This window comes from Coturnix japonica, chromosome 3 (genome assembly GCF_054131305.1).
Source record: "Coturnix japonica strain WE chromosome 3, WE-NBRP24, whole genome shotgun sequence".
NCBI lineage: Eukaryota > Metazoa > Chordata > Aves > Galliformes > Phasianidae > Coturnix > Coturnix japonica.
Window position 1 is genome coordinate 4974867 of NC_140665.1, and position 121896 is coordinate 5096762.

The 121896-nt window shown below is 41.5% G+C and overlaps 2 protein-coding genes across 3 annotated transcripts; one reads left to right on the forward strand and one right to left on the reverse strand.

Annotated features, from left to right (window-relative positions):
* The first annotated feature begins 7072 nt into the window (after positions 1-7072).
* On the forward strand, positions 7073-22794 carry BFSP1 (beaded filament structural protein 1). 2 transcript variants are annotated; one of them, XM_015856544.3, is made up of 8 exons: positions 7073-7628; positions 12351-12411; positions 15964-16059; positions 16679-16771; positions 17447-17554; positions 18461-18681; positions 20291-20376; positions 21442-22794. In XM_015856544.3, exons 1-8 carry the CDS (start codon positions 7258-7260, stop codon positions 22377-22379), a joined length of 1974 nt encoding a protein of 657 aa, XP_015712030.2. In that variant the 5' UTR covers positions 7073-7257; the 3' UTR covers positions 22380-22794. The 2 variants fall into 2 exon arrangements, with proteins under 2 accessions (XP_015712030.2, XP_085398529.1); XM_085542403.1 differs by lacking the exon at positions 20291-20376 and having other exon boundaries at positions 7093-7628.
* A 2436-nt stretch (positions 22795-25230) lies between these two features.
* On the reverse strand, positions 25231-116539 carry PCSK2 (proprotein convertase subtilisin/kexin type 2). The gene is made up of 12 exons (XM_015856543.3): positions 115906-116539; positions 97341-97445; positions 73452-73565; positions 71744-71852; positions 69569-69606; positions 50065-50141; positions 44793-44881; positions 43253-43428; positions 33564-33779; positions 32211-32311; positions 29808-30035; positions 25231-27512 (listed from the first exon to the last, which is right to left on the reverse strand). The coding sequence occupies exons 1-12, from the start codon at positions 116095-116097 to the stop codon at positions 27026-27028; spliced, it is 1932 nt and encodes a 643-aa protein (XP_015712029.1). The 5' UTR covers positions 116098-116539; the 3' UTR covers positions 25231-27025.
* Between the last annotated feature and the right edge of the window lie 5357 nt (positions 116540-121896).

The window sequence follows — 121896 nt, forward strand, 5'->3', positions numbered from 1 at the left end:
TATTCTGCATCCTTCACATTTCTGACCTTTTTTCTTCTTTTTCTTCTTCCCAAGGACATCATTTTTTGCCTTTTTGTCTCTCTGGGGATTCTCAAGAAGGAAAGAAAACTATGGTGTTACTGCTGGGAGGATTCTTCCTGATCATTTGGGAATCCATTCTGGAAGCTTGATCCAAATGACAGCTGCCTCCATTTACCACTCGACACATTGCTGTGGGTATTTGGTTACAATCAAGACTGGAGGTGTGATTACAGTCTAAAGTACCAGCAAGGAAACCTCAAATGGTTCAGGCTAAAGCAAGCACGGGTGCAGGACAACCAGGATGTAAGTCAGTAGAACACTTACAGGGCCAAATAGGGCCATGACCTTGAAAAGGCACTTTCCAGTAGTGTTCATTTAGGTTGAAGCTAGAGACAGAGGAAGGTATGCACTTCGCACTATGAGTGTTACTCCTAAGTTTTCCAACAAGTGCAAAGTATGGTGGCTTTGAAGTGTACTTCAGAGAGCTGACAAAGTGTCTAAAGCAGATGGCTCATAACAGGCTGTACTAAAATAGCCATGGGAGCCCTTCATGGCAAGCTGCTCTTGGCAGGAACCAGCCAGAACCTCCTTCTCCCTGATGCAGGCAATGGAAAACTTTGGATTTCTGTCGATAACTAATGTTTTCCACAATATGCATCAACCTGATTAATTTCTTTCTAAATTTATAGCTTCTGTGTCCTTTAACCTATCTTGTGCCATAGCAACAATAACAAGCTGATTGCTGTACCATTTCAATCAGCGTCAGTGGCAGTGAACAGATGTATAACTGCCTCAACAATAGCATAGGTTTTGTTTCTGAAAAACATTACTTAGGCCTTCTACTCCAGTCTCAGACATTATCTTTTTGTTTTCTGAACTTGTGTTGAAGGAGAACTAACAAAGTGCTATGTAATGCTTTGTATTTAATGGAACGTGTGGTAAGAAGGATGGAAAAACAATACAAGCAGAAAGGGAAATGATCTTGTTTTCAGCTCTCATTCCTTAATTCATCCTTCTGCATCCATTACAATGATATAACATATCCTCCTTCATTTTCAGTGAAAAGAAATCAGGGAAGTAGAAGAAAACACCACTCATGTGCCTTGTGTTTTCTTGTTGGGTTTTGTTTAGTTGTATTTTCAAGTGTTTTTTTTTCTTCTAGATCAATTTTGTTGCAGTTGGTGAGTTCTCAGTTTCCTCTTCCCCAGATGCACCCCCCTTGTTTGTTTATTTCTCTCTACCTGGGTTTCAGTTTGTTGCTCAACTGCCCTTGACAGATCAGTGAGGCTGAATGGTTGCCTAAAAGACAGTGCAGGTTTCTAAAATTGCTTTTTGAATTAGAAGCCGCCTGCTCTGCTTTCATGAAGACATGAGGACATGATCCTGTGGAAATGAACCTGGCTCAATACCTTTCATTATGTTTGCTATCAGTGAATTCAAGTTACATCTAGTTTTATTAAGTTCCAGAATTCCAGAGGATTTTTAGCCATTCTTTGAATATTCAGGGGAAGGAAAAGAAAAATCCTTGGCGTGTGTTTAAAATCTACTTTTCTCAGTGCTTTGAGTATATAATGCTTCATTTCGGGTCCATGTATTCAGCTCCAAAGCAGACGTTGCTGAGAAGAAGCATCTGCCATGAACTCTGTAAGCCGAGCAGACACCTCCCTGCATGGGAGCCACTAGGAGAAAATCACTGTTTGCCAGGGGTCAGACCATGATTTCTTTAGCAGAAAAAAGAAGGAACACCTGCTGTGCACAGCATAGTGCTGTCTGGCCTTCATCACATGCTTTTTTTGGACCTTGGGGGCAGGAGGAGCTTGTTGTATCTTAATGTTATTTTAACGCAGAGAATAGGTGATTTTATTAGCTGGAAGGAGCAGTGATAGCTTTTTGGATTTGTCCATGCTGGAATACATGAGACTTGTCCTGCTTCTCTTCCTCTATGAAGGTGTATGAAGGCACAACCTGCCTGCATTCAAGGCTGTCACCGAGCCACCCCAGGACAAGAGCAGGAGAGCAGTGGGGTGTCCCGCTGTCCCACTCTCTTCTTTCCACCCGTTGGAGGCTTCTGGCCGTTTGTGCTTGGACATCCCATCACCATTGCTTCTGAGACACAACCAGATTTATGCCTTCATCATTATGAGGGACACTCCTCAAACTGCCAGGCTGGCATAGCCAGACAGCTGCTGTGTACCAGCCCACCTCTGAAGTTCTGCCTTTGTATCCTTTTCCAGGCTCTTTTTATTTCCCTTCCCTGATTCTGCTACTTAATTCATTCAAGGTGTAGCCTTCATTTCTCCAGGGGTCTCCTAGCACTCCTGCTTTTATTGTTCTGTCTGTTGCAGGAATTCAGATTTCATCTCCAGGGCTCACTGAAGTGGAATCCAAATTCACTCCGACTTGATTTCCTCTGGTTTGTTTGTTTTCCTAAGAAACCAACCAAACACTCTATCAGAAAACTCATCTTCCTACTGAGTTTTTTCTTTGTGGAAGGAAAGGCCATGTGCTTTATCAACCACACCACATCATTCATCTTCCCTGGGGAAAGATTGTCTTTGTTTTTACTTTTCTGTATTGTAAAGTATTGGCCCCATCAAAATTAGTTATTGATTGCAATGATTTTCCCTAGAAAGGAAAATGACAGAAACACTAAGCTTGCATGGAAAATTTAAGGTAGAAAAATGAATTTCCTAGAAGACATTCTGAAAGATGTGTTTGGATGAGTTAGTTTTTGCTCTGCAGTGCCAAGAAGATGAGCACAGTAGTTTACTTAATATTTTCTGAAGCAATATCCTAACAAACAAATGTTATTTCTGCAAGGAGAAAAGCTTGTTTTGTTTTTGTTTATGATTGCCATGGAGAATTGTTGGTGGTGTTCTTTTCCTTGATTCCTCGTGGTAGGCCGAGCTCTCAGTAATCCTATGCTGGCCTGACTTCACAGGGGCAGCTCAGCAGAGGATCTGTCCCCAGTGTCTGTTAATTTCATGGTGTTGATCTGATCTTGTTGCGTGTCCTGAGCAGTGCAGCATGTACACAGCTTCACAGCTGCACATTAATCTCCATCAGGGGCTGTGTGTTTCACTCAACATCTACTTTTGCAAGGAGGACAAAGTCCAGAGCAAATTCTCTGTATGAATCAGGTGTTACTCCTGTCAGTTGCTGGTGCTTTTGGCACAGGATCTCAAACCCACAGCCCATTCAGGCTGCTGGATTACAGCCCTCTGGTGGTACATGACCACTGCTTAACCACAGAGCTTGAAACAGCTCTGAGTCCTGACCTTTCTGGTGCTGCCTGCAGGGATAGCAATATCCCTGCTCTCTAAGTCCGTACATGAAACATGATGTAGTTATTTTCTACCTTAGAAATGAAAGCTGTTCTTCCTGACCCCCAAATCAAGGCAGCTGAACAAACCTCCTGTTTTTGAGGGCAGTAGTTTTGAACCTTATGTGGTCCACTGGGCTAGGCATGGTGCCCTTTGCTTCACTCAGGATAAAAATAAACAGGCTTAAGTCAGCATCCAGCTGTGCTGCAGTGTGCTGGACATCACCCACTAGTGATCAATTTCTGAAGCATATAGGAAGACTGCAAATAAGTGTGCTTACAAGTGGGAGGGTTGTAGCTGTTACAAGATTGGGAGAGGACTCGGAAGTCATTGCCAGGGCCTTGGGGGCACTAAGGAGTCCCCTTGTTGTGTCCCCCTGGAAATCAGCAGCAAGCTGTCGTCATTCCTACAGCTGGAGGAATGAAAGCTTTCTCAGCCCTGTGCTGTGTTCTAATCCTGATCTGTAAAGTGCTTCAGTGGCAGATTTTGCAGTCTTTTATCCTGTGCTTCATTATTCATCCTGTTAGACCACTGTCTGCATAAGTCATTTGTATCTTATATTACACAGTTTAAACCCATTATTACATGTTCTGTTCTAATCACTATGGATGTGGAAAAGAAACCTTTCTTTTCTTTTTTTTTTTTTTTTTTTTGCTATATAATGGACTCTTTCTTATTTGAAGTTATATCCTTTTGAGTCTTCCTTAAAGCTAATCAGCCTCAATTCATTTCATCTCTCTCATCAGTCGTGTTCATGCTCACAGAGAAGATGTGCCCTGAATGCCTTGCACCACTGCTGTTTTCAGCAATGTGATGTGACGTGGCCTTTTGAGCATCAATTCTCAACGTGAAGAATAACCTCAATTCTCAACATGAAGAATAATCTCAATTTCTGCCTAATGAGACCTTGCCATGTAATGCACATTTGGAATTTCATTAGCATGCCCTGCTCTGAAGTTTCATTCTGGACTACAGGAAAAGGATACTTTGGGCTGGTAGTGTCAGGCTGTGAATAAAGCAAAACAGCTTCAAAGGACAGCAAGAGAGAACAGAGTGTGGAACCCAGCCGGTGTCTGTGATCAATTCATGGAAGCCATGTAGGCAGACCAACAAGCCGTCATGGTTTGCTGAGAAAATAGCAGGAAGAGGTTTTATTTGGATGGTTGCGTTGTGTTTTGTGTGTTTGGTTTAAATTGCTTTGATTTAGCATGAGAAACTTGTGTTGGCGGAGCTGAACAGTGAGGAGTGCAAGCAGGTTGGTGGCACCGATGAAATATGCTGATGTTGTATGTAAGGGTTATAGCCAATTTAGATTGCGAGGGAGTTCATGGCAATACAAGCAATAAAAGAGGAAGCAAAGCACCCACTGCATCAGGGCTCTATTGAGCTGTACTGCAGTAGGTAAACACTTGTTCTGGGGCGGTAATGATGTATCATAGAGCACATTTACAATGCAGAGAGCCAGCCTTCAGATTTTGTTCTCGCAAGAACAAGACACATTCCTGGGAACAAAGAAGGAAAGATAGGAGTTGTTTCTTATTGTTCCTTTTTACTGATATTGTGGGCATGGGTAAAAAAGAATCTATATATATAAGTGACTTTTTAATACACTCGCATTGATAAAAATCTAGGAAGCTTCCAAGTAGCAATTTATCAGACATTTCATTGTGTTTATTGATAATCTTCTGGTCTTTGAGCCATCTCTTAAGCAGGAAAAAGCCTTCAGTATCCCTTTGTATGAAATTCACCTTGGTGGTCCATTAGATGAGCCAAATAATTCAGTGCATAGCAGGAGAAGATTGATTTTTCTGTATTGCTTTTGACATTCTGTGTTTGAAGAGAAATGGTAACAATTGCAATCTAAGCCAAGCTGTTTTTGTCTTTAGGGGTCTGTCATTCTGGTTTGCTGCACTGAAGTGAGACTGTGAGCTCTCTGAAGGATGGGATGTCTCCTCATGCTCCCTCGCTGAAAGTCAGAGCCTCTGTCACAGGAAGCCATGAGCACAGAGCATGAGCCAGGCATACTTGCTTGGCCCACAGTAAAGCAGCTCCTGCAGCAAGCCAGCAGAGAAACATCCCAAGGTGAGACTTTTACTGAGCTAGGAATTCCCCTTGGAGAAATGCAGCCTGTAGCAGAACGTGACATTTTTGTGTTTATTATTCAGAGAGTCAGCACTGCTTCTAGCCTCAGGAGGAGTGGGATAGTTCCCTCAATGGGACATGATTTAGTGCTAAGAGACAAGGATTGGTGAGGAGATGCTGGTGGGAGGTGGACGATTGGCTGGGATGACCTCAGGGATCTTTTCCAGCCTTAGTAATTCTATGGTTCTAAAGCTTAAAAATCTCTTGCTATGAAAATACGGTGCCCACATTCCATCAGAATTTGCTTTCTGATCTCTTCTGGAAGACTAACTCTGTAAAAACATCAGCAGCTGCTGCATTGTTTGGCTGGGCAGGCTTGTCCCACCACAGAGCTGCAAATATTTACATGTTGGTGCTGCATGGAAGGCTTTGCTTTCTGTGCTACATGAAGATCCCAAATATATATATACATATTTTAAAAGCTATCTATTTTGTTGTTTAACTATTTTAGATGCTGTGTATGGAGCTTAATGATGCATGCACAAACCCTACTTGGATTTTCTGAAGGATCATTTGATCTTTCCCCATTTGCATTTCCAAATAATCTGAAGCAGAATAGGGAAGATGCAGAAAACCTCAATGGGCTTTTTTCCCCTCTAGATACAGATTTGATTACACAGAAGCTGAATTTCAGAATCACCTGAGCACCCAGCATCTTTCTTTCTGCACCTGCTGTCAGTGAGGCCACTCTCTATTAAGGTTTCAAGACATACAATCTAAATATCCTTACTAGATGTGCCCATTAAAAAATAAAAGAGTGTCTTAAACATAGATGAATTATTAACAGAGATGACAATATTAGACTGTCTTGGTGTTGAGCTTTTTGGCTGTGTGAGAGCTTCTGGAGGAATAAAAAAAATTAAACTGTATGTGGAGAGGTAATGACTTCAAAAGAAAAAGTTACAGGAAGTACATCTATTTCTATAAGAGAAACTCTGGGAATGGTGGCATGTGAGACTTAACTGTTGAGGGGGTAAAGGGACTGAAGGAAGGATGGTGATTTCCCATGAGGTAACTTGATGTCCGCCATGCCATGAAGGGACATGGCACTTAGCTGCTCCTGAAGACACTGAACTCCCAGTAGAGCTCTTTAAAGTATGTCCGTGCTCCTCCTGCTTTCATACATCTCATGCTTGGTAGACATAATTCACAGACAAGGCTGATGTGATGAACTATGAGGTGAGAACCAAATGGCCAAATTTTGTAGCTGGAGCACGAGCCATGCTGATTTTATATACCATAATGTAATCGCAAACAACTGCAAAACTGCCAAATAAAAAATAATAATCAAGCTGTTCCATCCACTCAGACCAAAATCCTGGCTCAGCAAGAGGCCTGTACACAGTGCCTGGAGACAACAACAAGGGACAAAGCTCTTCCCTGCAACATAGCCAGAACAGGCTTTAAACTCAGCCTCTGAAACTGCAAAGTGCTCATTTTGTTGTCCATGGATAATCCACCAGGCAAAAGCTAGACATTGCTATCTTTTATTCTGCCCATGCAATTGCAACGCTCAAAAAGAAAGCTCTTCTGAACTGCTGACGCCTGGGTGGGCAGCTCCAAGGCGGGGCCATTAGGATTTATTTAGTTCACTGCTGCAGATGATGCCTTTAGTGCCACAGACAGCCCTGGAGACAAGTCCTAATCTTCTGGGGGGTGATTATGGTCAATTCTTCCTCCCCAAACCCCCCAGACACAAATCAAATCCAAACTGGAGAGACAGGCAGGCACAGAAGAGGGGAGCTCGGCACCACGCAGCCCCCCCGAAGCCATGTACAGGAGCAGCTTCCTCCGCGAGGTTCGTAAGGAGAAGTACGAGCGCTCAGACGCCTATGATGAGCTGCGGGGCTCCCCTGAATTTGATAGCTTGGCCCAAGCCCAAGGCTTGGAGAACCTGCAGGAACTCAACGAGCGCTTTGCCAGCTACATCAACCGGGCACGCGTGCTGGAGCAGCGCAACACCATCCTGCGCAAACAGCTGGAGACCTTCCAGCGCATGGATGAGCTGGTGGGCTTGGATGAAGCCTTCGCTGGGCAGATTGAGTTCAACCGCCAACGAATGCGGGAGCTGGCATCTGACCGGGCCAAGCTGGAGAGGGAGGAGAAGGATGCCCAGCGCATGCTTGATGAGTACCGCAACAAGTAAGGCTGGAGAAGGGAGGGAGGAGGTAGTGTTGCTTTTGTAGTTATGTCCTAACAGGTTTGACTAGTTACCTTCCTTTTTTCCCTTGCATCCCAATATTTCTGGCACATGCTACTTAATCAATACCAGTAAGAAAATTTTCCTCAAACTTAATTTCTCTTTAACTTCACTGGCTCCTGAAATGTGAGCAGGAGAATCAGGGGCTGAAGCATGCAAGTGCCTTGAGACACATGCAGTCCCTTCTCTTCAGCAGCAGCCAGTTTTAGCCTTGTTACCTAATATCTTCTACAACAAGACCTGGTAAATGTTGCTGATACAAGGACTGATGATGGAAGAGGAGGGAATATTTAGCAACAGTGTACAGGCTGAAGTGAAACTTTTCACTTCTCCACTGAAGGGTGAGAGAGGAATACCATGTAAGCTACTTTGGGTGAGAAACACTTCTCACTGACAAGTATAGGAAGAAGGCAAGCGAAGTATGTTCGAGAAACAGTCTTGATAGAAACCCAGCTGCTCCCAGGCAGTGCTCACTGGTCTCAACAAAAACATTTTTAAGAAGGGAGGAATTGAATCAGCCGGAGCAGCACTGTCTTGCTGCTGCAGAAACATATGAGTCACTTGAGATTTCATCCCTTGTCACCACCACAGACTTTGGTCTGACCTTAACCAAATCACATAATTTTTCAGTCTGTTGCTCTATGATTTTCCCTCTCCCCTGAACTAGTAAGTATAAAACTGGTTGTATTTTCCCCTTCAATTTATACAACTGTTTGTGTTTGTTTGAGTTTTCTTTGCACAGTTGGGAAGAGAACGCTCATGGGAGCTGCAGCACAAATAAATTGCAAACCCTCATCTCTGTTTCTCGGCTGACAACAGAGAACAACCCATGCAGGTGCACTGAGGCTTAATGCAGGATGTGGTCAGAAATTCATGACTCCCTGGCTGTGAGTCAATGAGTAATGAGTGCCAGATTAGGCAGTTCTGTATTCCAATAACTGTGTGCAAGACATTCAGCTAAGAGCCAATGGTGTAATTTAACTGTCAACTTTGATACTTTTTCGTATGTTTTAATTAAGCGGTATCTATGAGATTTTGACTAAACTCGGTGCCAGCTGCATATTAGTTAAAAATACGTGCAAAATGGACAGAAGTACCTTTTGACAGATTCCTGAATCCAACTGCATGGTTTGTGGATTAGGGACTTTTATGGCTCCCTCATCAGCAGGATCCAACACAGCATCATTTGCTTTTAGTTAGCGGTGTTTTGCATAGGCTGTGAGTGGGTGGGGAAGAAATCAAGGCTTTGGAGGTCTCATAGAAGGCACTGTGCTTTTAGAATATGAGGTTTAGAACCTGGTAGAGTGGCAATTAGTGATGTTGATGTCTCAACACACAGCCCTGGGATGTTCGCTCAGCAGCAGTAATCAGAAGTAAAAAAGAAACTCTGTGGGATAACCAAAGACAGTTCGGTTGAAAAGCAGCTACTGCCCTTCCACTGCAGTGGTCTTCTACCAGCTTTGAACTTCTGTTGTCTTGGTGAATATAGGCTTTGTTTTTCCCCTTTTGGAAGCTATTGAATTTAGCCTGGAGAACAGGTGCAAAAGCTCTTCAGAGTCTGAAAAATAAGGTTGGTTGGATTTAAAAGAAGGCCAGTGCACCAGCAATGCACGCCCTGTATGCTCACCCTAGGTCCAGGTTGCAGCCATCCTGACACCTCTGCTTTCTGCTATTCTATGTATGTAGTAGTGATGGAGTAGTAGTGATGTAGTAGTATGGAGTGATAACCATCTGTGCTGTGTTGGGGCTGCACCACACTCTTGCAGCTAGAAGTGCTCTTGCACTGCAGAGTTGTGCAAGAAGTTGAACAAGAAGTGGAAGTTGTGTACTGAGTAGTCATAGAATCATATTATAGAATCTCAGAATGGCCTGGGTTGAAAAGGACCACACTGATCATCCAGTTTCAACCACCTGCCCAGGCTGCCCAGAGCCACATCCAGCCTGGCCTTGATTGCCTCCAGGGATGGGGCATCCACAACCTCCTTGGGCAACCAGTTCTAGAAATAGAGAAATAGATTTAGAGAGGGAAATAGATTTATAATAAATACAGTGCGACCTGGGATTACTGCAACTGTAAAATTAGAGGTGTGCAAATCACTGAAAAGTATATCCTAGGTTTACATTTATTTTTATACCCTCTGTAGGCACGTCCATAGCTTTTCACATCAATGTGAATAATTCAGTCTGTGCCAGGGCAGAGGTTGTTCCCTGGAAGTTAGAAAAAAGCACAGTGAAGAACTGTTTGGATGCGATTCATAAAAGGGCTAATTATGCTCATTTTTATAGAGTATTGTTATTAAAGCAGCAGTACATCTGTTTGTGGGAAAGGACTGTATTTCTCCCTGTGTGATATCTTGAAAGAAGCTGAAACCCAGATTTTAGCACTTTTGACTGAGCAGGATTAATTAATTTCAGAAATTAAGTCTTGCTAATCAATCGTTTAAAATTCATTCAGTACTAATACGGTGGATTTTGCATGTTACGTGATTTCCTGGAAGTCACAAGGCACAGAAATAGGCACTCAGTTCTCCCATCTACACAGTGATGCTCAGACAGACTGATGCCCAATGGGGCTGCAGAAGAGAAACTATGCTGACAAGAGGAAATGAAAGCAGGTAACACAGCACCAGATCTGGGTCCTGCAAAGCTGATGATGGAGCTATCAGGAGCCTTGTCAGTGGGGGTTGTCTCTGCATTGCTGCCACTACTCTGGCCATAGTTTTATCTTGCAGAAGCTGCAGATGAGGAGGTATGTCTGTCTACACTCACTCCTCAGAGTGCCAATATCTTGCACTTTGGTAGCAGCTTTGTAATAATGCGGATACCAATCTGGTCACAAATCAGCGGAGCAGAGCCCACACAGGGCTCATCCCAGCCTTCAGGGCATGAAATACAATCATTATTAGCCTCTCTGTCATCCTCGTAGGACTGACATTTTGCAGTTTGTACTCTCTTTGGTGCTCAAATGACTGCTATTTCTGTTGAGAAAAGGCTGATGAAATGCCTGAGGGAAACTTGTACCTAGTAGAAAAGTTTTGTCTTGTCTTGTGATTTGCGTGAAGCTTCCTGTATTGCTGGAGGAACTCAGTAGGGCTCAACAGAGAGGCATCATTCCCGTATCTCTATACATTAAAGACACAGACTTGACACCAAATTGAGTATCTGGACATTGAACCTCACTAGGATGCATTGTGAATATTTTCTCTGTGGAGACAAGGCAGTCCTTGCATTACATCAGAGACAAGGTGTGAATGAGAGGGTCCTTCTCTACCCTATCCTTCAAAAACGGTCTCAGCCTGGCAGCAGAAGATGGGAAAAGTTGTTTGCAGCATTGCTTTCCAGCAGAGAATGAAGCCCACAGTTAGGCTTCCCTCCTGCATACCCACCAGTCACACAGGGCTGGAGCCTGTGTCTACGCAAGGGCTCAAGGGCCTCGACAATATCAGTAAGTACCCCAGCAGGGAGCTACTAACCTCAGAAAGGTGAGCTAATGGGATTATTTACAGCTCTGTTCTGCTGTGTTTGACCCTGGCAGCCACCTCCACTCTATTTTTTTCTATGAAAAAAATAATGCTTTCTCTAAAGAGTCCAAAAAGATTAAAATCTGTAAAGCTATTTGACTGGGTGAGGAGGATTTTTTTTTTGTTCATTTAAAGAAGCAAATGGATCTTATGGCTCTTTAGGTCAAGGAGAGGTCAACTAGCAGCTATCTAAGAAATGCAGACCTCCTTTAAGCATCTCCTGCTAATTACTTGAACTTGGACATCAGGTTGGGAGTGTAAGATCATGAAGCTTGTTAGCCTCTACACTTATATACATTTCAGCAGCACACAGGCTTGCGTGTTGCATTGTGAGATCTCTGAAGCATTCCTAAGAGGTCCTTCACCCTTTTGCACTGAGCTCACGGAGTACATTAAAATCCCTTAAAAGCAATCCTCATTCAGTCCAACCCCAGCAATGAATAGGGGACAATGAATAAGCACACTATACATCTGTTGTTCATTCTGTACAGAAATATGCACGTTATGCACACATTGCATTTTTATAAGTAAACAACAGTTGTTGGCTAAATGCAGCCCATTCTAAGACTGACATGATTTTGACTGAACTAAAGTATCAACTGATACTGAAGAGGACACAAACTTAATCCATCAAAGTATTCTAACAAAACATTATTCTTAGGCTATCGGTGTTCAAAATTGCATCTTTTATTCTGTGTTTCTGTATTTCAGTGGTTATTGGACAACACCAGTTAGAACAGAAAATCAAGTATAATCTAATTAAATGCTAATGCTAATGACTCTTTGAAATGCTAATGTGCCAGCATTGCAAATACCCATGCAGTAGTCAGTGATGAGAGGTGGTCACTGTAGCCCAATACCAATTCATTACAGTTTTATTGCTATTAATCTAATTCTTGGGCTTTCTGTGATTCAAGTATGTGCCTTTCTGTTGCCTGTTGCTTTATATGCAAGGTACAAGAAGTTGGTCAGTTCTGGAATTACATTCAGCAGTATACTAATGCATAAATATATCTTCTGGGACTTCCTGAGGTTTGTATTTTGCATTAGTGTGAAGCATATATTCTTCGTGATAGTACAGTCAGAAACACAGTTTGTAGAAGGACGGGCCACTGAACTTCTTTTCCTTTGTTGTATTTGCAGGTACCGAAATGAACGTGAATATCAACAGAAACTAAAAGAAACCCTTGAACGCCTGAATAAGGTAAACCTGGGAAAATGGAAAAGCAAAGGTCTTTCATCATTTTTTCTCTTTAATTTTTTGACAGTTTAGGTATCTTTGAGAATTCTTACTGGTTCCATAGCTACTTTTCATCTGAATTTGTTTAAAGCATCAGTGTCAGCAGTATGGAAAGTTCCACATGAGCATGGTCAGAAGGAAGGTATGGGTAAAGACCCAGCAAAATGGGAAAGAAATAAAGAAGGAACTTTTCATTGCAATTTTTCATTTCTAGTTTTAAAGTATCTTCTACCCAAGAGATCTCATTGTACACCCTGCTTATATGTGGATATATTTGCTCTGTGCTGGCTTTTAAGTTGTGAGAGCCAGCCAGCCTTTCCCTTGTGGGTTGGGGCACAGGTAGACAAGGAAAAAATTGACATCACCCCTCCAGTATGGCTCTACATCTTGTTCTGTTTGTGGAAAAGGAGAAGGCAGTACTGTTGTCCAGAGCCCACAGTCACCATGCCCAGATGTCATCATGCTGCAGCGATCTAATGAGCAGTGCAACGATTTATTATAGTTGTCATATAACTAATTCACCAAACATCTCTTGAACACTGAAGACTCTGTCCAAGTTTCCCTTTTATTTAAGGTTACATGTCTTTTAAAAGTTATTCCTTGTGCTTTAGAAATAGGAAAAGAAGCACCATAGCAGCATGCACGTGGATTTTCAAAGCAAAGATGTAGTGTTGATAAAGCCAGAAGGTGTTAAGAGAAGTAGACTGAGGCAGAGCCAGGATTATAGCCCTCATCTTCTGTTGAGGTCTTAATTAGCTTTGTGGTCTTAATGACAATTGCATTCTTGATAAGTGTTAGCAAAGAACTTTTCTAGTCTGGCTCTTGCATTTATGTTCTTTCCTACTGCTTACAGACAGTTACCTTAATATAGGGCTAAATATGATGCTGGTGTCTCATTTTGTTGAGTTTATTCAACCAAGGATCATAGTTGTTTAAGAATCCTCCTAAAGCTCACCTAGTGCCTATTTCTAGATATGTAGCTCAAAATATGTGCTCTTAATTGCATGATGGAAGATTTCAGATTGGGAATGATGTATTTCAGATTGGGATGATTGGGAATAAAACATAAAGATATTGAATTACAGGGGAACAATGTCTAAGTGGAATGCTTACATGGCTAAACTAACCAGATGGCAAGGAAAGCCATCTGGAAAGAAAATATAAAAGTTTGCTAACGTATTTAGGACGTTTAGGACGTTTCCAGATCAGGTCTGTGGGACAGCCCAATTCATTCTCCTTTTCTAATAGCTTTCACCTGAGTGAAGGAAGTTGTACTGTATCTTTCCTCAGTTCTGTTTCTCACAGCTTATCTTTCATCTTCTGTAGTGAGAAACAAAGCTGGTGGATTTTTTTCTTCCCCAAGACAAATGGGAGGAGATGTTTCGTGTGAGCACAGTCACAATGGCATGTTCTTTATATATATTAGGAAAACGTGTTTTAGCTTTTCTGTCTCCAGAACCTCATGTAGACCTCATGCATCAGTGCTATTTCCCAAAGTAATATCAGAGCTCTCACGCACCCTGTGAGCTTTTAAACATTGGTGGAGGTCAGTATTTTGTAAGGCATAGCTGGAGCTGCTGTGTCCATTTTCATTACTCCTCTCAGCTGATTTGTGGCTGAAGAAAAGAGGATGGATGGACTGCTCCAGGCACAGCCAACGGGACCTTGTGCTGCAGGGCGTGTTTTAACTCAGACTACAGCTAAGCTGCTCCCAGCCACTTTCATTGCAGCAGGTCTTTGCTCTGGGGCACCAAACAGTGAGGAGAACATGGTTGATTGTATGCACAGTACCCAAGATGTAGCCTAGAAAAGTGTATGAGCAGAAGTTAGTGTTTGCCTTTTCAGATAGAAGGAGATCATTTTGGAAATCAGCCAGCAGTGGTTCTGGTGATGCTTCTTTATCACTTGGATCAACTTTCTGGAATCAGCACCGAAGGCAGAATGGTTAGCATTGTCAATGCAACAAGTCTGTTTGAAAGAAGGAGAAAAATCAAAAGCATTTTTCCCCTTTGAAGGAATGTTTGGAAAGCTGAACACTGCTTTTGCTTACTACAGAAATATGTGCTTACCTAAGGACAGAGGGGCTTTTTTGGCTGCCCAAAAGCCTCCTAATGTCACCATTGTTGCACTGATCTTCTACTCAAAGGGACAGCTTCTGATGCAGAAAAGCAGGGTGCAGTCATGATGACTGGCTGCGAATGTGCTGGTTTGGGTGAGCTGCTGCCTCACTAAGCAGAGAGATGGCTCTGGAGCAGTGTGTCCATGGGCAGCCTCCCAGTGCGTCAGCAGAACTCGCTGGGAGGTTTGGCTGCATAATGAAACAGCAGCATCCACACATTTTTGGAATAGTGCATGTTTTGCATGTTAAAAAAGCATAATTCCCTTCTACCAGTCACATGCTGTGCCTATAGAGTTTAGCATTTTATATTCAACCCATGATCTGCTCACTGAGACAGATGAGTCCAATGAACTGTGCAGTCAAAGTCCTACGAAGTATGGCATAGTTTTCCCAAAGTTTTTCAACTTTGGGACTATCACGAGCAACAGTGATGGAGAAATTCAGCTTTGTTGGTCTGTTCTTATCTCTAGCACCAAGGATGAGTTTGAGCCTTTAACATATAAATAATAGAAAGTAAGCAGACTGACTTTTTGATTCTTGCTCATCTGTCATTTTTAGTTCCAGAAATGGCTCCAAATATGACAAATATTTGTGATATGTGTGTATGGGAGATCACAGTGTGAACCACTGATTAATCAGCTGAGGCAAGTGTGGGGTCAGCTGTGAGAGCACAGGTGAAAGTTATGTAGCTGTGCTCCCTGGAGGGGTGGAGTTTAACTCCACCTCCTCTGAGACCTCATTTAAGGGCTGACCCTCACTGAGGCAGCATCTCTTGGAGATTGCTTGCCAGGGAGGATCACCTCAGCTCTGGTGAGTTCCCTTTTCCTTATACCTTCTGTATTTCCATCATTTTCCTTGTAATTGCCATTCTTATTAGTACTGGTATAGTTACTGCCAATACATATGTGAAAAAAAAAAATGGAAGGAGAAGTGGAAATAGTTTGGACTAGTCCGTTTGTTTTCAAGGGAACTTTTCACTGCTGATATTAGAAATGACTCAAGATGCCCTATCAGGAGCACTAGAGAAATCAATGCCTTATTCTGTTGATGTCATCTGTTTAAGATTCATGTGCCATTGCAGTCTTTTAGCGTCACTGACCAGTATTTCATTCTGCCTATTACTCGGATCCCAGCATTCATAAAGCATGTGGTAAGCATATTTTGACTCTGCCTGTGCTAAATTGTACCATAAATTATATTTATGCAGAAAAGCAGTGCGTACAATGGGAGTACAAGGTGTATAAAGTGCTTTTTGTTCATTGCTTTCAAAATATTCTTATTTCTCCCAGTAGACTTTCGTTCTTCATACAGCAGAGAAGCGATTCACATGGTAGATCAGTGTCACTCCAGCCCTGTGTATTGACTCTCTATGTACTAAGTCTCTCTTTGTATTGTAGGAAGCAGATGAAGCACTGCTGTGCAACCTGGAGCTGCAGATTGAGTCCCAGTTCCTGCAGGATGACATTAATGCCACAAAAGACAGATATAAGAAGGTAACTTGTTGGATTTGCCATCTTTCTTAGAGCTTTCTTCTAGATATGTGTGAAGCTTCAACATTCTCCATGATGTGTTACAGTGGCCAATAAAAGGAAATTTAGTTTGTGTTTTAGTGTGTAATTTATATATAGTCAGTGATAACAACAGCAACAGTGTGGGACAAAGACCATTAATAAGTGTCTGAGGGCGTTCAGAGACTTATTCAGAATCCAATATCTAGAGCAGTAGCAACATTTTGAATTCCTTGACCTGTTACCATGATGTGCGTCCCTTCCAGCTGAGGATATTCTATCATGATTCTATCATTTAAACCAACAAGCTGATCAGGCAGTTTTACATTTCATGCTAGGAAGCCACTGGGTTCATGAAAGAGAGGATCCTGATTTTCTAGGCTAGAGCATTCTGGTTAGTCAGTGGATATTATCCTATGGCTGTATGATTAAGTTGCTGCCAATTTTAATACATGCACCCCCTATCTCCTTGAGAGGGCAGTGGAAAGTCTTAACATGATCTGGACTTCCATGTCTTGAAATAATAAATAAATACCTAGGAGTAAGTCTCAGACATGTAGAGCATTATAGGCAGCTATGATAAATGTTTTTTGCTTTACTGCAGAACCTCATGGAAATCCAGACCTATGTCAACATTTTACAGCAGATCATCCAGACAACCCCTCGCGTGTCCCCTATAACTACTGGCATATCTGAGGTAGGTGTTGTTGTTGGTAAATGCATGCTGCAGGGTCTGCAAGAAGTGTAAAATAATCCATGTTGATTCTTGAAGCATACCAGATCCCTCAGCTCATTAGATGAATACTGCAACTAATGTGATTAAATGCTGAATTTTGAATATTAGAAAAAGACCTAATTGTAGCTTTGGAAAACTGAAGTGAGCAAGCGACAGGTCAGTGTGTTAGACAGGTGCATGTCAGTGTAGGTGTTAGCTGCAAAAAATGGGTAGTTCAAATGTGGTGGAAGTAGTTGTGCTCCCAGTATGAGTTGGAGCTGGCAGGATATATGCATATATTCAGAGAGGGTAAATCTTGTTGTAACAAAGCTTGATGTGAATAACAGTAGATAAATAGCTTCAAACAGGATGAAAACTTGGGAATTCACACCAATCTGAGTAGCTGCACAAAGGACATTTATTAGAAGAAGACACGAACAGTCTACCTTCAGCACAAGCTCTGCTTTTACAGCACTACTGCATCGCAGCTTTTATCTTTTTTGTCATGCCACAAGGGTTTTCTTGAGGTTCAGTATCCAACTTTCCATTCATCTATTGTCATTTTGTGTGTGTTTATGTTTTATTTTCAGTGGTAACTTTTCTTTCTGTTTAATAGAAACATGCGTTCCTGCACACATGTTGCTTTCTTCCAACCAGGAAAAACTCGTAGCAGAAAGGAGGATCCCTGTTCTGCAGAGCCAGCTGGAGGAATACAAGAGTGTCCTCTGCCAGCTACAGGCTCAAAAATACAAGCTGCAGACAGAGGTACTGCCATTGTCAGACATAAATACAACTATGACACTATGGATTCTATGGGCACATGTTAAAAACTGAAAGATGAAAGAGGAGAGGAAAGAGGGGAAAAGAGATGGAGCAGCAGAAGTGAAAAGAAACCAGTCATGTAGAGTTGCATATGGCACATCTACCTCTGTGAAGTGGAATGTTTTCTTAGTAGATAGATAGGACTGGATAGGACTATCTCGCTTAGAAAGAATTTCTTAATTGATTCATTCTCAGGCCTTGTGATTGAGTTAAATAACTTTATGTATGGAAATTGATGACGTGGTTGATTGTGACAGTGAAGGCTGTATCTGATGGCTGAATTGTCATTGAGGTCATTTGCTTTTCATTTTCTGAACATGACAACCATGTTACATGGATTCCACCTTCTCAGCACTGAACATATATAGCTGAATCAGTGCCAAGGGACTTAGATCCTAAATTAATTCTTTTAAAAGGTTTCTGGAAATCCTGCCTATAAAATGCAGACATCATTCAGTTATTAAAGAATCTGTTAACAAGTTGTAGCCCCATCACATTTTTTTTGAATGTATCTCTTTAATAAAATATGCTCCAAAAGGGAAAAAATCCCAAGTGATAGATGAACTATAATAAGTAGCCAAACATCTGATGAAAGTCAGAACAGAGCTGGTGAAACAGCTCGCATTAAATCTCATCCCTTGCTTTAGAAGGACCTCATCGCCACCTCCTGGTTAGTGTGTGTTCCAGAGATTAGCACTTAAAATACACAGACCTTTTGTTTACCTCTATGTGTCAGCAATGCAGCTCAACAGATCATGTCTTGCCTTCTATCCCCTTTGAAATACCTACCAGATGGGGATACCCAATAATTCAGAGCTGATTCTGTTATTCACCAACTTTTTTTGCCAGACAACTATGCTGGAGCAAGCGATAAAAAACACCCAGGAGAGTTACGATGATGAAATTCAGCTTTACAACGAGCAGATTGAGAACCTCAGGAAGGGGATAGAAGAAGCAGAGAGGACCTTGGAGAAGTACACGACTGACTGCCGCCAGCTGGTGATCTACCAGCAGTCCCTGGAGAATGAGCTGGAGCGCTACAAGAGAATCATTGAGAATGAGGACAGCAGGTAAGGCCGGGCTCCTGCACTCTGCTGGAGGGCAGAGGTCTCTCTTATCATATTTGAAAAGAAAGAGTAGTATTTCCAAGGGCATATGATCTATGGACAATTTACACCTTTCATTGGTATTTTTCCAACGACGGTTTACACAGATGCAAAACAAGCTAATGTCCCTACCAATGAAAGGGTCAGTGCCATTCTGTGCTTCTCCTTTCAGTGCACAGAGGTCAGAAGGACATGGAAGCCAATTGAATTCCCTCTGCATTGCCTGTGTTCAGTGAACTTTGATGGAGCATTCTAGGCAGGCTCATAGGGCCCCAGATGGGCAGGGCAAAATTCCTGCAAAGCAAATCACTCCTCCACAGCAAAACTGCTCGTAGTCAAAAGGGAAACAGTGTAAGAAATGTGCAAAGCTTTGGACTGTGTTGAGGTCTACCAAGGAACTCTAGTGTCAACCATCCACCTCTCCAGTGGCTGACTCAGCACCCCATGTTGAACATGGGTCCTGATGAGGGGTATCCAGTAGGGTCAATCACTGAAACCTATGTCTTGGCCCTATCACTCCTGACTGCAGATGGAGCTGCAGCCCTAGGCTAGGCACAGAGATGCCCTTCAGATTGTATACACATTCTCCCAAAAGACAGAAATACTCTCAATTTATGGCAGAGCAGACTGGTGAAGCCACAGATGTGGTGACAGTTTACATATAACCCTCTTGTTGTTTGTTGTTATTTTTCTTTTCTTTCCTTTTTCTTTCTTCTTCTTTTGTTTTTTAACCCCAGTGCTTTCAACTCCACAAATATTTTCCAAAAAAGACTGCTCAGTTTTCCTCTTGCTCCTCTGAAGTCAGGCATTAGTAGGTAATGTCTAAACGTTACCAAATTTCATACTCTTTACTGTCCAGCTTTTACAAAGTGATGACGTCATTTGATGAATACAATCTCCAAAATGTTCAGAGAGACTGTGCTGTTCAGGAAAGATTTGTCAGTACTTCCTTCTTTGAAAAAATCACATCTATTTCATTTACCTCAGAGAGAAAAATCCCAACTGCATGGGGACCTCCTAGAGGTTTGGCTGTAGGAGAATGTAGGTAATACCTCTGCAACCATTATTTTTTCCTTTGGTACAAAGTTATTCTCATACTATAGAGGTTAAATAATGTATATGAGCATATCTTGGATACCAGATGCTAAAGGAAAAACAAAATTGTGCTTATTGACGTGTGGCTGTCTGCTTTCTCATTTGCATCATATTGCCCCTTGGTCTGGGGCATGGCCCCTGTTTTGTCCCAAGCACTGCTGGAGGCAGAAGTACAGTGGTTTTTGCAGAGGCACAGCTTTGGGTAGACATAGATGGGCAGTTTGCCATCCAAATCTTCCCTCCCCTTCAAGGTGTTGTGATAAATTACAACCTGATGCTGCAGTTCTTTACTATCTGTGCACATCCCACAGCTCCTGCTGCTATGGAGGCACTGTAGCTCTCACCACTCTCTTTATAACTCCTCACCACAGGGAAATATATTCTTCCTTCAATCTCCATGTTTAATTTTGCACAATTTCACTTGCTCGTGGTGGAAATGAGGGGGAGAGGTCTGACTATTGCGCGTCTTCTCCGGCAGGTTAAACTCTGCTATAGCAGGAACGCCAGTCACACTCTTCACGCAGATCTATAGACCTGTCCAGCCTCAAGCTTCGAGGGGAAGAGGTAAACCTGTGGCATGTCTTCCTGTGTCTGTCATGAGCAGCATCACTGTAATTTAAGCCGTTTTTCCATTTGTCTTCCATACAAACACCAGCTGTGACAGCCTGACTCAAGGCTTGCTAAGTGAATGCAGCAATTTCAGCTTTCCTTAGCTGGCTTTGAGACAAGCTGTCCAAGGCCAAAACCCCAAGCCAACTAATTTCTTTGCTTATTTTTGGAATTTACTACTTCGGCCAATCAATAGAACCAAGTCAAAGAACACATAAAACTACTGAAGGAGCTGGATTTTATTTTGCCGACTTGTTACAAATTGCTGTCCCAAACTTCAACCATGTGTGGATAGCATCAGGATGTGGCTCGTGCTTCAGACTGGCAAAGAACACTTTTTGGTCATGTTTATGGGCCATAGAATCATTCAGGCTGAAAAAAACTGCAAAGATCTCCAAGTCCAACCCCAGACTATCCCCTCCATGCTCACTAACCACATCCCTCAGTGCCATGTCTCCACAGTTCTTGACATGGTTGCTTCTAAATGAGGTGTTTCTATGTTGTTGTAGGATTGCCTGTTTGAATTAGGATGCTTGTAAACCTAGTGATGAGGGCCAGGAACAAATAGAGAGAACACCCTTTACAAGAAGTTGTTCATAGCAAGATAGTGTAGGCCCTAACATACAACATCACTCACTACAGCTTAAATCCAAGGTCACTGGGGTTTTATTGACAGCAGACCACCCCTCAGAATAAAGACAAGCTGGTTTTAGGAGTACAGGTGTAGTTTCTCTTACTGTTCTGTGAAATATAGCTGGAAATATAATGGAAAAGGATCCACGAGGCATGAGGCCATATCCTCACGTTATAGATGTGACTCTCTCAGATGTGAAATGATTGCTTGGCCAAGGGGTCCCCAGCAAAAGAAGAGGCTGTGTAATGTACGAGTAGGAGGTGTGCTCACGTTTGCTGCTGCATTCAGCTCCCTACCTGAGGCAGTGAGAGTGAGAGATGGCTCCAGCATTTGCAGCAGCTGTGTTCAGAATTGTCTGTTGTTTGCTTTGTTTTCATTTTCCCTAGATATCACCCAGGCTATGCAAGAGATTGCCAGTGTAAAGCCCAGGCAAAAAGCGCTGACAAAGAAACTATCCAGGAAAAAGGAGATCATGTCTAAAGACATAACTGACGGGCTCTCACCTGAAAAAATGTATGAAAGAACTGTGGAAGTTTTTGACCAAGATCTGCTGGAATTTAGACATGAAGGTTCAGTCACATGTGAACCTGGACAGGAGGAATTAGAACTTGTTGAAAAAGAAGCAGTCCCTGAGGACGTACCCGATGGAGCCCAGATAAGTAAAGCCTTTGATAAATTGTGTAACATTGTGAGGGAGAAAATAAGAGTTTACAAGAGACCAGAGGCTAAAGCTGATTCCCACCCCAAAGGGCGTTATGTGCTGGTAACAGGGGAGGAAGGCTATGAAGAACCTTGCTTCTCATCCATCCCAGCTGGGGGAGGAATCACAGTTTCTACCAGCAATGGGAAGGTAACGATTGGTAGTGATGTGGAGCCCATACCGGAGCTGCCCGAACCTACTGAACCACCAGAAAAAGAGAAAAGGGACGTCTGTGAAAGGAGGGACGAGATTGAAACCCAAGATAAACTGAAAGAGGAGGAGAAAGAAGACCTGTTCGAATGGGGCAAAATAAGGGGGAAAACTGAGCAAGTCACAAAGTATCCAGATGTCTCCGAGCCCGAGGCAGTTCCTTCCCAGGGTCTGATAAGCCCAGCTGAGCCAGGGGTCCTTCAAGAGACAGAGCGTGACCAAGAAGATAAACAGGGCATCTTGTTCCGGGAAGCAGGCTTGCCTGGCTCCGTGAGCTACGAGAAGGTGGAGGTGGTGGAGTCCATCGAGAAGTTTTCTGATGACAGAATTCAGACATATGAAGAGACAGCTATGATCGTGGAGACGATGATAGAGAAGACAAGCAAGAAGAAACCGGGTGACAAAGGCTCTTAAGTGACAAGCAGTCAACTTGTCCGGCATAGTTATTAAATGATGCAATTTTTATTTTTTTTTTTCCTGATAGAATGATACAATAGTGAGATTTTTGCTGTTTGGTATGGAACAGATTGATACTTTGATGGCAAAATTCTGTCTGATGTAGGCTCGCCTCTGTTGTAACAAATGTGAGACTGCTCCAGGACAAGGAGTAATGGGCAGATCCTATGCAACTTATTTTCACAATAAGGACAAGTTGAAATCAATCATCATTACAGAGCTGCCTGGCTTTCCAAAGTATCCAGGGCAGATTTGCTAGTGCATATTCCTCTACTTCTCCTATAGCTGCCACAGGATTCCCCATCTCCCAGACAGCTGCAAATGTTAATGTGACATCTGATTCATTTAATAAAAGCTTTTCCTTCTACAGAAAGTACCCACTGTGGGTTTGTGTTGCCTTTACTTTTGAATAACAGGCTGTACTGCTAAAAGTTAACCAATAGGTGTGCAGGAGTCTTTCCAGAGGAGGAGTGGGAAATTGAGTTCTCTAACCCATTCCAAATCTCTCCCGCTTGCTGTCCTTCAACCAGAGGTTAGCTTGGAAGAGCACTCTTTTGGGATATGAAAACAAACCCCCTGCTCTTGAAATAAGCTCTTACTGCACATCTACTCAGAACAAAAATTGAAGTTTCTTCAAAATAAAGCAGGGGAAAACCCTTCTAAAATACTCTAAAGGTGTTATTTTTTCCTTTGCTTGTATACCCAAGGCATTTCTGAGTGCAAACAAGCTTTTGAGCAGACTGCAGGCAATTCAAAACACTCCTCATTTTGTTTGTTTCTTTTTTCTCATTGCTTATTTCCTTGGCTTGTAGCATTGTGCAGAGTTTGATGCTTCCATGTGATCCTGTTGCATCCCAGTCACTTGCATTTGCTAATGTAGAGCACTATCTAAAATAAGGCCTGAATTCTGTAATGCTCTCTGAGCTGCCAGCCACAACTATGGCAGCAGACAGTGGATAGATTCTCATATTTCTTTAAACATATAGGAAAACAATAGAGAAAAAACACTAGGAAGTTATTGTTCATAATGACAATGATGCCATGTGTAGTAAATCTTGTGATTTATGGATTATATCCACTGCTTTAAATGCAGACTGTCAAACACCAACGCTGAGGTGTAGCAATGATATATGTGTGAGCATTTATTCAAGAAAGCCTGGAATAAGACAGATTACTACAGATGCATTGTCACCTCAGTGATGAGAAGAACTAGATGAGGAGACTTCCAGCTGTCTTCTACTGCTGCAGGAGGGGTAAGAAATTGCAGCTGTTGCTATTTTAAAACCAAACATACGCTGCACTGTGGGGCTATGTGTGCTTAAAACCTACTCAAAAAACATGGGTGGCAGGTAGAGGGAAATAATAGGGTTTTTTTTTTTTTTTTGTGGATCTAAGTGTTCTAAATAGCAGAGAAAATTACTGCTGTGGTAGATCCTATTATTTCCTCAGGGCCAGAACTGCCACTATGTATGAAACACAGTGCAAAAATGTCAATGTCTTCCTTCTTGAAGGAATCCTTCCCCACTGATAGCAGCAGGTCAGCAATCACACATCTGCAGAGCTTCCCTTGGAGCCACTGGGTTTGAGCCATGAAAGCAGTGCCCAAGGCTCTTTCCAGCCTGCATCCTTAATTTTCTCTGTCCCATCCTGACACAAAATTATCACTAAGCCTACTGCTCTTCTGTTCCTGCCCACTCTTGCAGGATCGTGTTTGTTTTCTCAGTAACCAAGGTGGGATATTGATTTCCTTATCAGTATGAAAGGCAGGAGGGTAGGAAGTCACCCCACTGGCAGCACAGTGTCTCCCGTGTATTGTCAGATAAGCAATGCTGATAAGACCTGCCAATTTACAACAGCTTTTTATTTAACTTGGGTTATAAAACATCACCACAGCCCTTTGGTTAAACATTATTCACCTGTTTCAAGAGTGTCAATTTCCCCCTTATTATAAACTCTAACAAATTAACTTTATTTCCCATTAGCAATATCATAAAAACTGGCTCTAACTTGACGTCTTTCTCAGTGATTCCCCTGGTGCAAAAATGCTGAAGAATCTGAAGTAGATCTCTATATTGCACATACATGTAGCTTTAGATGTGCCCATATGAAAACTCACTATAGTACATGATAAAATATCAGGAAAATATGATCAGTCATAGCATTTTGCTGCTAAATAAGTTATTTAATGACTGAACAGAATTGCAGAATTACATGTATGCAATAGAAAGGGATGTACACATTCATTTAAGATTTTCACATGGACTTATTCCACATTCCAGAAGCCCATGAATATCTTCCAATTTTATCTGTTTCTTTCAACACACATGCACAAAAGGTAATGAGGTGCATGTATGTGTTATATACATTACATACCATTTGTACTCTTTAGATAGCGATAAGCAGATGTATTTAACATACTCTGAGCATACATATTGTATGTAACATAGAGAAGTACTACAGGGGTGTTCTATGCCCTTAGACTTACAAGAAGATGCATAAATACAAAAGTTCTTCCCTCTGGTATGCATATGCTGCTCTTTCTGTGCCTTCCCTGAACACCTCATGCTGTCAGTGTAGGCCCTTCAAGTACGTCTATCTTGTCCTTGGCTTAATTCTTAAATCTGCAGGTTAAACACAGCTGATGCTGTAATATATCTGAACAAATAACCAAGAGTGCTTTAAAAACAGAAAACACACAGGGGGCTGGTTCTTGTCCTTCTGACACCTGTGTTATCCAAATGTGACCCTGTCTCTGAATAGCATGAGGCTCCTTGCCCGGGGTTCACAATGTAATTCACATAGACTTTGATTAGGTTTAGCTCTTTATTTTGCATTTATATCTGGAAAGGAAAGAACAGGCCTGATGGAAGGACAGAAGATGGATATTCACTTGGAGTAACAAGAAATTATACATTCTTAAGTGAAACGTAGACACCATATAACCTTTGGGTTACATTTTTAATGTATTAGATAAATATTTGCTTACTATGTATCTGCCACTGCACACCTGATTAGCCAGGAAAATTCTTAGTAAAACACCTTAGATGAATACTCTTTATTTTAAAAATACATAATAAAACTCTGAAACTAGTCACTGCTAAAAGAGTGGATCTCTAAGCAGTGGATCTTGGATCTGCAGACACCATAAGCATCTGTTTAACATCAGTGCTTCAGTAGGTCTGCTGCTGTTACTGTGTGCCTAAGTACTTGCAGAATCAAGACCCTTTATTTCTCAGAGGTTCAGTTTGGGCTCTCACACATGAGAACCTGTAGTGGTTGTTACCTTGAGGAGTCCACACAGAGGAGCGTGATGCAGCTACAGCCAGAGCAGACCCCAAGGCAGGAAAGACTGTTGTGAAAGGTGAAGATGGGACTGACACCAAAAGCAAGAATTACTGACAAATCTTCCCAAATGCACTATATTTTATTTTCCGAAGAAGGCCAACGTTGCATTACACATAAGTTACATAGGCATATTTTTTTCTCCTTAAATATATTTGTATAACACAAAAATAACAGATCTCTATTTTTAAAAGTGAAATTTGAATTAAAATGGTTTGGGGACTCGAGCTGCATTTTTCATATTTCCCACAGCAATTTGCTGACAGCCAGGCTGAAAACCCCAGAAAACAGGGGTCTGAGATTGGAAATGCTGACATGGCTGCATCTTCTGCTGCTGTATTATAGAGCGTTAAGTACAGAGGTGGGCAGATGCACTTTGGCACACAGGCTGCAAGGAATCCTACAGATCATTCCCTACATACTCATACGACTGTAAGATGATAAACTGATTTAAATTGCCAACATTAAAAAGAAATTAAACAAACCTGAAATTTGTGCTTCTAGAATGCCCTGACTCTTTGCAATGCACTTCCCTTTATCACCTGGCTCTAGCATTGCCTTGCCTTTCCAGTTGCATGCTTGTTGCAGAACCATTCTGTGGCTGAAGTGTTAAAGGGTATATTGTCTAAGTGTATATACTAAAGAAAACTCTAAAACTGGTTTACTGAAAATTGGACTGATAATTTTTCATCATCTCTGAATCATCTCTTTTTCTAGGGTCAAGTGCTTATTTCTGTTGAACTCAGTGGGAAAAGTCCCACAGAAGACCATGATTCCAAAGAAGCTGTTAGACATTCAAAGACCTCTCCAGCCAACCTCTTTGTAAATTCCGTCTCTCACAATAATTGTTTAAAATGCACCCATTATCATCAACAGCCAATATTAAAATTCACTCTTTTTTTTTTTTTTTTTTTTTTTTTTTTTAATACAAACAACAGTAACCACAAAAATATGAAGGGAATAGCTACAAGCATGTTTACAGGTATTACCTATTTGTATGACACAAAAGAAAAATCACTTACAGTCACAAACTGTACACAGAATTTGGTGGGGGACAATATATTTGTGGTTTAGAGTAAAAAAAAAAAGATTGCTTTGGTGGTGATTAAAATAATTATTGACAACATATGAATTTAAAATCAAGAAAGTGATAATTTGGCTACAGAGACAATCATTGTTATATGTCTAACACAGAGGTTTGGATAGTAGAAAGGTGAATAGAAGGATCTGGGAAAGGAAAGACACTGTCATGCAGAACAGCTCTAGTTCTTTCTCAGTATACTCTTCAGGCTTCTCTCCACTGCTTCATCTAACTCTTCTTCCAGCTCTTCCTTCTTGGACATGGCCAGTTTGGACTGATAATCTTTTACTATTTGGTCTATGTATGGTGCGCTCTGAGTCCCGTGCAGCATCAGTGTCCACTCCTTCAGCACACCCCTCTGCGGCACACCGCCAACAAACCCAATCTCTAGAACCCAGGTGCCTCGGGGGTCTTCTCCCCACGTGTGTGTGGTCATGAAAGGCCATTTGTCAAAACCCACCTTGGAGTCATCATCCCTTGGCCGTCGGCTCAGTAGGATGGACTTCGTTCCCATTGGTGAGGTCATGTTGATGTTGAGGTCTCCTCGCCGAGTTGAGTTCACAGTTATAACTGCTTGGACGTGTTCAAGGTAGCGAACAAAATTCTCCTTCCCATCACAAGCATCAGTTGTAAGTGTGAGGACCAGCTTGCCACTGGGTGGTATCTTTCTGTAGGTCAAAAGAAAATTGAGCAAATTAAAAGGACATATACAGCACTTATTCTAAAACCACTTCTTATTGATCCCCTTGAGAAAAAAACTGTATTGTTTTCCTTATTAACAAGTGGAAATGTAAGGAAATAATAGATGCAAACCCAGACAGAAATAAAACATTCTCTTTGTAGAAAATGAAAGTAGAACCCTAATTTGAAAATACATTATGAAATGTACACCTACATAACAAGAGAAAGAATACTATTAAGAAGTACATAACTGCTATTTAAGAAACGTTAACATTTACTTAATAGCTGCCTCTACTTCTCACTTCTATTATTGGGTATTTGCATAATAATGTGTGTTTTCAGTTAAAGAGCCATGAGTAGTCAGTCACCTCAAAAGACAGCAGCAAACCACTCTTTTTTTGCTGCACAAAAATTCAGTGCAGCAGTTTTCAAGTCCGTATCCTTGCTGTGATTCAGAAACTAACACAAATAATAAACCTTGTCTCAGCTCCAAGAAAATCACTGGTTTTGAGCTGATCTGGAACAGGAGTGCTCAGGAAGGAAGCACAATTGTTTGCTGAGCTGCCAACCACTCTTGCATTCACAGTACTATTGCACCCCACGCAGCTGAGGAAACCTGGGGAAGCATTAACACTGGCCAGGTTTGCCCCCAGCATGCTCTGCAGAGAAGGTTGCACCCAGCACCTTCCCAGCACTCGCAGTCCTGCTCAGGACCTAGGTTTTGCAGTGAAATAAGGAAGTGTGTCCATTTCAAGGGGCACTGACCACGCTGTAAGTAGAACGCCTTCTCTCCAAAAGAAATGTGAGTGTAAATCCAAACTTTCCTTTGGCTTCTAAAATAGCACATTCTTCAGAGAGCAGCGAAAGTGTTTTATTCAAGCCTAACTTCCTTCTTCCTGAGATGAGCTCCAAGTATTGTTCAGTACATTACTAATATCAGCTCAGCCCTGTCTCTCTCCTCCTTTCCTAGAGGGTTGATTTCTTGGGAATGCTTGCAGAGTAAAAACACATTTGTGCCTAGATCCTCAAGGCATTCAAACACTTACCTTGAACAGACTAATTTTTTTTTCAGCATGCAGAAGCTGGTATAACATAAACATTATACAGCTGAAGTATCTGAACACTTCAGTCTGATTCCCTTGAGATGCGTTTTGTGTCCCTCAGCACAAGGCAAATGCACCACTACATGGCAGCTAGAGGTGAAGGACATCATCTCACGGTTGCTTTCTGCTTGAAATTTCTCTGCATGGGAAGCATCAGAAACAAAGCAATCTGACTTGTTATCATCTGATACCGACTAACAATGCTTTGCCATGCTTATATCTCCAGCAGTGAATAAGGGAGGACATTACAGTGTGAGTGTACTCTATCAGAACCAAAATATGGCATCCTGTTTCCTCTAACGGGTAATGCTGCTGTGGTACACACCCCCGTTCCACTCCTGTCTACCTAAGTATGTAGGGAAAATAGATATACACATATATGTACATATTTACATATAGAATAAATCTAACAAATGTTGGTACTGCAAGATCAAACTGGAAAAACAAGCAGAAGAACAGTAGAAATTTCATTAGCAAGAAACCCTGAATCCTGCAAATGCAATTGCATCTGGATGATGGGAGCAAACTTAGTCTTTGCCTGGTTGAGCTACTTACTAGGGCAGTATATTGAATTAATTTCTTCTTGCGACAGAAAAATGACGCTTTCAAAAATGGCACCGAAATGTCAAATTCCAAATGTTAAAGACATAAATTGGCCATCATTAGGTTAGTTTTTCAATAATTAAATTGATTGATAGCTGTTGTAGTCAAGTAGTATTAATTCACTTTTTGACTCATTCACTTTAGCACGCAAAGGTAATCAGAAAATAATTTGACAACCTAGCCTGCAATTAGTGACTTGAAGAACATAAACCAAACACAATTAAATGCTGTAACATTCAAACTGAATGTCTGGTACCTATAGATGACTGTTTATTCTGGAGATAAATTTATCTGCTAGCATAGGTCAGCAAGACTTGGCTGAGAAGTATTTAATGTGGCAGCAATTTGGGCAGTTTATGGGGCAAGCCTCTCAGGTTTCAGTCACGCACAAGTTCTGTATTCGCACAAACTTTGGTGCAAACATACTTGCATGCCCTTATGAGAAATGGACGCTGCTGTTAACTCTTCTGGTGTTCATTATGCGTTCATTATGTTTCTCAGCTTATTGAGTTCTTTGTTTGCGTGCCTGTTATCTCTTTAATGACTGAAGAAGCAAAACACATATATTGGACTTACTCAGGTTCCTGTATTGACCCTCCAACGCAGTGGAATCGCTCGGGAACGGTCTTCCAATCTTTTGCCATCTTAACCATTGCTCCTGCATCCAGGACACCATAGCCGAACAAATGATTGAATTCCAGCCCAACACCATTCCTACGCCACCGATGAACTTCGTCATGAAGCTGGTTCCTTTTGGAGGTGAGAACTGTCAGATGCTGCATGTCTCTCCAGGTCAGATCAGAGCTGTGCACGAGTAATGGGGAGAAAAACAGACAAACAGTACAGACTTTTCCCATGGATACTAAAAAAAATAATGTAAGTGTGAGCTGGTGAGCTCTAAGAAACAAGCTATTGGTCACTTCAGCAGACTGTGAATGTGGATATATGGGCTGTGGGTGGCTGCAGGTTTGCATTGTGAGGTACAGTACAGCTTTATCACCCATAATCTGCTAGCACAGATAGATGCAGTAAAGGAACATTTGTCTAAATTCTGTTATCATTTTTCATCATCAGCTCTTGTCCTCCTAGCTTTGCAGTGATTATGATGTCAGGAAGGGCACTTATAAGTTATTATTCTGGAAGACTTAGAACTGATGTCTAATTCTACATAACTGAAGCTATTCCATTTGTTTTATGATGAACTCTTTCAACATTATAATATGTCTGATTCAAACAATCAACCCAAAAAGGATCTGTTTTTCAGCTTTCTGTGACCCAACTAACGCATGTACGCATGCTGAATGTACACGAGAATAACCAATTACTTTCATTTTTTCATGAGATAGCAGAAAGCCAAAGATCAATTGCAGTATGCATACTGAAAACTTTTAAGAGCTGCTATGTCTTAGAACGGAACATCCCATCTTGCAGATTAGCTTGTTTTTAGAGACATGTCAAATGTATATGAGCTAAGAGACACACTACAGGCAAGAGCAGCCAGCATGGTTAAATTGCTAGCCATTCCTCTGAAGGCAAGTGTTACCCATCCAGAGAAATTCTGCCCAGCAGAAGTTTACTGCAGCCAGAGTGGAAGGAGACAATGACAGTTCTTTCTTTCTTTCTTTCTCAGCAAAGGCTGGAGAACCAGCTGAAGACCAACAGGATTAGTCTAATTTTTACTCACAACAGTTTGGCAAGATTTATTACACACCTCACATGCAGCCCAAATAAAGTGTAATGATTATTGTTACTGCGAAATTAGGACTGTGGTCCAAGTTAAATGTGCAAAACATGGTCAGAAAATTCATTAAATTTTTATACTTTTATAGCCATATTAATTTATTACTTTGTGGCTGTCCCACTGAACAAATCTGATATTGGAAGGATTGATCGTCCAAAGTTAAGATACTTGGCATGTTTGTTTGACACACATAAAACTTGAAAAATGAGAATTGGTCCAAGTCGTGCTCTGAGCACAATAATCATTTCTCCATTGATGATATAAATTTTGTCTCCTCTGCTAAATCTTCATTCTTCTATGTACTGTCAAAGAGAACTATGTACATAGTGTTAAACTCATGTTAAATTACAGCAACTGAAGCTGTATAGCTGAGCAAATGCTTTTTCACTTCATGAAACAGTTTAACACAAAGGTAATAGATGGTGTAGATTATGGCAAGGAAAACTTTTACTGGTCATTAGAAAAGAAGATAATGTGGCAAGATGTACTAGAGGTCTCTCTCCAGTGTTATAAGTAGCACGAAGAAGGTAAATAGACATTGGATATTTGCTCTTCCACATAACACAACAATTATACAGCACAAAAGCAGAGTACCAGACATGGGATAAGGGAGGACAAAAGAAGCAATCCACACCACTGCCAACAAATATTATTACTGTGGAATTGATTGACACTGGACGATACAGATGCCAAATCACTGACAAGCTGAAAAAGAGTCGGACATATGCTAGGAAGAGAACTCTGCCTGCGGCTGTTAAAAGGGATAGGCTGACTGCTCCCTCCATCCCCAAACAACCGATTACCCGAGCTGCTTAAGTGAAAGATCGCTCTTAATCCCTTCTTGTTACTCAATCCCATAAGTATTTTTCACTGTGAACAGGTTGTGGGACAAGGTGAACTCTGATCTGATACTACAGGTTCATTATTTTGCTTTCGTAAGCTGGGCACTCCCACAAAATATGTGGAGAAATGAAGTAACCTCTCCCTCAAATAGTGCTGGGAAGACGAATCCATGGGTATAAAGGACACATAGAGTGCAAATCAATCAAAATACGGCTTGTGGTTTTGGCAAGACCGTAGCTCCCCCTGAAAGTCACCAGCCATGTCTTTACTGTATCCATCAGCGCGTCAGCTGCTCATCCTGCTCCTTCCAGCAGGATGTGCTCATACAAGGAACATTACACAAACCCCAGGCCCACTCCTCTCCAGAGCTCTCAAGGAATGTCTTAACAGCATACTTAGCCTCCAGGGCCAAGGCGAACACTCCTGCTGCTTCAGGGGCAGCTGCAGATGTTCCTGAGTGACGCAGGGTGCAGTTGCCGTACAAGTCTGTTGTGGCCTGCAATTATATTAGATTTAATTAATGAAATGAATTGTTCCATTTTCCTTGCAGCTGCAGACATATAAAAATATAAAAAGTGGAGTTTGTGCCTTTGCTCTTCAGAGTAATTGTGTATCTGTTCCCAGGATCGGTCTCCTTTAGAAGTGTGTATGAATTTAAAAGTGTTAGGGGCTATAGTTATAGAAGGTAGAGCAAGAGCAAGTTACGATGTATGAAAGCATTGTTCACTACCACTTATAATTCAAACTTATACAGACAACATTTATCTCCTATAAGCAGAGTTTAACCAAAGGCCTTAAATTTCCTTATGGTTGTCACGAGGGTTGGAAACTAGAATTGTTAACAGTACTGAGATTTCTAAGATTTATACAACTCCAAAGCCAAGATAGGCTGCAGTCCTTCATGCAAACCTAAGGAAAACCTTAGAATTGCATTTCATGGTGATAGTTACAAAGGTGTCACTTCAGCTGACACCAGCACAGTGCTGAAACCAAGACAGAAACCAGTATTTTTCTATCTGCTATCACACACAGGCATTTAGGATGCTACCTAAAATGAATGAAGTCTTTGGAGCCTGAGATTTAGTTAAGGAAAATGTATAATGGCTTTTGGCAAGGGCAGACCTTGAGTTACTACACCACAGTTTTCCCCTCTGTGAACCAGACTACATACCAGCTAGTCTGGAGGTGCTGGAGAGCAGTATCAGTACATTGGAAGGGAATCCCAGCTAGACTATAACATAAACCACGTATTTTCCACTAGTAAGTATGACCCTGTAAAGGACTTGAGTATACGTGACTGTATCTCTGAGGGTAATCTGAACATCCACATTTCATCTACAGGCAACTGAATGTCTGTCTGCCCTGTGCAGCTTCTAGAACAGCAGAAATCTGGTTAGTGACTGCTCTGCCAGAATAATTAAGGATGATTTCAGATGTCAACCCCTTTCATTTAGCTTTAAACAGAAGCCTTTTGTCATACTGCCTTCTAGAAAGAGAGCAATTGAACTTCTAATTCTGGTTTCTGATAAAGGAAAGCACAAAATATATGAATCTCTAAGATATGGAAGATCACTGCTTTTCTCAGTGTTAATTCCACATCTCCTCAGCTGACAGCTTTGGCACAATCACATGCTGCTGATGAGGAAATATCCACCTCAACAAAGAACCATCTGGAGCTCCAAAGCAGTCAGAGTTGTAATGGGAGTGCAAAAAGACAGCAGCAACACCACAATAATATCTGGACTCACCACACCAGCCTCCGGGTTTCTCTTCCTCCCATTACTGAATGTGGAGGCTAAGGTTGAAGAACAGCTTTCATCATACAGAGCTGTCCGTCCATCATTTATTGCAGAATTGATGGAGATTGTCCACATACTTGATGCATAACCATCACAGTTGCAGTCATCATAGCTGCCCCCATCTCCAGAGGCCCAGACGTAGATGCTTCCTTTTCCTCCCCGGCCCTGTAAAAGGGGGGAAAAAAAGGGTTAAATTTACAAATAGAAAACAGCACCTATGCTCAACAGCAGATGTAATTATGAAACTAAGAATCTCTAAAGGAGAAAACTGATCCAAACAAAATATACGTCAGCTGTAAGCTGAAATAAAATGGGCTTCTGCAGGTTATTAAATCTGGTTAACTGGCAGCCACAGCCAACTGTGCAACTTCGTGCACATGGAGCGTTTCCATTTATCTCCTGTTTTGCTTGATGCCCTGAAGGCTTCTGTGCCAGATGCTAAGACGTTTTATAGATTCATTAGTGCTTATGTCAAGGTCTAAATGCTATAACGAAGGTGTTCTTTTAAAAGTGATATAGGTCATCTCAGACACTGGCTTTGTAAGATCTAATTAGGTTTGGGTGAGGACTACAAACTCTGGAAATCTGGCACCTTTTTCCTCTCAATAGATTTTCTCTGTAAGTATCACTGACACAAAGCTGTTCTCTTCTGGCAAATCAGCTTCTATGATCGAGCAGAAAATAAGAAATCAAATGAATCATCTACAGAAAGATGGTCTACAAAACCACTGCAAAGTCCAGAGATGAAGGGGAGATACTGAAGCTACGATCTTCCTGTTAAAGGGATTTGTATCCTCTCCCACTTCCAGGTAAGCAAGGAGTGGGAAGGGATCACCTCCACTCCATCTCCTCATGCCATCTTAAGAATGGAAAAAGGTAAGACCTCAGAGCCTTGATGCTTGGAGGAAGATCAGTGCCACTGAAACCAAGCATGGATCTCCCGCTGATTCCAGCACAGCCACAATTTCTCTGTATTTAGTCTAATTTACTGGACTTATTTAGTCCAGTATTTACTTCCAGCAGCATCACAAGGGTGCAAGGCCTCCATTAACCACACTGATCGTGTGCGCTGGGCAGAAGATGACAAAAAATATTTTCTGGTCCCTTAATTGTCCAGCAAGAAATGGAAGTTAATTCATACGCAAACAAAGCAACTTGCAATGGCGTTTTAATAGGAACCTTTTCTGCAAAGAATTTAAATCAAATCTGAGCTCGCAGCAGTAGCTTCTATTTTTCATCATACCTCACTGAACAGAGCAACCTCATTATTTCAAGCATGTTAGAGAGTTGCATTATAATCCATTGAATTGCACAGCAGGTCTGCTGCCACTGGGGTGCGTAACACCTCAGGACAGAGATTTTCATAATTAAGATGATGACTATGAAATAAGCATACTGAAATCAGTCTGAGAACTCCTACCAAGATCTGAGATCAATCATTTTAGTTTTAAAGGAAGAGGATGCTGTTGTAAAAATACATAAAATCAAAATAACAAGCTTGTGCTCAGACTGCTGCTACCTGGGCTTTGGACTAATTTCCCAGGCGACAACACAAGCTTGCCGTCCTGCCCACATGCACCATCACACCACCTTGTCACCATCTGTGCCTTTTTGGATAGCCTCCGTGACAGCTAGAGCACCCGTCTGTCCCCAGAAGGCATGCTGCTGGTGCCAGGAACAGAATGTTTGGCATGTGTGAGCCTGTTCTTAAGCAAGTCTTTCCTTCCAGCCATTTTGAATGGAGATGAAACCCTTTATATTCATGTGAAAAATTCAGGGAAGTAGCCTGGTGCCAGGCAGTTAGACTCCACAGCATCCATTCGTTGTCAGGAAGCAGACTTTGCCCTGCGTGGCATCCACAAGTGTGGTGTAATGGTATTTAATGTTGTTGTTGTTTTCTTAAATTACCTTTTAATACTTTAATTCCTATTGCATTTCCCTTCCAGCCAGGACTGGAAAGAGGCAAATACTACTGGAACAAACTGATAGCTGCCCAAGTGCAAATTTGCAATGATGCCTGGGGCTTGTTTGCGCAGGCAAACTGCTCATTGACAGTCCTCAGGCATCACACCAAGTACCACGCAGAAATGTATGGCTTCAAATGAAGTGAATATTCATTTCTCTGGATGGTATTCATGTAAACCAGAAAAATCTCACTGGAGTCAACAAAGCATTGCATTTAAAGCCAACTGAAAGCTCCTATTTGCATCTCAGCTTTCTATGAACCTCAATAATTTCAGTGGTGTCGCTCAACTTAGGCTGCTGTAAGTTTAGGATGAAAAAAAGATTGGACAAGGTGATAGTAATAGGCACTAGAAACACCAGAGGGAGCCTGAATGAAGATTCAGGAATAAGAGGAAAGACTGCAAGACAAAAAGGTACATTTTAAAGAGTATCTTTTTTTCTCCAGAATCCTGCAGAAATCTGTTCATTTCCCCCCAAAAGCAATGCAGAGTTTCTGCACTTCTGAGCCATCTGAAGCCATAACTTGCACTCACAGCTGAAAATGGATCTCAGTGCACTGAGGAGAAGCCTAAAAGAGTCTCACCTCTCAAATCACACTAAGCAGAATGAAATCCTGAGAAAGGCTATATGCTCAGAAAGTCACAGACAGCTACTGAGAAGTTCTCTTGGCAGCAACAGCAGGTTTTCTATTTCCAGTGTTCTTCGTGAGATCTGCTACTGGCAAAAAATATCCCTGAGAAGCTTTACTATCCATTTTCTCAACTTCTAAAAGAGCATAATCCCAGCCTTGCAAAAGTGAGCAGGCAGGGAACTGCAGGCTAATCCATTTTATGAAACTTAAGGTACGCCTTGAACTCTTTTTCACTTTGTTATGGTGTTCATGCATCATGCTTGCTGGGCTACTGCCTAAGCCGGTATTCCGCTAAGCTTTGATTCCTGGATCACATTTTCCAGATATAAACTGGTGGTATTTGGCAAATAAATCTCCTTCAGCTTCCTCTGGCCATTCTTGTAAAGGCTGTCAGGTGTTCAGGTGAGTAACAGCTGAGCACCTAACACAGCTTGGCCTCTGCTTTAGCTCCTGTAATTCGCTCATTCCAGCCCAGACATCAAGGCTGCTAAAGGTGTCTCAGCACCTTCTATATAGTTTAATACCAATTTTTGTGCCTGCTATGATATGAGCTGTTTTTCCAGGAAAAGCAAAAGAAATCTACAGCTTTTTCAAGTCTTTGCCATTGAACTTGGCAATTTTTGGATAGGACTTGGCCAGTTACCACTCTTCATTATTTCTCACTTCCTCTTTAAAGAGAGCTTGTTTCTCTTTCAACAGCATCATCAGAGCTTTTGGCACTGAATTATTTGGAAACCCTCACCACATGTTTTGTAATTAACAATTGCATCCTTCAATAACATCTGGTAATTATCCTGTGAAGTGTGGTTTGCAGCCCAGGGCATGGTGTACCCAGAACACACTGCTCTGTTTGGAGGAGCTTTGCAGCACTGGAAATTTCCATCATTCTCTCCAGCTGGGGAACCCCAAGGCAAAGAATGAAGTGGAAGAGCTGCAGCACCATTTGCCTGCTGTTGTGACCTGGTGGATGCATTGGGCTGGGCTCTTCAGTCATCAAGGAGCCCTCTCCAGCTCTCCCTTGTGCAAGCAGCCCAGTTGTGTGGCTTAAGCCAGCTAGAGTCTGCAAAACCTCGGGACTGCCAAGCAGCTGCTGTGCCTTTTTGGTTGTTTTTTTTTTGCACTGCCAGGGTTTTCTGTAACCTGCCTGTTTTTACTTGCATCCCTGACCTGCTGCCAGCTAGCAGCCCATTGAGCCCTTGTTGACTTTGGTAGCTGGCTGACTGGTTCCTCCTAGCAGATTTCTAAAGCTACTTGGGTCAAGTAATAATTACCAGAGTATGTGAGACTTTGGTGCATGAGATTCTCAAAGAACTAAGCCCTGTAATTGTCAAGCCTGAACAAAATGCTTTATGTAACTTACTCCAGTCTTTATTAGGTCACAGAAGAATACTGAACTTCCATCCACCAACCCCCCAATTAATTGTGCAATTGTTAATACTTCCTTTCTCTAAAAATAGTGCTCGAGCTATTTTCTTTGCCTAAATTACTGTTGAAACTAGATAGGCTTCTGTTAGCCAAGAGAAATGAGTGGAAAAATACAGTTTTCGTGAAGAGAAGTAGCATTAGCTTTCAATGAGGGTTCAGCCCAGCAGGAAAATGTGAAGGGAGCTTGGAAAATGCCAAGAGAAAAGCTTCTATTTAAAAATAAATCTGCCTGCTCAAAATCAAACATTTCTTCTTTCTCTTCAAAATTTACTCTCTGACCTAAATTTGATCCATTTTACAAAAGCAAGAACTTGATGATCAATACAAAATAAGCAAAATCCATCAATTGAAATGCTCTGTCTCGGCCTAAACTAGCAGTTCCTTTTTGTTGGTTCCTGAACTGCATATCACAAGTGAGAACACATCGCTATAGCCCAACAGTTCTTCAGGTACAATTCTGATATTGGTAACATCTGTAAAAAAATCAATCCCATTGCTCTATGCTGGTCCAAGCTATTGCAGAACAGCAGTTTTCTACTCCTTGTGTGACAGACATCTGAATCTTTGTGAAGGGCAATATTTCACACTGACACAGGACCACATGGGGCCTTACAACAAGCCAAGGCCTTCAGCTGACCAAGGCATGCCTGAAGCAGCAGATATCACAACAGAAATCAATGAGATTTGGGATTACAGCTGTCCTGTCCCAAAAGACATGTATTCATTCTCTAAGCTGTGGCAGGAAAGCAGATGCTCACAGACTGATCTCCAAATCTAGATCTTGTTCATGGTGATGGGGCATGTATCCCATCACTAGGTTAGAAAAGCTATATATACTGTTTTACCAAAGCCTGATAGTATCCCACTCCAGCCAAATGGGGCAACATCAGAAAAGCTAACATATAACATACTCATGTGGGATCATAATTTGGTTTGATTTCTCTTAAATACGGAAGACAAGACTCGTAATTACAATGCATATTCCAGACACAATAGCAATATGACAGTAAAGGACCGTAGAGTTATAAAGAAGCTTGTAAGGCTTCCTTAGAAATGGAACAATCCGAAGGCAGCAATGTAATAAAATAATTTCCCTATCGTCACAGCTACTGAGCCAACAAAACAATGTTAGATGTAGCTGCATACACATTAATGATGTGCCAACATCAGCATATTTCAAACAGCAAGAATGCAATCTGCTTGGCCTTGGATTGAGGCAAAAGACAAACATTTCATTTTCTATGCTGCCTTTTCCTCTTCTACTGGTGAGCACAATTACAGAGCCATGATGAGACTATAAATTCTTAATATTGCTCCCTTGGCAATTTGCACTTATTTAGCATTTTCCTAGGTAGAACCATATTGTGGAAGCAACGTTTTCACCAACACAGGCACAAATGGATCATGTCTTATATATCCTGGATGAGCTGGCAAAGTCTCAAGAATTTGATTCAGTTCAAGAGCAACTCCTCGCAACCTCTTAATATAAAAGCCTATATCATAAAAATGCAATAGATAGAGACTAGCTTAGCTTGATTACTCTTTCTTTTTTTTCTTTCCTTTTTTCTTTTTTTAATATCTGCCTTAAATTCCAATTGCTGAAGCTGGAAATATTGAACTCATAAAACAGCAAGTAGGAAATGTTTACTGGATATTGCATTAAAGATGGGCTGTATCTGTAAAGCATGGGTGGAATTAGTTGTTGAACTAGTTACTTTTTTCTTACCTTACAGTTTAAGATGTCTGATAATATAATTCTGGTTGAAAGGTACCCATGAACAAAAGGTATATAAAGAGAACCCACGAACAAAAGGTACAACTAAGAGAGTTGTGCTACCACTGGGAAACCTTCTGTGCCTCCCTGTCCCTCCAAGTTGCACAGCCCCCAGAACAGGTAAGCACAGGTCAGACAAAGGATTCATAAAATCACACAGCATTGCTCTGTCCAGCCATACAAGAATGCTACTATGGGCTCACACCCCTTCTCTAAAATGGAAGTTCCTCTCAGCCATGATACAGCTGTTACTCAACACTGAGACGTTTATTCCCAAATCTACCATCACAGTTTCTGGCCCTGCTCTGCATTCTAGTTTGCAGCTCTGCACCTGAAATAATAACCTTCCATAGCTCACTGAAGAAATATATCTGTAAACATTCAATGCATTAGGGGCAATGCAACTGAGTGTATAAGAAGCCTGGTTGGTACAGGGGTAAGGTATTTCAGGACATCTAAAAAGACATTAGGTCAGTGACTTACTGAGCCTGTAAAGAAATACAACCCTTTTCTCCCCATATGCCACAATACGCTGCTGTCCACAATTGATGCCTAGAAGCCAGACAGTAACATTTCATTAAATAAATCCATTACAGCTCCTGGCAACTGTGTTTAAAGAAGGAGCAACAGAGCACATTCACCAGACAGAGCTGCATTTGTCCCTTAGCTCACTGCAGCTGCCCTAATGAATATGTGACTCAGGCACTGCCTAGCACAGGTTGCCTGTAACAGTAGGCAGCCAGCATCAGATACCTTGCAGCTCAAGGATGTTTGTGTACAAAACTAATTCAACCTCTACCCTCAATTGCCTGCTAATTCATCAGTGAGCTCATACATCTTTGCAATGCAACTGCCATTCAGTGACCTGGTCACACTGCTGACTACTGCCCCTGAACAAAAGTCCTGAGATAAGGCAGCAAAGAGCAGATTGTATGAAAAGCAAGTGGGGTTGTGGCCTAATAACAAAAAACAGCAAAATACTTTCTGATTACATGTATTACACTTGGTGATGAATGCATGGCTTCAAACCACACATATTCAGATTAGAAGTGTTATCATCATGTTACAGTTGTCAGGTGAGTGCTTACCCCAGGCAGCCCAGCAGCTCTGGAAGGCGAATGCCGAAGGACAAGACACCTCACTTAAGTTTGGGGAAGGATGAAACTCGTGTCTTTCCTGGAGATGAGTTCCCAAGTATGGTGGCAACAAGGCAAATGTTACCAGTGTTTTCCAGTTCAGTTAACACCATATTCCCTTTAAGAATTTAATCTCATTCCCAATTTCTACTTAGTTTATTGCCTTAGAGGCAAGGATATTAATCTTGCTCTGTGCAAGAGATCTTCCATTTCCTTCCAGGATATTTGAAAGTATTGCTTTTAGTTCAACAACACATTTTTATTCTTAGCATGTTGCTTCCTCCCTGCCAATATTTCAGGTTCATCACTAATTTATGAACCATCACTCTGGTGAGAATCAGCCCTAGACTGAGAAAAAGCATTCCTGCATTTATTTGTCTCAGTTTGTAAAGTATACTACTTTTCTCTTTAATAGGAAGTGTTGTCTTAAAAAATATATATATTCTGAAAAGTGAGGTTTACATCTGTACACATAGTAGTGAATTTGTGCGTAGATTGCAGACATAAGATAGGTAGAATTATATTATATCAAAGGCTTGTTAATCTTCCCTTACATGCAGGGAAGCCTGTAGTGGGTTTTTCAAAGCACCATGGAGAATTCCCAGCATCCACTGAAATAATGAAATGCCTTTGGGAAATCTGGCTCTCCATGAAAAGAAATCAGAACAAATTATATCCCCAAACCTTTCTGTGACAGGAAATGTAATGAACATAATTAGGCTAGATAAAGCTATGACCACAATGCAAAGGGAGTTATCTAGAGGGGAGCTATCTCTTCTTTCATGCATGTATTGCCAGGAGATATCTAGGATACTGCCACTATAAAATTAAGTGTAATTGTTCCTAGACAAGAGTATCTTCCTTAGGTACAATCCAGTACTATCCTTTCTGCCATCCAGTACCACAGATGCTGTTAGACAGAGCTGCTTTGGGCTCTTCTGTTCATTTCATGCCTTCTGATACAGTATGAGAGCAATCTTTCCCAGAGGGCAGCTCACCATCACCCTTCTCTCTCCTTAGCAAGCAGCCTAAGAGATCCCTGATCCCTTCTGACCCTCATACTGTAAAGTACTTCTTAATTAGACTAACAAACACATTTAAAGGGAGGGCATTAAAAAAGTTACATGACCAGACAATACAACAGAGGAGAAAAATCTCATATTCTCTTGTAAGCATTCAGAAAGGTGTAAAGTCAGCATAACTCCACAAAATAGAGTACATGATGACACAGCAGCAAGTTAATTGAAAGCTCTTTTAAGTATTAACCTGGGAAAAACAAAACAAATGAAACAAGCCAAAACCAATAACAACACAACAAACACTCCAAATTAAAACCTGCTTCTCTTGGGAGAGTGAAACACCTCCTTTTAGATTAGTTTGCATTACCTTTCCTAGGTTACTCATGCCTTTTCTGTTACTTCTTGACTGGTTTTGCATGGAAGTAGAACAACAAAAATGGGAAGAGTGGGAGATTATTTCTGCTCCATCCACTATTAATGGAAGGAAAAGCAAGTATCCAATTACAAATCAGGGTGTTGCTAAAATACAGCTGTGCTACATACGGAAGAAGGACTTTCCCCAAAACAGAAGTATTTAGGCAGTCAGTGACTCTTACAGTATGATGGAATTTGCTCACCTGATCCCCACTTGTTTCCAAATTCATGTGTAAGAGCATAAAGATATCCATAATTTATCTATTATAGGTGAAACATTAGGGATTCCAGTTTTGAGAAAGCTTTGGATGCTTTACCATGTACTACTGCAACAGATTTAATTTCAATGCCACAAAACATGGTAAACTGTTCGCAGAGAGGTGGCAATGAAGAGTGGGTGAATCTGGCACAAGTAAGAGGAAGAAGTAATTTGGATTGAAAATGAGTAATTGCAGAGCTCCCACACAAAACCACCCCAGATGTTCTGAGCAATTTCAAATCATCTCATTATCTAGAGTCAACAGGAGAAGTAGCCTTAATCCCTGCAGCACCAGGAATAACTGTGGTTGGCACACCTGAATGACACCAAAGAGGAGATGGAGCTATAAATACATACATATATATACATACATATGTATATATATTGTTTTGAACCAGATTGTCTTCTTTCTGAGCTGTTGCACACATTTTACCTGACTTCACAATAAAGTACAGCTTTTACTGGGATGATACTGAGTGTCTTTGAAAGAGGTGAAAGGATAGAAATAAAACAAGGAGGGTCTTGGTCGAGACTATTACTCCACAGACAGTGGTGATACAATTACAGCTGCAATGAAGACCATGAGAGTGACCTTAAAGACACAGTAAATTCAAAATGACAATTAAACTGGCAGCACATCAAAAAAGACAATGTGACATCAGTAGTATAGCTGGCATCTTTTAGGTTAGGGAACATTTACAGGGCTCTGGAGCCAGGATGTGTTCAGGCTTTTCCATTTTGGATGTGATGGCAAATAAAAAAGCCTATGCAAGCTGAACAGAGATAAAAAGAGCTCCATGCAAGAGAGCACAGTATCCTGAGACTACATGATTAAAAAATGAAAGCCAAGATATTGCAGAGAAAACATCAACAGAATCCACTGAAAGCTGAGACAATTTACATAATTGCACTGTGTTCTGCAACACCTACTACATATATCTAAGCTCCTAGTTCTAATGCAAGTGTGTACATAACCCCCTGTCCCAGTACCTCAATTATTTAATAGGATTGTTACCTTGTTCACGCCATCTGCCATTGCTTGTAGTGTTAGCTCTCTAGGTCCATCCACAGTCTTTCCATTATCAGTTGGTCCCCAGCTGGCACTGTAGATATCTATGACCTGAGGCATATGACTGATAGAGGAAGCCTCAATAATATCTGTCATGAATGGCTGGTCGAGCATCCGAATACCTGTGGATTTAATCAGCATAAACATGAACTATATATATCTATCACCTAGCAGAAGATGAAAGCTCAACACCTGGGTAACTCCCCCACACCTATTAGCAATTTTGGTCACTCAGCAGTTCTACACCTGTCATACATTTTGCATCAGAGTGTGCTTACCCAGCAGGATGCAAGTACTTTAATACCCAGTCACAGCAAGGTGGTGTGGCCCAGAAAGAAAAAAAAACACAAACACTTAAATGCTTTCTAAGTACACAGTATCATTAATCTGCTATTTGAAAACACCCTTACAACATTCGTATTAAGCAATCTCAGTATTTTATAATGATCAAATTATATTAAAATTAGGGAGATCATATTTTTAATATAGGAATTGAGTTAGAGTTTCAGTGATATGATCCAAGGATATGTCAATGTTATAAAACCTCAGAGCACTGTCCCAAAGCAAGGCAGAGTGTAGGACAGAGGCAGTGCAAGCCTTTACATCTATCATATTCCCCTACACAGGACAGTGGTGCTGAAAGCCAAAATCTGGGCCTTTGGATGAGACCTGAGCAGCCAGGGACACATTCCAGATCTCATTATGGCCTTGAGTTGAAGTTTGGTGTTTTTCTCAACAGCTTCAGAACAGAGATGTGGCAGAAGTCAGCACAGTATGAATGTCAGTGGGAGCCTGATTTGGAAGCCAGTGCTTTTGCTGTATGCAATACAAATACGTGTGCCAAACAGAAAGCTAGAAAGAATGGTATTTGAAGAACTGACCCAAGTTGGGCATTACTGGCCTGCTAATTTAGGCTAGAACCTATAAAATGAATCTCAGTGACTGCGAAATTCCCCGATGTGCTCCTAAAATGCAGGTCTGCACTGAGAGCACAGAATTAATGACTGATCCCAGGGAAGTGAGGGACAACAGGCAGAGCAGAGATATCTGGTTTGACTCCAGGGCAAAAAAACAAAACAAACAAAAAAAAAAAAAACAAAAAAAAGAGGTAAAAGAAACAAAGCACAAAATTCTCCAGATCCTTGCTTACCAATTTCTAATTCCACCTGCAAACACGCCTTTGTATTGGTAGAGGACTATCAGCTCCTATTAATTTTCCACTGACCACACGGTGGTGCTGCAGGAGCACACTGTCTTCATACAGGAAAACAACATTCCCCCACATCACTGGGGATCTTGCTACAGAGCAGGCAAATCTGAAAGGCTGCTTGTCTCCAGAAAAGGCCTTCAGCTTTCGATTTTTAAACAAGCAGCTTGATGCAGTAGATTATACTACGAATAAAGATGAGGTCCTGCTAAATTCCCATGTCTCAGCTCACAGTCCTCTAAAAGTGATTGCCAGAATGTACATTGCATGAAACTGTACCTGCCACCTTGGAGCTGTACGCGACTCCCACGCCACAGATGTTGTTGTTGGCAGCTGCAGACACCTCTCCTGCACATCGGGTCCCGTGGCTACAGGGGGGAAAAACAGAGACACCATGTTACCCCCAGCTAACGCAGTGGTCACTCTGCACGTGCTGGATCAAAGAGCATCACCCTGGTCCTGCCTTTGCTTCTTTGTGGTCAGGGTCCAGCACTTGCAAAACCCGTGGCAAACTTGAATGCGGCACTAGGATACTTGTTTGAGTTCATTCCATCCTGAAGCAGCAAATATCAATTTGCCCTCTGCAGCGTGAATGACGCTTGCTCTGAGGTTACCACAGAGACCTTCATTTAGCTGTGAAGTTACTCAGCCCATTTCAACTCTACCTGTCGAACAGCTTCTGCCTGGTGACCAGCTACTAGACAGCAGAACCATTCCTGGAAACAACAGTGTAAAACTAAGATTAACACCAATCCCTGCATTTTTGCAACCAGGCCATTTGACTCCTATTACTTTGAGCCCCACAAATACATTTTGCTCCTCAAGCACATATCAAGAGCATATCTGTCCACAAAGAATGCTATGGAAAGAGACAGTGCAGTATCAAGCTGGAGTAGCAGAAGAAAACTACAAGTCACATTCCTTGGCAGCAGAGCTTAGGCCAGGGCATCCATCCCTTCCAGTGCTCAGCTGCCAGGAGAGCCACAAGCTGGCACAGAGCTGCAGCTATCAGTGCCCAGATAGCCTGCAGTCAGCTTGAATGTGAGATGCCTCTGCTGTGCCACCGAAGTCCAGGTTCAGCCTGACACACAGCATTTCAAGAACACTCAGCATCTCTGAAGTGCTTTACAGCACTTAGCGCAGACCCTGCTGCTGCTGGTGGCTGTAAGGCAGACTTGCAGGAAGGCAGATCACATTTTTCTTCCTCTTAATTCACCACAGAAATTAAACCGCAGAGAAGATAGAGAAGGGCAATATTATCTCGTTCTAAAACAAAGAGCAGAGATAGCAGAGAAACAAGTGAAACCTATGCTGCTGTCAGTTTGGTTTCCTTTAAGATGCGTCAATACCAATCTTTTCCGCCACTCACATCCATCCACACTGCGTTCCAGCTGGCATTGCTCCTACAGCATGCTAAGGACCCATGCAATTAGCAGTGCTGTCTTCTGGAGGCTGTGGAGAGTCCCAGACGAACCATTCCCAGGGGCAGCAGGATTGTTTTGTTTTAATCATCTTTTTTTTTTCTCCCTCTGTTCTTTTTAAGCACCTCTGGCAAAGGTGAGTGTAAAATTAATCAAGGGGTGAGAAGGAACACATTTTTTTTATTGCCTGACTCAGAAGAGTATATTTTTCAAGGTAGCCTCCAGAAAGAAAATGACTGCTCTCAAATGCACACAGTGCCGTGATCATGAAAGAGCAAAGACCACAGGCAAGTTCCTTTTAAACAGGGAGCAGAGAGGTGAGTGGTGAGGACTTCTTCAGCTGCTGGAGAGATTTCTTTCAACAACCAAGCAGGCTTTCCCTTGTGCCCTTGTTCAAGGAGCTGTGAGGAAACACACCGTTGCTAGGCATTCGTTATCTGGTGGCCTATGGGGCCAGATACAAGTCACACAGCTTTGTTAAAAAATTGCCTTGACTGAGGCTGGGGTGCAAAAACAATTAAATAATATGGGTGGTACCGTCAGGTGGACGGAGAAAATAGGATTATTGGAAGGTCCTCTCCTCTTCCTCCCCTCCACACTGACTCAGAAGGCAGCAAGAAGCTTTGTTCCAGCAGTTTGGGGTTCAGGTAATGTGCTGCTGAATGGAGGGGAAAAACTAAGTCACACGTGAACTACTGCAAATGCATTTGGTTGAATTATTAATGGCAAATAACAGACTTTTCTAATTCAGGCCTATTTGCTGTTCATGTATCATTGATGAATCCACTGCGGTTTCCACGAGGTGACCTGTGTCATGGGCACAGATCACAGCTTCCTTCTCTAAATATTCACCTCTTTGCTGCATTTTCTCCTGCTTTGAAATACATCAGCAAACAGCAAAGGACCGGATTCTGTCTCCCTGATGCCACGTGTCTGCAGGGAGGGCTATGCTGAGCTGCAGGCTCAGATGTGGGGATGAGCACCTGTGGTTACCTCAGGTGCTTGCAGTGGGCAGCAGTCCAGTATGCAGAGCTCAGAGGAACATTTTTGCAGGCCAAATGAACTCTTCACCTGCATGATGCTCTTGGCCTTTGAATGCTTAAGGGGGGATCTACTTGTGGAAGGAGCCACTCCACCTGCATCTGAACGTGCAAAGAACCTGCAGTAATGCTGTGGCTCCTTCTTCCCTCACAGGATAATGCTGCAGGCAGAAAGAGCTGTTAGATATGTTTATAACAATTCTCAATTAGTGCATTGTTTGCAGTGTATTGATTGGGAAAAAAAAAAAAATAAAAAAAAAATGAAGAAGAGGGGAGCAGGTGTTTTTGCTCTGTTAATGAGCACTGTCTGGAAACCAAAGGGAGACTCAGTGGGATTCTGTTAGAATACATAATAAATAAAGGCTTTTTTTCCTTCTTCTTTTTTTTTTATACCTCTGAAGAATATGGATTTCCAAGACAGGGATTATTTTTTGCCCAGCAAACTCTCATCCGAGTGAGAGAATAAGAAGCTATAGCAGTGGAAATAGTTATTTTTATCCTGACAGAGAGCTGTGTTCTCAGTGCTCTGAGACAGAGGGCCTTGTGCATGCCCACAACACAAAATGAGAGGGCTGTACAGAAAGGCCAAACTGCCCCTGACTCCCATAGGTACCTCTGCACTGCACAACATGTTACCTGTCACATCCCAAACATCACACAGCAGCAGGAATTAAAATTGCTGCCAGTTCCTAAAGCTGGTGCTAAAAAAGCACTCTGAGCTCTGGGGGCTGCCTCTGCTTTTGGCAACTGGGCTTAGTTCAGGTTTGTGCACTCAGCACCCTCCCAACCCAACACTGCCACCTCCATGGTCCCCAAGCTGTGGGTCTGAGCACAGTCATGCAGATAGTGCAGTAAGGATGGGAATAAGTAATGTTGGTGCTTAATCACCTGTGTGCCTCTGCCCTAACAGCAATCCGACTGACTGCCTGCAGCTTCCTGCCCACAGCACCAAGTTGTCCCCCTTTAAAACTCACTCTACTTGATTTCACAGAGAGCCAGTGGCTCTCAATAAAGGCCAGAGTGCCTCCAGCAACCCTAGAAAGAACAAAGTAGAATCTGTGCCTATAAGCAGAGCAGCTGGAATTAATGAAATACTTCATGCAAAAACCTCTTCTTTTTTTTCTTAAAGACTAATGACACTTTGCACATGCAGCTGGCAGCACACAAAAGCCCCTTGGTTCATCTTTCTATAACACAGTCTTCTGGTTCTTATTCTTGAATTGCTTACACAGAAACATATTCTTTATGGAAAAAAGGACATTATCCTATTTTGAGACTGATCTCCTGCATGCATAAAATTCAATGGGTGAATAAAGAACTTATGGCAAACTGAACAAAATGGAGTCTTTATTGTAGGTTGTTTTGAGTGGTTTTCTCATGTAACTATCCAGAAGCACCTGTGCAGTTACACATATGCATGGACTGTCATGCATACCATTATTACCATTATTATCCTGCATCTGAAGCATCAAAGCTGATCGCCATTCTCAGTATTTACAGATCAGGATGCAGGTAACCATGCTTCTTACTCTCGATTCTTCCCTTGGGTGTCTGAATTAAGCCAGAAGCCCTGAGGCCAGGGGCCCTGCCATATCCAGGATGCTCAAGGCTTTCCTAAGAGAATTCAGGAGGTACCTCTGCCTCTGGTGCTACCTTGCCGAACATGTGAGGACTGTAAACTGTGCCCTACTATAAAACATTTGATAGCAGCACAACTGGTGTTAATGGGGCTTGGCAGAGCACACATAGTTTTATGAAGTTCCACACTGAAAATGACACAATCAACCATTACTCGCTAAACCTAAATTTAATTTCCCTCTGTGCTGCTCCACTGCTAAGTGATATCCTTCTGCTACAAAGATTCTTCTCTTAAATAAAGCAAGAAAGGCAGCAGACCTTCACAAATTAGAGCCCCAATCTTTCTCTGACTTTCCATTCACTAATTGGATCCATCCTAGTTTAAAAGTGTCAGATGTCCTTTCCTGAAATAAAGGAGAAATATCATTGGCAGCTTGGTTTGGTTTCAAAAAAGAGGTAAATGGGGACACAGCAGTTCCTAAATCAATTCCCGAATCATGATTTCATTTCCAGGAAGCCTGTGTCTGAGGTGGAAGCACAGCTGCCCCTAATCTTTCTTGTGCTACCTGACTGAAGTAACGCTGATTACTTTACTAAGAGAGTTGAGAGACCTGGAACAGGCTGTCCAGGGAGGTTGTGGATGCCCCATCCCTGGAGGTGTTCAAGGCCAGGTTGGATGGGGCCCTGGGCAACCTGATCTAGTAAAGGTGTATGTTTGGTGGTCCTGCCAGGCAGGGGGGTTGGAGCTTCATGATCCTTGAGGCAATCATGATGTGTTAGGGATAAACTAAGCAAGAAACACAGCTGTACTGTTGATTCCAGGCATAAAACACAAGATAACAGGTTCCCAGCTAAATACAAGGACTTCCATTCCTAGCCTGAAATGCTACTCCAGCACAGTCCTTAAATTGTGGTGAAAAGGCAGACGATTCAGAACTTACATAAGACTTAATTGTTTTTAAGCTGGTCATTCTACACCATGCTGCTTTTCAGCCTTTTTAGTTTACAATCAAGTGAAAGTATCATTTCTTCCCACCTCAAAGCCTTTTCCTGTCAGACTCCAGTTTGCATAAAATTCCTTCTTCCAGCTTACTCTCTTCAAAACTAAATAGCAGCCATACAGCATCGAATGTAGCAGATGGGAAACCCATCAAAATTGTATTAAACTTACAGAGCTGGCTTATTATATTGCCATAGGATAGATGACAGAAAATTGTACATGGCTATCACCCATAAAAGCAATTTAAATACATACTCTCACAGAGCAGCATCTTCATGTGAATACCGTAATGAACCATTTTTAAACCATCTATGAAATGACATTATCGAGAGGTTATCTAAAAAAATGAAGTCAGAAGTAACATCCGATTTTATAAACTCTTGTGAGATTGAAGCTACCATTTTGGACAGCACAGAATCTAGCAGAAAATATACATTCCACAAATCTTAGCAAATACTTTTAATTTCCTATGCAAACAGAAGTGAAGAGCAGGCTAATTGAAACCCACTTACCTGTTGAACCAGTCGTCTGTATAGCGAGGGTAGGGGTAGGGATCATTACTGCTGAAATCGTAGCTAGCTTGGGCATTCTGCAAAACACAAAGTTCAGTGAATGTGCAAAAAAGCAGACATGCTAGGAAAGGCACGACATATATCCATAGATCTCATTAAGTATTGGGTTCTTTTTTTCTTCCCTGGAAAAGAAAATTTCATTGCTTCTCTGTGAAATTCCATGAGAGCCCCACTTGTTTATGTTTCCTCAAACACCATTTTGGACACTCAACACCATCCCCCAAAGTGCTTTATAAGAGGATTTAGGTTCTGTTCCAGCTTAATTTGATCACCTCACCAACATTATCATGAGCTATTAGGCTACGCAGTGTGGCAGGACAAAGATTAAACATCATTTTCCAATCAGTACTGGAAATGACCACACACTCGGGGTCTTCCATCTGTTTCTAAACCATTTCAATGGCTATGATTTTTTTTTCCTCAAAATTCTAACATGAAAACTGTATTAATGTTACAGGATACATGTCTCAAAATTCTCCTTGCATATCTTCTTGATCCTTCAGTTGTTTGAACAGCTTCATAAATGCATCTGTTGGTCCCTTTTGAGAATGCCATACCATGGCTCTCCTTTTCACACAATCTAAATCACTCATGAATTTGCCCCATCAGCAAAGCTAAGGACACTCAGCAACTTTTTGATGCTATATTTGAGAAGCAAGTGGAGAGTTTCAGAAAGTCAAGTGCATCTTCTTTCTTCTCTCTCAATGAAAAGAAATAAATTAAGGGTGACTGAAAATTAAGCTTTTAAAAATATTTAGAAGCTTCCTCCCAACTGTATGATCACAGAGTTTGTATTTTAATAAACACCATACACAAGGAGCAGAATTATGTTAATTCTTAATTAATGTACTTACATTCTTTTTAAGATTTGGCTGAGCATGCTATTGAAGATAATTTGAGACTCGCGTCTGAATAGCTTTGCTCCTAAAAACATTCCTTTTCAGCAAATTCTCAGCTCCAGGGGTGCAAGAATAGGCAGTCCATTGGTAGCATCAAAGTCTTTGGATTTTAGATTCAAAATCCCAAACTCCCAAAAGCTCTTGTGCCAGAATGAAACAGAGACAACATTGTCCTTGACCCTTGGAGGGTAAAATGAAGAATCTTTCTGGTTACTGTCCAGTGAGTTTTTGGGTCATCATTACAGAAAGGTTGGTTCTTTACATTCAGTGTGGGCAATAAATATTCTGCAGTATCTGAATGGACTCCAGGCTTGCAGAATGCCAACCACATGGTTAAGTGCTGTTCTCCATCTCAGATATAGCCACATACCTTTGTGAATATCTTTACTGATCTGTCAGTATCTCTAAACTAAGGCCCTGATTTTCTGCCATAAGATGCCTGCTAATAATTTACGATGTAGCCACAGGTTCCCAGAGCTTCTGAGCCTCTGTGCCCAGGTGCATGTTTAATTTACCTCTTTTAATTATCACAACTGCTTATTTAGCACTTTGAATGGCATGATCTGTATGAGCAAAGAGTAAACAGAATATGACTTTTCAGCCAGGGGAAAGGGGGAACTTGACAGTCGTCTATAAATCACAAACAGCACAGAGAAGGTGGACAGGGAATTATTTACTACTTCTCATAATGCAAGAACTAGTAGGAATCCACAGAAATTATCAGAGGGAAGATTTAGAAGCAGCAGAAAACAGCAAGAAGTGCTTTCCCATTGAGCATGTAATGAGTTACAAAATTCATTGGCCCCCAGCAATACAGAGGTCAAAAGCCTGAAAAAAAAGAGGTTAGACAAATTAATAGAAGATGAATCTGGAAGGGGCATTAGATGCTGTGCTTCCTCCTTCTCCAGTAGTCCAGAAAACTGCAAACACTGGAAGCCAGGAGGACACAACCATCTTACAGCCTCTGGCCTGGTGATTACTCTGCTTCCCCAGCACTCACTCCTGGCTGGTGGTTGCTGGAGACTATACTGTTGCAGGAATTTAATGAGTAACACCAATTGTTCTGTGGGATATGACAACTCACACACGAGATGGATGATGTACCTCAACTAGGGTCCCATGTGACAAAAGCTGTGGGCAGCCTGGTCTAGTGGTTGGTGACCCTGCACATAGCAGTGGGGTTGAAATTAGATGATCATTGTGGTCCTTTTCAGAACAGGCCATTCTATGCTTCTATGAAAAGCCTTGCGCACAAACATCCCATCTCAGTGAAACAGAGGATGTTTGGATTCTGTAGTGTCCAAGGGATTTGCAACAAGGATTTGTACAAGGGGCCAGGTCTCATCCCAGCCATGGCAGTACGAAGAAATGAGCATCAGTAAAAACAAGTGAGTTTGTCAACGGATGATCCAGTCCTGTTTTTTATTAACAAGCACAGTACATTGTGCTAGCAGAACAATGTGAAAAAATGCATCTTATGGTAAAGTTAAAATAGAAATGATGACTCTGAGCAATTTAATTAGGAGACAAAGCCTACTCTGTCAGTCTAGACTTGGAAACCTTTGGAGATAAATGAATTCCAATCACAAATTGAATAAACTTTCTTACATTGCTGACTTGGACTAGATGTGGCCTGGAAACTATTCAGACTGTAGATAACTAAGCTCAGTTTCAGTGATTTCAGATCTTTTTCAAACAGCTATGAGCTAACTGGGTACTAAATTAAGTCAACATATTGCCAGTTCCTTACTCAGAACTTCTGGTTTCACTTTCACAGGTGATAGGATGAAGGGAAATGGCCTGAAATTGCACCAAGGTAAGTTTAGGTTGGATGTTAGGAAACACTTCTTTACGGAAAGGGTAGTTAAACACTGGAATAGGCTCCCCAGGGAGGTGGTTGAGTCACCATCTCCGGATGTGTTTAAAAAGCGTCTGGATGTGGAGCTCAGGGACATGATTAGCAGAGTATTGTTAGAGTTGGGGTATTATGGTTAAGCTGTGGTTGGACTTGATGTTCTTCGAGGTCTTTTCCAACCTGAGTAATTCTATGATTGTAAGGATGAGAATTTAAACTCAGATTTTTCCTCATTTGGAAGAAATGCAGCTGTACTGACAGGTTCTAAGTTGACAGGAGGGCTGCTGAGGCTGATTTTTCAGGAAAACAAGAGATATACAAGCACATCATGAAAGCTATCAACCACTCCTGACTGCTAATTTTCTTGTGCAGAGAATTATAGACAGGAAAGCCTGTGCAGATGTACCACTTGTGTCTAGAATGGTGATGGGAAAATGGATTCCACAAATGATTCATAGAATCATACAATTGCTCAGGTTAGAAAAGACTTTAAAGGTCATCGAGTCCAACCACAACCTAACTATACTACCCTAACAACCCTCCACTAAATCACATCCCTGAGCTCCACATCCAGACACTTTTAAACACGTCCAGGGAAGTGACTCAACCACCTCCCTGTGGAGCCTATTCCAGTGCTTAACAACCCTTTCTGTAAAGAAGTTTCTCCTGACATCCAACCTAAACTTACTTTGGTGCAACTTAAGGCTATTTCCCCTCATCCTGTCACCCATCACCAGTGAGAAGAGACCAACCCTGCTTTTGCTGTAAGCACCTTTCAGATACTGGAAGAGAACAATAAGGTCTCCCTTCAGCCTCCTCTTCCCTAGACTAAACAGCCCCAGTTCCTTCAGTCTTTCCTCACAGGGCATATTCTCCCAGCCCTTCACAAGCCTTGTTGCTCTTCTCTGACCTGCTCTAGTACCTCCACTGCCTTTCTGTACTGAGGTACCCAAAACTGAACACAGTACTCAAGGTGAGACCTCATCAGTGCTGAGTACAAGGGCAGAATGACTTCACTAGTTCTGCTCACCACACCATTACTGATACAAGCCAGGATGCCATTGGCCTTCTTGGCCACCTGGGCACACTGCAGCAGACTGCTCTGCTCTATGCCCCATGTAACCAACAGTCAGACTATGGAAAGGTTGCTTTAGGACGGCTACAAACCAAGTTGTGCAACACTCTTCCAAATCTTCCAGTATATATTCACTTGATTTTGGATGGCTGCACTTGGAGAAAAAAGATATCTAATTTAGCAGGAACCATTGACAAAGTGCAAAATTAGGAAGAATTCTTGGAAAGAAAACAAGTGCTGACTGCAAGATTTATCTTCATTAAGGTCTTTGGAAAAAGACGGCAAGTTTCATCTTCATGAGCGAACATTCCACCCACGCTATGAAAGCAGTAGAACTGGTAATGAAACAGCACTGACGAGTACAAATGGACTGCTTCAGGTTCCTAATTTAACGATCAAATTCTCAAATAGCTAAGCTAGAATGTATTTTATTTTTCCTTCCCTGTTTCCCCACCCCTACAGCAAAAAAAAGGAACAGCTTCAGTTGTTAGCCAAAACGAATCATCTTGTGTTTTGGGAAGTGAATACTAAAATCTGTGACCTGCCATTCTCCTCCACAGGCTGGCCCTTCCAGCAGGCAGCAAGAGTCTGTTTATCACTAACTCAGGGATGAGGTGGCAATGAAAACCACTGCACATGAAGAGACATGAAGAACTGCAGCATAGTGAAATAAAAGTACACTGCCTTTCAACTCAAGTGATCTGGTTTTCCATTTTTAATGTCTTACCAGTAGGTATTTCTCTTAGACTTGATTTATCTGACATTTGGTTGTCAGTATCTGAAATGGTTGTCCAGTCCTTTTTACCATCAGTGGAATGATCAGATTCAGGAAGCAACTCAGTGCCGTTAGTTTTAGGCACTGATGTTAGGCTGGAGTCTAGACCTGAACAAATCCCGAAGCCTGGCATTAGAACAAGAAAAATCCTATCTCTTGTGTTCAATAAATACCAGTTCCTTGTTGTAAAAATATTTGAACCTGACCTTCATCTATCACCATCAATACATAATTACATATAAATTATTTCTACCATATAACAGAGATGGCTGTTTTGCTATGAAAGAGAGCAATTATCTTGTATTTTAAAGCATATATCTACTTTTTCTTTCAAGCTTTCCACATCTTTATCCCATTTAAGATGTTAACAAAAAATGTGGATGAGATTCTTTCAATCATTTACTTAGTAATGGTTTATATATCAGGACACAAATGGATGACTTTTACCTGGGTATAAAGTTCATCTTTCCTTAAAAATAAGCTTTGCCTACCCAAGAATTTCCCTGTACTTTTAAAAATATACGCAGTACCATCTTCTCTGTAAAACATTCATTCTGTATAATACAACAATAACAGTAAATCAATTGTCCCATGTGTTGCTCAGATCTGTAATAAAATTATGTACCTTGAGTAATGCAGCAAGCTCATAAATTTTTATATAGCTTTACAAGCCTCTAAAGAGTAATTCACATATAATTCTCTTTTCCTCCTTAACTCAAGAAATTTGCCTATACTTACATGAAAGTCCATGAAATAAACAATTAAAGACAAATGTCTGCTGGCCACAATCTGATTCTATTAACGATGTTAAAGGACTGATGAATTTAGCTCAGAGATTTAAAACAAAAAAAAACATTTTTTAACACAAGTGACACTTGTCTTACCCTCTTCAAGAAATTGCAATTCCTTGTAGATCAGAGACAGTGAGATACCTTGTGCTTGTTTGAGTCCCTTAAACAAAGAGGAGCAAACCCCTGAGCTCAATTTACAACGTACCACCTCTCTGAGAAACTACTGAAATAACAGTGCATGTCATATGGTGGGAAGTGCAAATCACTTTTGTAGACACAAGCCTAAGAAAATGGAACATGCTTCTGTGAGGCAAAGAGGAGGAGGCAACATGATATTTTGCCTAGGAGGAATGCTATGAAGCTTAAAGGTCACTAATGATAAAGAGTCCCAGCTGCTGAATCAGTAGTCATACAGTAACCATCTTCTTTCCGCCATGGGAAGCATGCCGTTCTAGATGTTGGTTGGACTTTTTTATCTTGTTTTGTTCAGAAGTGGGAATGAAAACAAAAAATCTGCAAATTCTTAAGTAGCTCTGCTTTTCCATGAACTAATTTATGTGTCTCATACTGCTATCCAGCAAATCCAGAGCTGAATTCAGGACCTTCTCAACATCAAGAATACATCCATAAATGAGCTGTATTCAAATATATTAACCATAAAGAGTTGGCAAATACTTTCATCTCCCTCCAGAGACATAAGCTTTTTACCCAGTTCTTACAGGTATATTATAAAAGAAGGAATACTCAGTCATACCTTGAATAATTTATAAGATGGCAGCACACTTTTCTACCATTCTCCTTTTCAAAGCAGTCACAGAAAAATAAAAACAAATCTCATTTGAAAAAGATGGAGTAGAGAAGTGTGCCAGGTCCTGAATACTATCCAAGGTGCCCATAAACCATTCTAACATTCAAGGTTCAGGTATTCGTTAGAGGTTCTGCTCATCCACCAAGTGAGCAAACACTCAACATACCACAATGGTGATTTCACAACACAAAGCAAACCGCCCGCACAGAGCAGCTGAGTGGAATAAAACACCATAAAATAAGTGATATAAATAAAAAGGTGTGAAAGATTACTGAAATAGGAATATTTGAAGCCACTACTTCATCAGTAGCTACTATCACTGCATGGCTCTTAATTAGTTTGCCCTACTTCTACAGCAGTGTTTATTTCCTTGCAATATTTGCTGGATAAAGCTGGTTTATGGAAATGAAGAATGTTTTGGAGGAAGCTCTGACTTTGGGGAAATGATGAATGACCCAATTTGTCCCCTCAAGTGATTAGTCTTGCCCTTCAGCAGCATGTTAGCCGCTTAGGAAACCACTTTCCAGCCTCCTGGATCTATTAAGAGGCTGAGAAGTCTTCCTTTAACTGGACAGATTTGTAGTTACCACTGCAAAAGTTCTTACTTTAATTCCCTTAACACTCAAAAATTTAGGTCTAAATAAAATACCAGGTAAATTACATCCAAAAGAGTATAAACTGTTATCAACATTTGGCTAATGCTCTTTTTATAAGAGCATTTGAGGTAACATATGTTACAATTTCTAATAATCCAGTTGTCAAAATTTATAGGAAGACATGTTTGCTGTGTCACCTGAGATATTGCTTCCTATTTTGCAAAGCAGCAAACTTGGCACAGCTTAGGTTTTAAAAACAAGATAACTTAAAATGCATTCTTTACCTAGATTAGACAGATTTCCTTTGTCAAGTAACTGATCAGGTTATCATCTCATTTGGCGCTACCTCTTATTTACCACTTATCTTATTTTTCACTAATTTCTTTTCTGCTTCCCCTGCAGATCAAAAAAAACCAAATGAATCAGAAATCCCAGATGAGTTACATTGCCAGCTGGCACTCTTGGGCATGTAAACATCCTCAAAGTAGAGCCTGTAGCTAAAATTAACTCACAAACTGTTTCACATGGGGATAAAGCACCTATATAGTAAGTACAGCAGTGAAACAGATCAATCTAAGGACAACCAAGTTTTTCAGGCTTCAAACAATAAAAGAAACAATCCATTCAATTCTTAGCTATCGACTGCTGAGTGTTTTCCCACTACAGTAAACCAAATGGAAGGCCAGATGCATTCAGGTACATGAAGTCTAGCTTATTGTGGCTGCTTTTTGTTGTTGCTTGGTTCAGAGGTTTACAGTCAAACAGGACAAAAAAATAAAAAGGAAAGAAAAATAATCACAGAAACTCAGAGAAAATTTATATATTTTTTTTTCTTTTAATTTTTTAAGAGTGGAGCACATTTTTGATTCTTCCTCCACACTTTTCAGGATGATGTGGAAGAAACCTGAACAGCATCAAAGCTGTTAATTACTTAAGAGTGAGAGCTCTTCAAAGCAAGTTAATTTAGAAAAAATGAGACATTTCTACTCAGCCAAGCATTGCTTAAATTTGAGAGGATGCAAAAGATCTCTGAGATATGCCTCAAACATACTGAATGTTCATAGGTAGGCACGTTACTGAAGATGATTACTACATCAATTACAGGTAATGAGTCTCAGGGCAACTGACAAATTTTAAAGCTACACAGCTTCAGCTTACGAAATGAACTCCTTGATTTCTTTAACTCGGGGCAAAGGTATTTGCAAAGAAAAAACATGGCATCTGAGTAGCCAAAACCAGAGAAGCCCTTGGACTGTTTTATGATGTTAGCAAATATAAAGAGCAAAATGAATTTTACTGAAAAATACTGTGAACACATACTTCATCCAGCTTTGGTGTTCTGTCTTATTAAAAACCTGGCCTGCATTCCCTTACCAATACATGGATATTTTCCATGTTATATTTTCAGATTACTCTTGTTTTGTATTAAGGTGACCTACTGAAGCTGAGACCATAAAAGAGGTATGAAGCCAGCAGCAGCAGAGCACCAAGGTTCAGATCCATTACTCTTATTTACATTCCTGTAAGAAACAGCCAACGTGTTTGCTGGTACACCAAGATCATGTTGGGTGTTGAGCTGCAGTAAAGGTTGTGTTTGCAGAGCTGTGATGGCAGCCAGCACTTCCAGCCTCTGTGAAGTATGAGCTGGAAGGACAGGGAGCTAAGCTCTCTCTTGCTCCTCTCAATGAGCACAATTCAGAGCCTACCAAAACCAGCCACACAATACCATAATACCACAGGCAGAGCTAGGATCACATCCAACACAAAGGCCTCATTCTTAAGTGCCACGTGGTGGATAAGGCACAAGTTTTTCAAACACTGGAAGAAAATCTGTAGCTCAGAGTTTGCAGTACTCGGCAGAAACTCAAGCACAGCTCTGAAGCATGACATAGGGGAAAGAGTCTGCTTGGGCTGCCTTGCAGCTGAATGGGGCCAGCCCTCTCCTTGACCACAAAGGCACTGCAGTCAGAGTCAGTAAAAACTGATCAGTTATCAGTAATGCTTCCAGCAAAGTGCACGGATACTGGACATACAGTTGTAATAGAGCTCATAAAACAAAACTGGCAGGTTATTGAGGCTGGACATTTAAACAAGTTACAGTAATTGTGCTTGTACAAAACAGGCAAACTGCAGCTTTGGAGAAGATGGAAATCAAGTGGCTTAGATGGCTTGGTGAGGTAGCAACAACAGATAGGCCTAGCTGATAGTTGTTTGTAGAGAGGAAGAGAACTGGGAGAGCTAACCTTGGTACACAAGAGCATCAAAAGTAAGAACTGGCAAGACAGTAAAGTGGATGGTTTCTCCTTGTTCTGAAGGGTTTCTAAGATGAGAAGAACCAACTGTTAACAAGCACACAAGCAGTTTCACCTAAATTGCATGAGTACGGATGATGACAAATGGACACAAAAATATGACACTGCAGGTAGATCAAAAGGAGGTGAACAGTCCAGAGAACAGACTTAGAAAACATAATGCAAACCATTACCTACATTTCTTTCACCACAGAAGCAAACAGAGGCTGATTTATGTGCCTTGGAGTTACAAGGTCTCGAAGATCTACTCTTTTATTCCAACTGTGTGCTGACCTAAGAACCCAAGGAATGACTGGATGTTGTGTTAAGGAACATGGTTTAGTGGGAGCTATTGGTAATAGGTGAACGGTTGGACTGGATGATCTTTTAGGTCTTTGCCAACCTTAGTGATTCTATGATTCTATGACCTCATTAGCATAGTTCGAGTGCATTGCAGGAGAGTATTCCTGTCACTAAAATCTATCAAGTCATGCTGTTCTCAGGAACTTTAATGGACTAGTTTATATGCTTTTCTGTTAATGAAAAATCACTTCCTTTGTTTATTCTATGTGAGAGACAGTGAAACCACTGAACAGATAAATCCCAAATTTCAGGGAGATAAGGTGAGATTGCAGAACAATCTCATGTAGATCTACATACACTATACAATGACACCGTTTATGCTTTCAAACAGTACATGATCACCCCAGGCTCTTTTCTTAAATTATTCTGTTTGATTAACAGCTGATGTCTTCACAGTAATTTATTGGATGCATAAATTTAAGAAATGTCCTAGACATCATTAGCTGACAATGAGAGATTCACAATTACATCAGTCAGACACGGTATCGCTTTTGACTCATTTTTCAACTAAATTAAACGCTGCACTGAATTAAAGTGATTTTGTTTCTCACAGCAATTAATTTTTTAAAACATGCACTAGCGTTGAAATTACGATGTCCTTAAACACAGAACAGATTTTTATGCTCTCTTTTGTACACATTCAAAGGGAGGCATCTCCTTTAATAAAATGCAGAACACAGCCTAAGAGTAGAGAATAGGGGGAATGTGTGACTGAGTTATGCACTAGCACACCCATTTAACTTTCACTGAACAGCAGCTACACAGCATGGGAAGGAGCAGAAACTTCATTAAATACAAGGTCCTATCCTGTAGTGAAAGACACTATCATGGTTGGTCATGTTTCTACAGCTTTTGGGATCCTTATTTGCTCTGCTGAAGCTATGAAGCCTATCTCTTGTGATGATTAAAAAAGCAATACACAGTAGTAGAAATCCTATAAACCTGTTTGTACAATCTGCCAAATTTCTGATTGCTCTGGATTTAATGGAAAGGCTACTGGTGACTTCAGTGAGACCAACATTTTATCAGACACTGTGCACAGCTATTTTGTTGCTCTGTAAGAAACGCTCATTATTTGCATTGCTTCTGTTGGGAGCGCAACAGAAAGCACCAGATTTTTAAGTCAAAGCAATGTGAAATCAGGCAGACATTCAAGAAATATCTTAACAATCTACACAGCACATTAGTTCATCTACTGAGAACTATTAACATGGAACATATGAATGCATACAACAAAGTTAAACAATGCAAAGCAAGCAGCTGCATCAAGCTGAAGTGCCAAAAACAAAAATGAACCAAAATAACTTCCAGGCATAGTGAAGGAGAGGTGTTAAAATACTGGAGTCCTTTTGCATCTTTATTTAATGTATTTAGGCTAGCATTTGTTTGCACAAGATAGAAGGTTTCTTATGTATTCTTGCTTTCCTCTCCTGGAGGCTTATCCAAAGGGCTCCACCAAAACTCCCTTTTGCATGCCATTGTTTGTCATTTTCACATCCACTAATAAACAGAGGGTTTGAGATGCTTCTTGCCAAGTCAGCACTGGGTCTAAAAGTCTATCCTTGGCACCTATCAAATTTTTATGAAGCTTTTTTGAGGGCTAAACATTCTTCACAAGCAACACCTAATTCAGACTTCCCTGGTAAGACCTTAAGTAGACAAAATGGAACTACAACATGGAGTTCCATTTCATTGCTGAAAGATATTCGGGGATTTCAATATCAGTACCATCTGAAACAGGATGAGCAGGTAAAATAACTATTTTCACACAAAAAAAGAGGAACTTCCAAATGTAAAAACTGCAAAAATATTTTTGCCTTTTTTAAACTAAAAAAGTGTTATTTTCTCTTTGGGGAATTAGAAGCTCCTTATTTAATTTTGCTGGACTTTGCTTTAATATTACAGGACACGCACTGCCTTCAGGAGAATCTGTATTTGAACCCGTCCTCCTAAGCAGACCGCTAGAGCGGTATTTTGTTGCTGCTGATTTAATTCAGAAAGTTCCAGTAGACAAATATTTAAAGTGAGATTGGATCGATCTAAAATAGAAATATTTTACTTCTATTACCCCATGGACACTTACAGTTTATAAAACGCTCATCTTTGCAGGCAAAGGATATTGTTCTATTGGAAGGTTTCTGTCTGGTTCCAAAAACTAAATGGTCTCCAGAAAAGAATGTAATATACAACCAAAACAGAACGATATCAGATCCCTCCTTAGCAAACAGTGAGAACTGATATCTTTCCTCTTCTTGCCTTGTCTAAATAAAAGAAGGAGCTAATTCCAAAATAAACTTCCTTGGAGAACGCAGGAGAGAGGCACAAGCCAATTTTACAAGTGCCTGTCAGAACTGATGAAGAAATGTCCTTATCTGCTCTTCCACCTCTGCACATTTCTCATTTCAAGCCCTAATTTACTTTCCCTGAATGATGCCTTAAGTGAAAACTAATACCACTGCTTAATGATTAAAGTGATTAGCCACCTTACACTTTCTCGGTGTGCAGCTGATTAATTAAATACATGGATTACAGGGAAGAATAACTGCTGTGGATAATGTGTGGTCCTTAGCTTATAAAATGGATATCTTTGGCACCACGTCACATTGCTTACAACTTCAGCTGTGTAGATGGTGCTGAACACCGAGCATGTGGAAAGAGCCAAATATTTGGAGCCTGCATCTCCCACAATGGACTTTGGGAAATGCATTATAACATCTTTTGATATATGAGAAATTCTGTTTTCAGCTACAAAAACAGCTCTGTGTGTGACACAAGCTGTCTCTTGCTAAGGTCAGTTGTGCCTCCTTCACAAGTTACTGCCTCCTCTGCAGCAAAAGCCTCTTTCTATGGCTCGTGGCCACACTAAATAATCCAGAGGAGAAAGAGTTTTAAATTCTTTTGTCTCTTCCATCTTTAATTGAGTTGAAAGCTATAATGCATTGATAACATCTATGATTACAAAACATTCTTATTTTTCATGAAGTAAGGAGACATTGATGTCTCCCTTACATAGCACCGTGGCTTCTCTCGTCCAACAGCAGTCACTGTTTTAAGTAGCTAGAAGATAGAGAAGAGGAACTGTGCAGCCATCTTAGGTAAAATGCAGCACGTGAGCTGCAGTGTAACATGTATCTGTAAAAGCAGGTGCTGCTGGGAGCAGAGGAGGAGGAAAGGACTGTTGGAGGTGCTTCATAATGTATTACATGACATTAAGTATTTTCTGTACATGGCAAACCCAGACCAGCATTCCAAGTATGCAGAGCACCCCTTTTGCCGGGCTGACCTTATCAGAGGAGGCATCAGCTCTTTTTCACCTTTCCATATGTTCAGAGAAAAATCATTGCACAGAACAGAGAGATGAGTCCAGAAGCTGATCCTGAACAGAGTAACAGAAAAAAAAAACCCAAACCTGCCAAGTCTGACACGGAGATCTTCATTCCCTTCCCAGTAAATTCTAATTCATGCCAATGAAATCTCACCATCTTGCATGTCCTTAATGATTATCTTCCAAACACTAATACTAGCTTCCCAGCTGCTAGAAACCATTTTGGAAACATAAACAGTTGACAGAAGGCCATCAGTTTCTGTTGCTAAGGCATCAGCCAGCCTGCATCCTTCTAGCCTGGCAAAAGAGAGGTTTCATTTTCTCTCTCAGCAATTTCTTGATGATAATTCTGCCATAATCTACTTCAAGAACATCCATCAAAGTGTACAAAGTGAATTTGCAAACTGGTAGAAGGATGTGATTAATCCCAGATTTTGGTGAATAATTTTTAATTGATATGCTAGCATTTATTTTAGAAAATCTATTTGCAAAATACCCAACCCCAAAGCAATGCATTAAAAAAAAAAAAAAAAAAAAAAAAGAAAGAAAGAACCCAAGCAATCTAAAATCCAATTAGCAATGTATTGAACTATCTGAAACAGTTTGTTCTTTATCTTTTGATATGGTAATGTTACTTCAACATTGCAATTAAAAATAGGTACTAGCAATAATGACCAGGGTGTAGAGTTTGCCCATGAAATACCTTTGATGTATTAGCAATAAAGCTTTATTGACATTAAGTGCATAGTGTATGCGCTCAATAAACCTTTGAAATGTAGTAGGAGCTGCAACTGTGACAGGCTCTTTTGAAGTTCTCTTTGTAGGAACCTTATCTCCTCAAGGTAACTCAAATCACTCACTGATTCCAGGCAGGGATGAGGATGACTCTAATATGGTTCAGCTCAGTGTTCTCTCTGGATTCCCTAGGTTGATGTTAACAGTAGCGTGGAAACTCTGGGAGCTTTTCAAGGCCTTCAGAGGGTTTCCTCCACATTTTTATCTTAGAAGGGCAACATTTTTCTTACCACCACTGAATTCTTTTTGACTTGGACATTACATCAGTTGGGATTTCAGTGAGGTAGATCAACAGGGTCAGAATAGCATGGTTCAACAGCTGTCAACGGAGCCCTGTCAACTTACAAAATCTCACCACTGAGATGAGGAATTTTAGGAGAGATGCTAATGATTTACAGTGCTAAATCGTTGACATACAGCCTCCTGACCAATTTGCTTACCCTTGTGATAGCATATAAAGGAGGCTAATAAAAAAGAGCCTTCATGCCATAGCTAACTTTACTGCAGATACCACAGTGTGTAATTTATTGCCTGTACTATTCCTTCTTTCTTTTGTGGTTGTTAAAATTATTCAGTGATGCATATGTTCCTCTAGTAAACAGTGGAAATTCCAGGTCACAGCAGAGTGCTATATGCTATATAGCTTCTCTGCTTATATAAAAATCATCCTAAAAGTATTCTGTGTACCCCTTGGCAGGACGGGGGGGACCTGTTAGCGTAACTGCTGGTGACAAGGCCCCAAAAGTCGAGCGATTGCTTTGCCTCTTGAGCTGCAGTCAGTTGGAGAGAGAAGACAGGCAAGTCCACAGGGAAGAAAAGGCAGAAAGTTATGTTATCTGAACATATTATATTACTATCGATCACTAAGAACTGCTGCATGATTCCCATTTTACAAGTATCAATACTTTTTAAAAAGTTTTTTGTTCAAACAGTCTCTTCTTGTTCTTCCATAATAAATGTTAGACACATCCTCTCCCTCACTCCCTCCTTCAGTTTTCTTTAAAAGGCTTTTAGCTTCTGGAGGAGTTCAGGCATTGAAACCAGCAATTTTTTACTCCTGGTCTGAGTGCCTTGGTGGGACTCTGATTTTGTTCACCAGTGCTAATCGGGGATAAATCCACTTACACGAGATCATCAGCTCCCTGCTGCTGTAAATGGGATAATGTAGCTACGCTGACCTTCACCAGCAGACATGAGTGAAGTATGAGAGTTACAGAATATAAACTCGTGAGGGAGAGATCAGTTCTTATTTCTGCTCACGGCACAACAAATCTGTTTGCTCCCTTAGGCTTTTCTTTAAAAGAATGTACTTATGTTTGTAATGCCCCAACCCCCACCGCTGCTGTTCTCTTTTACCACACACATCTAATATGCAGCCCTTGTTACTTTCCTTCTTTCTCGCTCAGATGCTGTATCTCAGAGAAGTCAGTCCTGAAAATTGCTGGCTTTGTAAGCACAGCCTGAGTTGAAAGAAAAGCATGGAGTGCATTAGGCTTCAGCTTTTTAATTATCAGTTTATAATGAAGGGTTCTCTTTGTGAGGAAAAAAAAATTTCCTGAAGGCTGAACCTCTGCAGGGTTTCCAAGGTGTGGAGGAAAATATCGATCCTTTGACAATGAGTCTCTGCATTCACAGTGCAGGATGGAAAATTCCGGCTTTGTAATAACCCCCAAAACCCTGAGGAGCAACTGGTCTTACTGCAGCTCACTCAGAGGGGTACTGGGAGAGCAGTCCAACTAGACTGCAAGAAAGCACGCTCCTTTTCATACATATTAGGAAGGCTGTCAGGAAGGAATAAAGGTTTATAACTCTCTTGGCAAACTAGAAAGGGCATTTGGGGTTTGGTTGGAGTGAGCTGGATACAAATGGAGAATCTATTTCATTCGCATGCAAAGACTGGATGTTACCTATTTGAATTCTGAGGTTTCTTGGGCTGCTGTAGGAAAAGCAATGAAATATTTAACTCTGGGAAATGTGACATATATTTTGAACAAAGTTCATAAAAAACACATTTCCTCATTCCCCTTTCCTGTTTTTGTGGCTGCAGCATCAATTCTCCACTCCAGTTTGGGACAAAACCAACTTTGACATATCAGACTTTCTAAAAGAAGAGATATCTAAGACATCAATCAATCCTAATTAGAAAGTTTAATTTGCATAAGAGTAATCTCTTAGACTAACCCATGCCTGTCCAACCTATGACCCACACAGTGCACGTGGCCCAGCCCAGTCTGTCCTGCGGCCTCCTCCTGTCCCATGCCATCATGGCGACAGCTCTGTCCCACTGAGTGGCCTGGCCTGGCTTAGCCCTGGGCTAAAACTGCCCATGGACTGCCCAGGGAGGCGGTGGAGTCACCAGCCCTGGGGGTGTTCAAGGAAAGACTGGATGTTGTGTTGAGGGACATGGTTTAGTGGGAGCTATTAGTAATAGGAGAACTGTTGGACTGGATGATCTTTTAGGTCTTTGCCAACCTTGGTGATTCTATGATTCTATAAAACCAAAGCACAGGGAGGGTGCAGCAGAGTGCTGACTCAGTTATGGCAAATAACTGTGTGCATTGTGATATACTGCCTAAACACAGTCGTGTGAACAACAAAAAATATGCAGCCACGCTTTCTGTTTTGATAAAGGAATTTGAGAATAGCTTTCAAGATCTCAAAAATAATAAAGAAAAACCCATCAATTTTTTTGGCGTATTTCAGATTCCATTTTCAGTTGACATAAATGGATTACCTGCGACCTTTCAAATGCAATGTTTTGAGTTGCAATCAGATATCCAACTCAAAAATCTGATTATGTCTCTATACCAGACTTGTCTAAAACATATCTTAGCAGAGAGAAATACTGCTCTGTTCACAATCTGCCTCATTCTTGTCACTGCTTTTTGGCAGTATGTACATCCTTGGACAACTTTTCTCCAGGATGAAGCACACAAGGAGTAAAATGTCATCAAAAATCTCTGACAAACACCTGAGGGCTCACTGAGCACTGCAGCCACTGCCATTGAACCAGCCTGATGCATCAGTGTCAAAACAGCAAGTCAAAACATAAAAGCCAACTGAAACCATACAGCCAAAGCCAAGCTTTTGTACTTTAAAAATGCTACCATGCTGAAAGCATCACCTTTGAGAAACTTCTTAATTGTTCCTAATTTTCCAAGAAAATGAATGGATATCGCCATGGTATGCAGACATTTACGCACTTCAGAAACATAAACTTTTAATTTTCTAAATATAAACAGCCTAAAAGAAAGTTGTCCCAAAGTGCAAATGCCATGAAATGACAAACATGTGGTACAGGAACTGTGCGTGACTGCAATTGCTATGCCAACCTGAAGAGAATTAAAGATCCATTCCTAAGAGACTGTCTTCATTGTTTTTCCAGGTCTAAAGTGATCTTTCCTCCAGGTCAGATTTAAGTTCTTGTCTTTAGTTCATGCCCAAATTACTACCGACTGGGAAATAATGCCCTCATGGCCTCTAAGATGAAGCAAAAGCTATCAGAGCAGGGTGTCCTAGGACTCAGAGGCGTGTGCAGCCTTGCAGAGAGAGGAGGAGAGGTAAAGCAGGGGTGAACTGAGCCCTGCAACTGCTGTGCTGTGCTTCAGTCAGTGAGGAGATGGCAGATTTAGCAGCAGGAGCAGGACTTGACCTTGCCTTTCAGCAGCCACCTCTGAGACAGCTACCGCAGTCATCCCTGTGCGAGGAGGTGCCCGCCACTCTCCCTGCTTATCCTGCGTATAATGCACTAATTTATCAGCACATTTCCTGGCAGGATCCTATGGCATATTCAGTCCATGTTTTCATATTTCTATATTAAAAGCACTGGGTTTGTAACTACTGTAAGTCTGTGATCTTTCAGGTGGAGTTTCTGCTGCTCCATAATGATAACCGACTACTCATTCCTGAGCCTTCTCCTCTGTGCTTTCCTGCTGACTTGCCCTACCCAAGCCAGGTCTTGGCCAGGTAACTGCTGTTTGCCCCTCAACAGCCTGATTACTGCTTCAGAACCAAAAAATCTGTGTTTAAACAAAGCCATTCCTACACGGAGTTTTGTTAGATTCTCTCCTGAAGATCAGTCTCTTCCCAAGTCTTCCACACCTACCACTAAATAATTGTTTTCCCCTTTCCAAATCAGTTTTTTTTCTTCTATTTCAGCCCAACAGTTCTTTATCTATCTCCAGCTTCGCTGTTTTCTGACTTCTAGCATGATACCTTCATTGTCATGACATTCTCTACTCTATTTTCCATTAGATACTAAAATGCTCGCTATTGCCATTCTAAAAAGAACACATTCTGCTAAGCCTGAAGAGTATTTATCCATCAGACAGAAAACATTTTTAGAATTGGAAGACATACGTAGTATTACTAAAAATCTATTTTTAGTTTCTGAGCATGATCCTAGGTTCACTGCTAACAACAGAAATGTTCCTGTTTTGCATTAGATCAGATACTGGTACACAGTTGTATCTTGTTTATTCAAAACATGATTATTTTAGAAACAGAATATTCTCTTGTGCTTTGTTCATGCCTACTGCTGCAAAAAAAGCAAGTAAGTGACCAAAAAGCACGTTCTGGCCCTAGATCGTATGGTAAAAGGATGCATGCTGAGAACAATTCCTGTGATGATAAAGGCTATCTTTTAATAACATTTTTAATTCATACAAACTTATTGAAACGTCCTACTGGGTCAAGGTTTTGCAGTTAGAGTATAAGGTTTAATTAGCTGCTATCGAGTTATTAAGCCAGCTCATAACAAATGAAACAGGTTATCTTGCACTTTGCCTCTCCAGTCAGCTGTTCCCCAAATCCTTTGTCTAAAATCAACACCTCTACCTATATATTCTCCACCAGAGGTGCTTAACTATTTACTACGAGAAACAGGGTTTCATCCTGTGTGTTGCCTATTATTTTCCAAGTTGTAACAACAAATATATAAGAGTAATTGCCCCACTCTTTCTAATTTTGGAGCTGTTCTTTCTGAATGGGTCATTTTACCAAAGTTTCCAGTTGCTTTTGTTCTTTTCATTGAACTGCAGTTGAAAACCAAACAATATTGCTCAACTGAAGAAGCCTGTGTTACTGCGAGAAAGCTGCTGACTGCAGGAAAGGAGCAAGACGTAAAGCTGAGACACTGCAACTCATCAGGCAACGACAGCTTTTGGTTCTCACTGCCTTAAACACAGTGTGAAAGCAGCAGACCTCAAAGGCAGCCTGTGGTCTGAGGGTGCTGGGAGCCCTTGCAGACACCTGGGGACACGAGTGCTAGTGACCATGAGGGTTTGGAAAGAGTCTGGAAGAATTAAGAAAGATTAAAAGCTTCAAGTCTAAAGATAAGCCTGAAGTATGTCTGAGGAACAATCAGTTGACGCTGTGTGTGCTGATAATACACAATCTGCCCTGCACATGCTTTAGAGCACCAGACCAAATCACCTGTTATAAAGGAATTAAGCTGTTTCTGGAGGTTTCAAAAACTGATGCATGCTTGAGCCAGGGTGAACAATAGCAGCCTTGCCACAGCCCACAGCTCCATGGCCTTCCAAGTGACAGGTGCATTCTGCATCTTAATAGCAGGATTTAGAGCCAATTCCCAGGTTACTCATTTCTGTCCCAAATCCAATCCTGCAAACTGCAGCTTATTTAATGTGCGCCAGCACTGTCATTTCTTCACAAAACGTCTTGTCAACCTTTTCATTCCTAGAACAGGCAGCCCCATTTTTAGTCCGCTTATTTCAATATGAAATGTATCATCACTAAGATCAGCAGTTCAGCTGTACCGTTAGCCTCTTCGCTGCTTACAATTTTGTAATGAAGAAAGGCCGTAACAATAAGAATATTCACATTTTACAGAGAAGGTCAGCATGTACTTACATAATTAGAGGCAAGATCAGGATGCAGATAATCAATTCCTGCAATAAAATAATGACAGAAAACAAACTGAAGGTTAAGAGTTTCAAAAGTATTTTCTAATCATCACAGAAAACAAAACAAAACAAAGAAAACAATCATGGTGAATAAAGCCATTGATTGAAATTTCAGTTTTTATGTATCCATTTCTAAACTGAGACAACACTTCTGATGTAGCCTCAACTAAAAGCTGTCAATCATTTGTGCCAAAATACAGGTGCCAGTTGAAATGGTGAGCGTGGTGACATTTATTGGCCCATTTTATCAATATCATCATATTTGTTTATTAAGACTAGCTTCAATCACAGTGCATCTATATACAAAGACCTGACACGTACACCAAAGTGTACCAAATCTGTGAACATCAGCAAATGCTACAACAACAGAGCACACAAAAATGCTATTTTTAACCACTGATAATAGTAAACTAAGTAGAGAGGAAATGCCAGATTAGACTGTTCTAGAAAATATCTGAGCGTAGGTTGCAGTCTGAGATTTGGGCTTCATGAGATACAATACGGTGACACTTAGATTCTGAGCATTCCAATACATGGCTTCAAAAAGCTGACGCAAAACAGAGACAAGCTAAATGTTCACTGGAGCTCATCTGGTTTGTGCTTAACACTACAGGCACTGAAAATGCCAGAAGGAAGTCTCAGATCCCTGGAATTCTAAGCAAACCAGACACTTAGCTTGCAGCTGAGAAGGAAACAAGAATACTGTATCCAAAGGATCAAGCACAGATAATAGTAAACCTGACATTTTACAAAGCATGAGTTTAAATGGAGGCTCCACAACTCAGCAGTGTGCTAAACCCTGGAACGAGGCAGTGGTGTGGAACAGGCTCATGCTAATGCAAGAATTATTTCCAAAGCTGATAAATACACAAATCCCTATGGATGGAACAACACAAGCAGCAGATCTACTGCTGCTACTACATCCACTCAGATAGGATAAATTAACCTATTAGATATTTAGCTAAAATGCACAAAGAAATGGCCACCAATTTCATGTTTTGCTTTGAACGTTACCCTGCCCTATATTTCCAACCAGCATTTTACTATGTGCTTAATTTTATTTCCAAGTACAATGGCCTATTATTGTGATTATCCCAATGAAAATATTACCTTCCATTATGTGTAGGTTACTTAGAACCAGACTTGGAAGAAGGGATCTTTGCACCTATGGAGGCCCTTGCTGATTCAAAGGGGATTTAGCAACAGAAGTCTCAATGAAGAAAGAATGTTATTTCATGCAGGTGCTGTATTCCATTCTTACTGGAACTGAATACAGATCATATTACTCCCTTCTCTAAAAGCTACTTCTGATAGGCTAACACTTCTCAGCGGCTTTCTTTGACTTAAAGCTTAATCAGTTTGTTGTCATCCCCATTTCTTAATCACATCTAGTCATCCTGAAAGCAAACTCTGTGGGAACAGTAAAAATGTATTTCTCACAATATCAATATACAGATGTCTGAATCTACTTCCTTTTTTCCACTAGATGTTTGTCTTAGGAGTGAGCAAATGAGGAGCAGAAATGACTGAGGACCCATGTCAGCTGATCCCAGAAAACATACATAAATCTAGTCTCTTTATTTATTTTTAATATTATTCAGCCATCCTAAAAGAAAAAGATTCAACATTTAGCCCTAAGAGCAGCTGCGACTTCAGCTGCACCTGTTATCTTCATCTTCCTTGAACTTAGCCTCAAATTAGTAATGTATTTAATATGCAGGTCTTTACTGACATTCAGCATGAAAGTGTTTAATTATTTCAGCTGTAGAAGTATGACTTTGAGAATAATGCAACCCAGAAAATGTTTTAGTAAAGTACTTTATGTGAGGCAATTAAGTCCTCTAGTCGGTGCCTACAGAAGTCAAGGGGAGTCTTTCCTTTGGTTTAATGGTCATTATAATGCGCCCTTGAAGATCACTGTTTGATAATTGCATACTACTATGAGTGCTTTGGATATCTGTGCTTCTCTGTCCCTAGTGGAGACTTCATAACATATTTTCCCAGAAGATTTGTAGCCTCAACACTAAAAGAAATCCATTATTATTTTTTAATCTTTTTTTGACTTTGATTGCATGGAAAAAGCTACTTACAAATATTAAAGTAGCAGGCAGTCTTCACTTACCATCATCCATAATTCCTATGGTAACTCCTTTCCCTGTGTATCCCAGCTCCCACGCCTCAGCTACGTTAAGATCAAGTCCAGGTGTCCCATCTGCTTGACCAGTGTTAATCTAATAGATCAGTGAAAAAGAAGCACAGCTCTTTTTACTTGATAGACACACTTCCACATACACTGATTCTGTCTTTATGTTTTTGCATGCATCTCTAGTATGGAAAATAAATCACATCTGCTTTGGAGTGTTAGCCTGTAACCACATCTACTGCCTTAAGTTTTAAAAAGAGTGATGGTGGTAAATACACTTCTTTGTGACTTATAAGATTTGGTTAAACTCTGAATCTCTTCAACTCAAAGGAATATTTTTCTCCTCAGGAATATCAGTGTAGAGTGTTAAACCAGCAAAAGCTGCAGTACTGGATATTACAGAGAACTTCTTTATGAAGAGGTAATGGTAACGTTTATTTATGGAAAGCAGGGAACTACTGAAATTCAGATCCACCGGTTTGAATATCAGAAATGTCTTTGTGGATTAAAGTTATGCCTGCTTTAAGCAGGATCGCTAGTTGGACTTTAGGGGTCTCTGTGTGGGTATGATTCTTAAGGGCAATCCCTTCTGTCTTCAGACAGAAGTCATGCTTACCAACCTCATTCATGAATTTCTCAAGTTCTGTGTTGGACGCAATATGAATTTTGCTATTCCAGATGCAGAACTATTCAACTTTGTCAGATACCATTTCTCATTTCAAAATGCACATTACAGTCTAAAATGTAAATGTATAGCTTGATTTTTAACAGTTGTTATTGTCATCACTGTGATATTTTGACTGATTGAAGTGAATTAATCCATACTTTAGTTCATCATTTCACCTAGGGTGAAGTCTGAGACATGCTAACACACCCTCATTCATCTGGCAACTCTTGTCTTGGGAAAACAAAAGACATCTGATAGATTCACAAAACATAGAAAATGCACTAGAAGGAATGAGACTGAGAAATACTATTCATAAACAAAAGGAGTCAACTAAAGTGAACAAGAGGGTACCGTATTTACAAAATTCTAAGTATGTTGCAGTGTTAAAATTGAGGAAAATGACTTTATTGAAGTTTTAATAGAAAGACACCTTTCTTAATTACTTTTATGTAAAAAAAAATAAAAATAAAAAAAATTATTTCAAGACCAAAAACTTCTCCCTGTAAAATATGACATAATAAAAATGAAACAATTTAGTAAAATACTAATTTATTTTGACATCGGCTTAAATCCAAAATTCTGCTTCTGACTGAAGAAAATCAATTAAGCAGTATTCAGATTTGCAAAAGAAAAGAAAAACCTCGTGTTTTTTCTAGCAAGCACACTAGAACTTTTTGTTATAATCCTATATCAGTGTTTTACCTGGCAACAGCTCAATCAAAGACATGATTCACATGTAGTTTTATGGGTCACATCAGCACACCAGGAATGCCTGCAGGACACCAATACAGTTCTCTTTCAAGTCTTCTAAGGATCTTTCCATTGACTGAAATGAAATCTAGCTCTTGAAACTTGCTGGATCTTCCCAGCATAAAAAATGTTCAGTTAAAAACAACACAACAGAGCCTTGGATTCATTCCCAAGTTCTTTTAAGATAATTGCAAGACGTTGTACCAGCACAAAATAATGCAAATGCCAATTATTTAGTTATACTTACTGTGATTTTCTTTCAGAACTTACCAAGTACCACTGCTTTGTAAATAAAGGATCATTCATGTTGATGTCAATGTCATTGATGTCTCTATATCCTCGCTTTCTTCTGCTGAAACCTTCCTGTTGCACAGCCTTCTTGACCTGGAAGGATTAATTTTTACATCTTTAGCTCAACGGTCGTCATCATAAAGATTTTTTTGCTTTGTTTTCAAGAGAGATAAAGGTTATTAAATCACATCATTTGTGTCTGCATCACTTGTTAGCAACCTGGGGCAGATTTCTGTCAATATCTGCAGAGAGCGCTCAAGGAATAATATAATTCTAGGGAAGGCAACTATGGAGAGATGAGACACTCAAAAGTGCCCTACCTGGAGGAACACATTTCAGATAATAGAGGATCTGTGCAAGAAAGAGACTCGTCCTAATGGTCCTAATCCTCATTATAAAATGTGATAACATATTTCATTTAAATATATATATATATTCATCCCTCTTGATCAAAGAGGAAAGCTTAAATCTATACAATGAGTCAACTCTGAGATGCAGAAACAAGGCAGCAAAGAAACTAGCATTTTCTTAGGCAAAACACCACCACCACAATGCCAAAACAACCCTTGGTTATTAAAGAAACCTCATAACTTATGTAGCCATTTTTACAAGCGTGGCTTTGGCATTTCTGATTAAGAAGATGTATCCCCTGATGTGTCACAGTAACTTACATAGTATCAGACAAAATTCAACAAAGGAGAAATTCCTCCAAAGGCCAAATTAGGCCTTAGAATAGTTGAGTCATTCTTGGAGGTGTCCTTCCATCTCTGCTAATTAAAGCAGGAACCTCAAAGGACAGGGCTCAGTGAGATGCCTATGACCAAGATGAAACTGGGATCCAACTGATTTGGGCTAACAGCTACTTTCCTCACAGCCACACTGCCTCATTAAAACCCTGAGAGCTTAATGCCAGTTCACAGCGAGCAGGATGACGCTTATCTGATGCACTCAGAAAGAGGATACCAGAAAGAACTGATCTGTTCTGAAAAGGCAGTATCAATGTTTCTAAAACCTACTTTTATAAATTCCAATTCCTTAACTAGAGGTGCAAAATGATAAAATATTGAACTGGTAGGTGCATTCATTTATATTCATTTCTATTACTTGTTCAGGTTCATTAAAAGCAAAGCAGATTGAAAAGAATGTGAAAAACTAATACAAGCTAAGCTGAAAAGAAGACAGTGACTAAGTAGGAACCATACCAGGTGTACTTTGTGGTGCCAGGTATCTGTACAAAGAAAGGTATAAGCACACTGTTTGATACCTCTAAGATAAGGCTCAGTGATGCCATGGAGACAACAGAGCAATCACCTGTCATTATGCCTTACTCCGTTACCACCCTGCAATTGCAAACCCAGAGCTGTCACCAGATGAAATAATTATGAACAGAAGCCAACTCTCAGTTAGAGGGATGCCAGAGAAAAAAAGATTCATGCGTTTATGCTCCCACGCAAGCTTGCTGGCTCTGCAGGACCAGCTGCATTAAGGTACTGAATTAGGACTTAGAACAAAAAGAATTCCACTAATTAAAAAGCAATGTTTTGGAGCCCTGGCTTTTCTTTAAGACAAGCTGAAGAAAGTGGGGAGCAATTTGCAGAAACAGCACAGGATGACTTCGCTCTTCAGGATCTTCTCATTTGTCTGATTTGTTATATCTGTATAATAAAATATAACTTGTATCTTCTATTGCATTATGTTACATGGTACTGTAATTCCCTGAGAAGCGGAAATACATGTGAAAAAGAGGTATAACCTTCTCTGAACTAAAACCTCTCTTAACAGGCTGGTTTCTGAGTATTTTACATGGATACAAGGCACAAGGAGTAACAAGTTCAGAATGCCTGAAGCTTCCTATACCCTACAGAAACAAGGCTTTTCTCATTACTTTCAGTAGTGATGACAACTTTTAGAGTCACATCCAAAACAGACTAGGCTTTCTTGTCATGAAATGATTTGAAGGGCTTGGGTAAAGCCCTGGCACCTTCCCCCTCACTGAAGCTACAAAATGCCTCATTCAGTTGCCTTGTGTAAGGATTTTTTCCTGCACAAGAAGAAAAAACTTGCCTGATGAAAATGCTATCCTAAGTTCAGAAAACATCCATATAGTCCAACAAAAAAATCCCAGATGGAGTAAATTTAGCCTTGATGTAATTCCAATGATTTCAGCGGAGAATTGCCAATAGCAGATAGTTGATGGGAGTGAAACCTTTTCCTCTTGCCAATGGGGTACGTCTACCAGAAGAACAGGATGCAAATTTGTCCCTGACCCTAGATCTGAAGAGGAAGCGCATCTTATTTTGCTTCTATCTGAAGGATTTCTTCTTAAAGAGTAGGCTTCCCTATGATATCTGTAACTTGAATGCACTAAGTATCTCGTTGCAGGTAATAAGTTTTAAAAATACATACAAGTGAGAACTTAGGATCAGGAAAGGTACAAAATCACCAAAGAACATTCTGATCTTATAACAGACATAATATAAAATAGAAATAATGTATTTCTGTCATGTTCAGACTTGGAATCCAGCCCACAAAGAAATCCATAACGCACCCTCATGCCATCTTCTAAATACTTCTTTCACTAACTAAAGCAGGAAGAGCAGTGTTTGTAAGACAGACTTTTGATAATAGCATCTCTAAAGGATTTGAGACTGTTAAGCATGACACTTATTAGAAATTAGCAAAGGAACAAGACTTCCTTTCAAAATGAGTCTGTTTTTCACTGTCTCAAATTTAGGCTTGTCAGCAATAACAGCTTTTGTTTATTTCATTCTTAATACATTTATTTCTTCTTCATTATGGTAGATTAAGAAGTGAGCATGTATTTAATTAGCATGTGTCTAGATCAAGCAAAAGTTACCAGGTGTGTTATTATCAGAAAAAGAAGGTCATGTATCAAAGAAGGTACAGTCCATGGATACAGTACAGGATGATGGGAAAGAGGTTCAAGTATTGATTTTTAATAATACTTGTACTTATGGATGGTGCATTAAGCCATTTGGATGATAATAAAACAGCAGGATACTGATGCAGAACAAATTAACAAAATAATCAATTGCCTACAATACTGCACTGGGAAGGCCAACAACCACTGCACTCTAACTGTGCTCTATGCTCCTATGAATGCCAAGACAATCAGCTCCTCATTTTGAAGGAACAGGGTTAATTATACTATTGAGTTCCTGCAGTTAAACGAGTCCGTTGTATTGAGCATAAATGACAGATTTACTAAATTATACCAGTGGGTATGAAAGAGTGGAACAGTATACACAACCCCCAGCCTCAAGAATCAAGAACATGAAAACAGGACAACTCAGGCCAAGTTCCAATGGAAAAAGACAGTCTTGGTGATGACATCTAGCAAACATGACTTGGACAGCTTTAAAAAAAAACAAGACACACAGCAGTAAGATTATTAACCCAAAGAAGTTGGGAGGCTGTGATGAGGATGGGCTTGGCCTCTTCTCCCAGGCAACAAATAGGACCTGAGGAAATGGCCACAAGTTGTATTAGATGAGGTTTAGACTGGAGATAAGAAGGAACTTTTGTCCTCAGACAGTGGTCAGGCACGGGAATGGCTGCCCAGGGAGGTGGTGGAGTTGCCATCCCTGGCAGTGTTCAAGAGGCGTCTTGATAGGGAGCTAGGAGATGTGGTTTAGTGTTTTTTTCTGTAGGTATGGTAAAGGGAGGACAGTTGGACTAGATGATCTTGTAGGTCCTTTCCAACCTTGTGATTCTATGATTCTAAGAGGCGGATCTTTTCTCTCTAAAGCCTGAGATCAACATAGGTCTGCTGCTGAAGGCAAAGAAAGAAGTTGAAAGCCAGTTGACCATGTTTTTTAAGAAGTCAAGCTGATGTTTAGCCTTAAGCCCTACAAATTGTGCAGAGGGGCAGCCTCCAACGAAGGTAGCTTGGAAGAGCACATATACATACCTGAAGGCATCCACCAGCAAACCACCTCTGTCTACTGGAGAACTGTCCTGACTGCTGCTATCAAAAACAAATTGTGACAACAAAAGATGGAGGCAAAAGTTCAAGTGAGTCCGTGAGATCCTCAGCCTGACAGCATGACACGCACTTCGCTTTTCAGCCTAATGGCTGATTCTCCTGTTAGCAATGGGAAGTTGAGCTCTGACATACAGCTACAGGAGCTGGACGGGGCTGAAGACACTCCAGGGGTCAAAGCAGCAGTACCAGGGCTCCAATGCAGAGACAGGATTTCAGCCATTCTCAGCTTAGAAAACCCAGCCTTTTTCTTCAAATTACACTCTGCTCCTGGCAATGAAAATGCCTGCAAATTATTAAGAGAAAAGTGCAGAGCACCAATAGCAAAATGTGCCTGCTGCTATTTCCAGGTCATTATGTATCCTTGTAAATGTAAATACCCAAAATATCAGTCAAACACTAAAACTAGATGTTTGAAAACAAATCTTTAGCAATCTTTTCCCATCTTCCGCACCCTCACGAGGAGGGATTTTCCCTCCAGCATTTTAAATAGCTGCTCCCAGTCCATGAAAAAACTTATTGTTTTCTCCCAGGAATAACAAAAGAGATTGGTCTCCAAGCACAGCATTTTTTTTTTTCCAATATAGCAGTTTCTCTTCTATGAAATTATCAATCCATCTTCTCAAACTCATCCCAAAGAAAAGAACGACCATCTCCAGCTAATTATGGCTTGTATGAGTGCCTCCAGAAGTACTATCAGCAATCAAATCTGTAAAAGTCAAGAGCAGGTAACTGGAAGGAAAGTACTGTTTGATCTAAGAGCTTTTCCACCTGGCACAAGAAATCCACTTAATCCCATTCTACCGTTCTTCCCTACATTCATTTATGATTTGTCTATGATTCTTATTTACATTTGGCAAAGGGGATTTCTGACATCTGCTGTTCAATGAATAACCTGAGGTGGTAAGACTAGGAGACTTTGTCCACATGCAGAAAATCAATGGCATTTATTTTGGTATTTTGGATATATCCTTTTGATTTTAAATCTTCTGAGCCTATTTTGAAGCCCAGAATGAGTAAGAAAGGATGTCAGGGAGCTCGGGCGTGTCAGAAAAAACCCCAATATTTAGAAATAACTAAATGAAAACCACTCCTCTCAGGCTAATTACTTCAAAGATTCTCATAGACTCTCCATATATGGGAACAAATCCCTCTTGGTAACCACAGGTGTCTCTGGTGTGTTATTCATGTAAGATTCTCCATGTGCCTTCTCTACCTTCATCAGTTCACGTGGAGGTTTCAGTACAAGGATTCTTTTCTCCAGCTATCCTGCCCAGCTTTGGTTGGTACAATTAGAATAGCTGCAGCAAAGATACAGCAGCTGTTGAAGGACAAAGTTTATCAAAGTTTATCAGCACAACATCATTTTCACTACAAAATGTGTCCATCTTTCATTGTTCTTATCCAGTATTTGTACATTAAAAAAAAGTTACTAGCTGAAACAGTATGGCTGAATATCAGTGTGCTGCTGATTTTTCTTGCTTATTAAACTTGGATGTTCTGTACCAGCCATATTTTTCCACTTTCCCTAATAAGCTCCACATGACTGCTCAAACGCTTCTAACTTTATGTAGACCATCAGCAGATTTCAAGCCTTCTGGACACTGAGACTGCCTCCAGCCATCCCTCTTGAGACATCTTCTCTGTTCTCCCTGGCTTCAGCTTGTGCCCTTTGAACTTTTGTCTCCACTCTCTGGACACAATATTGAAAAAATGTCATGCTCCCAGTAAAATAAAACAAGGGTAAAATATTACCACTGTTGAACTCTCGGAAGAAAAGGCTGTTTCTTGCAGAGCCTTCCTGTGCCTTGCACAGTAAAATGTAGCATAGCTGGCACTGGTCTTTAACTTCTTGCTGAAAAACCATAATACCCAGACATAAGGACATTTAGGAAACTACCAGAGAAGATCAGAGTCCATCAACAACAGTAAGACATGAAAGTAAACAGCCTCAGCTCAAAGGTTCCACTCAAGCAATCAACCTTTTTGAAGGAAACATAATGTAAAGAACTCATGTGTCAACCAAGTTCATATTAAAAAAAATAAGTAATGCCAGAACCAACTTGCCTCTGCCTTACTTTGTGACCTTTCATTTTCCTGATACTAGTTCAGTGCTTGGTAAATGAGGAGCTTTCAAAAATAAAAGAAGGGGAAAATAAATCAATATTTTTGTCCATTTAGCAGGTCTCTCACAGTTCAGTGACATTCAGGAAGCAGTGAGTAAAGAGACAAGGAATCAATGTGTAAGAGGAGGCTTCGGATCATATTCAAGCTGCTCAACTAAGAAATCAATAGTGCTTCTCTAGATTCTGCTTTGAAATGCAAGTGAATTGTTTAGGCTGCAATGTAAAATGAACACTGAGTATGGAAGGCACATGAAGGAAAACGCCAGTTTGGTAAAACTGAAATTTTCATAGGATTGTGCCTTCTTAAATGGCATTTTTTTTTCTCAGGGTAGGATTTATGAGGGGAAAGAGTGAGACAGAGACAAAGCCCTGAATATCATGATATCCAGTGTGCAGCTTTCAAAAGCAAGCAAACTGATTCATATCTCTGCTCTCTCCTCAATTTGGCAGGAGGGTCATATCAAGAACTGCACTATCACAGGTGTTGGCTGTTCTAGGAATGCTGTTCTTATTTCCACTTTTTTTTTCAGCGCTTAAAAAAACCCAACAAAATTGGATCAGAAGCATTTCTGAAATCCTAAAATGTTTCCAAGGGAATGAAAAACAGCTTGTTGTACTACCCAGAGAAGGTGCCATTGCACTTTATGGTGTATGATGACAGAAACATCAGAGTAATTTGTATTTTGAACAACATCTCTTTGCAAGACAGCAGGACAGCTATCCCAGTTACAGAATCAAGATAACTGTGAGAATGAAATTCCATGGAGATGGGATTCAACTGCATGTGCGAGTCTCACCAGTGGGTCAGAGTGCAAACTACGGGGACATTTTATCAGCAGCATGTGGGCAACTTTTCCAGCTTTGCTGTCTCAGCAGTTGCATCAAGCCACACACAAATCAGTCAGAGAAACCACATCTCTGTGCAGGTGTAAATAGCGTGTCTAGTGACAGAGAAAAGAATTAGGCCTCATGCATATAGGGCATTTTATTGACTGCACACTCTCCCTTCTTAGCTGCTAGATTAGGGGCTGCAAATAGCAGCTCACTCTTCCCTTACAACCCTTGGCCAATTACTGCAAATAAACCTGTCTTAAAACATCATGTTTGAAAAAAGACACCTTGTTCTTCTGCCTCAACAGTAAAAAATAATCTATCAGGGAGTAATTCTCTTTTATTACTAAGGCCACCACCAATCTTTGAGCTGATACAGGAGACTCAAAGTACATTTAAGTTATATTTGCACTCTCTGTGGCATAAAATGTTTTTAATTTAAATGGGAATTGGGTGTAGCTCATTTTTAAGAGTGCAGACCATTTGGCATTGAGAATGGCTTTTGGGTACATTTGTGCAGTACAAAGAAGAGTGGTGCTCGCTGGATCTTCTAACTTAATAATTCTCTGTCTGTCATCATTTCATCTTTTATTGCTTTGGTCTGTTTCTTAAAATCCTGGGCACTCCTCCCTTAATGGACTTTTCTTCCTGCTCCACAATAGTTCATTGGTCCTGCACAGAGAGAAATACTAAGGAGCCTACCTTTACATCACTTCCTTTTAAAAGATTCTATTAGTATGACTGCTGCTCCCATAAAAGCAATGAATATGTTATCTGAACCATCCCAAGGGAAAAGAACTGCTCCAAGGCTAAGGATTCCTCTAATGCTGTTGATTTTATGTTAATTTACTTCATGAACAAGCCTTCAGATAAGTGAGGACTGCGAGAAGATATCACTTGGAGAAAAACCTGTTTGGTTTGGTTCATATGTGAAGATTCAGCTGTCAGGTAAAATTACCCTCTTTGCTGAAGCATATCCTTGACCCATCCTGAGGGAAAAGACACACCTTGCAAATGTGTGAATTTCTGTCATAATGCCCAAACACATTTCCAGTCATAAAGCATTTGTAGCAGCTCTACTTCTAACGTCACGCATTTTCTTTCTGAAAGATGAGAATTTGCTTTAAAGACATTAAGTGTACTCCATATGGAGCCCTGCCATAGGCCTGGGTAGGTATGCATCTTTTCTTATGGAAATCAAGCCAGAAGAGAACGCAACCTTAAAGCAAGTCTGTAAAACATATTGAAAACAAATCCCCCTTATCTCCAAACTGATACCCAGATCTGCACTTACTGGCTTCTGACCTGTATCATAATTCAGTATTTCCGCTTCATTCTCCACAGCCCACTTCCCACTCAAACTGTACCAAACAGCTCATCATCTGCCTTGAAACATCTGCTTGGAAAAATACAGTACACACTTCTGGCATGGATTACCGCCTTATCACATCAGCAGTAAACATGCCATATTGTCGCACTTGTTGAAGTACATGTTGCTATGTGCTTTAAGTAACCATTCTGCTTTCTACACAGACAGCTTTTCTAAATGGACTCTGACTAAGGAAAAAGTTATAGATCCTGGTACAGCTGCCCCCAGAACCCACCGACTGTATTCAGATATGTTAACAGTGTTGAGAGCTCTTTGCAGTTCTCTCATGCCACGGGGCTTAGAGAAGCATCATCTGATGCTTATAGCCCTTCCAAGTAGATTGGCCCTGCTGCACCTAGTGGTGGTGAAAAGTTGTCATACAAAAGCATCACCAGAATCTCAACTAAAGAGCAGCTTCCCAGAGTAGAAATTGTCTCATGGCATTAGGAGTTAAGAAAGGCTGACTAATGTCAGTGCTGTTGTCCTATGCACAGCGCATGAACCAGGCCAAAATCAATTTGTTTTAAGTCTGAACTAAAAATAACTTAAAACCAGCTGTGGCTCCTCGACGTCTGGAACCATGAGGTGAAAATGGAGAAAAGGTTGGCTCAATCATGTAGAATATACAGGTGTTTTCAATCTTGAGTTCAGAAAGGGCACAAGGACATTGAGGCTCCGGAACATGCTGAAAGAAGGGCAACAAAGCCATGAAAGGTCTGGAACACAAATCTTATGGTAAGTGTCTGAGGGAACTGGGGCTGTTCAGCCTGGAGAAGTGAAAGCACAGGGGAAAGCTCATCACTCTCTACGATGACCTAAAAGGAAGTTGTGGTCAGGTGAGGGGTCTTCCTCTGTTCCCAGATTACTAGCAACAGGATGAGAGTTAGTGGCCTTAAGTTGCCCCAGGGGAGGTTCAGATTGGATATTAGGAATAATTTCTTCTCAGAAAGAACGGTGAGGTATCAAAACAGGCTGCCTAGGGAGGTGGTGGAGTCACCATCCCCATTGGACTACAACAACAGCTTGCTAGCAATGATTGCTGCCCAGTGCTGTCAGCACCTCCCCAGCCAGGTGGGGAGAACATCTGCAGAAAACCTTTTTAGACTTAATAAGAAAACAAAGCTTATTCTTACAAAGGTGCCCTCCTGGAGTGATACAGTACAGCTGCCAAAAAAAAAAAAAAAAAAGTCTAATTTTATTCTAATATTTAAAACCTGCAATACTTAAATTTCAAGGGTCACAAGAGCAGTAGTGATATATTAGTGAGTCTTTCTTGTCCATTTTTAACACCTTCAGAGATCTGTTGCTATCTCAGTGGTGACGAGATATGCAATCACAGAGCACTGCTCTTCCTGAAGTGATGCCTGGTGGGAATTAGATAGGCTGCACAATGTCTCCTCTCAGTAAACATCATATTTAGAAACCAGAAAGAAAACAGAAGCCAATCTTATGACAGAGGGAAGCCACAATTATGCTGCTGCTCATAGTCATGCATCTGCTCTTGCATCCAGCAGCAGACTGGCTTGTGTATAGCACAGCTACCTCTTTATTGTGTTACCATAAATACTCTGGACAGAAAAGACAAAGGATTTTGCTCCTTGCATGCCTTTCCCAGCCCACTAGGAAGTAACTGGAAATTGCACTGATGGGGCTGTATACTGTAAAGGTTGCAAATGCACTTCCTCAGCTCCCAGATTCAGAGGCTGATGGATCCCTGTCACAAAGCATATTAATAAAATCAGCAGAGGTTTGTGCATCGCTGCTGCACAGCATCAGGTTAGCAGTGTAGAGCTGCCCGTACCAGGCCATCTGCCACAACAGAAGCACCAAAATGTTGGGATTTCCACAGAATCATTTTTGTATCAGGAGGAAAGACAGGAAAACCTGGGAAATAAGGTTTGCAGAAGGAAAAGAAACAGCCCATGCCCTTTAATTCTAGCTTTTACCCAAATAGGTTGTTAATTTGATACTTTCAAAGGACTAACCATGATGGTTGTCATGACACTCTGTATCAGAATCCTTTATTTTAATCCTTGAACATTTTCTTTCAGTTTCCGTCAGGGAGCTTGCAGAGAACACAGCTCCTGAGTTCCCAGGTGCCCAGTGCTGTGGCAGGGAGCACCACCAAAGCAGGCAGATCTCAATTAGGAGGCATTTCCCATTTCTCCCCAGAATCTGGCTGCCATAGATCTTTACAGAGACAGGGCAGTACAAGTGCCAGTTGAATATTCCCTATGGGTTTTCTTGACAAGCCTGTAGCTAAGAAGCTTTTTACATGAGTGTTCATGATCTCCAGCAGCCTGTCCTACTGGCTCTTTGCAAAGCACGTCTGCACGATTAAGATCATTTTCAAGTATTTTAGAACCAAAGGAGTTCTGCCTGGAATTCACAGGATGTTCAGCTGCTTCAGATATGTCACAGGTCCCCCCGATTATCCATTGCCTGCAGCACTGAAAAGTAGACCCCAAAGACTACAAAACTCATTACTAATTGCAGTTACATGTGCACTACCATGGGTTTTAGTGCCAGCATGTTCCCTTGTTCTCACTGGACCATAGCACAGGCTGGTTTAAATGAAGTGCTGAAGCAATCATCCCGCTCTAAAATCTTTGAACTGCTGCTGTATTTTTTTGGCCAGGGACAAGGAAATAAGGTAATAGAGCTGAATGATCATCTTTGTGACAGATTGAACAGACACTTCCATATCCTGGAGTCTTAAAGAAATGTGAAACATCCAGTGCTAAAATACAGAATCATGGACTATACAAGATGTTGTCAACACAACGGCACCTGACCTAATGTCCTTTCCAAGAGAGGTGAGCTGTACCTATAAATGACCATAACAAAGTGAAAATGATTAGTGAAGCACTGCCAAAGACACAGTAGGACTTAAGGATTTGAATTGCCAAAGACTTGGCTTAAAATATAATTTTATAAGTCTGACGGTAACAACTGCAGCCTGCAAAATAGGAAACACTTAAGAAAAAAATAGAAGAAAACGAGAACAATGAAAAGGACTGAAAATTACAATTACTTCCATTTTATCAAGGGCTTAACCCATTCTCTCTTATTCTACCTCACCTCGTGCCAACCCTGGTCTAAACAGCTGATGAGATCAGAGAAATGACTCAGCTTGGATGGAATCATTTTCTTTGTATGATATATTTAAAATGCAGCCAGATTCTTTCCCCAACAACACCTGCTCCTTCAAGAAGAGGGAATAGTGTCAGAGGAACAAGCAGGAGGGACAGAGAATGCAGGGCTATCTAAAAACATTGGGTGAAACTGCTATAGTGGAAGAACAGTACGTATTTATTAACTTCTTGGCTGCCATTCAGTTCTCCTCCAGAAGTGTGAAGACACGGGCTCCGTCTCTTCTTGCCCAAGGGTAAATACAGACTTACCCCATCCATTTCAGTGAATTTCAGCTTTTCAATGCTGCAAATTGGTGTAATATCTACCTCTTACATTTAATGCCATTCTTCTGAGAAGGAAAACTGTTAAAGCCTCTCTCCAGTTAAATTCAGGTTCAGTCATGCTGGGTTGAACTCATGAAGACAAATTATGATTCTCTGCTTCATGGGAGCATGTCTATTTCCAAAGAAGTAAATAGATCAGAACAGATCCCCATGGTAGGGAAATGTTGCTGAAGTATTGAGGTGGGATGAGAGAGCAAAGTGCTGAGGGCAGCATGTGAATTGGTACACACAGCACTGCAAGCGGCAATAGCACATGGACATGGCCTGGATGCTTCCTTGTGTAGGTGCACTGCTGCTGTATACATGAACCACCAGTACTTAGGAGGTGGCTTTGCAAGTGGCTCCTCTCCAGCACGTCCCTCTGGGCTCAGCATAAGTGCCTGTGCACATTTACACACATAAGCGCTGCAAAAACTCCAGTGTGATCCTTTCTTGAGGCATGTGTTGCTCTTGTGCTTCTCCTCCCTCATGTTTAAGCCAGATGCCCTCTTCCTCCACAGGTGCCTATAGGTGTTGAAAACTCCAGAGCAATTTCTCTTCTCATCATAACTCACAGCACAGGAAGGAGGCAGAAGCTCTTCACGCCTTACACAAGCATATAATGGAGTCATGAAATTACAGAATGGCTTGGGTTGGAAGTTGTGATTTGGTCAGACATGAGGGAAGCAGATGGCTACTTTGTTTGTTCTCGACATCTACTATGTACTCAGAGTCCTGGAAAGCTACAGTCCCATCCACTAAAGTAATTATTCCCCAAAGGTTTTATGGAAAATATGGCAAAGAAGAAAAAGTAAAACAAAGATAAACCCCTCTCCTATTTCTTTTCTTCTATGCTTCCTCACTCCAACTCAGAAAGTAGCAGAAATCTGCAGGAAATTGTTCATCATGTCTTCCATCAAAATCACTGGTCAGAGCAGATAAATGGCTGCTGTTTTAAATGGACAAAACATAGTAAAAGAGGTTTCAAATTACCTCCTAAAGGAGATGAAAACTATTTATCATTTCATTGCACAGCTCCATCTAAGAGCAATACACTCAATGGAGACAGAATATCGGCCTGGAGGCAGTGCTGTACTTTGGGATCAGTGCTGTGAAGATGCCTTGTCCTGGCATTACACTGATGCTCCTAGCAGCTAGGGCCAGATTTCTCCTTGCAGAGATTAAAGAGAGCTCAGAATTCTACAAGCAAGTATTATAATACCTGTGCTACACCTACACAACCCTAATTGCTGAGAATTCGCTGATACATCTCGCTGAAAAACCACTCCAACACACATTTGGAGAGACTAAAGAAGGTCTGCAGAACCACCAGAGAATACCAGGTCTTGGGGGGGAGGCTGGCTTTTACATTCTGAGAAATGCTGCACCTGTATATTGTATATTGTATACGGATAAACTGCATCGTGTTCAGCCAAACAAATTGTGCATCATCTATAATTAAAAAAATGCAAAAGAGTTACTTATTGTACAACAAAGAAAGAAGTAAGGAAAATGTTGTTCAGGTTAGAATCTCCTGAGCACAAAGACCTCTTACTCAACACTATTAATGCTAGAGAAGTAAATGTTCTTTCTCCATCTGCTGCTGCTACTCAAAACGAAGAGGCACAGCCCTGGGAAAAGCTGCAATAAGCCACAGGGAAGCAAGGGCAGGAGCAGAGGAAAGACCACTAGAGCCACATTATACCCAGGGACAAATGCCTCCATGCAATTTTGTTATTATTTTACGCTTAGATAGCCTCTAGCACAGTAATTTCCCTTGAGCCTCCAGATCATGCATGTGGAAACACTAAATGACAACAGTAATTACAGTTTAAGGTTACTGTCGTTTGTCTAAGTCTTTTGGGCTTCAGAGGATCTGCACTAATCTCTTGTTTTTATTTTCTCCCCTCTGTTCTCATCTCAGTTTCCTTATTGCCCAGGTACCGTTAAAACCACTGAATACCAGAAATGGCCATAATCCAACTTCTTGTTGTTTGTTTCCCCCTTTCCTTCATCAGATTGGGCATCTGGAATAGGAGCAAACTACTCCTATTTTTGCTCTTCTTTATTATATAATTTTACGTATCCTTTAAAAATGCTGGCAATAAATAGTGGGAAATTTTTAAAAAGGCATAATCCATATTTGAAACATGTTTTGAAATACGTAGTTATAGATTAATTCATCACATATCATAAGCTATTTCAGATGGACCAACAGATCACTGCAGTGGGAGAATTGCAAGTGTTAAAATCACCAGGTCAGCCCACTTCTCGTTGTTATTCATTTTTAGGCAGATAGAGAGCATTAGGAAGGATTTATTGGACTTTCTGGTTCAGTCTGAAATATTCATTGTTTCAAGTCAGGTAGGTAATTCACCTTGGACACACTCCTTAAGCACCATGCTAATGCAAATAGCACAATGGGAGAATATAGCTGGCAAGTAACGTTCCCAGCTGTCCTTACTGAGAGATGTTCTTTCCCTGTGCAGAAATACTCAGGCCAAGTCAATGGCGTGACATGAGCAGACTTCATTTAGGTTCACACTCTTTAAATCAACATTCTTCATACTTTCCAATCTCAATCTAGGATTTGCATTTCTTTCACATATTCAAATTTTCTTCTGAATTTACATTGACATGCAAAAGCAGAACCATCTCATAACTAAACTCCAAACTGCACAGAGACCTGCACATGCCACCTCTGCAATTAAACAAAACACACACACCTTTCTTTCCTATGGCAAGCTGCTCCGTGCAGAAAATGTTTCCTCTTTAGATGAGTTGCCCAGTTCTATAAGCAGAAGCTGACTACAGTCCAGAGCAATAATCATACACTTGTTTCAGAGACTCTCCCTTACTGTCTTGCTTGTCTTCACACAAAATGTTACTTTCCCCATCACTACAGAAATCAGAATCAGTCCTATGGGTGTCTGGAAAGTGGATGTTTTACTCTGAAGGAAATAATGAAGCTGAAGAAACTCACCAAAAGTGATTGCGAAACAAAGTCATACAAATGTTTCAATCGGAAATGTTGGAACAAAACCTAAACTTTTTGTTTCATTTTTGTTTTCTAATACATGAAACCATTTGGTTCAATAAAGTGCCTCAAATCATTATTTCAAGGATGAAAGTTTGGGTCCTCTTTTTTTCTTGAGCTATCAGAAAAAAAACACTGAAAGGCTTCAAAATATATATATTTTTTCCGTCAAGAAAATAATTGTAAGTTTGGTCTGCTGATTGCCCTACAGAAAACAAATCACAAGCTTTTCACACGCCTCACATAATTTATGAAAAGACTCTTGAGATTTACAATGTATGAATATGGCTAGGTCTGGAAGTAAAGAAAAAAAGGAAGAGGGAACATGGACCTTCTTTTATCTCTTTTCAGAAAATACATAGTCCAAACAGAAACTCTCCTATAGCAGTCAAGGGAATTATTCCAAGCAAAGCTCATGTTGGAAAAGAAATAAAATGGATTCCAGTGAAGATTTGCCCAGGATAGCATCACTGTCTGTGAAAGAAAATAAAGAAAGCAGCATTCAACTATGACAGTATCCACCGCCCCAGAAGAATCAGAAAAGTAGTCCAAGCTGTTAAAGCTTGCTTGTTGTCCCTACAGTATCAAATCCAGATAACATGAGGGCCAGGCTATTACAAGAAGAGTTCAGCCTGTTTTGAGTTGAAGAAAACAGACTCAATGATGGTGCTTACAAAAGGTATCTCAAATTTTTAAGATGCACAGCATACACCGAGTAAAACATAGCTTCACCACACAGAGGGGCTGAGATAGCAGCTGCCAGTTGGAGCTGAGAGCTCCTCATTTCCCCAGGGAGAAAATGCCCCCAGGCACAGTAACAGCAACTTGGGTAGAACCAAAGGGAGGACAACAGCAGCTCAGGGATCCAGCAGCAGCACAGGAGAAAGCTGGCTGAGCACTAAGGAAATCAGTGGAATAACAAACAAGATGGGATCGAGGAGAAAGCTTGTCATATTTGCTAGATGACAAAGCCAAGTTAGACAGGAACAAGTGCAATAAATCATTCTGCCTCAGCCTTCAAGACAAAACAAGGCATCTTATAGCCACAGTGGCTTCTCTCACTTCTGTCTCTTTTATAAGGATGAAACCAATGCATCTGGACTTCATCCAAAGAAAAAAGAGAGCATGTGCAGGGTGGACGAGGAAAAAGAAGACCAGCTATTAATGTTCAGAGGAGTACTGCAGTGTTACATAAGCCAGAGCCAAGCAGTAATCAGATTAGTGATATTGCTGAAAGACCAGGAGTATAAAAGAAACAATTACATCTGGCAATTCAGGATCTTCTGTGAGGACTTCAAGCTTGCAAGTCTTGTGGACCCATTACTGCATATTCCTCAGTATGAAAGAATAATGGATGGAATCAATGAAGATTAAATGAATGGAGACAGACTATTTACAAGATATTAAGCCTGTATGCAAAATAAGTGTATTTCTCTCAGCACTCAGACAGCAGATGCGTACCAATGCAGAACATGAAGCAGTACCTTAATAAAAACATGTCCATTCAGATATTGTTTCATATAGCATAAGTAAAGTTGTAGATTGAGCAGAGTCCATTCGTGACAGCATAGAGCTGACATTATGCAACTAAGGGAACAAATTGCATCTGGTGATGGTACAGTACTTATTAGTCTTTCCATGATGTTTTATTCTACCCAGTCTTGTTCTGCCTTGCAGGATGGAAGTTTAGAAGGCCAGGAAGCATTATTCAACTCCATCACCCCCGCAACATGTGTATTTGCATTTTAATTACTATTGGCTATTCTCAGATGTTAGAGGCATCACTTTACTGAGAAGGCCATGTTCTAATGTAGCGTCAAATCATTACTGCAGAAAATTCTTCAGAATCATTTTCAATTCAAACCTTTATTTCATCTCCATCCTATCTGCAAATACCACAATCAGCTTTCCCTGACCTTTATAAACTCCTTTTTGTATTCACAGAATGCATCGTGCATACAGGCAACGATTTCACAGATGTATTATAAATCCTTGGTGGCTCCTGGGCTATTGAGTTTGTGGCAAAATAAATTAATATTACGCTTGGGACACTGCACACACACACACACATTGAAGATCTGGAAACACAGTACGCTTGTAGCAATAGTGTTTTGGAACAGATTGCAAAAAAAAAATAGGCTAAAATGCTGTTCACAAAGGAAATAATCATCAAATTTTGAACAACAGTAAAGCATACTAAGTGGCATGAGTGGATGCACTACCTAATACTTCATGAAATAACTTACACCATTATATCTTCTAGTTCAAGTCTTATAGTAGAGAAGCGGTGGTTTGTGATTTTTGTTTGTCTGCTTTTGTTGGTGCTGTTTTCTAAATGTCACAGCCTTGTGATGTAATTCCTGGCATACTCATATGCCCTAGAAAACCACACCGAGGCAAAAAATGTTGCAACCTCATGTTGCTTTTGATTTAACAGCACAACCTTAGCAGTACTGCCTAGTAATTATTGCCAGCGTCTTGTAAATTAAATGGCTCTTCACATCAAAAGTACAAAAAAAAAAAAAAACAAAAAAAAAACTCAAAAAAAACAACATCAGGTGCTTTAGCAGATCATTTTCTGAAGTCAAGAAAGAACCAAAATGAACTGTTAGAAATCCATTTTGTTCCATTCTAACTCTACCATGGCGTAGTCTAAAATACATGGGGCATCCCACACAATCAGTGGTACAATAATATTAATTAACACTATAGACTTCCCAATGTATATGCCAACAAGTGTATTTCCAATCTTTTAAAAGAGTTCGACTCAAATACAACTTTCCATGCACCAGAACACCTGATTTTCTTTTCGACTCAGCGATTTGCCCAAAGAAAATAGATACTGAAATGTCTTGCACTGTTTCTGGGGAAGTTCTTTTTAGCACTGAAGAATTCATCTTTAAAATAAGAATGTATATCTGAACAACACAAGCAGCATTAGGTAAATGCTAACTTAAGGTAAAGCTAACTCTGAAGATGGGTTTGGATGTGGCAGGCTGGTTCCTGCCATAACTCAAACACTGGTGACTCAGGAAGGGAGAGAGCATGCTTTTGCACCCCTACAGTTTCTGCCTTCATCCCACCAGCACAGGGCATATATTCTCACCAATGCCACTGCTTGCATGGTAGTATTAAACAGAGCACATCAAAGAGACAATGCTGCAAGTTGCACAGGAAAATAATGGAGGCAATGCCTGCTCTGCAACACAGACTTTGTTTGCAAGACAGGAAACAAGAGGTGGACAGAAAAAGCAGAGGGAGACTGGAGCAGGAGGCTGCTGTCAAGAGAACAGAACTCAACAATAAAGCAGAGATGTAACTCATGCCAACTCAGCAATTTACAGGCAGCAGAGCAGAGGCTGAATCAGGTCAGCTGTCTCAACAGTAATTCACAAAATTACTGTCCTTTCACATAGCTACAAATATTTCTGGGGTTTTAAGTCCATCCTACCCCACCTTATCCCAGTCATCACCTTGAACCATGAAAATGATGTGACAGGAAGCAATGCATGGGCCCAAGCTCATTAGGGCAACCACAGCCCAGGATGGCACTGCATTGCTGCTTTTATCTTCAGAAAACCCCATGTGAATCTGCACAGTGCATTGTCTTCACAGTCAATTACCTTGCAGCACATCCATTTAGATGCTTTCTAATGTTCTAGCTTACCCTGTAATTTTAGTTACATAGTATTTCCATAAAAACCACATGCATTTGACTTCAATGTCATTTTGATAGCCTGTTATTTTATTATGTGGAGCTAATGGTCCTTTTATAGACAACATAGCTGTACAAGACTTCCAGCATTCTTAAATGCTGATATTGCTGGATTGCTTTTTGCTTCCCCCTAAGATGTATTTCTAGTCACAGAGTAATAGATCAATTCAGCATAGCTTTTACATTCTGCCGGATATAACAGTATCCTCTCCACTAGCAAATTCCTCAAAATACTTGATTTTCTTCGCTCCATAGTGCTGTGATATTTTACTTTACAATACAGCGTGCAGGCTAAGTAAACAAGCCAGCAACACGGCACATCACATCAAGAAATCAAGCCTGGAAACTAAGAAACACCTCAGCACATGCTCAGCATACTTCCTTCAACCTAAGTGACAGATTCAGTACCTGAGTGACTCGAGGCCTCTTGATACCAGAGTTATTTTTATTCTTATTATAGAAGGTGACTCCTATGCAATAGTTGTGATGCCTCAATTAAAGAGGCAGCTACATGCTTTAAAGCTGGAGGCACTGTTGGTCAGCTATGCCAAACTGAGCTGGGCAGGGCCTTCTAATGTCCATTCTCACCAACCACTCTTTGGGAACATGCAGAGCTTACAAAGGCCAGGGACAGCTAGAGATAGGAGCCCCTCAGAGGCAGTTCTCAAAAAGCAATCAAAGGGATTTGTGGAAACCCTTCCTCACTAACAGTGGATAAAGTACAAGACAACTTACTCCACAAATAAGACAGTGACCCGTTCCTGGAAGATACTGTCTGTTTTCTGCACAATATACTTTTTTATACAAATGATTTATGACAGAAATGTCTCCAGTTCTTGTTCGCTGATCAAACTAGTAGTGCAGTTTTAACAAATTGTGTGCAGGTTTGTAGGTGGCTGGTTTTGTTTCAGCACTGGAAAGAAGACATTTCCTCTAATGAGTTTTCCTTGGCTGTTCAATATTTATTACAGGTACTTAAACAGAGCTTTTACTACTTAATGTTCCATTTCCTTCCAAAAGGATAATACCAGTGTTTGTGTAATACTGCCCAACAGCCTCATAAAATTGACAGCTACTCCAAACTTTTCTCAAGTGTAACCCTACCAGCATACCAGACTAGGCATATCATGTACAATGTATCATGTAAAAATAGTGGGAATAGTTTTACTTCTACAAAGGAGTAGATCTGCTGGCAAAGGGAGTAGGATAAAAAGCTTCTTCTTTCACTAATCTCAAGCCTCTCATTAATGCTGCCAGACAGGGTAGAGAAAATTGACTTATGCTACACAGCCACTGCTGAGGGCTGCTGCCTGCTAAGCAGCAGTGGCTCTCCCCAAGCTGCCAACCCTCTTTCCCAAAGCTGAAGGTGACTGTGTGAAGGCACTTCTGCCCTCAAACAGCAAGCAGTGGAGCAGTGAGGGAGCTAGGGGCTCAGACCATGTGTCCCTGCATATTGAAAACCTGAGGGAAGAGGAAGGGAAAATAAGTAAAAAGATAGCAAGATGATGAGAGAACTGACAAAGGTTGATGAGGTTAGTGAAGGTAAAGCCCAGGACAGCACCCAAAGTTACTGTCATCGCACATGAGGCAAGGGTCAAATCAAAAACTGGTCACATTAAGGGGGCACAAGGGGTACCTGATGCGAGGAAGAATAAGGATGATGGTGATTCATTTTGTTAAAAACTTTTGCATTTATAGCCTCCTTTTCTTCTCTTGTCTCATGACAGAACTGGTAACCCTGGGCATCTAGGGATGACATCACGAAACTATGCACCTACTCTCCCCAGACTGCTGTGCCACCATGTGCATCAGAGTTTCCCATTCTAATCCCTTTCAGAAAACTTCGCAATTGCCATCACTGAGATGTTTATAACCAAAGAACTCATCAGCTAAGAGCCAAACTCACTCAATCTCAGTGGAAGATTCTCTTTTCACCTCCTTCTCCCTCCACACATATATATTTATTCCCCTAACACCAAAACAGATACACTTGCATATAGATATCAGTAAATGGCTCTGCTCTGTACATTAAAGCCTCTTTCTGGACTGGAATTAATTTTGGCAGCTGTCCGACAGCAGAGACTGTGAGGGAGGAAAATGGTTTTATCTAAAACTTGAAAGAAAGCAAAATAATCTTAGAACAAACTGTGTTTCAACTCTTGCTCCTTCAGTGGAAGATTATTTACTAACAGAAGACACCCAACAACAGCAAAAGTACAAAAGTATAGCTCTAAAAGTTAACTAAGGAAGGTGTATTTTTTCTTTCCTTTTACTTGTACGGTCACTTTTCAAAACATGTAATAATAATCCATTTTAAGGAGACAAGAATCCAAATTGTTTTGAAAATTAAAATGAAGGAAACCCCATGGCTTTTTTTTAGCTGTGGTGGAGCAGGAAAGGGCTCTTGCTCCAGCCTGTCCCAATCATTCCGTCCTCACCTTCATGCCGATATCTGGTCCCATTCTACTCTGGCTCCTCCTGGGCTTTATGTCACTCCTGGCCCTTATCCCCTGCTGTCACCCTGCTATTTCTGCTTTCCAACTGCCCATGATCCCACTGCTTGAAGCCTTCAGGGCAAAGAACAGCAGATCCTTAAATGAAGTTTCCCAAAGCAAACCAAGCTTAATGGCTAATCTTTTGGTCTGACAAATTACAGCTGAAACCATTAATAAATAAAGGCAGATGAAAATGCAGTTTCTCGTGGTGAATACTTGATATCTTTCTGCTATGCCTTGTGTCATTAAAAGCTCAGTTTTAACATGGAAAAAATATATTAAAGAGGCCTTTTTCGTTTATTTCCCAAAATCTATTTGGCCTCAAAGGTACATAAGTTAAAAATAACAAATTATGGAAATTTGCAATTGATTACAAAAGACAGATTTATGAACAAACCTGTCCTAGAAGATTCTCTGTATGTCCGAGACTCTAATATCAAGAACAAAACAGCCTCCATTTGAAACAGTTCAGCTCACTCTGGCATTTGCCATCCTGAATGTAAGGGTTTCCGAGAGGAAACCAAAGGCGAAGTGCTTTCATGAACCTCCACTTTTCCCTTAAACAGCTCAATAGCACAACATGTGATGCTTTTATACATGCCTTCACCTGCTGCCAGCACTGCTTCAAGCCTCAACCATACTGTTCTATACAATAATGTCAAATTAATCATATTTGAGGCTGTTCCTACCAATAAATACTGGATCTCTTCTAGGAAGTTATCTTAATGACATTCCCCTCCTGCCCTTTGGACAGCAGTGACTTTTACCATGGGACAGCTCTGTATGTTTAGTATATCTTTAAATTCTTCTGGTAAAAACATACAGTAAATGTTATGCATAAAAGCTTTTTGAAGCATTTTAAAAGACAGGTAGAGCATGAAGATGATGCAGTAACCTGTTTGCATAGCGCTCTGCCATCTATCTCTCCAGACTCTAGAAAAACTGACATGGCTCCTCAAGGGACTTCCTTGATTAAAGAACATTAATTAATTGAGTGAACATCTGTGCTGTTTTCCAACTAATAATTAAGATTAGTGAGGAACTGTAATCTCTTTAATAGTGAAAAGTATACAGAGCAACTGCAGCCCACTATCTCACAGAATTTGGGTAGGGCTAAGCAACGACCATATTTGCCATAGTAGCTCCCAAGACATTTGGGAGGCTGGGTGATAGAGGCAATCAGTTTGTTTCCTCGCTAGCCCAGCAACAGGAACATTTTATTTTTGGCTTCATGCGTTAACATATTAACTGTGACAGTGCTGACATCTGTTGCTAAACAAAACTGAGTATAAGTGGTCCAGAAAAGTGCCGTTAAATTCAGAAATTATTTTTGGAGTTTGGAATTAAGAACTGTCAACACAACTGATGTTTCCACTTACGTACGAAAATGACAGGAATTTTAATGATTGCCCCCAAGTTCTGCATACAAAAGGAAGAAAGAAAATAAAAGTAATGATTTTAAGTGCTCTCAAACTCTATTACAAAAACCAATCAACCTGTATGGCATCATTAGAACTCAGACTACCTAACAGGGCTAGATGAGAAACTGTTCACTTTCCACTTATGGAAATGAAATAATGCTTCTATTCCACTTTCATCTCCTATTACAACCCACAAGGCTGGGGCACATCTAGGATCATTCTTTTTCCTCACAGAGGAAATAGTCCAATTTATTTTAACACAGGGCTTTATTCAGTAAAACCAAGGAGAGCAAAGCCTTTGGTATGCAGCACCAGAAAGAGTTACAGAATCACAGAACTGCAGGGGTTGGAAGGGACCTCAAGAGATCACTGAGTCCACAACCCCCTGCTAAAGCAGTTCCCTACAACAGGTCACACAGGTAGGTGTTCAGACGGGCCTTGAGTATCTTGACAGAAGGAGACTCCACCACCTCTCTGGGTAGCCTGTGCCAGTGCTCTGGCACCCTTATCATAAAGAAATACTTCTGCATGTTTGTATGGAACTCCTAAGTTTTATTTTAGGCCATTACTCCTTGTCCTATTTCCTACACACCACCGAGAGCCTGACCTCACCTATTTGCCTCCCACTTCCCTTTAGATACTTATAAACATTAATCAGATGTGGAGATAACAGCGAAAATGAGATTTCATTGCATGTGACAGAAATCAACTAAAAGTCTAGAGACCACAAACACTGGAAGACTGCAAAAGAAAGCATTCCCGAAAGAAAATAGACTCGTGAGATTTTTTAAATACTTTCTTAGACACACTAAGTCTAGAGATAGCATATCAAATTGCCAGTCTGGAACAAGTACAGGAGTACTCAGCCTGAGGCTGCAGTGAGCATCAGCAGGCACAGGACTGGCTGCATGAATCCCTGTTGGATGTGGGTCAAGAAGCACTTGAAACTTCTGCAGAAGTGAGAAAATTAAGGTGCGAATTCATCAGATCTTGACTCCTGTGGTGTCACAATAATTATAATCTCATGTAACCTTTTTTTTTCCCCCCTATTCTTTTTTCATTTTCTTAAGTGTTCCAATGACATATAATATCTGGCAATAAAACTCTCTCCTTATTATTATTATTCTCTCCTCTTTTTTTTTTTTTTTTTTGCTTACAGCACAGTGAGTTTTAAGCCTACTGAAGGATTAAAAATTAATCTATTTGCTGTCACGATATCACTCCTCAAGCTGATCTACTTTACTTGGGCAGCAAATGCACTTTTTGTGTCACTGGCCCCACTCCAGCTTAGTATTATTCTGGTGCAACAGCTCAGATGAAAACAACAAAATCACGTGTTATTGCCAGCTTGTAGACTTCAAAAAGTAAAACACAGTAGCCTGTGACAGGTGCAAATAATGTAAAAACACTTACCCTGGAATCCTTTTCCAGATGAAGCTTATGTTGAAGACTTCGTCTTCTTCTGGCCTTGGCGATTCCATTGTGATAGAAGTAGTAACCAGTATCTAGAAAAGGGAGCTGAGGAAAAAGAGAAAAAACACAGTTATCAGCCACTAATATGGATGTCATGGAAAATGCTACCTGTGAGGTGACTCAGGTGTCAACAAAACAAGACTTGTGAGGAGTTACACCACAATGCCCAAATCACCCTTGAGAACATCACTTCGAGGTTACTTTAGAAAGGTGCACCCCAGCAGCATTAAGGTTATTTGCTGCATTTTTACAGTGTATAACTTGTATATATGCTTGGTATTATTTTCACTTTAAGGTTACCAGCGCTAATATTTCAGAAGGGCAATCTCCTACTTCCTGAAAAAGATAGAGTAAAAGAACAAAATAGACTGCAAATGATTTGAAACTACCACAAACTGTCCTCCAACAGTAAGGTATTACACAAGTGCCTTTCCAAGTCATTAGAATGCATCCAAGGCAATGCCATTTTTGACAAATCCTGGGATGAATAAGGGCAGCAGGATCCTGTTGTCATAAATGAGACACCATAACTGTATACATTCCATTCACAGATACAGTCTTCCTGCTATGATATTATTTCATGTTTCACTACATTTATCACAGTATCTGTCGCAGTTCTGCAAATGTATTTTGGCATTTGTGTGGAGTAGTGTGGGAATGTAAGTTCCTCAGGAAACTCTGAAAGTTTAAAATTTGGGCACATTTCAGAAATGACTTTTTCTTCCTGTAAAGTCTCCTTTTTACTCTATTTCAAACAGTCTGTGTCAATGAAATCAAAGCGTTCCACTCTGACTTTTTAAATCCCGCTGTATGTGATACACTCATGCAAAGGAACTTTAAAAAAAAAGAAATCAAAGCATTCCATTCTGCTACAAATCACAGAATCACAGAATGACCCAGATTGGAAGGGACCACAAGGATCATGTAGTTCCAACCCCCCTGCCTGGCAGGGCCACCAAACATACACCAGGGCAACCTGGTCTTGAACACCTCCAAGGATGGGGCATCCACAACCTCCCTGAGCAGCCTGTTCCAGGACCTAACCACTCTCCTAGTAAAGAACTTCCCCCTAACATCCAACCTAAATCTTCCCTCTTTTAACTTAAAACCATTTCCCTGTGTCCTGCTATTGTCAACCCTTTTGAAGAGTTTACTCCCCTCCTGGGAGTAAGTTCCCTTCAGGTATTGAAAACCTGCAATGAGGTCACCCCGCAACCTTCTCTTCTCCAGGCTGAACAAACCCAACTCCCTCAGCCTGTCCTCATAGGGGAGGTGCTCCAGCCCCCTGATCATCTTTGTGGCCCTCCTCTGGACCCTTTCCAAAATCTCCCCGTCTTTTTTGTACTGAGGGCTCCACACCTGGACACAGTACTCCAGATGGGGCCTCACAAGAGCAGAGTAGAGAGGGACAATCACCTCCCTATCCCTGCTGACCACCCCTCTCCTGATGGAGCCCAGGATCCCATTTGCTTTCCGGGCTGCCAGAGCGCACTGCTGGCTCATGTTGAGTTTTTCGTCCATCAGGACCCCCAGGTCTTTCTCTGCCGAGCTGCTCTCAAGGACAACTCCTCCCAGCTTGTACAGGTGCCTGGGGTTCTTCCGGCCCAAGTGCAAAACCTTGCACTTTGCCGTATTGAACCTCATTAGGTTCTGTACTGAATAGCATCCGTTCCCTCCACCGTATCGACTGCACCACTCAGCTTGGTGTCGTCAGCAAACTTGCTGAGGGTGCACTCAGTTTCCTCATCGATGTCATTAATAAAGATGTTAAAGAGCACCGGTCCCAAGACAGACCCTTGAGGGACACCGCTCGTTACCGGCCTCCACCTGGACATAGAGCCATTGACCACCAGGGTCTGCGGCCCTTTGACCAATTGCTTATCCATCTAGTTGTCCACCCATCAAATCCACTTCCCTCCAATTTGGAGATGAGGATGTGATGGGGGACCATGTCAAAGGCCTTGCTCAGGTCCAGGTAAATGACATCGGTCGCCTTCCCTTTGTCCACCAACGCCATCACTCCATCATAGAAGGCCACAAGATTAGTTAAGCATGACCTTCCCCTGGTGAAGCCATGCTGGCTGTCTTAGATCACATGCTCATTCCTTATGTGATCGAGCATGTTGTTCAGGAGGATCTGTTCCATAATCTTCCCAGGCACGGAGGTGAGACTCACCGGCCTGTAGTTCCCCGGGTCGTCCCTGCTCCCCTTCTTGTAAATGGGAGTGACGTGACCCTTCCTCCAATCATCCGGGACCTCACCTGACAGCCACGATTTCTCAAATATGATGGAGAGCAGCTCGGCAACCACCTCAGCCAGCTCCTTCAGGACCCTGGGATGCACGCCATCTGGCCCCATAGACTTGTACTCATTCAGTCTAAGGAGGCACTCTTGGACTTGCTCTACCCTTACAGTGGGGAGGGATTTACCTCCTTGGTCCCCACATAGAGGTATGGGGGTGCAAGACTTAGGGACATGAACAAGACTAGAATCCTGGCCACCAGTGAAGACCGAGGTGAAGAACTCATTCAGCACCTCAGCTTTCTCTTCATCTGTTGAAGCCATTTCTCCTTTTAAATTTACCAGAGTAGGTACACCCGTTTTGGCCTGTCTCTTCTGGCCAATGTACCTGTAGAAGGTTTTCTTATTGTTTTTCACATCCCTTGCCAAGTTCAGTTCTGCCTGCACCTTGGCTTTCCTGATCCCACGTCTGCAAGTCCGGATGGCATCCCTGTATTCTTCCCAGGTGACACAGCCTGTGACAAACAAAGCCATTGGTACAAAGACCTCCTTCTAACTGCAGGTTAAGCATATTTCAACAAAATCATTGTGGTCCCTTGGAGCTGAGTCTCAGCTCTGCCTGGAGAGATTTTCTGGGCAAATAACCAGAATATCTTATATCAGCTTCATACACACATGAAGAACAACACGGCCGAATCTGAAGGGGAAACAAGAGCACAAAAAGCTCACAGCAATGGCCACAGAGGTCTCCAACACCTCCATCTACCCTCGTGGCTACATCTCTTAAGGCTCCAATTCTGTTCAGATTTAGCTAATTTTTTAATAAGTGGATTCACGTTTCATGTTTTAAAAGCTTAGATCTAGTAACTCTACAAAATGGATAATAAGGTAATTTTATGATGCAGAGTTTGTCAATAGATCTGGCTCTTGAGAAAAAGTCTCTTCCCTCATGTAGGATATATAACACCTCAAAAATAACCAGGAAAAAAAAGAAATCTAAGTAGGCAGATCAGTTAAAGCTTGAAATACAACTAGCTGTACTAACCATTACCATCCATCAGAAGCTGTGGCTCAATTTCCCCTCTAACTCTCTCAGTGAAATCAGGCTGTTTCACTTCTTCCTGTCTCAGTATCGAACACTCAAATCCATTCCAGTCAAATATTGATCTCAATGTTCTTCCTTTAAGAAAGGCTCTCAGTGATATTGGAGATATCTGGAAGGATACTGAAGATACATGACATGTACTTACTCATTTTTGGTGTAGAATTAGTACCAACTAGAATGAGGTAATACACCACCCAGTAAACCAGTCAGTTTGTTAAAGCCCAATCACATGAGAAAGCAATAACAGTATCACATGGAAACAATCAGATTAACGGACAAAATCACAGGTAATCTCAAAACGCTTAACTGAATATTCTGCTCTTTCCATATACCATAGAATAGCTCGGGTTGGAAGTGACCTCAAAGCCCACCCAACCCCTGCCATAAGCTGGCTGCCTCCCACCAGCTCAGGCTGCCCAGGGCCCATCTGACCTGGCTTTGGGCACCTCCAGGGATGGAGCACCCACAGCTCTCTGGGCAGCAGTGCCAAAGCCTCGTCACTCTAATAGATATCCCAATAATGTTCAGGAAACTCAGATGTTTTACAGTTTGCAGTTTTTGTACTCCTTCAGTGAAGCTGTGGGTGGATAGACAGGAAGGGGGCTAAGGCAATAACTGAAACATGGCATAATCAAGCAACATCAGTTGTGAATAACAGCAAAAACAGCAACACGCAGGAAGAATCTGAAGTCTCCAAGAAGTCTTTAAAATATAGGAAAGCAGGGAAAGTCAGATGCCAGCAAAGTACTCAAGACAGCACATGCATTGATGAGGGTTTTTGCAATGAAATCCACGAAGCCACAGAAGTGCTTCACATTTGACAGATTCCTGATACAGACTCAAAACTTCAAATGCCAGGATGCTGGTATCTGACAGCTGCATTGCTTTTCCTGCCATTAGGTTCCCTGGGAGCTCAGTTCTGCTTAGGAGCTCAGCATGACCACATAAACACTGCACATAACAATGTGAAACGAAAACCAAAGGGCTCATGTGCACCACAAGCCCCAAAGATCCACCAGCAGCAGCTTACTCCATAATATGTTCACTGTAAAACTGGAACTGAATTGGAGTAGAATCCTATGTCAGCAGCAGAATGTGCACAAAACATGGGTGAATAATTCACTCAATCTTGTGGTTCTATGTGCAAGAAGCAAAGCTTCCTGCCCTCACACAAAAACTAGCAATTATGTAAGATTACTAATTGCTGGAAAGCACTTGAAAATTAAAGTAAGAAGGATCATTAAGAGCAATAAGAAAATAGGCCTACTATTGCCTTGGTATATAAATGAGACAGACTCTAAGAAACTCAGGGATTATGTAATGACTTGCATAAAATTACTGGTGAAAAAGACACCAGCAAAAACAGAATCACTAATTGAACACAGCAAGGAGAGCAAGCTTTCATCCGTCAATCTGTGCCAACCTTTCCTTCAGCTTTGCAACTGCCTTGATGAAGTACTTAACCTCCTTCCAGAAAAGAATGAGGACTAGAAAACTACGTTTGAAATTTCGGTGTTCAACTAAGTGGAGGAAAGAAAATAACTCTTTAAATGGAAGAGGCTTATCTAGAAAGGGAAATGGCTGGGATCTCTGCTTTTATCAGATTACTGCTGCAACAGAGCAGTACGGGTGCAATTAGTAGTGAAATAAAATAAGATAAACTCATGGTCTGCAGTCTTCCTGCACTCCCCTCCTTTCATATGCAGTCTTTCCCATGCAGGAAATCTACTCGATGCTGTCCTGGATGCAGTCCTCAAGGAAAGGGGCCACAAATAGGCAGCTACCCTGCTTGCATTGCTTCTGAGCCACTGAACTCTGTTATAGCCTGTCAGCAAATTGCTCCTAATGGGGGCTCAGGGTTTGTACCTTGCAATAGTGAAAGGGACAAAAGGGGTACAAAAGTCTCAGCACTCTGCTGAACCTCCAGCAGCAGATCTGCTCCAAGAAGGAATAACAGTCATATGACATCCTCTTCCTCACAGACACCTGGTCCAGGTCAGGGCAGCAAGCAGCTCCCTTGGAGTGGATGTCCATCCCACTTTGTCTGCTTGACAGAGAAGGTCCAACTGCATTTCCTTGTCAGCCTTGTGTTGGACAATGCACAGTGGCATCAGATCTAATTTGGTCTATCTGAAAGCACAGGACATCAAGATCAGCTGCACAACAGTGCAGGGATTTAAAGAAAAGAAGCCACTGAAAGACTAAACTCCAGTTGTGTCCCTTACCTAAACCAGTAACATCTGGGCTACCTTGGAGAGACACAACAGTGGAGAAAAAAAGGAGCTTAGGGTTCCTTACCTGCACAAATATAGGACTGGCACACAGGGTTACAAACCAAGGCTGGTGCTGAAGAAACCTTTTATCTGCTCTGAGGGAAAAAAAATCCACAAACAACAACTACCTGCCCTCAATTTAAAAGAAATAAATAGCATACTAACACAAAGTATCTCTTCTCAACATAGCGTAATCACAGTTCCTGCCTTCAAAGGGGGCCATAGTTCTCTGCAGGTGAGTTTTCATCCCATTACTGCTCAGTAATTATACAACCCAGACCTGGCACAAGAAAATGTGTTTGGAGCCTTCATGGGCCCCTCAGGCCCTGCTCCTTCAGTTGCCATTATAGCTGAAGCACAACGAAGTGCCTCACAGCAGAAATTAGAAACCTTTTAGAAACCTTTTCATCCCAGCTCCACCAAATGCACCGAGGATGCTTATAAATATTCAATATGAATTTTTAAATCTCTTTCTCTCATTTTCCCTCACTCTGATTAGCATTAGAAATCGTTTTACTTTTAAATATACAGATGGGAGCCAAATCTGAAGTCAAAGGCACTCACTCACTATAGCGACGAAGACCTCATACAAGTAGAGCCAGATAGAAACTCAGGCAGCTCGAAGCATAGAAGTAGAACAGAACAAAGTATGAATAAGAAAGGATAATTCAAATGGTGGTAGGGAAGTGTGGAATAGCACAGAGGGCTAAAGCTTTGCCAGAGCTTGTGAAACCCAGTCCATGGTGTGCCCAAGGCCCCAGGCAAGGATTTCACACTTTCTCATTAGTTCATTCTAAGTACTCAAAAACCTCAGCCAAAGGAGCTCAGGTAGAATCTAAACAAATTCCAAACAGCCTTGAAGGCTGCAGCAATCAAGCGCCAAGGCTGAATGCTCTGACTTAGTCTTCCTGGCCCACTTTACACTGTACTTACCACGCTACTTATTAGCTATTTGTCCCCATCCAAGTAATAATCAAACCTAATCCTATTTATCTTGGCAAATTTAGCAGGTGGAGGTGCTCACCACAGCTTTAACTCTTCCAACATATAAATCTCATTAAAACATCAATTATATACAAGATGATCCCTGTGAAGTCAACTGAGACTCACACAATTCAGCACGTCTTCTACTGATTAATTCAGAAACACCTGGCTTAGCTACTTACATATGTTCTTACCTATGTTGTACATTCTACTAGTCCACAGGCAGAAATAAGAAAGGTTTGTAACTACTTGGTTGAGAGATCATTGATCTGCTCATCTTTTTTCCAGAAGTCAATGGAAATAGTATAATATACACGGTAACAAGGATATATGCCATTGGGTGAGACTGATGGGCCTGTAGCTGCCAGGATCATCTTTCTGGCCCTTTTTGAAGACAGGTGTCACATTTACCAGCCTCCAATCCATCAGGACATCCCCAGTCAGCCAAGAACACCGAAAAATGAAGGAGAGTGGTTTTGCAACCACATCCGCCAACTACGGGTAAGGGTGACGGAGCACTGGAACAGGCTACCCAGGGGGTTTGTGGAGTCTCCTTCTGTGGAGATATTCACGACCCACCTGGACGCCTACCTGTGTGACCCGGTGTAGGGAACCTGCTTTGGCAGGGGGTTGGACTCAATCTTTGGAGGTCCTTTCCAACCCCTACAATTCTGTGAAAAGGGACCAACTTTTTGACTGACCAGAATTGCAATTAGATGTCCAGTCTGACCACATGAAATTCAGAATTCATGTGAGCTCCCCATACAATTCACGGGAAAAAAAAGGGGGGAGGGGAAGGGAGGGGAAGGGAGGGGAAGGGAGGGGAAGGGAGGGGAAGGGAGGGGAAGGGAGGGGAAGGGAGGGGAAGGGAGGGGAAGGGAGGGGAAGGGAGGGGAAGGGAGGGGAAGGGAGGGGAAGGGAGGGGAAGGGAGGGGAAGGGAGGGGAAGGGAGGGGAAGGGAGGGGAAGGGAGGGGAAGGGAGGGGAAGGGAGGGGAAGGGAGGGGAAGGGAGGGGAAGGGAGGGGAAGGGAGGGGAAGGGAGGGGAAGGGAGGGGAAGGGAGGGGAAGGGAGGGGAAGGGAGGGGAAGGGAGGGGAAGGGAGGGGAAGGGAGGGGAAAGAGAAAAGAGGCATTTTCAGAGCATGATTCATTTGACCTATTTCAGGTGGCCATGCTAGATGAGCAGAGCCATGCCCCGGGAGCATCTTTTTTACTCCAGAGCAAAAACTGTAAGAGCACATCCATCCACATTCAGGTAGGTCAGTACTAATATCACAAGTATAATTCTCAATTTCTCATTAGTATTGTTCTTACACTATCACACACGGTGCTTGCAAGCACTAACAAGAAACTGCCCCACTGGTTTGGTCTCAAGTTCACAATGATTTGATTTACAATTGAATGACTCTAAGCTTTCATGTTTTATTGTGCTCACATCACTTAAGTTCACTGCTGAAGAGCTTTATCCTGAAAGCCTGCAAGAGTCATGTAAGTCATCAGCAACAAGGTTGTGGATTTGCTGTGAGTTTTATCAGTGAATTGTGCAAGCCATTTCAGGCTTTTAAGAGAGACATTTTACTTTAGATGAATGGATCTGTGCATTTTAGATCCGTTACTTCCCAGTAACCACAGAACACATTATTGATTCTATCACTTGCATTGCTGAATACAGCCAAAGCAGGATACTTCTTGGATTTAGAAATGAATGAAACAGAAATTAGACTCCAGACATTCTTTGGAGAATTATCTGTCCCTAAATTTAACTTTCTTAACTAGCTTAACTTTCTTTACTAGCACCTGCTAGTAGCTCAACTGTGCAGTATAAATTACATCACAGCCACAAAACTGGTCAGTATCTGACTCGGTTAACTACTTAGTTCATTTAACACTTTAAGAAAAATCAGGAAAATAAAAGATGGTATCACAGAAATGGATCTTCTGCTTTTCTATTTTACAACTAAAGGCTAACAAAACTAATGCTATTCACAGTTGTCTCCTAACTGAAGAAACAAAGTGCCTCCGGGTCTCTTGCTGCTCTTTCAAGGCCATACTGTGTTTTCAAAGCATCTCCCAAGATGGTAATATTTTGTGAAATTTTTGACACCTCAAGTATCCTCCCCACCGAGATTATCCCCTCTAGGAGCAGTTAATTTTCCTTTTCCCCTCTTGGTTCTTTTTTCCCCACCATGGTGACACTTATAGGACAGAACCAGAACTAAGACTCACAGGGCATGGCTTTCAATTATAAATTAAATACTCCTTGCAGCTTAGCCCTGGCAAGTGCTCTGAGATGCTGGGCAACCTCTGTTTCTACTAATACTAATACTAGGAAAATCTTAGGCAATTACAGCTGTTAATATTCTTGTTTCAGTTGCATGTAAAATAGCATAGTCTAATAAGTACTTGTTTACTGATTTTACTTATTAATAGAATTCATTTAATTAATGTTTGCACAGCACTACTGAAAGTATAAAATGCTAAGTGCCGTTGTCAATACCTATTAGTGGGTAAATCTATATGTATATTAGGTATCTCATTAACAACAGATATTCTAATATGATTAAATAATATACCTTTCTATCAGTGTGCTATAAAGAAAATTCAAGGGTAGATCAGTACTGACAGCAATTAGCACTAAAGTTGTTTTCCCTCTCTTCCAGTCTACACACAATTCTCTGTCCTTTTAAGGACGTAACCATTGTTACTCCAAGGTCCAGTGTGACATCAGCTCTAAGAACACAGAGATAGAACACTTGAAATAAAGCGTTATATTCAAAATGTGGCATTAAGATATAGCTTAACCCTGCTAAAAATAACTGGTATCTGTATCTCAGAGACGAAGAAGGGGTAAGACATAGCTACTCAAGGACACTCGATTTCAGCAAAGCATTATTCAGCATTACTTTTGAATCAATGCCTACAGAATGAAGTGTGTAGGACAAGTGTGTGCAAGTGCTCAGCTAATGTAGTGCCTAGAAGCAAAGTCATGAACTCAAACTCTAAGGAAACATAGCTATAAAAGCAGCTCAGACCAAAATAAGTTGGCTATTGACAAGAACTACTCAAGGAGGCACAAAAAAGGTGAACTGTACTAATGCAAATATGCTGGCCCTTCCCAACACTTAAGGCAGGCTTATAACTTTGAGCTTTGAGAAGACATTTTCAGTGGAGCCAAGGAAAAGTAACATTTTAGAGCATTACTGTTTTCCTTGCTTTTGTGAAGTTGCTTGGCTGTGGTAGCAGAAAGTCATGGATATTTATCCATATTAATAGAAGACCATGTCAGAGGTGAATGAGTCCATTATTCACACCATCATGAAATGGAGACATCTCAGCTCCAGTATGTCACTGTATGATCATCGCTTCACACCAAACTAACAGCTGTGAGTGGGTTTGAGAGCTCTGTGTTAAATGGTAAATAAAAGATAAACCAAATCTGCCCCGATGTTAGTATCGATGTTAGAAAGGAAAGCAAACTGCACCACTACCTCTTTCCCTTCTCCACTGACCTTTCAGTCAACTACAAAATTTCTTCTTACTATTTGTTACTACCAACTGATGGATGACATATTTTATTGCTGACAGAAATTGTGGTCAACCCAGCATGTGCTGATCTTTATTACATCAGTTAGGCATGGAAAACATAGGTTTTTAATTAATTTCTTAAGCATGCTTCAGTTTTTGGAGCTTGGAATATTTGTTTCTCTACCAATATATTTAATGTGGATCAAATGTCTTCAGTTAGTAGAGAAAAAAAGGTATTTTACATAAGGAAACTGAGTATTTTAATCCCATCAGAAAGAAGAGGGAAAAAAAAACAACAAACCTGTATCAGTTCCATCTGGACTTCATTCTGAACTGTATGTGAACTGCATGAGAAATGGAAATGTTTTGCAACTAAAAGAAAAGTACAGTCACCTGTGAAGTTTTAGGGTCTAAACGGTAATGCAAAAATCAATAGACTGAAATGCTGTAAAGATCAATCTTCAGATGATTCCCAGACTCACAGCCTTCATTTAACCAGTGTAAATTCATTTAACCAGTGTAAACAACTGATTTTCGTCATTATGTTGTTTTCCCCTCTAGCCTGCAAATATGTTCAGGCACTGGTTTGTCACACTTCTCCACCCAAACTCAGAAATGACAATTATACATAATGATTGATTCAGATTAACTTCTAAATTGCTAAATTTCACTGACAGACATTTTTAACTGACATGGGAAAGCACAAGGTCCCTGTGGGGACCAGTAAAGGTTATAGCTAATTCACCATATTTGGGATGCAGATAGAAGCCTTAGGCAGAAGCTTCTGCCATACTCAGCTCTGCACAGTGAACAACAAAGGAAGGGTTCAGCTATACGTCTATTTCAGACTTGCACCAATTCACTGTACCTGTGTTTCAGAAAGGATGAATATGCAGAAAGGAGGATACTCTGTCATCAATAAAGCATACACAATACCCCATCCTCTCCTCCCCTCTTTTTAGAAACTACTTATCTATGAGCTTTAACTGGACAGCTCTAGTTTGATATCGAATACTCTTCCCTGATAACAGGGCCAGTTTCTTTACTTTATCATTAATACATATACAGTCGTTGGGTTTTCACAATCTCACTGCATACTCAAGGAGAAACCAGGTGTGACACAGTACCCTTTTACTCATCAGGTAAGCAAATAATCTAGTTCAGTCACGCACTTCTGCTGACTGGTTTGATGCAAACACTGAGGTCACTCTTTCCATTTGCTTTCTGTGGACAAAGAAATTAAGAATGTAACATTTACACAAAAGTATTGTTTGAGAAGATAGATAATGCATGATGAAGAACATTATGTCCTAGTTCACTTCTACAAAGTAGCGCTACTGCTATCCACTTGAGCTGTTTACAACCCCGCAGATGGTGGTAAATGGTAATACTGAGCTAGCTTGTACCCCCTAATTCCAGGTACAAGCTCAAACTACCTGTAAACACAGCCAGGGCTCAGCTGCGCTAGACTCAGAGTGACTTATAACTTCAAGTCTACATAAGGTTTCATCACGCAGAACAGCACAAGGTGGTTGTGCAGAATTTCACACAGCTCACTCTGTCCCAAAGCACAGCCCAGGGCCTTTTCAATGAACTTACAAGAATTAAACACAGATCTCACACTGATTTATAGCAGGACCAATGCACCAGACTACTTCAGGTTACTTGGAGGAATCCCATCTTTGACAAAGAGTCAAACAGTTTCGCTTCCTCTCACCAGAGGCCAGTGATAGATGAAAGCACCAAGCTGCTCACTGCAATATTTATAGCCACAGTTCTGTAAATGCAGCCAGCATCCTGGAGAAACCTGACCTATTAATTATTTGAAAAGCTGAAATAAAAGAAAAAAGAACAAAACTTTCTGTTGACTAGGACAGCACAGCATGGCAAAGATAAACTTCACATGAATACAACTGTTCATTACTGCAGCCCACATAGAAATTAGCCATTTGTGCTAAGACCAGACCTGCATGAGATGGCTTATTGCTCTAATATTTTGACAAGAGCTGGCACAATTTATCTTTCACTTAATCACTTTGGTCTGATTTCCAGCTCACAGAATTTTCCATGAACAAGCTCACATCTCTAAACTCACTGATTGAAACTATCTACCAAATAAATCCTACATATATTTCAGCAGCTTCTTTCTAAGTGCTTAATTAGGGGCATTTGACACTTGCTTCGTACAGGTTCATTTTAACTGGAATAATTCTATAAATGGATGAAGAAAAGAATCAAATGCAAACTTCCACTTAGCTGCCATATCAAGCGTTACCACTATAACTGTTCCAGGAAGCCTGATGTATTTTATTTAGTTAGTTATAAATCAGCACAGGCTTACTAGTAAAAGTTCTAGTTAAAATGAAATCTGTGCTGCTATTGCTCTGATCTGGCATTTGTTAAACAAGTTAGCACCCCTACATTGATGATAACAGCTTTGTAGTTGGGCTTGCTTTCCCATTTTAACCACATTAGTATTGTTACAGCAGTCCTTTAAGAATGGATGTAGTGTTACATCTTATCGCCTGCCGTATTTTGTGAGGAGGATGCAAAGCTATCTTCCACCTTCACACCAGTTGGCCCTTCTAAAAGTCAGCATCTAATAAATTCAGGAGTCCTACAGTTATCTCCATGCTTCAGCACCCATGCTTATGCACCCAGCCTAGCAGCACCATCAGTCTCTGGGACCATTTACCTGCTAGCAAGTGAATACCAGGGGACTCCTCAGGTTCTCATATGGAAGTCTGAGATGGGAGATGCACAGACAATTAAGTTATTTTTGTCTAGAGGTTTGAATGGACTTGAACTCCCAAGTTGGAAACAAAACGTTCTACCTCACCCAGAGGAACTGAAACTACCTGGTTCTCGTTGTTACATGGCAGTAAGATCTGCCCATCTGCTCTGATACCAAACAACAGCCATTCAAAACAGGGTTCTTTCACAAAAGCAGTTATCCTCAGTAAGTTCACGGATGGCACCAAATTGGCAGGGAGTGTCGATCTGCCTGAGGGTAGAGAGGCCCTGCAGAGGGATCTGGATAGGCTGGAGAGCTGGGCCAAAGCCAACGGGATAAGGTTCAACAAGACCAAATGCCAGGTTCTGCACTTTGGCCACAACAACCCTGGGCAGCGCTACAGGCTTGGGGCAGAGTGGCTGGAGGACTGTGTTGAGGAAACAGACCTGGGGGTACTGATTGATGCTCGGCTGAACATGAGCCGACAGTGTGCCCGGGTGGCCAAGAAGGCCAACAGCATCCTGGCTTGCATCAAAAACAGTGTTACTAGCAGGAACAGGGAGGTAATTGTCCCCCTGTACTCGGCATTGGTGCAGCCGCACCTTGAGTACTGTGTTCAGTTTTGGGCCCCTCACTGCAAGAAAGACATTGCGGCCCTGGAACGTGTTCAGAGGAGGGCTACAAAGCTGGTGAGGGGTCTGGAGCACAGGCCTTACAAGGAGCGGCTGAGGGAGCTGGGATTGTTCAGCCTGGAGAAGAGGAGGCTCAGGGGAGACCTTATAGCTCTCTATAACTTCCTGAAGGGGGGTTGTAGTGAGCTGGGGGTTGGCCTCTTCTCTCACGTCATTAGTGATAGAACTAGAGGAAATGGTTTTAAGCTGCATCAGGGGAGATTGAGGCTGGACATTAGGAAGTATTACTTTTCGGAAAGAGTAGTCAAGCATTGGAATGCACTGCCCAGGGAGGTGGTGGAGTCACCGACAATGGGAGTGTTCAAGAAACGCTTGGATGTGGCACTGAGGAATATGATTTAGCCAGGAAGTATTGGTAATGGTTGGACTAGATGATCTTCTAGGTCTTTTCCAACCTTGATAATTCTGTGATTCTGTGATCCTTTTGCTACACAGCTTTGGGACTGGGGACAAATTTGACTTAAGCATAGGTAACAGTCACAGATATGCACACTGCTTCTTAGGGGGAACAGCCATCAGACTGCTCTCAACATCTGGAAAACCTGCCCAGAGGTATGACAGCACCAGAGTCCTAGACAGAGCCACTGCATAGAGATCACAAAGCTTCAGTGCATGCAGGCAATTAATGTACCCATACAAAATAGCATCCAGAAATAGCTTGAAAGCCATGTAGGAAAGCTATCTGGGCAAAAGGCAAAAGATGCCAGGCTGCCAGCAGGATGGTATATTCACATGCAGAGACACCATGTTAATGGTCTTTGTTTACCTAGCACCAATACTAAAATAACTCAACTATAAATTCCACAGCACAGATCTGAAATAGCCCAGTGGCAGATTTGAAGCAAAGGAAAGAAAGTGAGAGTTATTTCTATATACTAAGCCTGTCTCTCTTGGTACAGAACACGAACCTTACACGTATGGCACTGAGATCTCCATGTACCATCGTGGAGAGAAATAACCTGGGGAGCTGAAGTCACTACATGCAAAGGCTTGCTCAGGTCTGGTGGCAGCCAGGAGCTGCCGGAGCTGCTCTCCTTGCCTGAGGATGGAAGGGAGCAGGCAGCAGGAGGCAGCCAGCTGCATCCAGGCTTCAGGCACTGATGTTCCTCAGCAGTTTAAGGTCCTCAGACTCTGCAGCTGCATCCTGTAGCAGAAAACCATCCCCAGTGCCTTGCTATCATGCCTCAACAAACTGAGGCTCAAGCTAGACTGTAACATACCATGTTGTTCTGGTGTAAGCACAGCATCTGGAAGTGCTGTTCACTTCTATGTATGCTTTCTCTATTTTTCTCCTTGTCACCGTTAAAAACTAATTATAACGTAAATGAAAAGAACTGCACATCCTGACTTGGGCTGCAGCATGAAGAAAACAAGTGAAAAAAAACATCTAAAGGGGCATTTCCTGGTTCTCTGTCACACATGCAATTTTACCATTGAATTCAGGCTAAGTGGAATAAATAAAAACACAGGCAGCTTCACAAGCAGTTTTTCAACTGAGCTGTAGCACAGTAAACAAAACAAAACTTATCTGTAAAAGTAAGGTTTAACTTGCATGTCTTGCCAGGAAACAGAACTACACCACATATTCAAAACAGTAATAGAGCAATTACGGCAGGGATCCATAGCAGGGAAGTCTGACCTTGTTTTGCATTCAAAGAATAAATGCTACACAAAGCTGACAAGGTAATTATTTTAAACCTCAAACAGAACACTCACCACCAGCAAGAAGCTGGTTTGGGGCTCTGATGGGGAAGGAGCTCAGCAGATACTGACTGAGGGATGTGCATGAGCATTTGCTTTCTTTGTGTGCAGAGTTCAGCTTTCACATGTATGAGCAAGTACATTAAAGTAACTTGGAACCCAAGTTAGCCATCTGATGTGTTTGCTACTGGGGCTGCTCCTATGTCCAAGTTGGAAAGCAAAATAGAATATACCAGCAACGACAAAAAAAGCACCATTTTGAAAGAAATATATTATTTCACATATGAGGCAAACTCCCTGCTGACACCATATAACTGAATTAATTCCTCTAACACTTCTCTTGAGCGTAAATAGGAGCTAATGGGACTTCCCAGCCAGGGCCCAGCGATACTCTGCCAGCACTTCGCAGGCATGAAACTGATATGGGTCCAGACCCTGGTGGCTGTTCTCTCCACAATTACTTTCTTCCAGGGTCTTTCTGGAAAATTGGGCTATCCATCATCCCACAGCAGCACGTCTTACCGCAGCAGGGTCAAACTTTTCCTAGCAGTTAACTGCATCTTCCCCTTAACTTGAACACATTACCTCAAACTCCCTCTTGAAAACTGAAGCATTTTCTTTTGTGGTGAGACCTATTGAAATCTTGGTAGCTGAACAATTAGTATTTGCAAGCAATTTATTTCTGCTTCTCTTAGTTTCCTTATACATTTCCTTAGTTATGTTGTACCCTCCATTTCTAGAATGGCTCTTTCTGTTTCTATAATGAAGGATTACTTCATACAAACAGATACCCTTTCCTCTAGGCCAACATAAAATGCAAAGCTAATTAATTATTAAACATGTCAGTGCATGGAAACTCTGCAGTCTGAGGCTTGACGTCAAGTCTTCAGACTCCAATGGGCTCATGTGCGGAGGACAGACTCCCTGTCTCCTCCTTGCTTGGGACGTTCCATTGCTGCAACATCTGTTTCCACAGTAGGGGCTACAAGGCTTGTAAAGGGCTTGGAAAATCAACCCTATGAGGAGAGGCTGAGTGGAGATGTTATTGCTCTCTTCTTCTGAAGAGTGCTTACATTGAGAGTGGGGCCTCACTTCTCCTTGCAGCATAATCTTTCCCTGTTTTCCAAGAATGCAGACAGCACATTCTACACATGGTACTTTCCCCCACAGTTTACCACTCACAGCTGTTCACATACACATACATGTCCATGTTCAACTTTTTGCACTGCTGTTATTACTGTTAAAGCCAGGCCTGCAGACTGTAAGCTGAGATGCTAGATAAGCCCAATGACAGCAAAACAGATCAGGAGGCTCTTCTGTTTAGCAGTGCTGAGAAGACACTAGTGTAGATGGCACAGCACTTGACACCCACCTATCTCCCTGTTCAGATTTCCCCTGCAGATTGCCAGACTCTGATGGATTATCTTCTGACACAGACAGCTAAATGCCAAACTCTAGGAACTCCTCCTGCTCCCTAAAAATCTCTGCCTTGCAGACAGCAGGGTGCTATTTTCTCTTACATTTGTAGGCACAGGGTGAGAGGCTTTCTAGCTTTTCAAGGACTGGGATGATGTAACCTGAAAACCTCCTGGGACAGCACGTGCACAGTACAAGAGCCTTGGCCACCTCCTCCTCGCTGTGAGCACACACAGAAGGCACCGCAGCTCTGCCAGGCTTAGTTCCTCAGGACTCCCACATCCTTGGGACACAGCATCCTTGCAACATACAGGAAAGCAGATCCTCTCTTCCCACATACCCGGAGGACCTCCCTCCAGCTCCTGCTAAAAGACTGATTTCCGTGTGGAATTGCTACGCATCCTAACAAGCCCTGTGAAGATAACTGTAATAGCCCAGAAGCTGTTCTTCATTCTGTGGCCCCTCCTATCTCTTCCCAATATGGAAACAGCAGCATTTGTAGGCACTCTGCTAAAACGAAAAGAAATTCATCTCTGTAGCAAGGTATTCTTCCCTCCTCCTGAGGCCTTATCAGACAGGTACACCCAGGATAGGGTAGAATATAATGAAGGGAGTGCAAGCAGAGAGCAGTAACAAGGGAAAACTGTTGAGCAAATACTATCTACAAAGTTTCGGGTAACAAGACCAAATCCCTATCTATCCCTAGCTCCTCTCCTAAAGGCAGCAGAAGAGCAGCCCCACCATCATCAGGACAAGCCCAAAACAAAAGCACCTTATCAGCAGCAAGCATTAGTGGTGTTTAAAACAAAAATGACATTGTCCTCATTTCTGTAACAAGCCCACACCGGAGTGGACACAAGGCAGCCTGAGGGAGCGAGTCTCTCTTCATAGGACAGACGCATAGGTATAGCAGGGGATTGCACAATTTCACTTAGTCAAGTTCAGCATGCAATTCCCATTTGCTTCCCTGGAAGTCAGAACGGCATCTCATTGCATAACTACCAGGGAAAGAAAACAACAACAACAAAACAACAACACATAATGCTCACACAACTCTATTTCCCTCCACACTTCTCCAACCAAGTATTGCCTGGGCATTGAGTCTGCCAGGAATCATCCTGACCAGCGCACTGTATTAGACCCACTGACTATATCCTGAACTGTTTAGAGCTCTGATTGCTATTGAAGTGTGAGAGATTTCTAACACAACAGGGCTCTCCAGGAACAGGGTAGGGACTCCTTGACACCAAAGCTACTGAGGACTTTCTATGACCTCAGGGGAGAAAGCAGCCTCCGCTGGAACTCGAAGTTTTCCAACTCACATCAATTTGCGATGAGCACTGATTGCATGCCACGCTTAATATCAAGTGGATTCTCTGCCCTGACAATGTCCTATTTCTCCGCTAGAATAACAGGGACATGAAGGAAGCTGCCAGCCTCACAAACTTATGTATCAAAATCCCTAAGAAATCTTCCATTTAAATCGTGTGCGAGCTTCTCCATGGAGATACAGCTTTAATTATTTTCAGCGCTCGGAGCAGTTTCAATTCCAGCCGTGCTCAGGAAGCTCTCGAGCTGCTCCCGCTGCGTTCTGCCCCACACGGTTCCCGAACCCCTCAGGATGGGAGCTCAATTGGAGGATGTTTACGCAGCGAAGTCCAAAGGCGCCGAGCAAGCCAGCATGTGGGAAACTCCTCTCCTCCCAGTCCGAGCCGAACGCCCTCCCAGGAGACTGCTGTGCAGCGGCTGCGGGAAGCGGACTCCCGAAGCCGCGCGGCTGCAGGACGCAGCCGGGCTCAATCTCCGCTTCCCAGCTGCTCCGGGCAGCCCTTACCTTGCGCACCCCTCCGAAGCCGTGATCCGCCGCCACCCGCTCGGCCTCCGCCTGGTCCCCGCCGTGCAGCTCTACCAAGAACTGGTTGGTATAGACGGCTGCCCTGGCCGGGGCGCCAAGGGAGAGCAGCAGGAACAGGACGAGGAGGACGAAGGCGCCTCGCAGCAGCAGCAGCGGCGGCCCCGCCGGCATGGCCCCCGCGCTGCGCGCCCGCCGAGGCAGCCCGTGGGGAGGGCGCCGGGCGGGCGAGACGGGGAAGCGGCTAAAAGATGGAAGGGGGAAGGATGCGGGAGGGGTTGGTGGGGGGGAGAGAAGGGGGGGAAATGGGTGGGAAGGAAACAAGCAAAATAAAAAAATAAATAATATTTCCCAAGCCAAGGAAAGCGGAGGGAGCAGCCGGGCTGCAGGGGCTGCTCGGGGCGCGGCGGTGTGCTCGCTGCCGGCGCTGCAGCCCCGGCCCCTCCTCAACGCGGAGCCGGCGGAGGGGAAGCACCAGCCGGGAGGGGACACCGCCGCGCTGCCAATCACGGCCGGGGAGGATCGCCCTGCTCCCCCCCCGCCCGCGGCTGGCGCTCACATAGCCTGCAGTCCCCCCCTCACCCGGAGCCTACCCCGCTCAGCATCCCGGTAGCCCCACCCCGAGACCCAGCGCTGCTTCCCGTAGGGCTGGGTGGGGGGTCCTGGTGCGGAGCTGTCCCGCACAGCGGGTTCTGACTGCCTAAAGCTTTAAGGCCGGGGGTCGAATGCTCTAGCACAACGCACCTGGGCAGGTGTTGGCAATTTGTGCGGTCCGCTGTCAGCCCCTGGCACCCGATGAACAGCAAGTGCACCCTGCCCAGCTACTCGCAGGGCAGCAAGGTGTCCCCGTGCCCCTTCTGGTACAAATCAATGCACAGAGAAGCACTAAGAGGGAAAAAAAAACCAGGTCGGGGGTCCCCTCTGTGCTGGGAGCATCACTGTGTGCTGGCACGTGGAAATGCAGGGCTCTGAGCTCGAGGAACAAACTTTATGTGAGATGCAGGGAAAACAACAGCAGGTTTGTACCCGTGCAAACAGCCTGGGATGGGGGTCGGTGTGCTGGGAGGTGGCTGTGCCTAAAGGGAAGGGAGCTATGCTGAACAGAAATCTGCCCTGTTCAAAACTCCAAGTGGAAATGGACAGCACAGAGTTTTCACTGTTCAATCAAGGTATACAATAACCTGCTCCTACAACTATGTTTTTTAATATGTCATGAAAAATAAAAAGTTAATCCTCAGATTGATCCCTGGAAACAACTCAGGACACAGAAAACACTGTAAGGTAGCATTGCCTTTAAAACAAATAGTGATACATTTACCACAATCCATTCTACAAATGTTCCGGTGGAATACAGTACCTAAATCAATTGGGGAAAACAAAGATCACAAGCAGGACTCTTCTTCCATTAACCTCCAGAGCTTTAGAAAATGACAGAAAAGCTCACCATGTGCTTGTGGTTCCAAATGAGTGTTAGTTTGCCATGACTAATTATTGATTTCCTTCCTCTGGGTAAAAGAAAATCCTTCTTCAAACAGAAGGGAAATGGTAACTCAGAGCCTGATCCAAAGCCCTCTTAAATCAACAGAAGTGCAGTAAATGAAAGTCTGGTGTTTGGGAAAAATAAAATCAAACACTGGGGAAAGGTAAAATATGAGAAATGGCACAATAAAGAAGGAAAACATCTTTGCGGCCTCATTAAGACACTATGTCAATAGAATTCTGATTTTAGATGCTTGTTCTTAGCGTATGCAGTTATTAAAACAATGTTATATGATATTTCTTAAAGCCGAATTGCTTGCTTTCATCGATATTCAACAATACCTCTCCTCACAACATCTCTCCCAGCATTAAAGCAGACCCTGCAGTTTGATTTGTTTCCAGGTGACTCAGGGGCTGTGAGGCTCTCAGATCAGTAACAGCTGCTGGCAGTGTCTCACCAGCCAATGGAGGCCCCTCTGGTTTCCATCCACAGCTGTTTCTCAGGACGAGAAGCTGAGGGAAATTAAAACAGAAGCAGCCAAGTGGGATTTTCTCTGCTTTAAAATTTCCTATATATGAGGATATATGTAAGACCTCCTTCCTCACAGTCAATCTTTCTTTGCTTGCTATACATCTATTTTGTTACCAGCTCAGAGAAGGAGTAACACCAATAACAAAGGCAATGGAGCAGCCCTCCTGGCTCCATCAAATCAGCAAGACAAGATCCTGCACACATTCAGAAACAAGGGTCGTATCACAAATCTGGGCAAGCAATCTGACTCAGTCACAGCCTATCTTCTCTCATTCCCTGCTGCCAGCTGACATTGCTGTTCTGCAAGTCAGAGCTACCAAAGAACATACAGGCATGAGACATTATGCTGATGAGGTGGTGGAACCAACTGGTTCTAGCGTGTAAACTTCACACTGTTGAGCTTGGACGGTTTCAATTATGTTTATAAAAAAAGGGTGAAAAACATAAATATTATGAAAGATTGAGTTAAAAAGTCAAAACTGAATAGCATCAGGAAAAGTCAGTTCCAATATACCATTCAAACAAAAATGGTCTTTCTGAGTTGGTCTTTATATCAGTTTAAGATCAGACAGCACCTCTGGGATTTCTAACCCAGTTCTTTATATAAGCTGTAGAACTTGTATGTATCTATTTTTGCTTCTAGTCTGTAGTCCTTTTTTTCCCTACTTGATGTGGTAGATTTGAGTTAAAAATCAAGTCTGCTCCATTACAGCCACAGTGGAGATGTTACAGTGATTGCTTACAGTCATTTGCAAAGAAAAATTGTAACTCTGCCTCTTCTTTAGAATACTGATTGGTTCCACATTAACTACTGAATAGGGGTTTTATTATGAATTTGTGTGCTTTTGTTCTGAACTTTTACCACACTTCTCCTCCCTCAACAGCAACTTCAAGGCGGTGATAATAGAGACATCTAGATAGCACACTCTCAGTCTCTTAATGTAAAGCACATTTTCCACCCCTTCAACAATTCCCATTTAATCTCCTTGATTTGTGAACTATAACTGCTCCAGATTGTTCATCTCCAAATATTTCAGGTCAGGCCAGTACTAAATGGATGTTATATCATTCCTTTTCTTAGTGGACACACAGTATTTAATCAAACAGGAAGTCCATTCAGTCTCCTCTTTGAGACTCCCAGATGTTTAGCAGACTACCCAAGCCAACTTGTACATCTCTCATCTACCCCAAGCCTTTTTTAGGATTGCTGTTATTACATGCAGCATGGATGATGACCTTTGTCCCTACATATATATATTACTCTACTTTATTGAAATAGATATAATTTACTTGCATGGAGCTTTCCAAACAACCCAGATTAGTCAGCACTTCTCTCATTTATTGCTTATGACTTCCTTCTCTAACCTTCAAAATTTATCAGTACATTGATGTACTGGATTTAGCAAGGTCTTACAAAGATCATTTCTTGGCCCCAGCCCTCTGGAATATCTCCAGAAACAAATCACCTTCAACAATGATTCCCACTTTGTAACTATACTTAGGAATTTAATCATGTTTTAGTCTGCTTCACAAATGCCATTTTGCATCCAATTTACTCATCAACATCATGAAATATCAAGTGTCTCCTAGATGCAACCAATATAGCAGATATGATGGATCAAAAAATCTGCATATTGTTTTTCCAACCACATCAGAGCATCCAGTAAAAGAGGCAAAGCTTCCCCATACATCTTGGCTCATCTCACAGAAGGCTAACAAATAACACTACTAGTTTTACCAGTTCAAACTACAACAGTGATTTAAAAAGTAATATAACACTAGTTTAACAATTCTAGATCCCACATGGGTTGCTGGCTACGTCTCTAAGTAACACTTAAGTCATATCATCATGACTATTTTACAACAAGTAGTTGGCTTTTAGCATTAGGTCATCAGACTACTAGCATGATAGGTATTTCTCTTATTGGGAACTGCACAGGATAGTGTCATGCCAAAAAGACCAGAAGGTAAGGAGAAGCTGGAAGGACTTGTTTCCTCACTGTGGAAGTCAACTGAGTCCTAAGTACAAGACTGACACTGCTTACATCTTCAATTGGTCATCCTAGCAGGTATGCAAGCAGCAGCATTCCAAAGAGATGGACACAATTTAATGCACAAGTTCTATTCTCCGTTTCACCTATCTTTGTGAAGCTTTGAACTATGCATATAACCAGGCTTTAACTGGATTCTGAAGCAGGCTTAATGATAAAGCCTGCATTTGGAGCAACACAGATGAGGCTAAAAAGGCATGAGGAGAGATTTACAAGTAAAAAAGCAAGTAGAGCCCTACTTTCTCTGTATGTCCAAAACAATCGAGTATCTATGTAATTGAATACACACTATGAAGAGAATCAAGTATCACCAGAATCAATCAAGAATCAATGCCACCAGAAACTTCCCTTCGACCCACTGCTGTGAGTTGGCCCACTTCAGCTACAGGATTAAAGTCACTTAGGAAGATTCCTGCACAAAGGTATGACTGTGCATCAGCCTTGCTGCAATTCATCCCGTGACAGCATTTAAGAACAAGCTTTACAGTGGCTTATTTTGATACTGAGCAGCATCAAGATGAGGAAAGCAAAGCGGATCACAATAAACGAGCCGAGAAAGTGCACGGCCACTACTGCTCCACCATGGGCTGACTGCCAAATCAGGCATGGCTGTCTGGGCCATTCGAGCACAACAGTGGAAAGACTGCAAAATGCTGAAGCTGGAGAAAATTGATGGTTTAATGGAGAGGCTCTAGGTTAGAGAACTTGGGATACAGCTATCTTAGACAATTTCAAGATCTTCTGCCCCTTTCCAAATACCCATCTGAACCTTTTTATTGTTTTATGCTATATGAATATTACTGTTATAGACACATTAATTAACGTGATTTCTATACGTTATGTTAAACGCATTTATTGGAGAGAGAAGGCTACAGCAGGCTCCACTTTTTAGGTAAGTTATGCGTACACTGGAAGGTTGGCAGCTACCAGACACAGAAACAAAGAACAAAGATGAAATGTTTCATGCCATCACTGTGTGGAACTGTACGGACATTGCAAACTTACAGGACACCAGAAGACTGGAAGCCTAGTCCACTTTCTAGTTAGTTAGACTTCAAGTTGCAGGCATAATCCCCACAACACACATTTTACTATTTAAATTTTTACTGCCAAGCACCAGAGCAGACCAGAATTGTAATAATTCTACTAAATTAATGACACGGTAATGCAAATAGTAGACTATCAGAAGTGGTTTTCAGCAAATACTGACCGCAGGGTAGGTGGGCTGAGCAAAGAGAGGCATAATTTCCTTCCCAATCAGTTTTTGTTTTATTTATTATGTCTAGATATAAGGAGCAACAGAAGGGCTGCTATGTGACATGGTGTCTGATAGGCAGAAGGTGAAATGCACTGAGATAAGCAGTGAAAGCAATCTCTCACGCTTAACTTTAGGCATATGCTGAAAGCCTCATGGATTTCACTGGTACTACAGCATGTATGTCTGTTCACTAAATGGGAATATGATTACCCATGTGCTGAAGTCGTTTCCTGAATCTGACTCTTAGCCAGTGCTTAATATCCTCATAGACAAATGTTCAGCTCAGGCAGCCATGGCAGAGAGGTACTAAAAGTAATGAAAATATGTGGCCCATTTATATTAAAGGGATACGCTTGTCAGGTTTACCAGGCTTGTTTGGGTTTTATGCTACTGAGTTCTCTGCTGAAGACAGAGTCTGTCTGGAAAGGATGTCTGTGCAAACAATATTAGAGAGCTACTGCTGCTCAGCAGAGCCAGCTTGAAGCAGATGGTTTCAGTGACATTTTAGGAGATAACAATGGTGAAAGAAAGCTCCTAAGCAAGACCTGGAAAAACAAACAAACAAACAAACAAACAAAACAGCAGACTTGAGGGGAAAGGGAAGAAGAAAATAAAGGTAAACAAGATCTTGGAACAGTGGGAATGACTGGGAA

Excerpts from the sequence above, each read along its gene's own strand:
- BFSP1 (XM_015856544.3), top strand. The coding sequence starts at position 7,258 with ATGTACAGGAGCAGCTTCCTCCGCGAGGTTCGTAAGGAGAAGTACGAG. Across the intron at positions 16,060-16,678 it reads CAAAAGACAGATATAAGAAG|AACCTCATGGAAATCCAGAC; the intron begins GTAACTTGTTGG and ends GCTTTACTGCAG. Across the intron at positions 18,682-20,290 it reads ATTGAGAATGAGGACAGCAG|GTTAAACTCTGCTATAGCAG; the intron begins GTAAGGCCGGGC and ends CTTCTCCGGCAG.
- PCSK2 (XM_015856543.3), bottom strand. The coding sequence starts at position 116,097 with ATGCCGGCGGGGCCGCCGCTGCTGCTGCTGCGAGGCGCCTTCGTCCTC. Across the intron at positions 50,142-69,568 it reads CTGATCTTGCCTCTAATTAT|AATGCCCAAGCTAGCTACGA; the intron begins GTAAGTACATGC and ends TGTGTTTTGCAG. Across the intron at positions 27,513-29,807 it reads GGGTCAATACAGGAACCTGA|AAAGATACCACCCAGTGGCA; the intron begins GTAAGTCCAATA and ends TTTGACCTACAG.